This window comes from Ornithorhynchus anatinus, chromosome X5, assembly GCF_004115215.2.
Source record: "Ornithorhynchus anatinus isolate Pmale09 chromosome X5, mOrnAna1.pri.v4, whole genome shotgun sequence".
NCBI classification, from domain to species: domain Eukaryota; kingdom Metazoa; phylum Chordata; class Mammalia; order Monotremata; family Ornithorhynchidae; genus Ornithorhynchus; species Ornithorhynchus anatinus.
The window spans coordinates 11433360-11574765 of NC_041753.1; the positions used below are offsets into that span (position 1 = coordinate 11433360).

Here is a 141406-nt window from a genome sequence, read left to right on the forward strand (position 1 = left end):
CCGTAGGCTTTAAAGCATTCAATCAGCTCACCTTCTACTACTTTTCCTCACTGATCTACTACAACCCAACTTGCACACTTGGGCCCCATCACCAACTGACTCACTGTATCTCGATCTCAGCTACCTCATTGCTAACCCCTCATCCACATCCTCCCTCTGGCCTGAAACTCCCTCTCCCTTCATATCTGACAGAGCACCATTTTCCCCACCTTTAAAGCCTTATTAAAATTGCATCTCCTCCAAGAGACCTTCCCTAAGCCTTCATTTTCCCCACTCCCTTTCCCTTGCACTTGGATTTGCACCCTTTAAGCATTCACCCTATCCTCAGCTCCACAGCACTTATATACATATCTATAATTTATTTTAATGTCAGTATCTCCTTCTGGACTACTAAGCTTTTTATGGACAGGAAGCACGTCTACCAACTCTGTTATACTTTCCAAAGCACTTAGTACAGTGCTCTACACACATAAGTTCTTAATAAATATTATTGACTGATAGAGGGGAAGATAGACATACAAAAAATTACAGAAAGGGAAATGGTAGAGTGCAAGCTTATAGACATAAATGCAGTGGGGCTGAAGGTGGGGTGAATACCAAGTGCTTAAGGGGTAGATATCTGAGTGCATAGGTGACACAGAAGTGAGATCAAGCAGGGGAAATAAGAGCTTAGTTAGGGAAGCCCTCTTGGAGGAGATGTAACTTAAGGGGGGCTCTGAAGATGGGGACATCTCTCAGGGTCGCACCTGGAGAAATTCCAGTACTTTACCAGTCTTGACTATGGGAGGGAGAGTCAAACAGAGGCCTACCCATTCCATTCCTAGCTTGGGCAGTGGTTAGCAAATGGAAGGCAATCTGCTACAAGTCAAAACTCACCTGTGCTAGGCAGCAACAGCATGGGAAAGAGTAGTGGGCAGAGACTCAGGTTTACTGTGTGGAAGGAGGCAATGGTAAACCGCTTTCATATTTTTACCAAGAAAACTCTATGGATACACTACCAGAACGATTGCAGATGGAGGTGGAGCATTCTGAGAGAGATGTGTCCATGGTGTGGCTATGGGTCGGGCACAACTCAACAGCATAAGACAAGAAACAAGAAGGTGGGGAGAGTGGTGGTCTGTCACATAAGAAGGGGGAGGGAGTTCTAGGCCAGAGGGAAGACACGGGTAAAGCGTTGGTAGTGAAATAGATGAGACTGAGGTACAGTGAATAAATTGGCTTTAGAGAAGCCATGTGGTGTAAGTTGAGTTGTAGTAATCAATCAATCAATTGGATTTATGGAGCACTTACTGGGTGCAGAACACTGTGCTAAGTACTTGAGAGACTACAATATAACAGCCATATTCCCTGCCCAAAATGAGCTTACAGTCTAGAGGAGGAGAAAAAATTAATTTAAATAAATTACAGATATGTACATAAATGCTTTGGGACTTGGGGGGGCAGGGGATGAGTAAAGGGAGCAAGTCAAGGTGACATAGAAGAGTGCGGAAGAAAAGGAAAAGAGGGCTTAGTCAGGGAAGGCCTCTTGGAAGAAACGTGCCTTCAATAAGGCTTTAAAGGTGGGAAGAATAATTGTTTGTTGGATATGAAATGGGCAGGGGGTTCCAGGCCAGAGACAGGATGTGGGCAAGAGGTTGGCGGTGAGATATTGGAGATCGAGGTACAGTGAGTAGGTTGGCATTAGAGGAGTGAAGTGTGTGGGCTACGTTGTAGTAGGAAAGTAGTAAGAGGAGGTAGGAAGGGGCAAGGTGCTTGAGTGTTTTAAAGCCAATGGTAAGGACTTTCTGTTTGATGCGGAGGTGGATAGACAACCACTGGAGATTTTTGAGGAGTGGGGAAACATGGGCTGAATGTTTTTGTAGAAAAATGATCGGGGCGGCAGAGTGAAATATGAAGTGGGGTGGCGAGAACCAGGAGGCTGGGAGGTCAGCAAAAAGGCTAATATAGTAATCAAGGCAGGATATGATAAATGCTTGGATTAACGTGGTAGCAGTTTGGTTGGAGAGGAAAGGACAGATTTTAGCTATGTTGTGGATGTTAAACTGATAGGCTTTAGTGGTGGATTGAATATGTGGGTTGAACTGAGATAGAGGACCAAGGACAATGCCAAGGTTAGGGGCTTGTGAGACAGAAAGGATGATGGTGCTATCTACAGTGATGGGAAAGTCAGGGGAAGGACAGGGTTTGGGTGGGAAGATAAGGAGCTATGTTTTGAACATATTAAGTCTCAGGTGATAGCAGATCATCCAAGTACAGATCTCTTGAAGGCAGGAGGAAATATGAAAATGTAGAGAGGGAGAGAGATCAGGGAGAGAGATATGGATTTAGGTAACATCTGCATAGAGATAGTAGTTGAAGCCATGTGAGCGAATGAGTTCTCCAAGGGAGTGGGTGTAGGTGGAGAATAGAAGGGGACCCAGAACTGAACCTTGAGGGACCCCCCCAGTTAGAGGGTGGGAGGCAGAGGAGGAGCCCACACAGAAGACTGAGAATGAGTGTCCAGTATCAGTGAAGCCGAGGTTGAATAATATTTCCAGGAGATGGGGGTGATTGACAATGTTTAAGGCAGCTGGGAAATTGAGGATGATTAGGATGGAATAGAGGCCATTGACATCAGTAAGAGACCAATGAAATAAGATTGGAGGGGGAGAGCTGACTGAGTACCTTAAAGCTGATTTTAAGGAGTTGCTGTTTGATGTGGAGGTGGGTGGACAACCACTGGAGGTTTTTGAGGATTATGGAGATATGGACTTAATGTTGCTTTAGAAAAATGATCTGGGTAGCAGAGTGAAGTATGGACTGAAGATTGGAGGACCGAAGGCAGGGAGGTCAGTGAGGAGGCTGATGTCAAGGTACAACTGTACTACTGTGAGAAGGAGTGTGCCTAGTGGTTAAGGCATGGGCCTGGAAATCAGAAGGACCTGGGTCCTAATACTAGCTCTGCCCTTGTCTTCTGTCTGACCTTGGACAAGTCACTTAACTTCTCTGTGCCTCAGTTACCTCATCTGAAAATGGGGATTGAGACTGTGATCCCTATGTGGGACAGGGACTGTGTCCAACCTGATTACCTTGTATCTGCCCCCAAGGGCTTAAAACAGTGTTTGGCACAAAGTAAGCACTTATTGAATACCATTTGAAAAAAAAAAGGAAATAAGTGCTTGGATCAGTGTAATAAGCAGTTTAAATGGAGAGGAAAGAGCAGACACTAGAGTTGTTGTCAAGGTAGAACCAACAGGATTTAGTGATTTGGGTTAAATGAGAGAAATGAGTGGAGGATAATGCCAAGGTTACAGGTTTGTGAGATAGGGAGGATGATGGCACTTTCTATAGTGATAGGAAAATAATTATGGGGAGGACAGCGTTTGGGTGAGATGAGGAGTTCTGTTTTGGACATGTTAAATTTGAGGTGTGGGTACAACCAAGTAGAAATGTCCTGAAGGCAGGTGGAAATGGGAGACTTCAAAGAAGAGAGGTCAGGGCTTAGAGGGGTAGATTTGGGATTAATTTGCATAGAGATGGCAGTTGAAGCTGTGGGAGCCAAAGAGCTCTCCAAGGGAGTAAGTACTGAAGGAGAATTGGAGAAGACCCAAAAATGACCCTGGAGGGACTCACACAAAGACAGTGGGAGGCAGAGGAGGAGCCCTTGAAAGAGACTGAGAATGACCAGCCAGAGAGATAGGAGGAGAACCAAGAGAGGACAGCATCAGTGAAGCCAACTCACTCTCTCCACTATCCCTTCGTCAATCTCGTACCACTAACCCACAGCCCTCGATCGCTTACTTTGCTCCTGTGTACGAGCCGCAGAGCGCTGCTGGTGGAAATCCAGATATCAGAGCCACCTCATCCACACGAAGTTTATCCTTTCCTGCTTTAACTCTGCCCTCTCCTCTGCCTAGCAAAATGATTCCTCCATCCTTATTGACTCCCGTGCCCATTGCCCTTGCCAGTTGTTCCAGACGTTTAACTCCCTTCTCAAACCCCTATCCCCCTCTAGTCCCTAATGACCTGGCTATATACTTTATAGAGAAAACTGAAACCATCAGGCATGATCTCCCTGAAATCTCCCATGTTCCAATCTTTCCCTCCTCTTACCCCTTTTTCAACTCTTCCACCTTTCCCAGCAGTATCTCAAGAGATCTCCCACCTTCTCTCAAAATCTACCCCCTCCATCTGCACCTCCAACCACATCCCCTCACACCTTATCAAAGCACTGCTTCCTCTCTTCTTCCCTCCCTGACTGCCATCTTCAATTCTTCACCTCCAAATGCCTTTTCCCCTTCTGCTTTCAAACATGCTCATCATGACTCCGCTATCTTAAAAAAAAGTCCCTTGACCCCACTGCTCCCTCCAGTTATCACTCCATCTCCCTCCTACCATTCCTCTCCCAATTCTTTGAGCCGGTTGTCTACACCCACTGTCTCCAGTTCCTTTCCTCCAATTTTCTCCTTTATCCCTTCCAACCTGGCTTTCACCTGCTTCAGACCATAGAAACCACTGTGCCAAGGTCACCAATGATCTCCATATTTCCAAATCCAACTGCCTCTATTCCATCCTAATCCTCCTCTACCTCTCAGCTACCTTCAACACTGTCAACAACCCTCTTCTCCAGGAAACATTATCCAACTTTGGCTTCAGTGACACTCTCCTGTCCTTGCCCTCTCCTGGTTCTCTTACTATTTCTCTGGAGGCATATTCTCAGTCTCTTTGGCGGGCTCCACCTCTGCCTCCCACCCCCTATGGAAGTTCCTCAAGGCTCAGTGCTGGGTCCCCTTCTATTCTCCATCTTTATCCACTCCCTTGGAGAACTCATTCATTTCCATGGCTTCAGCTATCATCTCTATGCAAATAGCTTCCAAATCTACATCTCCAGTTCTAATCTCTCTCCTTCTCTGCAGTCTCAAGCTTCCTCCTGCCTTCAGGACAATTCTACTTGAATGCCAAGGCTAAATTTAACATGTTCAAACTGAATTCTTTATCTTCCCACCCAAACCTTGTCATCTCCAACTTTCCCATTACTGTAGACAGCACCATCATCCTCCATCTCACAAGCCTGCAACCTAGGTATAATTCTTGATTCACTCTTTCATTCAACCTACCTATTAAATTTGTCACCAAATCCTGTCACTTTAACCTTCACAACATCACTAATATCCATCCTTTCCTCTCCATCCAAACTGCTACCACATTAATCCAAGCACTTATTCTATCACCTTGATTACTGCATCAGCCTCCTCACTGACCTCCCTCCTTCATGACTCTCCTCACTTTAGTCCATACTTCACTTTACTGCCCAGATCACTTTTCTACAAAGTCATTCAGTCCATGTTTCCCCCTTCTTCAAGAATCTCCAGTGGTTACTCCTTAACATAGGCTTTTAAGCACTATCACCTATCTCCTCCTACCTTACCTCCCTGACTTCCTTCTACAACCTAGCCTAAACACTTTGCTCCTCTAATACCAACCTCCTCACTTTATCTAATGCTCATTTATCTCACCACTGACCTCTTGCCCACATCCTTACTCTGGCCTGAAAAATCCTCCCTCATCATATCCAATAGATGACCACTCTCTCTACCCTCAAAGCATTATTAAAGCCACATCTCTAAGAGGCCTTCCCTAAACCCTTATATCCTCTTTTTCCACTCCCTTATGTCACCCTTACAGTTAGATTTGCACCCTTTATTAGCCCCTCCCTTAGTACCACAGGATTTATGTATCAAAAATTTATATTAATGGATATTACATATCCATAACATTTATATTAATGTCTGCCTCCCCCTCTAGACTGTAAGCTTACTGTTGGCTGGGTACATGTTTACCAACTCTGTGCTTAGTACAGTGCTCTGCACACAGTAAGCACTCAATAAATATGGTTGATTGACTAATTGCTTGAAGCCAAGGTTAGAAAATGTTACTAGGCAAAAGGAGTGGTCCACAGTGTCAAAGGCAGCAGAAAGGTCAAGGAGGATTAAATTTGAGAAAAAAAAAAGTGTGGGGAGATGGATGGTATCCCTAATTAAGAAGTGTGATTTCATGGCAGTGAAGCTGTATTAGTAAAGGGTTCTAAATAAAGATAAAAAGTCACTCTGTCCTATGGATAAATATACTGGGGAGCAGTAACACAGTGGAAAGAGCACAGGTCTACAAGTTAGAGGACCTGGGATCTAACTCTGACTCTGCCACTTACCTATGTTACCTTGGGCAATTCGCTTAATATTTCTGTGGCTCCATTTCCTTGTCTGTAAAATGGAGATTAAGTACTTGTTCTCTTAGACTGTCCAACCTGTTTTTTAAAACTCTATCCTAGCACTTAGTAGAGTCCTTGGCATATGGTGCTTAACACATACCATTATAATTATGGGACAGAGCAGGGGCTAATGTTATAGTCATGGTGCCTTTTCAAGTGAGGCTATTTGCATAACAGTCTATAATTAGTGGAGACTAAGATGACCAGGCCTCTTGCTTTTCCCCTTTTCCTCCTCATTAGTGCCTCTGGGGCATTACTTCAGGGAGTAAGGAAAGGTAGGGAGGAGACTTGACTCACTTGAGGAAGAAGTCTGAAGGCAGGGCCCAGATGGTGTGCTTAGATCATACACATTATACCCATGCTACTTCTTCCCCTTTGCCATGGAAAATTGTTAGCTGAATGACTGGGTTGCCAAGGAGTATTTTCCGGGTAATTTCCCCAACATTATGGTCATGGTTTCCCTCCAGGAATTCTAAGCTATATTTCCCCAGTTACCACCTCAGCACTTCTACACTTACATATTCATAGCCACCTATACCATTCCTGTAAATATCTTACATATGTTATTAATCACTCATTCCCCTAAGAAATGATAGATATGTAGAAAAACAAGTACAATGTCTGTCTTCCCTGCTGTCTTGTAAATTTCTTGAAGGTGGGGACTATACCTACTCTCCTGTACTCTCCCAAGTGCTTAGTAGAAGGCCCTAGACACAGTAGGTACTTGATTCTATTTAGTCTTGATTCTATTTAGTTGCCATTGTTTTTACAAGATGTTCTTCCCCTTGACTCTATTTATTGCCATTGTTCTTGTCTGTCTCCCCCAGTTAGACTGTAAGCCCGTCAATGGCAGGGACTATCTGTTGCCGACTTGTTCACTCCAAGTGCTTAGTACAGTGCTCTGCACATAGTAAGTGCTCAATAAATACTATTGAATGAATACTATCAATTAATTCTAAATCTTTCATTCTTTCCTTATTAGACTGTAAGTTCCACCTGAAGGCAAGGATCATATTTTCTGCTTTGTAAATTACCCAACCACACACTATCATGCTCTGTACCCAGTACATTGTTATTTGGTCTACCAACATTTTTTAGGTCTGTAAACCCTTGACCAAGTTCTTATAGCATATTTAATCCATGGTATAGACTTCCCTCTGGCTATTTGCTACTGTGGGTTCCATAAAGAGCTATTTTCTTGAAGCAGAACTTATGACAGCTATCAAGGTTCTCTCCTTCCTTCCACATTCATCTTGCTCTCTGTAACAAGAGTATAGCAGCATACATTGGACTTTGAGCCTGGAAAAAAAAGGTACAAGTTAATAGGGTTGGACACACTCCCTATTCCACAGGGGATTCACAGTTTGAGGGGAAACAGGCATAGACTCCCAATTTCACAGATAACAGGCACAGAGAAGTTGAGAATTGCCCAGGTTCACACAACAAATGGCAGTCAGGATTAGAACCCAGATCCTCACTCTATTAGGCCATGCTCAAAAAGATTGTGGACAGGGTAAAAATAGCATAGTTGATTATTTACCAAACCTAGAACAGGATAAAAGGGGTGGGTAGTATCCCTATAGGCTTGAGAGAAGTGAGAAAAGAAAAGGCTTTCAACCAGTAGCTGATAGAGATATGGAATATTTCTACAAGATGTACAGATCAAATAACAGTGGGACAAAAAACTCAGGATGGGTTGGAGGGAATTCAAATATGATGTCCATTATTGGGATTTAGATGGGGCCATAAACTCCTTTAGAGCCCTGTACATTTCTAGCAAACACAAACTAGTATTAATTCTTAGGATACTTAAGTGCTTACTATGGGCCAAGCACTGGGGTAGATACAAGTTAATCAGATTAGACACAGTCCTTATCCCAGCCAGGACTCAAGTTCTTAATCCCCATTTTACAGAGGGGTTAACTGAAGTGCAGAAGTAACTTGGTAAAGGTCACAGCAGGCATATGGAACAGCTGGTAGAAGGTAGGAGCAGGCCCCGACTCCCAGGACCATGCTCTAACCACCAAGCCATGCTTAGTAACATTTGGATCATTGTGATTATTCTTTCAATCTACATATTCAGTCTGTCACCAAATCCTGTCAGTTCAACTTTTTCCCAACATGGAAGAAAGGGTGGATTTTTAGCAAGTGTTACCATGTTAATCCAAGCCTATCCCCCTTGATTACTGCACCGGCCTCCTGTCTCTTTCTCCACTTCACTCCATACTTCACTCTGCTGCCCAGATCATTTTTCTACAAAGCCAGTCCATGTCTTCCCCATTAAGAACCTGCAGTGATCACCTCAGGTAGTGATGGATACAGCCTAATACTTCAAATAAGTCTGCATGACTTTTTGGAATGCAGTGAAGCTTTATTTAGTGGTTTGTTTTTTTTTTTTTTTTAAACAGAATAATCCAGAAGGCAAATACGGTATAAGTCAAATTACAAACATGATCCAGTGCCAAATAATTTAACAGCATAGGATTATAGGACTTTAGTGTTTGGAAATTTACATTTCCTTTTATTTAATGCAGAACCTCTTTTGATTCCTCAGGAGAAGCCACCACCACAGGATTTTGTTCTGTAAAGGAACATTTTGAGGGCATATATGGTCCCACAAGCCAAGTGTGAGGAGTAGTGTCTTCCACATAAAATAAAAGCTCTTCCAGGTTCTTCCGTGCCTTAGTCAGCTTTTCCTGGCTCTGGATCAACACTGAGCTGGTTAGGTCCTGGAAGGAATTACTCATGGAGAATAGAGTGTGGAGCTCCTCCATGTTGTGACAGGCCTTCTGGAACTTTTCTTGGATAAAGTCTGGAAGTCCCTGGATACTGGGCATAAGGTTTGAAAAGGCAGACTGTAGTCTCAGGGCAATGTCACAGGACATCGCCAGAGTCCGAGTTTCAATCTGCTGTGGAGAAAGAGCCATATTCCTATTTTAGTACCACTCGAAGTATAAGCTTCTAGAAAAGCCACCTAGGGCTTAACACCCATGCTTTAAAATACCTGGAGTTTTAGAGCTCACCCTGGGGAATGACATGAGCTTGCATTATAGATGCAGAAAATCCAGTTTATTGAAGTGTAAGGTTATTCAACTTTACTCCCTTGTCTTATCCTTCTATTATTCTTCCTGACCAGTGCCCAGTCCTGGATTACCCAGTTTAGGCCTTTCACTTTATGTTAATGTCTGTTTCCCCCTTGACTGTCAGTTTATTGGCAGGGAACAGGCCTTCTGCTAATGGTTGTACTGTACTCTCCCAAATGCTTAGAATAGTGCCCTGTACATAGTAAATGCTCAACAAATACCACTGATTGCCAGTTTATTCTTATTCTACAATTCTGCTTTTGCACCTGCATACCACAATTATGCCTACATCATAGACTTCCTTACTCCCTCTAAACTGTAAGCTCTTTGTGGGCAGGGATCATGTCTATCAACTACTGTATTATACTCACAAGTTCTTAGTACAGTGTTCTGTCACATCAATGGCATTTGAGCACTTAATTGATTAGCTTTAAGGCACTCAACTCTTCCTCTCCTAGTTTATAACAAGTCTGCTTACTTTACTCATTTAATACCAGCCTCAATACCTCACTATCATCTAGTCTTGCCCATGCCAATAAGCCATATTTGAGCATTTACTGTCTGCTAAGCACTGTATTAAGTGCTTGGGAGAGAACGATATAAGACATTCCCTGCCCATAGTGAGCATCTTCTGGCCTGGAATGCCCTCCTCCTTAATATGTGACAGACTACCCCTTTCCCCACCTTCAAAAACAAAAAAGGACAAAAAATTGAACAAGGCCCACACCTCCTCCAGGAGGCCCTCCTATTTTAATGTCTTTCTTCCTTCCTGTAAGCTCCTTGTGGGCATGGATCATGTCTCCCAATTATTGCATCATTCTCTCAAGAACCTAATACTGTGTGAATATTACTGTTTGATTGTATTCTCCACAACTACTCCAGACCTTTTCTACCCACCCCCTCTTTAAGATAATAAGATAATAAGATTTACTATTACTTTAGCAAGACCCACCCTGACCATCTTTGCCTCAATGTCTCCCCTCTCTGGTCCCCATCCCCTTGATCTCCACAGTGGACTAAAGAGATGTGGTCTTCCTGCTCTCTACTAAACAGAACAAAAACCACCCCTACAAGGCACAGGAGAGTTAAAATAAAACACGAAAGAACTTCTCTACATATCACCTACATGCTCTAGACCTGAAATAAAGAGCAGTGACATGTTTTGTCAATATCCTTACTCATAGGTTGAATGCCATTTAAGAGGTCTGTATTGTAGTGTTCTTCCTATGGCTGAGCCCTACATAAACACCCCAATGATCAAAAAGGATCATTTCCACCAGAAAGCAATACCTGTAGTGGTGAGCCACTGTGCATGACTTCTCCTGACTGGCTCTTGCACCACATCAGCCACAGTTTGTGTAGCTGCTCCTGGCTTTTCTGAAGTTTTTCAGCACTTCCCTTGGTACAATCAATCTGTAACAGGAATAGAGGCATTGAGAGCTGGTAGTGAGAACTGAAGTGGCCTTATTGAGCTCCCCTTTTCCCTCTGCTCCCTCTACCACCCCCTTCACCTCTCCGCAGCTAAACCCTCTTCTCCCCCCTTTCCCTCAGCTCCTCCCCCCTCCCATCCCCTTAGCACTGTACTCATCTGCTCAACTATATATCTTCATTACCCTATTTATTTTGTTAATGAGATGTACATCACCTTGATTCTATTTATTTGCTATTGTTTTAATGAGATATTCTTCCCCTTGATTCTATTTATTGCCATTGTTCTTGTCTGTCCGTCTCCCCCAATTAGACTGTAAGCCCGTCAAAGGGCAGGGACTGTATCTGTTACCGATTTGTACATTCCAAGCGCTTAGTACAGTGCTCTGCACATAGTAAGCGCTCAATACTATTGAATGAATGAAGCTGCTAGAATCCTGGACAATGAGCTGGGCTTAGAGGCAAGGGAAGGTGGTGGAGTGGAGGGAGAAAGAAAAAAAAAAGTCAGGAGCAGATTTCCACAACTACAGGATGTTGGACCAAATAAGAGCATCAAGCATTACAGCTGTCAGGTCTTCTTTAGTAATGGAGGGAAGACTAAGTTGTTGGGACTCATAATCAAAGGTCCTCATGCCCCAGGTCTGTGAACAATTAGCAGTATTAACTGATTTTAGCTTTTGTTTTCCCACCAATCACTACACTAACCTGTAACTAAGAGCAAAGTGGCCAGTAGTCAATGGATTATGCCTGGACAATAGGGATTTTCTGACTACAATAAATGGCCCCCAAGTAGGGAAAACACTTACCAGGTCAATAGTTCGATAGAGCTGAAATAGTGTCTCCTGGGTGACAAGTTTAGCACATCTGATCTTCTCCAGGGAATGTTTGTAGGCCTGGGGTTGGAGTTGGCTTGATAGTGAACCTAGGCGTACAAAGTAGCCATGGGGTCTCCGCTCTTCTTTTGAGGGTACCTCAGATTCAAATTCTGCAAGCTTAGCTGTAATGAGATGTCACACAAAAACCAAGGTTTCATTGATCCTACCAAATTGAAAGATACACTCCAGTGTGGAGAAAAATCGGATTAAACCTAGCTTAACCTAGTCAATGTATTCTCCTGACGGAGTCAACCAAGGCAATTTGGATATTCTTTCTAATTTACCATTCTGCTTCTGTAACAGTGTTTACTTAATTGTAAGAGATCCTTCAACTTATTATTGGAAGGCAGACACCTTTCAGTGTAGGCATGTGGGCCATAAGTCTAAGAAGCAATATGTCAGATTAACTGTAGGGCCAGATGAAGATTCCTTTTATGTAAGCTCATTGTGGACAGGGAATGTGTTTGTTATATTGTGTTGTACTCTCCCAAGCACTTAGTACAGGGCTCTGCACAGAGTAAGCACTCAAGTACAGTTGATTTGATTCTGATCTTAGAGAGTGATTTGTCAACAGTGTATGAGAAACTAAAATGGTTAGGTGAGTGCTAGTTACTACATATTGTGGTAGACTCTTTTCCAATCTTGCATTCTAGACTGTAAGCTCCTTGTGAGCACAGAATGTGTTCTATTGTACTCTCTCCAGAACTCAGTACTCTGAACACAGTAAGCACTCAAATGACTGCCAAATGTGAAGCAGGGAAGAGGTCAGACTACCACTCTCCATCTTTAAAGCCATTCTGCAACTACATCTCTTCCAGGAGGCCTGCCCTCATTCTCATCTCCACACTATATCCACTCAACTGCCACTTTAGCACCTGTATGCTGCCTAAGCCATGCTTATGCCACCTTTCAATAACTAGTCCAGCAAGAAATGAATCCTAGGTAGCCAGTAATGAGTAGTGCTGCCTGCCTTCAAGGACCACATCCCTGGACATCTCTCCTTCCCTCCCGTACAGTGAAGGACAAGATAAGAAATCGAGAGAAGTCTGAGAATGGGAGAGCATTTGAAGGAATGAGCATTGTTGAGACCAAGACCAGGTAAAGTGAGTTGTAGACAGTGAGACCAGGTGGCAAGAGAGCCTGATCATTTAAAATAGAGTTCCAAAATGAGAACTATTCTTTTCATAAACATTCTGACCTAGCTCCTCCTCTGGGATTGGTAGGTAGTCACTTTCAGTCAGCACCAGCTTTTCTTCAGGCTTCGGCAACTGGCCTGCATTAGGTGGCATGCTTATGATGTCAGTTTCTCCTGAAGTGGTGGCTGCAATACTACTCGATACTTTTGTTGTATCTGTTTCAGACTCTCTGGCTATGTCTTCAGTAACTTGGTTGCTCATTGCATTATCACTGCACTCTTCTGCTGACATCAAGGGTTGAGTCTCAACAGGTGGCTCCTAGGAAGGGATAAAAAAAATTGCATTTCTTAAACGGTTTGGGGCAGGGGTGGAGAGTGTGCTTTACGTGGTCTCCATTTCAAAAGGAAATGATGTGGGGAACACTTCCCAGAGATTGTCAAAGCCCACCTTGGAGCTTAGGGTCTTATGGAGGTCAGAGGCATTTGTCTTACAGTTTGTTAAAGTTATTCCCTTCCTTGAGCTTCTGTTTCTCTCCTCATCCCCTAACCGATCTTAGGCATTTTATCAGAACCAAATTCTTGGCCACATACATCTTAACTTGCCTCATATTTGTTCCTTTTATGGCATTTGGTTGAACACCATAGAGTTCTTCCCCCTGCTGCACACCTGCCCCTCCATCCACCATGAATAAAAAAGCCATGCAACCTCTGCAGAAGAACTAAAAGCACTGAGTTGCAAAGGCCTCCTAGTTTGAGAGCTTGCCAATGGTCATGTTAAGAATCTGTATGGGCTGGCAGGGAAGGGGAGGAGTAGAACTTCTAATTTTGTGGGTGGCTCAAATGAACTCAGTAACAGTCTGAAAGTGGCTTAGGTTAGGATACTATTAGAAGAGGAGAGGAGTACTACCTTCATTGGGAGCTGTGGACTGGGCTGCTGCTTCTTGCTGATGGTGTTGTTTTCTGCACCTATAGATAGGAACCAGTACAATGGGAAGGCTTATCTGGACATGTTGCCATTTACCCTTTCAAAAGTGACATGCCCTGGTAAAGAGGGGAACTGAAATACTAGTTAGCCAGAACAAGAAAGCATTCTAACAAATTTAACCTACGACTGTTACCCCTCCAGAAGCTGCTGTGTGACTCTAGGACATCTCTGAACCCAATGCAGTCTCAGAGTATCCTAATGTATATTTGAGTGGAGCTTCATCTCAAAGGTGGCCCCTATTAATGAATACTTCCCCCAGTCATACTGAACTATGTAAAACAGTGTGACAAGCCATCAATCTGCAGTTCATAATCTTATAATAATGGCATTTGCTAAGTGTTTACTATGTGCAAAGCACTGTATTAAGTGCTGGAGAAGATACAAAACAATGAGGTCCCACATGGGGCTCACTGTTTAAGAGTGAAGGAGAATGGATATTCTCATTTTGAAGAGGAACAGAGGCACAGAGAAGTTAAGTGACTTGCCCAACACCACAGCAGGTATGTAGAGGCAGGATTAGAACCCTGGTCCTCTGACTCGCAGTAGTGTGCTCTACTAGGCCACACTGTTCATGAGGTGATTAGTATTTTAGAATGCTGGAAAAAAATCTGCTTTACTACACTTAAAGACATATTAGGAGTCAGAATCAAACCTTAACCTGTATTTCAAATGCTTCCTTAATCTTTCAATGTATACATTTTATATTAATGCCCCCTCCCCCCAGAATGTAAGGTCACTGTGGGCAGGGAATATGTCTGCCAACTCTGTTGTACTCAAGTGCTTAATACAGTGCTCAATAAATAAAATTGATTAACTAGAACAGTAGACTTACTTTTGAGAGCAAGTGGTTTCATATCACTGCTTGCAGCCCCAGAATCAGTCTTCATGCCTACTGGTAACATAGTAGGCACAGCTTCCCTGAGTGTGGATGTAGCAGAAACAGCATCTTGGGAGTCAGTCTTTTCTCCCTCTTGAGATGGGATGAGCACAGTTTCCATCACTGGGTGGCGCTACATAAAGGTACAAAAAGTTAGGACTAAAGACTGGGCAGGACACTTGGAGTAGAAACTAACACTTAGGGGATTAAGATGTCAGAGACCAGAGTGTCTCTGGAGTAAAATCCATTCACTTAGAGAGGAGTAGGTGTGAAGATTTAGGAGATTCACACGTACTTTTAATGACATTTAATAGAAATCCATGCTTTTACTAAAAAGCTTGCCACCATATTAGTCTTATCCTGCTCCCCACATAAGGTTTTCATTTGATCAATGGTACTTGAGGGCCTGTGTACAGCACCTAATCTTGGAAGACTAGTCTCTGGCCTCAGTTTACAGTCTAGTGAATTCTAGATTAAAGTTAAAACAGTACCTAGTTTGTGCAGGGATGAGTGTTAGAGACAGTAACTTCTCTCAGGGAGTTTACAATAAAATTTGCAGGATTTACTCATATACACACACCTATATGCTCAGAAGTATACACAGACAAGGGAAAAAGAGTAGTTTGTTTATACATTTAGTATTTTCAAAAAGGTGCCGCCGAGTAGCCGTGCCGCTAGTGTAGCCGAACAGTTTCATTCTAAACTGGGGTGCCAAACAAATCTCTTACTCTTCTTTGTGTGCATATCAGGTGTGGAGGAGGAAGATTGGGGGTGGGGGTGGGGAGTGAAAACGGGAGTGGGAGAGAGATAACATTTTAACCACTAAATTTGTCTTGTGAGCTCTACTTCAGTTCCCACTCAACCACTTGCAGTGATGCCATCTGGATATTAGTAACTGTTTTAGGTCATACAAGAGGTGCCAGAGTGGATTGCACTTACTTGTTCCAGAGTTTCTTTTTTGAGGGTCTGGATGCTTTCCCTATCTTCCTTGTGTGACATAATGAATATGGGCACAACTGGAATGAGAAGAGACTGTGCTGTTCAACATATTTCAGGCTAGGCAGCACTGTTTTCAATACAAACAGCCAACACTTTTCAAAAGGACATGTCCACTGCTAGAAGCAAGAATTTTAGACGAGGTGTCACTAGAGACAAAGAGTGGGGCTTTATCTAGACTATTTGCTCTTTGTAAAAAAGTGTGCATTCATTTTATTCATTTAGGTCAAGAGGAGATATGAGGACAAGGTGAAGGAATGGAAGTCAGTAAAGAGGAAGTGGACAGAGGTGTGGGTAGTGAGGAAGAAGTTAAGCAAGGATAAAGACCAGTGGCTGTAGTTCAGGACTGCTACCTACAGTTACAACCCTCTTTTGGATCATTCATTCAATCATATTTGGGCACTTACTGTGTGCAGAGCTCTGTATTAAGAGCTTGGGAAAGACCACAACAACAAAGTGACATTCCCTGCCCACAATGAGCTTACAGTCTAGAGGTGGCGGGGTGGGGGGAAAATACAAATATGTTCATGTCTGTAATTTTATATAAGTGCTTTGGGGCTGGTGGGGGGGGGGGGGAGGAGAAGAGAGCAAAAGGGAGCAAGGCAGGGGTATGCAGAAGGGAGTGGGACATGAGGAAAAGTGGGACAGTTTGGGAAGGTCTTTTGGAAATGTGCTTTATAAGGCTTTGGGGGAGTCAGGGGGAAGAAAGAGACATGAAGAAAGAAGAAACATGTCCTGAATGTTTAATAGAAAAGTGATCTGGGCAGCAGAAGTATGGATTGGAGTTGGGAGAGAGAGGAGGTTGGGAGATCAGCAAGGAGGTTGATGCAGTAATCCAGGCAGGATGGGATTAGTGACTGTATTGGCATGGTAGCAGTTTGGATGGAGGGGAAAGGACAGATTTTAGTGATGATGTGAAGGTGGGCCTGTCAAGATTTGGTAATGGACTAAATTTGTGGCGGGGGGCGGGGTGGGGAGAAGAGAGGAAAGAAGGGGGGAGGGTGGGGATCAAGGATAACACCAAGGTTATAGGTTTGAGAGACAGGAAGGATGGTGGTGCCATCTACAGTGATGGAGAAGTCAGGGAGAAGTTAAGGTTTGGGTGGGAAGATAAAGAGCTATGCTGTGGACATGCACAGGAGGACATCCAGGTAGAGGTGTCTTGAAGGCAGAAGATCTGAGACTGGAGAAAGGGAGAGGGAGATCACAACTGGAGATATAGATTTGGATGTCATCTGCAGAGAGGTGACAGTTGAAGCCATGGAACAAATGAGTTCACTAAAGGAGAGGGTGTAGATGGAGAATAAAAGGGGACCCAGAACTGAACCTTGAGGGACACCCTTCCCCCCACCCCCGCCAAGTTAGGGGGTGGGAGGCAGAGGAGGAACTCATGAAAGTGGAGAATGAGCAGCCAGAGAAAAAAGGAGAATGAGGAGTGAACAGTCAGTGAAGCCAAGGTTGGATAATGTTTCTAGGAAAAGGGTGTGGTTCACAGTGTCAAAGGCAACTGAGAGGTGGTGGAGGATAAGAATGGAGTGCAGGCTGTTGGATTTGGTAAGAAGAACACTGGTGGCCTTTGAGAGGGCTGTTTCTGTGGCGTGAAGGGGATGGAAGCCAGATTGGAGGGGGTCAAGGAGAGAATTGGAGGAGACAGATTTGAGACAGTAGGGTAGACAACTCGCTCAAAGAGTTTGGAGAGGAACAGTAGGAGGGAGATGGGGCACTAACTGGAGGGAGCTGTCAGGTCAAGGGAGGTTTTTTTTTTTTTAGTTTGAAATCAGTGGGGAAGAAGCCATTAGAGTGCAAATGGTTGAAGAGAGCCATTAAGGAGGGAAGAAGGGAGGGAGAGAGAGTTTTGATTAAGGTGTGAAGGAATGGTGTCTGATGCACATGTGGAGGAGGTGACTTTTGGAAAAAAAAAGGCAGGCAATCTCCTCTAGAGAGACTGCTGGGAAGGATGGGAGAGTTGAAAAGGGGGCTGGAAAGGGGAGGGACTGAGGAGGGGCAGGGGCAACCTTAGGGGGCTTACACCTGATGGTGTCAATTTTATTAATAAGAAGTAGGTGTTCAGGTCCTTAAGGGCAAGGGAGGGGGAGAGAAGGGGGACAGGTGGCCTGAGGAGGGAGTTAAATGTCTGGAACAACTGGCAAAGGCGATGGGCATGAGTGTACATAGGGTAGAGGAATAGTTTTGCCAAGAAGAGGAGAGGGCAAAGTTGAAGCATGCAAGGATAAACTTCAAGTGGACAGAGTTGGCCTGATATGTTTCCACCAGCAGCACTCTGCGGCTTGAGTGCAAGAGCGAAGGAGGTGATCCAGGGCTGTGGGTAGTCGTATGAGATCGACAAAGGGATAGGGGAAATGAGGGAGTTGAGTACAGTAGAGAGTAGGGTTGATAACATCTATTTGGTCATCAAGGGTGGGTAGTTTGGGTATGGAGGCCAAGTGTGGCATAGTGAATTGAGAAAATTGGAAGGGATCCAGGAATCAGAGGTCACTGTGGGGGGAATAGTACAGATTTATGGGGAGGAGGTGTGTAGGAGAAGAGTTGTGGTCAGACAGAAGGATTTCAGAATTGGTGAGGGTAGAGATGTTCGATGGTTAGAGATGATGAGATCAAGTGGGTGAGGTGGGGTGGAGCAGGAGGTCAGCAGAGTTGAGGAGTGATGAGGGCAGCAGAAGAGTCATCAGGAACTTCCATGTGGACACTGAAGTCCCCAAGGATCAATGTAGGCCTGGAGAAGGAGAGAAGAAATGCATGAGAGGGAGCAAAATGGTTAAAGAAGTTGGAGGTGGGACCTGGGGGGTAGCTATTAGAACCTGGATTGGGTGGGAGGGGCTTCAATGGAAGGGAAAGGAAGATATGGGGGGGGGGGGGTGGAATGGTGTCCAAGTGGCAGTGAGGAGCTAGAATGAAGCAAACACATCCTCCTTTCCCAGTGAGTCTAGGAGAGTGGGAGAAGACAAGACCCCTCTGGAGAGAGCAGCAGGGGAAACTGTTATCTTTGGCAGTAGCTGTGGAGGGGGTAATGGTGGAGGGGAGGGGACACCATGAGGAATGGAATCAGTTTGGATAATAATGATGGTATTTGTTAAGTGTTTACTATGTGCCAAGCACTGTTCTAGCGCTGGTAGATACAAGGTTATCAGGTTGTCCCACATGGGACTCACTGTCTTAATCCCCATTTTACAGATGAGGTAACTGAGGCACCAAGAAGTTAAGAGGCTTGCCCAAAGTCACAGCTGACAAGTGGCAGAGCTGGGATTGGAACCCACGGCCTCTGACTCCCAAGCCCCTGCTCTTTCCACTAAGCCTCGCTGAAAGCTCATCTCTTCCAGGAAGCCTTCCCAGACTGAGCCCCCCTTTTCCTCTGCTCCTCCTCCCCATCACCCTTACTCCCTCCCTCTGCTCTACCCCTCTCCCTAGAGCATTTGATTCTATTTTATTAATGTGTATAATTCTATTTATATTGATGCCAGTCTACTTGTTTTGTTGTCTGTTTCCCTTCTCTCGCCCTCTGAGCCCATTGTTGAGTAGGGATTGTCTATCTGTTGCCAAATTGTATATACCAAGCGCTCAGTACAGTGCTCTGCACATAGTAAGTGCTCAAATACTATTGAATGAATGAATGGATGGGAATGAGATGACGGAGGCTGGTGCAAGAGGAGGGGTTGGATGGGAGTGAGGGGTCTGCACAGGGGGAGAGGGATAAGTAGTGGGGGCCTGTGGAGAAGGAGGGGTGCTGCTGGGTCACAGGGATGGGGGTAGGGAGCAGGGGTGGGGGCAGCACAAGGCGAGGGGAGGAGGAGTTGGGTGATAGAGGGGGTGGGGGAGGAAAGGAGAGGAGAGAGAAAGAGATTAAAGGGTCATGATGAGGTTAATGACAGCAATAATAATTCAAGGCTTAGTTTCTCCAGACTCAGGTCACTGGCCATGCTGGCTTGACTTCTCATATTTACCTGCATACAGACCAACACTGAAGACAAGGCAGAATTCAAGTTCTTTACTCAATTCCCTAAACTCCCTTCCTTTGTTTCCAGCAATCTGGCACTTGAGTTGCCTGCTGGTGATTGCCCAGTGTTTTAAACAAGTCATCAGCTGTGGGTGCATGCTTTCATGCTGCAGGAAAAGAAATGCCATTAGAAAAGCAACATGGCATAGTGGATAGAGCCCAGGACTGGGAGTCAGGTCATGGGTTCTAATCTCAACTCCACCATGTGTCTGCTGTGTGACCTTGGACAAGTCACTTCACTTATCTGTGCCTCAGTTCATCTGTAAAATGGGAATTGAGACTGAACTCCATGTGGGACAGGGACTGTATCCAACTCTATATCCACTCTGGTGCTTAGTACAGTGCTCGTCACATAGTAAGTGCTTAGTATCACAATTACTTCTTTTAGAAGAATTACCAAGCAGACTTTTCATTCATTCAATTGTATTTATTGAGCACTTAATGTGCAGAGCACTGTACTAAGCACTTGGAATGTACAAATCGGCAACAGATAGAGACAGTCCCCGCCCTTTGACAGGCTTACAGTCTAATCGGGGGAGACAGGCAGACAAGAACAATGGCAATAAATAGAGTCAAGGGGAAGAGCATCTCATAAAAACAATGGCAAATAAATAGAATCAGGGTGATGTACATCTCATTAAACAAAACAAAATAAATAGGGTGATGAGCGGACAAGTACAGTGCTGAGGGGGTGGGATGGGAGAGGGGGAGGAGGAGAGGGAAAGGGGGGAGAAGAGGGTTTAGCTGTGGAGAGGGGAAGGGGGGGTAGAGGGAGCAGAGGGAAGAAGGGGGGAGCTCAGTCTGGGAAGGCCTCTTGGAGGAGGTGAGCTTTAAGTAGGGATTTGAAGAGGGGAAGAGAATTAGATTGACGGAGGTGAGGAGGGAGGGCATTCCAGGACCGCGGGAGGACGTGGCCCAGGGGTCGACGGCGGGATAGGCGAGACCAAGGGACGGTGAGGAGGTAAGTGGCAGAGGAGCAGAGCGTGCTGGGTGGGCAGTGGAAAGAGAGAAGGGAGGAGAGGTAGGAAGGGGCAAGGTGATGGAGAGACTTGTGTCCTAATAGTCAATTACTTTGTATCCACCCCAGTGCTTAGAACAGTGCTTGGCACATTGTAAGCGCTTAAATACCACAATTTTTATTGCGCATTTACAATGTGGCAGAGCACCATACTAAGCACTTCGGAGAGTACAACAATATGACACATTACCTGTCCACAAAGAGCTTTTACTCTCGAGGGGGAGGCAGAAATATAAATAACAGATATGTACTTAAGTGCTATGGGGTTAGAAGGTGGGGTGATGAATAAAGGGAGCAAGTCAGGTTGACAAAGAAGGGAGTGGGAGAAACAGAAACAAGTGCTTAGTCAGGGAAGGCCTCATGGAGGAGATATGCTTTCAATTAGGCTTGAGAAGCAGGGGGGAAAGAGCAGGGGAGGGAAGAGTAATTGTCAAGCATCTGAGGAGGGAGGGCATTCCAGGCCAGAGACAGGTTGTGGGTGAGAGATTGGCAGCCAGATAGATGAGACAGATATAGCTAGAAGATTAGCATTAAAGGAGTAAAGTGGGCAAGCTGGGCTATAGTAGGAGAGTAGTGAGGTGAAGTAGGAGGGGGCGAGATGATTGAGTGCCTTAAAGCCAGTGGTGAGGAGTTTGGTGTGGATTTGGATGGGCAACCACTGGAGGTTAAGCAGGTGGGGGGGGAGAAAGGAGAGAGAAGAGGGGAAGGAAACATGGCCTGAACTTTTGTAGAAGTGACTGGGGCAGCAGAGTGACATATGGACTGGAGAAGGAAGAGACAGGAGGCTGGCAAGTCAGCCAGGAGGCAGCTATGATAATCAAGACAGGATGGGATAAATAATTGGATCAGCGTGGCTCAGTGGAAAAAGCCTGGGCTTGGGAGTCAGAGGTCATGGGTTCTAATCCCAGCTCCGCTTGCCAGCTGTGTGACTTTGGGCAAGTCACTTAACTTCTCTGTGCTTGTTACCTCATCTGTAAAATGGGGATTAAAGCTATGAGCCCCACGAGGAACAACCTGATCACCTTGTATCCCCCAGCACATAGAGTAGTGCTTTGCCCATAGTACGTGCTTAATACCATGTATTTATTTTTATTAACATGGTAGCAGTTTAGATAGAGGGGAAAGGGTGGATTTTAGTGATGCTGTGAGGCCAAACTGAAATGATTTAGTGATAGAATATATGGGTTGAGAGAAAGTCAAAGAATGATAGTAATCATATTTAAGTGCTTACTAGGTGGCAGATACTGTACTAAGCATTGGGGTGAATACAAGCCCTATCCAGTATGAGGCTCACATTTTTAATCGCCATTTCACAAGTGAGGTAACAGGCACATAGAAGTGAAGTGACTTACTCAAGGCCACACAGCAAACAAGTGACATAACTGGGATTAGAACCCATGACCTTCTGACTCCCAGCTCTATGCTTTATCCACAACACTATGCTGCTTCCAAGTTACAGGCTTGAGAGACAAGAAGGATAGTAGTGCCATCTACAGAGATGGGAAAGTCAGGGGGAGGACAGGGTTTTGGTGGGAAGATAAGGAGTTCTGTTTTAATCATGTTAAATTTGAGGTGGCAGGAGGACATTTAATCGTATTTATGGAGTGCTAACTATATGCAGAGTACTGTACTAAGTGCTTGGACTGTATAATTCAGCTTGGAAGTAGAGATGTGTTGAAGGCAGGAGGAAATGTAAGACTGCAGAGGGAGAGAGATTAGAGTTGGTAGTTGAAGCCATGTGAAGAAAGGAGTTCTCCAAGGGACTGGGTGTAGATGGAGAATAGAAGGGGATCCAGAACTGAACCTTGAGGGATCTCCACAGTTAGGGAGAGGGAGGCAGAGGAGTCACCCACAAAACAAAGAAATTAAGAATGAGCAGCCAGAGATAGGGCAATGACCAGAAGAAGAAAGCATCAGTGAAGCCAAGGTTGGATAATGTTTGCAGAAGAAAGAGGTTGTCAGCTGTGTCAAAGGCAGCTGAGAGGTTGAAGAGGATTGGGATAAGTAGAGGCCATTGGATTTGGCAAGATGGAAGTCATTTGTGTCCTTTGGGAGGGTGGTTTCTGTGGAGTGAAGGGGAAGTCATATTGGAGGGGGATCATGGAGAGAATTGAAAGATAAAAATTGAGACAGTGGGTATATACAGCTTGCTTAAGGAGTTTGGAGGGGAATGGTGGGAGGGAGATGGGGTAATAACTCGAGGGAACTGTGAGGTCAAGTGAGGATTTTTTTTTTTTTTTTTTAGGATAGAGGAAGACATGGCATGTTTGAAAGCAATGAGGAAGAAGCCACTGGAGAGTGAACAGTTGAAGATGGCAGTTAGGGAGGGAAAAGCAGTAGTATTGTCTACTGGATAGAGCACAAACCTGGAGTCAGAAGGACCTGGGTTCTAATGCCAGCTGTCCTACTTGTCTGCTATGTGACCTTGGGTAAATCACGTAGCTGAGGTAGAGAGAAATTCTCATCTATAAAATGGGGATTAAGACTAAACCATATGTGGGACAGGGACCACATCCAACCCAATAACATTGTATCTATCCCAACACTTAATACAGTGCCTGGCACATAAAGCAATTAAATACCACCTTTCTTCTTATTATTAAGAAGGGAGAAGACAAGTGTTTTTAAATATGGTGCATAGGAATGGGGTGGATTTGTGAGGAGGCAGGATATGTCCTCTAGACTTACTGCTGGGAAAGATGGGACAGTTGAAGGGGCAGGGGTGATTATACCTAGTAGTGTCAATTTTCTCAATTATGTAGGTGACCAGGTCATAAGGGTCAAGGGATAGGGGTTTGAGGAGGAAGTTAAACATCTGGAACCACTAGCAAGAGCAATGGGCAGGGGTGGCAGTAGGGTTGGAGAAATAATTTTGCCCAGAGGAAGGCAGAGGTAAAGCACACAAGGGTAAACTTGAAGTGGGCAAAGTCAGTCTGATACCTAGATTTCTGCCAGCAGCTATCTGCAGCTTGTGCACAAGCATGAAGGAAGCAGACTGGGGAGGTGATCCAAGGCTGTGGGTTGGGGGTTCTATATTGATCAAAAGGATAGGAGAGCAAGTGTGAGTTCAGTAGGGAGAGGGGCAGGGCAGGAGAGGGGCAGGGCAGGAGAGGGGCAGGGCAGGAGAGGGGCAGGGCAGGAGAGGGGCAGGGCAGGAGAGGGGCAGGGCAGGAGAGGGGCAGGGCAGGAGAGGGGCAGGGCAGGAGAGGGGCAGGGCAGGAGAGGGGCAGGGCAGGAGAGGGGCAGGGCAGGAGAGGGGCAGGGCAGGAGAGGGGCAGGGCAGGAGAGGGGCAGGGCAGGAGAGGGGCAGGGCAGGAGAGGGGCAGGGCAGGAGGAGGCTAAAATGTGTTCCAATATGAGGTGACTCGGACAGGACCTGCTCTTAGCTTTGCAAGTGTTTTACCAAGCTTGGTTTGGCTTTTTTTTTGTTTTGTTTTTTAAAAATTCCCACCTCCCTCAGCAGGAGTTAAAAAGGTCTACCAACACTTGATAATTTCAGAGGTTAATGGGTTTAACTCCTCAAGGTTGTAGCTTTAGGCCTATTTGAAGAATTTCTTTGAATGCTTAAGTAATTGTCTCGGTAAGTCTGCCCTAAATTGTTGCCAGAGATAAACAGAAGAGGGGACAATTTGCTTATCTGTTCCAAATTGACAAGCACCTAACTGAATTAAGTTGAGATTCTGTACTGTGCTATTTGTAGAAATACACACAAATTTCATGAACGTTTTAAGGTCCTGGATTAGACATTTCATGATATGGGTTTCCCTACCCCCATTTATCTATCATTTATCAGAAATTCCATTAGTCTGGGGAAGGTGGAGGAGTGGGGGGGGGGGGAAGGTGGAGGAGTGGGGAGGGGGGGGGGGAAGGTGGAGGAGTGGGGAGGGGGGGGGAAGGTGGAGGAGTGGGGAGGGGGGGGGGAAGGTGGAGGAGTGGGGAGGGGGGGGGGAAGGTGGAGGAGTGGGGAGGGGGGGGGGAAGGTGGAGGAGTGGGGAGGGGGGGGGGAGGTGGAGGAGTGGGGGGGGGGGGGGAAGGTGGAGGAGTGGGGAGGGGGGGGGGAAGGTGGAGGAGTGGGGAGGAGGGGGGGGAAGGTGGAGGAGTGGGGAGGAGGGGGGGGAAGGTGGAGGAGTGGGGAGGAGGGGGGGGGAAGGTGGAGGAGTGGGGAGGAGGGGGGGGAAGGTGGAGGAGTGGGGAGGGGGGGGGGGAAGGTGGAGGAGTGGGGAGGAGGGGGGGGGAAGGTGGAGGAGTGGGGAGGAGGGGGGGGAAGGTGAGGAGTGGGGAGGGGGGGAAGGTGGAGGATGGGAGGGGGGGGGAAGGTGGAGGAGTGGGGAGGAGGGGGGGGAAGGTGGAGGAGTGGGGAGGGGGGGGGGAAGGTGGAGGAGTGGGGAGGGGGAGAAGAGGGGTGGTTTTTAGGCCTCTGCCTGTGAACCTGCCCACAGATCAGAGTCCACTACTTTCATTCCAGCTTCTTTTTAAGAAAGTGTTACAACGTACAATGTCAATCTATTGTTTGAGTACTTACTGTGTGCAAAGTATAATACAATAGTTTAAGAGGTATTTGTTAAGTACTAACTAGGTGCCAAGCACTATAATAGTTGTTAGGATAGATATAAGAAGTAGGTTAAACACAGTCCCTGCCCAACATGGGACTCATAGTAGGAGGATTTAATCCTCATTTTAAAAGTGAGGAAATGGAGGCACAAAGAGCTGGTTTGGTCATGCAGTAGTGTAAGAATTAGAATCCAGACCCTTTGCCTCTTTCCATTAAAAGACATTACACATTTAAGTTTAATGTTGATCAGCTTATTTTTAGAGTTAAGAACCAATTAACTCAAAGTGATTTGTAACTAGTAGCAATGACATTCATATTTTATCTAGAGCACTGCACTGAATAAGGTGTCTGGTAAGACAAAATAGAAACACAAGACACTCCCTGTGAAAGGCACAGAACTGTGTAGAGGATTAAGTTCAATATTCAGTAAAAGATATTGTATCAAGACAGGCAATCTAAATTCACTATAAACTCAAAGACCCCACTCTGGGCTAGCCCCTAGAACTTCCTTCTCATAGGCAGCAAAACCAGTTTGGTGAGGAACATACACTCATTCTCATGTAGTTTTAAAGTTAACCTACTTACCACAGTATTAAAACCACAATATTAACATATCTCACAGCTTAAGACTTTACTTCCTGACCACTTTTCACAGCTACATTAATACCTTTCCCCAAAAAATAGAGATCATCACTAAATTTAACAAGTCTAATTGCATTACTTTTCAGTTTTAGTTTCAACTAGTGATTTTGTTGACCAGCACCCCCTCTACAATTTTTTTTAAAATTTTGTCAAGTTTTACCTCTCTTACCTGCTTATTCTCCCCACTTCTTCAGATACTAGATTAAACAAACACCCTCCCACAGAGCCTATATATGCTTGGTGATGTCACAGGGTTGGGCACAGCCCTACTGACAGAGGAAGCAAGCAATCAGTCAGTAGGCTGAGCTCTCCAGGTCAGACCAATGAAGACTACAATGTGGGTGGAGCTAGTCAGGACAGGGTAACCCCGCCTCAAAATTTTCTGAGCTAGAGTGTGAGTAATTGACCCTACTGGCTGTGAACTTTACAGTTTTCCTGGTTTTGCAGTAGTATTTCTATAGGAAGAAATTTATCTGTCATTTCATTAACTACCCATCTTTCTAAAATGCAAACATAAATGTTCCAGTAAAAAGTAGTTTTAGAGGTCCAAGGTAATAATGTAACTTGTACGATTCAGGTAGCCTTCCCTATAGGTCTGCTTGCCAATCTGGATGAATTTTTCCTTTACTACCACTGCAGTAACTGAAATTTAAAATTCAGATTTATAAAGGATTTCTGCCTTCTAAGCACCAATGGGCAAAGAATGAAACTGGTTCAAGTGAGTTTGGAGCCAGGTGGGATGGGGAGGACAATTGGCCTGATGGCTCTTTATGCAAGGATAGTTCGGAGGAAGCTGTGGCCAATTTTGTCAGTGCTGGCAGCAAAAGGAGTTCTGCTAGCCAATCTCCTCAGTACCCCCACCCTTGTGATACATTGGCCTTGATTTTGTTTGTGTAGGACAGGAATGGCAGCTGGAAAAGGAAACTTTGCAGGGGGAGGGGGCAGGGAAGGATCATACTGTGAGCAGCTGCCATTCATATGGAAGCTCCCTTGACTCCTGAACATCCCAGTATCAATGGGACTTGGGTACTTACCCCTTGCCCTAGGGACAGATCAGGTCTGGGTGCCCCAGAAAAATCAAGACAATGGGGCCTGGCCTTCCTAGGAAAGGTGACCCAGGAATGCCCTAGCAAAACTACTCCCTCTTCACATAAAGTCTGAAGATGAGAGGTATCTACTTTTCTGAGTATAATGTCTTCTAAAAAGCTCAATTCTTATCAGAAAAAGAAAATCTAGGGTTTTGGGGGGCAGTTTATTAAATGATCTAGTGGCCTAAATGAGTTGGTGCCACCCTATCCATATCTGGAAGTGATTGAGGAGAATGTACTATTCTTGCCACCTATTCTTGTAAATAGGGATTTCCCCAAGAAGTAGCAAGAGCTCTCCTAGCCTGAAAGCAGGGGCCAATGTCTGTCCCTTATTACCTTGACTTACATTTATTTAACATTTAAAATTGTCACATAAGTCCTCACAAAATCTGATTAATTGCTTTTTCTCCCCTGACCTCAAACATGGAGGAAATGAGGCACAGGCAGGTTAAATCAGAATCAGCAGCTGCGGCAGTTATTCCCAAGGTTAAGAATCCTGCATGAGATGGTAATTTATTTAAATGTCTGTTTCCCCCCACTAGTTTGTAGACTCCTCATGGGCAGGGATGGTGTTTACCAACTGTATTGTATTCACCCAAGTGCTTAGCACAGTGCTCTACACAGAGTAAGTCCTCAATAAATACCTTTGAATGATTGAGACCCCCCACACACTATAGCAGGTTCTGGGTATTTTCTCTATCGCCATGGCAAATTACATGGCAACACCTAATTTCTTGATTACCTAGCTCCTCTACTGTTGAACCTTATGAGCCAAGTTGTGGCCCAGTGGAAAGAGAATGGCCTGGGAATCAGGGGACCAGGTTTCTAATCCCACCTCGGTCACATGTCTGCTGTGTGACCTTGGGCAAATCCCGTAACTTCTTTATGTCTCAGTGACCTCATCTGGAAAGGAGGGATTAAGACTGTGAGCTCCAAGTGGGACATGGCCTAGCCAATCTGATTATTTTATATCTATCCCAGTGCTTAATATGCCTGGTGCATAGTGAGTGGTTAAATAGCACTAAAAAAACCAGTTGCTTGCATTAGCTCTCATAAGCCATTCATTCATGATATTTCATAGCCAAAACTTTCAGTCAAAAAAAGCCATCTGAGGACCTATGTATTTTACTTCAAAAATGTTTTCCAGCCCATTAACAAAAGCTCTCTTTCTCGCATTTCCTCAGGAAAATGAGAATACTGCTGCACCCACTGGCAATTAAAGCAGAGATAAATATTTGGTCACTTTAAAGAAGGCCCATATTAATATAGACTGAGACTAAACTCCTCACTAGACTCTAAACTATTTGAGGCCAAAGGATCAGGTGATCAGATGAGAAGCAGCATGGCCAAGTGGATAGACCACAGGCCTGGAAGTCAGAAGGACCTGGGTTCTAATTCCAGATCGAGCATTTGTCTGCTGTGTGACCTTGGGCAAGTCACTTAACTTCTCTGTGCCTCAGGTACCTCATCTGTAAAATGGGTATTAAGACTATGAGCCCCATGTGGGACAGGGACTGTGTCCAACCTAATTAACTTGTATCTACCCCATTGTTTAGAACAGTGCTTGGCACGTAATAAGCCCTTAAAAGTACCATAATCATTATTATTATTAGCACTTAGTACTTGACACATAGTAAATGCTTAATAAATACCATCATTATTTAAAATGAATATTATAACTATATATTATTATTATTATTATTATCAGGTCTACTAATTCTATTATACTTTCTTAAAGTGCTTAGGTCTTGAGTTCTGCATCCAGTAAGTGCTCAGTAAATACAATATTGATTGATAAACACTAAATGGTTCCTTAGAGCCCTACTGTTGGTCCAGTGGAAAGAGCACTGCTCTGGAAATCAGGAGATCTGGGTTTCTGTCCTGATTTTGCCTGTAGATAACTAACGTGAGGGAAGACTGCACGTGTACTTTGCAATGTGTTGTACCTCTGCCTGCCTCCTCTCTCATTGCACTCTGTGGCCCAGTGGGAACACAACTGGCAAGGCTGAGAGGACTCCAAAGCACTAAAGTACATATCTGTAACACTTATTTGTATTGATTTCTGTCTCCCCTCCTCTAGACTGTAAGCTTGTTGTGGCCAGGGAATGTGTCTGTTTATTATTATATTGTACTCTCCCAAGTGCTTAGTACAGCACACAGTAAGTGCTCAATAAAAATGATTGAATAAGTGAATGAATGAATGAATGGAGTATGAGTGGTGCCCTGTAACCCACGAACATTAAAATCAATTCCTCAACACCAGTTCACTGTCCTGAAGTTTCAGAACCGAGGCTCACTCCATCATCATTAAAGTATTTTTTAGGGGACTATAAGAGTCAGTGACTTTAAAATTTAATGGCTCTTTTAGGGAGAGATTATGTTTGGAAGAGGTTTTGGTTCAATTATTTGTTTTAGACTTAATTTCCAAATTGGAAGCAGGCTTTAAAATGCATTTCAAATTTAGGGAATGAGTGTGTCGGGGATCTGTCCGTCCCTCTCCTTCCACCATGGGCTAAGGATGCTGAAGTGGGAGGGTTGTTCTGCACCAGTTGTATGTAATGGAGGCATAGTTGATGTGGGATTTTCCTGTAAATAGGGGATTACTTTGCTTAAAGATCTGTCATTTTAGCATAGCCTGATCCCTCTTTGTGGAAGGTCAAACTGCAAATGTCCATGCTGCAGTCTGTTGGATTAAACCCCTCAAGCTTCGGAGACTTTGGGCAACCAAATCTCTAAGTCTTTTCAATGATTCCAGTGGTGGGACTTCTAAGGTATTTGGTACCAATGAGAACTGAGCAGTGCCAGGAATTTGATAGCCAATTTTCCCATCTTCTGAGGAAACCACCCCACAAGAACTGTATCCTTTAAGAACAAGAAGAAAAATAAGTGGACCCACTGGTGGTGGAAATATGTGGCCAGATAAGACCGAGGAATCAATTCTATGCTTTTCTTTTCTGCCAGTGGTGGTTTCCTTCTCTTGTTTGTCCCTGTTGTACTAACCTAGTTAGGCCAAGCTTTGCCTCCCAAGCAGTGTGAGAAAAAGTGTGGCTTAGTGGAGAGAGCTTAGGCCTGGGAGTCAGTGGATCTGAGTTATAATCTCACTCTGCCACTTGCCTGCTGGATGACCTTGGGCAAGTCACTTATATTGCTCTGTGCCTCAGTTTCCTCAACTGTAAAGTAGGGATTAAATACTTCTTCTCCCTCCTACTTACACTGTGAGTCCCTGAATCTGACCTGATTATGAGTCTGACCTGATTATTTTGTATCTTCCCCAGTGCTTGACACATAATAAGTACTTAACAAGCATCACCATTATTTTTGAAACATTGGCTTTAATTTTTCTGATAAAAGTGGCCTATGTTTGCCAAAGGTCTATGGTGTACTGATTAATTCTTGAGAGATGGATTCACACTCTGCAGCCAATTCTCCTCATGTAACACAAAGTGGAAAATGTAATCAAGTATCTGGAATGTTCAGACAGGAAATCTGATTTCACCTGAATTATCTGGATATATACAGTAATCATCTGCTTTGCAGGAAAACAAAAAGCTGATTTGTGACCTAGCCTCTCTCTCAATCTTTTCATTAGCCTTAGTCCAGGTGAAGACTACTATGATCTAATGACCTTGTTGTCATTGTTCCTTGATTGACAGTATCATTAGATATTCTGATACATAAATAGTTCTGTTAAAAGCATGATTCCACATGGGAAAACCCTGATGTCCAGTACTTAATTAATGCTCACAGCAGTCATGTAGGGTGAATGTAGTAGGTGCCCCAGATGCAGCCCAGAAGCAGGTGCAGGCAGGAGCCTAGAGTAATTAAACCTCTGAATTGGCATTTTGACAACCAAGAAGTCCAGGAAGTGTAACATTTCAGGTTCTCTGTAGTTGGTGAAAGTGTTAATTCAGGCTCCAGAAGGATCCTAGAAGGAGCAGGGGTGAGTGTCTCTGAGTTTGTCAATACCTCCTCTTCTGTCTGGGGTAATCAATTGTATTTACTGAGTACTTACTGTGTACAGAGGACTGTACTAAGTGCTTGGGAAAGTACAATATAATAGAGTTGGTAGAAACATTCCCTGTCCATAAGGAATTTACAGTTTAGAGGGGGAGACAGATATTAATATAAATAAATAAATAATGTAATCAGTCAGTGATATTTATTAAGCACTTACTATATGAGCACTATACTAAGCACTTGGGAGAGCAAAATACAACAGAATTAGCAGACATGTCCCCTGCCCATAATGAGCTTACAGTCTAGAGGGGAAAGGCAGACATTAATATAAATAAATGATTTATAATATATAATTTAAAGACATGTACATAAGTGCTATGGGGCTCGGGGTTGGAGTGAATAAAGAGTGCAAATCCAAATGCATGGACAATACAGAAAGAAGTGGAAGGAGAGATGATTGGGGGATGGGTAAAGGGAGGAAGTGAGAGGGCATAATACTGGGTACCATGCATCAAATATAATAAAGTAAGGGTACAGCTGATAAAACCTATTGTGAGTACAATACCTAGTTAAATTTCTGTTAATCTAGACTGGTTGCCTAATCTATTCATTCAGTTTATTTATTGAGCACACTGTGTGCATAGCACTGTATTAATAATAATAATAATAATAATGTTGGTATTTGTTAAGCACTCACTATGTGCCAAGCACTGTTCTAAGCACTGGGGTAGATACGAGGTAAGCAGGTTGTTCCAAGTAGGGCTCACAGTCTTCACCCCCAATTTACAGATGAGGTAACTGAGGCACAGAGAAGTTAAGTGACTTGCCCATGGTCACACAGCTGACAAGCGGCAGAGCTGGGCTGAGAACCCATGACCTCTGACTCCCAAGCCCAGGCTCTTTCTACTAAGCCACTCTGCTTCTCTAAATTATGACATTAATTATGACATTATGACATTATTAAGTGCTTGGAAAGTACAATTCAGCAATAAAGAGAGACAATCCCTGTCTACACCGGGTTTACAGTCTAGAAGGGGGGAGACAGACATCAAAACAAGTAAACAAGCATCAATATAAATAAATAGAATTATAGTTATGCACACATCAAAACAAGTAAACAGACATCAACATAAGCAAATAGAATTATAGATATATACATATATGCATAAGTGCTGTGGGGCCTGGGGGGAGGGCAAAGGGAGTGAATTGAGGTGATGCCGAAGGGAGGGGGAGCTGAGGAAAAGGAGAACTTAGTCTGAGAAGACCTTTTGGAGGAGGTGAGCCTTCAGTACGGCTTTAAAGGAGGGGAAAAGTGATTGGTGGATTTGAGGAGGGAGGGCGTTCCAGGCCAGAGGTAGGATGTGGGTTAGGGGTCAAAGGCGAGATCGAGGCACAGTGAGAAGGTTAGCACCATAAGAGCGGAGTGTGCAGGCTGGGATGTAGAAGGAGAGAAAGGAGGTGAGGTAGGAGGGGGCAAGGTGAAGCCAATAGTGAGGAGTCTTTGTTTGATATGGAGGTTGATAGGCAACCACTGGAGATTTACCCTAGCTTAAACTACTAAACTAGAACATTAAACCAAAATATATAGCTAGAAGCTCAATAGATGTTCACTTTATTGCACCAGCTGAAGCATCCGTGAACCCCTGCCCCTGAACAGGTTGTCTATATGTGCACCTGGTGCAAGAAGCTCTTGGTTCTCAGAGTACAGGTATGCTCTTACAGGTAAAGGAGACTGAACTGGAGGAGCTGAGGGAAGCAGAAAACTCACGGAGGAAATGTTTGTGGACATTGTAGAAACAGTCTCATCTCCTCCATGGCAGCTCTTAAATTGCTAAGGAAGAAGAAAGGCCTGGGAAGGGAGAGGATGCAGATGGAAAAGAAGAAAATAAACCCTTAGATGGGACCCTGCCCCTGCCTTCCAGCTGATTTAATAATGTTCTCACACTAAGGGCACTACTCTGATGAGATGGTCCTTCAGGATAAGCTGAAGTAGGTGGTGGAAGTGGGCGATTTGATCATTAGTCACCCAGACAGCTGAGTCTGTGATATTCCAGAAAACCCTCTTCACTCCATAGAAACTACCCTCTAAAAGGTCACAAATGATCTCCTTCTTGCCAAATCCAACGGCCTTTACTCCATCCTATTTAATTCTCCTTGATCTCTCCACTGCCTTTGATATTGTGAGCAACCTCCTTCTCCTGGAAACATTATCCAACCTCAGCTTCACTGATACAGTCCTCTCCTGGTTCTCCTCCCATCTCTCTGGCTGCTCATTGTCAGTCTCTTTCATGGGCTGCTCTTCTGCCTTGGTCCCCCTAACTGTGGGGGTCCCTCAAGGTTCAGTTCTGGATCCCCTTTTATTCTCCATCTACAACCACTCTCCTGGAGAACTTGTTCATTCATTCAATTGTATTTATTGAGCTGTGTGCTGAACACTGAACTAAGCGCTTGGAAAGTACAATTCTGCACTGTACTAAGTGCTTGGAAAGTACAATTTGGCAACAGAGACAATCCCTAGGTGTCTTAGTGGACAGAGCATGGGCTTGGGAGTCAGAGGTCATGGGTTCTAATCCTGACCCGCCGCTTGTCACACAGCTGGGCAAATCACTTAACTTGTCTGTGCCTCAGTTACTTCATCTGTAAAATGGGAATGAAGACTGTGAGCCCTTCGTGGGACAATCTGATTACCTTGTATCTACCCCAGAGCTTAGAACAGTGCTTGGCACATAGTAAGTGCTTAACAAATACCAACATTATTATTAATCTCTACCCAACAGCAGGCTCACAGTCTAGAAGATTGTGCTAACTGGTGCTAACTTGTTCGCTCACATGGCTTCTACTACTGCCTCTATCCAGATGATATCCAAATATACATTTCCAGCCCTGATCTCTCTCCCTCTCTACAGTCTCACATTTCCTTCTGCCTTCAAGAGATCTCTACTTGGATGTCCTGCCATCACCTCAGACTTAACCTGTCCTAAACAGAGCTCCTTATCTTCCCACCCAAACCCTGTCCTTCCCCTGACTTTCCCATCACTGTAGACAGCACCATTAACCTTCCTGTCACACAAGCCCTAACCTTTGCATTATACTCGACTCCTCTATCTCATTCAACCCACATATTCAATCTGTCACTAAAGCCTGTAAGTACAACCTCCACAACATTGCTAAAATACATCCTTTCCTCTTCATCCAAACTGCTACCCCATTAATCCAAGCATTTATCCTATACTGCCTTGATTACTGTATTAGCCTCCTTGCTGACCTCCCAGCCTCCTGTCTCTCCCCACTCCACTCCATACTTCATTCTGCTGCCCGGATTATTTTTCTACAAAAACATTCAGCCTGTGTTTCCCCACTCCTCAAGAAACTCCTGTAGTTGCCCATCCACCTCTGTATCAGACAGAAAGTCCTTACCATGGCTTTAAAGCACTCAATCACCAAGGGAAGCAGCGTGGCTCAGTGGGAAGAGCCTGGGCTTCGGAGTCAGAGGTTATGGGTTCGACTCCCAGCTCTGCCACTTGTCAGCTGTGTGACTGTGGGCAAGTCACTTAACTTCTGTGTGCCTCAGTTACCTCATCTGTAAAATGGGGATTAACTGTGAGCCTCATGTGGGACAAGCTGATTACCCTGTATCTACCCCAGCACTTAGAACAGTGCTCTGCACATAGTAAGAGCTTAACAAATACCAGCATTATTATTACTTCACCTCACTACTCACCTCACTACTCTCTTACTACAACCCGGCCTGCACACTTCGGTCTTCTAATGCTAACCTTCTCTCGGTACCTCGATCTCGTTCATCTTACCTCTGACCTCTCACCCATGTCCTTCCTGGAACACCTTCCCTCCTCATATCTGACAGACAATTACTGTTCCCCTCTTCAAAGCCTTATCAAAGGCACATCTCCTCCAAGAGGCCTTCTCTGACTAAGCCCTCCTTTTCTCTTCTCCCATTCCCTTCTGCGTTGCTCTGACTTGCTCCCTTTATTCATCCCCTCCCCAGTCCCACAGTGCATATTTACATACCTGTAATGTATTTGTTTATATTACTGTCTGTCTCCCTCCCCAGACTGTAAATTCGTTGTGGGTAGGGAAGAAGCGTGGCTCAGTGGAAAGAGCATGGACATGAGTCAGAGGTCACGGGTTCTAACCCCAGTTCCGCCACCTGTCAGCTGTGTGACTTTGGACAAGTTACTTAAACTTCTCGGTGCCTCAGTTACGTCATCTAAAAAATGGGGATGAAGACTGTGAGCCTCATGTGGGACAACCTGATTACCCTGTATCTACCCCAGCGCTTGGAACAGTGCTCTGCACATAGTAAGTGCTTAACAAATACCAACATTATTATTATTAGGGAATGTGTCTGTTGTGTTGTTATATGGTACTCTCCCAAGCACTTAGTACAGTGCTGTGCACACAGTAAGCACTCAATACGATTGATTGTCTGACCCCCATAGTGACTTGTCTGCTGGCTGCAAAGTTGGTAGTAGTATTGTACCAGTGGTATTTATTGAGCACCTACTGATGTGCTTATGACAGCATAAGAGATGCAAAAGATACATTCCCTGTCCACAGGGTGCTTTTACTCTGATTGGGGGAGTCAGACATAAAAATATTTACAAGCAGTGGAATCCAAATAAATAAATTAAAGTTCATTTGAATATACAGCTATATACAAAAGCTGAGGATACCCATTCTATAATGCTAGAAGCAGCTGTTGTGTTCAGATGACTTGGGCAGTGGTTAATTAGTTAGTTAATTAATTAGTGGCTTGTTGGAGGAGTTGGGATTTTAGGAGAGTTGAAGGAAAGGAGGCTGGTGGATTTTGCTGGAAAAGGAGTTCTATGCTGGGGGATAGAGTAAACAAAGGGTTGGAGAAGGGTGACATGAGTGCTTGAGGGGAGTGAGGAGTGTCAGTGGAGAAGCAGAAAAAGTAATCAATCAATGCTAGTTATTGAGCAGTGTGCAGAGTCCTGAACTAAGTGCTTGGGAGAATACAACATAACAGAATTGGTAGACATGTACCCTGGCCACAAGGAGCTTACAGTCTAGAGGGATTTAACAGACCTCGGCGTAGTGGATAGAGCATGGGCCTGGAAGTCAGAAGGCCATGGGTTCTAATCCCGGCTCTGCCACTTGTTTGCTATGTGACAAGTCATTTCACTTCTCTGTGCCTCAGTTTCCTCATCTGTAAAATGGGGATTAAGACTGTGAGCCCAATGTGGGACAGGGACTGTGTCCAACCCGATTTATTAGTAATAATAATAATAATAATGTTGGTATTTGTTAAGCGCTTACTATGTGCAGAGCACTGTTCTAAGCGCTGGGGTAAACACAGGGGAATCAGGTTGTCCCACGTGGGGCTCACAGTCTTAATCCCCATTTTACAGATGAGGGAACTGAGGCACAGAGAAGTTAAGTGACTTGCCCACAGTCACACAGCTGACAAGTGGCAGAGCTGGGATTCGAACTCATGAGCTCTGACTCCAAAGCCCGTGCTCTTTCCACTGCGCCATGCTGCTCCTTAGTATCCACCCCAGCGCTTAGAACAGTATCTAGCTTAACAATTACCATAATTATTATGTGTAGCTAGGCTGTTAGTAGGGTGGAGGAGGAGACTTTGCTGGTTTAGGAAAGAGATTCTAGAAGATAAACCAAATCTCTAAACAGGAGATTAACTGGGGACTTTGGGGTGTTTTGGAGGGACAGATAAACTCAATCTGATTCAAAATAGCACCAAGCTGTTGACACTAAAATTAAAGAGGAAGAAAAGCAGTTGTAAAAATAAGGGCTGGGAGAATCCAATAATGCAGAAAAGCATGAAATCTGGCATACCACAACCTCTGAGAAGGATGTGGCTCAAGGCTATAGTAGCATTAGGGGAGTTGGGATGGAATCTCTCAGATGCATTTGAAGTAAATTAGGAGGGCAAATTAGATGGTCCATCAAATAGGGAAGCTAATAGATGTGGAAATTGGCCAGAAAAAAAAGCCAAAATATACAAATACTTCTGTATGAACAATAGAAATATTTTTAAAAATCAGAAAGCTTGGCAGCAGATGAAGACCTTGAAATAATTGCCATCTCTGAGACTTCAGGGAAAGAAAGCCAATGGGCTAGAGTGCATCTAGTATTGTAGTCTCTATCACAGAATGGTTTTTCATGCATAGCTGCAGCACCAGGTTTTATTCACTACTCAGACCATGTAAAAAGTAGGGACATGAAAATCTCACCAGGCAAAAAAAGTGCTATTGGATCACAGTGTAGAAATTTAATACTTAAATATCAAAAATAATGCTCACTTCAAATGGCAAGGAGCCAGAAAAGGTGTACTGCTGGACAAAATGTGCAAGTGTTCACTCTGTGACAGTCACAATCCTGGTTACACTTTTGCCATCAGCAGCATCACCTTTGAACCCAAAGACAATTCTGTAAAATAGAACCAAGTGCGAGAGAGAGACCATTGATCTGATCCAACAGCACGTATTTTAAGTCACTTAACTTCTCTGTGCCTCAGTTTCCTCATCCATAAAATGGGGACTAAATAACTGGTCTCCCTTCCGCCTAGACTGTGAGCCCCATGTGGGATATGGACTGTCTTACTTGATTATCTTTTCTCTACCCTGGTGATTAGTACAGTGTTTGGCATGCAGTAAATGCTTAAAAAATACCACAATTATTGTTGCTGTTGCTATGAATAGCAATAAAGTTTTAGTAGCTTTATGCTTCATTTAATTTGTAACATTTAGACACTTCATAGCACTCTGGTAGATATCATCTTAATGATGGTATTTGTTAAGTACTTATTTACCAAATAATCAGGTTGGACACAATTCCTGTGCCACATGGGTCTCACAGTCTAAGCTTTCATTATTTGTTTTCATTTCTCTTTAAGCAAACTTGTCTCAGTGTTAACTATCCCCTCATTCTGTAGTCCGGGAAAGGTTTCAAAAGTTTCGAAGGTTAAATGGTAGAACTAGGCCCTGAACTCAGACAGGACCTTCTCTTTCCTGAAAGTGGAAGGTTTTCAGATGCTAAACAGCTCCACCTACATAACACATATTATCTTTAGATTGAGTTGTGCTTCAGGCACAGAAGCAGGCAACTTATACAAAGGATGTTAACATTCACTCCATTTGGATGATATTGATCTGACATATGCTAAACAATAAATAGCATACAAACAGAACTCTTTCCTCAATGGCTAGGACAAGAATGCAAACTTAGAATTTGCTATATTTAGACAGATTACTGAAGATGCAGAAAGTAGTAACAGATGGTCATGGGAAAGAAAAACGAATGGTATAAAAGAAAGAGAAGGTAGTACTATATTACTATGTCTGTGCTGTCCCCAAGAAAACTGGTGAAATCTATATCCATCCTAACAGTTGACATTAGGTTCTTTTACCCACCCAGTTGTAATGTGGGAGGCATGGTTCTCCCAAGAAACTAGTCTGTTCAGTCATAGTTGGAACTGGTTTCAAGCAAAACTGGCTAATTGTGTTGCAATATGGATGTATTATCTGGAATTCGGGGGAATTCCTCGCCCTGGAGTCAAGAGATGTCTCCTTATTTTCCAGATAATTTCACCTGACTTTGCTGAACGACTCGGGTGTTGGCTCTGCAAAACTATGATAGGACATCTCAAATTTTCCCTTTTTTATTCCATGAAAAGATGTTGGAATAGGCATGGTAAGTAGATGGGGTTTTCCCCATAACCAAGATATTAAAGATATTCAACAAGAAAATGATTATGTCTGTCACCTGTAACTGGTAGAAGCAGTGAGACTAAGAACAAATGAGGGAGGTGACTATAAGAGTAGTCTCTCCTAGGACATATTATTGTTTTTGAGTGAGGCAAGGAAAGATATCCCAGTCAGGGTAGCAGGGGCCACAAATAAATTGGCAACCGATGACTAAGAGTGCAAGGGGGGCTGCTCAAAAAGACTAGCATTCTAATCAATTCCTTGAACAGGTTGTTAGGCCCAGATTCTTCATGACAGAACTGAGGCTTATCTGTCATTTACAGTGGAGATGATCATCATCATCACCATCATCACTATCATCAGCATCTTGGGGCTAATAAAAACATTCTTCTCATTTATTTCTTCAGGTACCCTAGTTGTGAAAGAACTCCTAACTTCAGAGTTAAAAGTTAAAAGCTCAGATCTATTTGATAGGATATCAATATATGCCATAAGCTGAACATCTCTGTGTCTGGCTCTTTCGTATTTTCCATTCCATCATTAGAGGCAATATATTCTTCTACTATTGTTCATTCATTTATTCATTCAATCAATCCAATTTATTGAGCACTTACTGTGTGCAAAGCACTGTACTAGGCGCTTGGAAAGTACAATACAGCAATAAAGAGAGACAATCCCTGCCCACAGTGAGCTCACAGTCTGGGGGAGGGGGAGAGTAGTCTCACCTAGGACATATTATTGTTTTTGAGTGAGGCAAGGGAAGACATCCCAGTCAGGGTGGCTCTTCTGAGGGCAGCAGGGGGCCACAAGTACATTGTCAATGGATGACTAAGAGTGCATCAATACACATACTACATACTACATCAATACAAGTAAACAGGCATCAGTATAAACAAAGAGAATTACAGATATATACATGTATACACAAGTGCTGTAGGGCAGAGAGGGGGAGTTGTGGTGATGCAGAAGGGAGGGGGAGCTGGGGAAAAGTGGGGCTTAGGCTGGGAAGGCCCCTTGGAGGGTGCACCTTCAGTAGGGCTTTGAAATGGGGACATGTGATTGGTGGATTTGAGGAGGGAAGGCATTCCAGGCCAGAGGTAGGACATGGGCCAGGGGTCGGCGGCAAGACAGGTGAGATAGAGGTACAATGAGAAGGTTGGCACCAGAGAAGTGGACTGTGTGGCCTGGGATGTAGAAGGAGAGAAGAGAAGTGAGGTAGGAGGGGCCAAGGTGATGGAGAGCTTTAAAGCCAATAGTGAGGAGTTTTTGTTTGATACGGAGTTAGATAGGCAACCACTGGAGATTTCGGAGGAGGGGGGTGACATGCCCTGAATGTTTCTGTAGAAAGATAATCCATGCAGCAGAGTGAAATGTGGACAGTAGTGAAGAGAGGCAGGAGTTTGGGAGGTCAGAAAGGAGGCTGATGCAGTAATCCAATTGGGATAGGATGAGTGACTGTACTAAAGTGGTAGCTGTTTGGATGGAGAGGAAAGGGAGGATCTTGGTGATGTTGTGAAGGTGAGACCGGTGACAGATTGGATATGTGGGTTGAATGAGAGAGCAGAGTCAAGGATGACACCAAGGTTATGGGCTTGTGAGACAGGACAGATAGTTGTGCCATCTAGTAGGGGAAAGTCCAGGAGAGGACAGGGTTTGGGAGGGAAGATAAGGTGCTCTGTCTTGGACATGTTGAGTTTGAGGTGGTTGGAGGACAACCAAGTAGAGATGTCCTGAAGGCAAGAGGAGATGTGAGTCTGGTGAGAGGTAGAGAGAGTAGGGGAGGAGTTTTAGATTTGGGTGTCATCTGCATAGAGATGGTAGTTGAAGCTGTGGGAGTGAATGAATTCTCCAAGTAAGGGAGTGTAGATGGAGAATAGAAAAGGACCAAGAACTGAACCTTGAGGGACCCCTACAGTTAGGGGGTGGGAGAGGGAGGAGGAGGCCACTAAGGAGACTGAGAATGAACAACCAGAGAGGTAAGAGGAGAACCAGGAGAGGACGGAGTCAGTGAAGCCAAGGTTGGATAAAGTATCGAGGAGAAGGGGATCATCCACGGTGTCAAAGGCAACTGAGAGGTAGAGGAGGATTAGGATGGACTAGGAGCCATCGTTCATGAAGCACATCAACCAATTTCCATATAGTTTTCACTTCCAGTTTAATCACAAAGCTAGGCAGTAATCCAGGTGGCAACACTGTCATCTTTTATTTTGTTTATTTCTCTCTTACTTGCTCTTTCCCTCTCCCCCTGGTTCTCCTCTTACTTCTCTGGTCACTGTTTCTCAGGCTCTTTCTCTGGCTCCTTCCACCTCTCACCCTCTAACTGTGGGTGTCCCTCAAAGTTCTGTTCTGGGAACCTTACTCTTCTCACTTTACACATACTCCTTCATCTAATCCTATGGCTTCAGCCACTATCTCTCTGTGGATGACTCCCAAATATACCTCAATAGATCCTCCTCTGCAGTCTTGCATTTCTTAATGTCTTCAGAACAACTCAATATGGATAGTCCATCAATATTTTTACAATTGAATACCTTGTCTTCCATGCCAAATCTTCTCCTCCACCTACCTTTCCCACCACAGTTGACTACACCACCAACCTCCCGACTGTCAAGCTTGTAATCTTGGTGTTATCCTTGATTTTTTGCTTTCTTTCAATTTTCAAATTCACTCTGTGCTAAATCCTTTCAGTTTTTCCTCCACAACATTTCCTATGTCCCTTCCACTCCATCCAAATGGCCACCACCTTGGTCCAGATGCTCATCATATCCTGACTAGACTACTGTCTCATACTCCTCATTGTTCTCCCTGACTCCAGCCTCAATTTTCTCCAGTCCATATCTCACTTTGTTGCCTGGATCATTTTTTTAAAAGCTTTTACTGCACTTGCCTGTCCACTCCTCCAAAGCCTTTAGTGGTTGCCCAACCCTCTGCCCATAAAGCCAAACATCTTGACCACTGGCTTTAAGGAACTCAATCAGCTCTCTCCTTCCTACTTAGCCACTTTCTTCTCCCATAATTTGAGCTTGCATGGTTCAGTCCTCCTCACCATGCCTTGTTCTACCACTGATCTTTTATTCACTCCCATCCTCCTGCTTGGAATTCTCTTCCCCTTCTTATGCCCCAGACCACTGCTCTCCTCATCTTCCCAACAGTATGAAATTATATCTCCTCCAATTCTAATTTCTAACTGCCCCAATTTATAACCCCCAACTGCCTTTTCAGCACTTCAGTACCACCTAAGTACTCAGAATCCTCATTAGTACTTTTGTACATATCTTTATACTCAATTGCTTCCTCCAATCTATAATTTATTACCTATCTCCCCCCAAGACTGTGAACTCTTTGAAGGCACTCTATTGTACTCACACATGCATTTAGTACAGTGTTTTACACATAGTAGGTGCTCAATGAATGTTATTGCTTGATCTTTCTCTCAAAAACAATTCCTTTTTCCATATAGTTAGTTTTATGTTTCCTTTTTCATAATTGCCTGCCAAATGACTTATACTAAGAAGTTCTCTCAAACAAAAATGTTACTTTCTTGGCAATAATAAAAAGGCAAATACATTCCATTGAGATGTATCACTATTTATTCACATTATTTACATCGAAAATGCTTTAACTCCTAATTTTCTTGAACAGTGCTCTAATTTGGGTATTCCTACTAATGTAACTGGCCCACACTGACTCACACATGAAAACATGCTGCTAGATTTTCTCAATGACTGAAGAGGTGAACATAGCCAAACAGGTTATCTAAAGGCCATCTTTCAATATGTGGTGATTGATAGTATAAACACTGCCATGGAATCAAGTGTGGGCCAAATTGGCAGAGGGCTGAAGAAGTCAGAGTCGAGTCACTGTCCTCCCCACAACTAATGAGGAGTAAGGTAAGAATGGCTTGGGTCATATTTTTCTTATGCATTTAAACTAGAGAGATAACTCAGTCATCTAGGATTACTTCTATTTAAATGGTTTTATACTCAAAACAGGGCCCTGAAAGGGAAATTGCACCCTTATCAATGGAGAAGAGAAAGGCCCTGCCCTTCACCTTGTGCTACAGAAAGCCTCAACCCAGTGGACATTGGAGGTAAGGGAGTGGTAAAGAAAGATGTCCTCAGTTCTTTGGGAGCACCCCCCCGACTCCAGCATGTCCTTACCTTCAGCTGTCTGGCAGAGCCTTTCCCATTCTGCCACATCATTAAGGAGTGCAGAGGGAGTCAAATCACTCCCAACTTCTCTTCCCTATCCCGAGTCACTATGGAGCACCAAAGAGATCAAGAATCATTTGTGATTTGGCCTGGAGTGGGTGGTGAGAGGGAGGGGAGACTTCACTGAATGTTATGACTCTGGTCTTACACAAGCTCACCATGGACATGGGTATGCAGGTGGTGGTGGTGGTGGCTGGTAGAGAGCTTCCACAAAACCTGGGTTCCCCATTGGCTGGTCCTGTGCAATCAAAAAAATATTTCTTAATTGAGCACCTACTTTGAGCAGAGCACTAAACTAAATGCTTGGATGGGTACCGTAAAGTTAGAAAATATGTTACTTGTCCTCAAGGAGCTTACAATCTAATAAAGGAGGTACCCAATATAAATTACAGAGAGGAGGAAGAAGTGAATGGAGAGATTGATAAGTGGGCGAGTAAGTGCTTAAATTGTAGAGTATATAAATTTTGAAGTGCTACAGGTGGGGGTAGTGATGAGTGCTTAAGTGCTGACGTGTGGCAAATGTGCAAAAGTGGTAGTTGGGAGACTCTGCCATAGGGAGAAGGAAAATTAAGAGGGCAAGGCCTCCTGGAAGAGGTGGAATTTCTGAAGGGTTCTGAAGCTAGGGAAAGCTATGGTCTGGCTGAATTGAAGGGCAGTGGAGTTCCAGGGAGGAGGAAGGGTGTGAGGAGAAAGGAGTCAGAGGCCGGTGCAATAAGATAAGGTCAACAGTTCAGACATTTCTTTTTTATTTTATTGGAGTGGTGAACAATCAAGTAATTAACCAATCTGTTCACCTATTATGTGCAGAACACTGGTAAGCTCTTGGGAGAGTACTATAGAGTTAGTAGGCATGATCCCTGTCCTCTAAGAGCTGGTAACCTAGAGGGAGAAAGATAAATTACAGATAGAGCTTAGAACAGTGCTTTGCACATAGTAAGCGCTTAACAAATGCCATCATTATTATTATTATTATTATTATAGAGTACAATGCATCTGAATTCTAACCCAGGAATGGGGGAAGTATGAATGGAATGATCTGAATATGATGCAAGAAACTGTCATCTTTTTCAAAACATCTTCCCTTTCTGTAAGACTTAAGCGGTGTCTTCATCAGTGCAATTACCAGCATGGTACTACCTTTGCAGACCATAATTTTGGGTCAGAAAGCAGTGGTGATTTCTCTGGGTTTATGAGACTTATGCCCACAAATTAAAATATTCTACAATACCTTACCCATACATTTTTCTCCTACCAGCAATTGTTTAATAGTGTAACCATTCCAGAGGTGTTTGTATTTGCCAACAGGCAGCACTAGGGTTTCTGTGCACAGGTTTTGTGGCTGAATTCAGCAAGATGTGCCTGTAAGGTCTCAGTCGTACATGTATGTGCCAACATCAGTACAGTATTAATTTTAATTGAGTGCCCACAGGTGAACTATACCGGTCACTTGGGAAGTACTGAAACGAAGTGGCACATTTCCCTGCTTGTGAGGTGGAACTCACACCTGAAGCAGGGAGACAGCATGAGTCATTGATGCACTTGAGTTTACGTGAGGTTCCATGCGGGGGGTTTGGTGGTTAGTTTCTACACTGATGCCGGTAACAATGTCACAGTGTGCTTTTGCGATTCAGAAAATAGGCATTGGGGAAAGAGCAAGGAAGTGGGGGTGGGGCTGTCCAACCGGGATCACTTTCTCCTGCCTGTTTTTGTGGGTGAAAGGCTTAGTCCCCCCAAAAAGTTCACCTCTACGATATGCTTCCTCTGCTCCTTGCTGTTGTTGGAAATCCAGGTACTCCAAGCTGACTTCTGCCACTTCCAATTGACCATTGGTTAAATTGTTCATGGTGGGTTCCTGTATTGTGAGATCCTTGACAAACGGTCATTTTGCCCAGTGGATAAAGTAGTCCTGACAGGCAATCAGTTTTGAGGGGACAGAATGCTTCATATGGCCATTACCAGGAAGAGAAGCAGTGTGATCCAGTGGTTAGAGGACAGGCCTGGGAGTCAGAGGAATTAATTCTGGCTCTGCCACCTCAATCAATCAATCAATCAATCATATTTATTGAGTGCTTACTGTGTGCAGACTATTGTACTAAGCACTTGGGAGAGTATAATAAAACAGCAAAACAGATTTAGTAGACACATTCCCTGCCCACAGTGACACGTTTGATGTGTGACCTTGGGGAAATCACTTAACTTCTCCAAGTATGAAATATGAGGTGCTTGGCAATATCAGTCAATTGCCATTTAAGGCAGGGATATTTCCTATAGACTGAGCCTGATACTTTTTCTAAGGTCCACATTCACTTACTCCTCCCTCAGCTTGACTTTTACTGGTCAAAGTGATTGGCTTTTTTTGAGCTGTTAGGCCAGAGAGTTCCCACCCTAAGCTACAGGCTTGGGGGTGCCAAGTCTGAAATGCTGACATAATACTGATAGTAGAATTAATCTTCTTAATGGGCATTCAGGTGAACAATGTTTGGGCTCTGAGTAGTCAAACTTGTAATTTCTGACTGCTAAATGAATTTTTGGAATTTTGATTTTCAGAAAACAGACTATGGTTTGGTTCTGAGTTTACAGTCAGTTCTTACCTTTGGGAGGAAAGATGAGGAGTTCTGTTGCCTACAAGGAACTTACATTTTAACAGTAAGACAAGCAGTGAAATCAAATCCTTTAATTGATATTCAATTAAAATCCACATATTTGATTAAAGTATTTGATATATGTGCATTTTAATCAAATATATATAAACACCTATGTAAATATATGCATACAGAAGCAGCATGGCCTAGTGGCAAGAGTATGGGTTTGGAAGTCAGAAGAAGTGGGTTCTAATTCTGGCTCTGCTACTTGTCTGCTGTGTGCCCTTGGGCAAGTCACTTCACTTCTCTATGCCTCAGTTCCCTTGTCTGTAAAATGGGGATTAAAATGGGACAAGTTGATTACCTTCTATCTACCCTAGCGCTTAGAACAGTGCTTGGCACATAGTAAGCACTTAAGAAACACTATAATTATTATTTTTATTATACATACATACATATATATATATATATTAATTCATTCAATCATATATATTAAGTGCTTACTGTGTGCACAGAACTGTACTAAGTGCTTGGGATAGTACAGTACAACAATAAACAGACACATTCCCTGCCCAAAATAATAATAATAATAATGTTGGTATTTGTTAAGCGCTTACTATGTGCAGAGCACTGTTCTAAGTGCTGGGGTAGATATAGGGTAATCAGGTTGTCCCACGTGAGGCTCACAGTCTTCATCCCCATTTTACAGATGAGGGAACTGAGGCACAGAGAAGTTAAGTGACTTGCCCACAGTCACACAGCTGATAAGTGGCAGAGCTGGAATTCCAACCCATGACCTCTGACTCCCAAGCTCGGGCTCTTTTCCACTGAGCCATGCTGCTTCCCTATGCTTTACAATGAGCATATAGTCTACAGGGGAGACACAGACAATAATATCAATGAATAAATTACAAGTATATACGTAAGTGCTGTGGGGCTGGGAAGGGGGAAGAACAGAGGAAGCAAGTCAAGGTGAAGCAGAAGGGAGTGGGAGAAGAGGAAAGGGGGGCTTAGTCAAAGAAGGCCTTTTGGAGGAGATGTGCCTTCAATAAGACTTTGAAGGAGAGGAGAGTAATTGTAATTGAGGAGGGAGGGTGTTCCAGGCCAGAGGCAGGATGTGGGCGACGGGTTGCTTAGTACAGTGCTTTGCACACAGTAAGTGCTCAACAAATACGATTGAATGAATGATTGAATGATCAAGGCACAGTGAGGTTAGCAATAGAGGAGGGAAGTGTGCTGGCTGGGTTGAAATAGGAGAGTAGCAAGGTGAGGGGGAAAGGTGACTGAGTGCTTTGAAGCCAAAAGAGTTTTTGTTTGATGTGGAGGAGGATGGGCAGCCACTGGTGCTTTTTGTGAAGTGAGTAAACAGCATGAGGAAAGGGTTGAAGGTGTACTAAAAAAGAACAGGGTACATTTCAGAGATGGATTTTGGAAAAATGAAGAGCTTGAGCTAGAGTTAACATGTGTGAAGAGCTCAAATGCAAACTGAATGTAAGCTGTAAATGTAAGCAGTGACCCGGTAGAAAGATTTGAGGCAATGGAAAAGAATCTGTTTGATGTAAAGATAAGTGGGCAGGCATTGGAGAGTTTTGAGGAAAGGGGAGCTATGCATTGAGTGACACATCAGGAAGATGATCCAGGAAGCGCAGTGGAGTTTGGACTGAAGTGGGGAGAGGCCAGAGACAAGGAGACCAGTGATATGAGTGTTTGTGCTAGGTAGTGACTTTTCAGACAGGTTCTGCATAATGTTTTCAAAGAGGATTTAGCAGGGTTTGGTAGTTGCTTGGATGTGTGAGTCTAAATGTCAGTGAGGAGCCAAGGATGACATCATAGTTGTGGACATCAGTTACAATTATCATCTGATGAACTAGAGGTACTGACCAGGCCATCTAGGGCAGTGTCCTGGAGGCAACATGAATTAAAAGCTTCTGTAGAAGAAGGATCATATCTACTAACTCTGTTGCATTCTCTCAAGTGCTTAGTACTGTGCTCTGCACACAGTTAGCATTAAATAAATTTCACTGATTGATTGAAATTTGGAATTAGGTAGCTGGGGAGAGGTCAGTGCTAGGGAGTTAGATTTGGGAATCCTCCACATAGAGTGGATAGCTGAACCTATTCGAGTAGATGAGTTTCTCAAGGGAGTGAGTGTAACGGAAGAAAAATAGAGGATCCAGAACAGAGACTTGTGGGACAACAACAGTTAGGGGAAGATGGGTGGAAGAGGAGCCAGCAAATGAATTAGAAGGAAATGTAGGAGGAGAACCAAGATCAGATAGCATTCTAAGAAGAAGGGGATGATCCATAGCATTGGAGGCAGCCATGAGGGCTGAAGAGGATTAGGACCAAGCAGAGCCCTTTTGTATGCCTCTGAGGGGGTTGATGGTATCCTTGAAGAGTGCAGTCTGGCTTCTTTTTCTTTTTAGTTGGAGTGAAAAGAGCAAAACCTTAACTGTAGTAGGTCCAGAAGAGCTGCAATTACATCCACCATGCAGGCTTTCTAATTTGTCCACTTTCAAACATTCTATGCCTCCTTTGTCTAATTGTTGTATTTTAAAATATCTTTTCAAAATATGGAAATTGCCCTGAAAACATATGCTGTGAGATGAACCTGTCGTTCAAGGCAGCAATCACCAGGGTGTCTTTTCTGTGTGTTCCCCCAGAGATGGCCAAGGAAGGATAATTAAATGGTAACTCCTCAACAGTAGTTCTTGTAGCTCTTCTAGAAAAGAGAATTTCTGTTGAACGAAATAGAAAGTTTCTGTCAAATCATTTATGTGTAAAGACCACAGGAATTTTCTACTGGGGAATGTCACCATTCTTCCCAATGAGCACAAATCCTTTACCCAACTTTTCCCTTCGCTCCTTCTCAGAGATAGATATGGGCCTGAATTACTTACTATCCCTCACTTCTTTTTAAACAGAGAAAATTTCTCTCTACCTGGCATGTGAGCAATAGAGAATTTACCATCAGTGCCGGATTTAAATTTTAAAATTTGCTTGATTGCACCCTTATAAGAATGTTGATGAGGGGACCTAGCTGTCTATTGTGGGGCTCATTCTATTGTGGGGTTCATTGATAATAATGATAATAATAATAGTATTTGTTAAGAACATACTGTGTTCCAAGCACTGTACAAAGTGCTGGGGGAAGATACAAAATATTCAGGTTGGACACAGTCCCTTCCCCACCTGGGACTCACAGTCTAAGTAAGGGAGTGGGATTTAATCCTCATTTTACAGATGAGGAAACTGAGGCACAGGGAAGTTAAGTGAATTGTCCAAGGTAACACAGCAGGCAAGTGGCAGAGCCTCCATGGAAAAGATGATTTTGTTGACCAGGTAAAATTTCCTCACTTCTGAGTCCTGGTAAAGTAATATAATTTATTGCTTTGTGTTACTATGTTTAGCTCCTTCACCTATTTCAATATTTACTTTTCTAAATTGAAGATTTAAGGGATTTATTTGCCCTTGTATGTTCAGTGGAAATGCCAAATAGTTTCTGCTGCCATCTGCATTAAAGCTTTACACTATGTATTACTAGACAATGGTCTTAAAGGCCACAGATTAACCCAAAAGGGTAATTTAAAGGAGAATTATACCACGTTGTACAGCATTGTTCAAGTTTTTACTTTTTATACTCAGGCTTTGACTATCTATTCTCCCTGGCTACTTCCCTGTGTACATTTCCCCTATGTATTTCCCAGCAACCCATCAGTTTTCTTCCACTCTTTTGTTCTCTTGTTCTTTTTTTAAAATATGGTATTTATTAAGAGCTTACTATGTGTCTAACACTGTTCTAAGTGCTGGGGAAGGTACAAGTTAATTAGGTTGCACAGAATCCTTGTCCCGCATGGGGTTCACAATATAAGTAGGAAGGAGAAGAGGTATTACAATTTTACGCTGAGGAAACTGAGACACAGAGAAGTTAAGTGACTTGCCCAAGGTCACATGGCAAGGAAATGGGCTGAGCTGGGATTAGAACCAAGGTCCTTCTGACTCCCAGGCCTGTGCTGTCTCCATTAGGCCATGTTGCTTCTCTCAGACCTTCTGAAGTTCTCTGGTTGTTCCTTCCTCCTCTCCATCATTATCATCATCAGTATTGAGTGCCTACAGTGTACAGATTAGCATTCTAGGCACTTAAACTATTAATATTACAGCTCATCATCATCATCATCAAAGGTTGTCGAGTCATTTCTGATCCATAGCCACTTTATGGACATATTTTCTCCAGAAAGTCCTATCTTTGCTCTTCGGTAGTCGTTCTAATATGTATAGCCATAGAGTTTTCTAGGGGAAAAAATTACGGAAGTGATTTACCATTGTCTTCTTCCACTCAGTAAAAACTTAAGTCTCTGCTGTTGTCTTTGATCAACATTTTGATCACTTGATCATCTGCCTTTGACTCTTTCCCATGCTGCAGAGCACAAGTGAATCAACTTTGATGCTTCAGCTTAGACCTTTCCATTATGGATAACCTGGCGAGAGCCTATTTCTCAGTGGCATAGCTCTAAGCTTCATTAGTGTTGTCCACAAGAACTGACCGACTGACAGCCAGGCCTATGGAGCAGAACAGAGAGGACAAGAGTGACTCCATTTTAGTGAATCCAGGACTTCCTTTCATTTTATGATTCCCTCCAGTTTGCTTTATGATCCCCTCCAGTTTGTTTTATGACTCCCTTATCAGTTTGTTTTATGATCCCCTCCAGTTTGAGAAATTGTGGACCCCCCTCCCCAGATAAGCAAGATAACCACAACATTCTTTTGACTCCCATGTCAAGAATCCATCATGTTGTTAACCCTGACTGCAGCTGCTAATTGTCAACTGCACATCTGTTTATCTCCAGAAAATAGGAACTGAACCCAGGAACTGATTGTGAACTCCCCATTCCTCCCTTTCTCGCTAATTGGCTGTATGCTTCAAGAAAGGCAGTGTTCTGAGGGAGGCTCAGTGCTTCACGCCACTCATATCCCCCCGGGATGAACAAACGTGTAGCCACTTTCGTCCTTTCTGTGCTATCCCAACTCCTGTCTCTGAGTCTTTCTATCTATATCACCACCTGGGGTAATCGAACCCTATGATCGGAATTGCAGATCTTCACTCTGTCACTTTCAGGTTATTTTTCGAGGACAATTAGCATACACAAACTCTCCTGCCACTATAAGGTGTTGATTCATAGGAGAGCACAGCTCAAGTGCTTAGTAAATACCACTGCTCCTAGCAATTAGTACTTGAGCACTTATGAGCACTTACTGAGAGCTTGGGAAATTAAAATGGAAGACCCAGTATCAGACCTCAAAGAGTTTATCATACTAATAGGTTTTGTGTACCGCATATCCTAACAGAAGGACACCCATTTAAGATTATTATATTTCATCCATTACTTTTCCTGGGATGGTTGGGGGCGAAGGAGAGGGAATTTGATTTAGGGAATTAGAGCCAACCTCACCTACAACCTTGAAACTTCCTTAACCTTACCATAACCACTCTATCTCTACCCTCCAGTCAGCCGATCCCAGTCCTCAAACACATATTAAGCACTTAATAAATGCCACACAAAAAAAATTTGAAAGCCATCCACAAAGATTGGTAGCTGAAGTCATATGAGAGGATGAACTCCCCAAGAGTATAAAGTGAGAAGAGTAGAGGATGCAGAACAAGGCCTTTGAGGACACCTGTTGCAGTTGTGGGTCAGATGGGGTGAGAAGTGGAAGAGGAGCCAGTAGATGAAACTTAGAAGGAGCAGTCAGAAGATAGGAGAACCAAGTGGTTTTGCTAGCAAAACCAAGATCAGATGGTGTTCCTAGGAGAAAGTTGGGGTTCTCAGTGTTGAATCAATCAAGTGCTTAGGAGAATACAACAGATTTCATAGACATGTTCCCTGCCCACAAAGAGCTTACAGTCTAAAGTAGGAGGCCAAGCGGTCAAGGAGGATGAGGGCAGAATAGAGTACATTGGACTTGGCTATGGAGAGGTCATTGATGACTTTGGAGAATGTGAACTCAGTGGATGGAGGGGGCTGATTATGCCACTTAGGTGCTAACGTAAATTTTCAGCTATACCAAACTGCTAAGAGAAAATACCTAAGGGCAATCAGTCAGTCAGTCAGTTGTATTTATCGAGCCCTTACTGTGTGCAGAGCACTGTACTAAGCTTTTGGGAGAGTACAATATAACAATAAACTGGCACATTCCCTGCTCACAGTGAGCTTACAGTCTAGAGGCAGTGTGACCTAGTGGAAAGAGCACAGGACCGGGCCTCAGGAGACCTGAGTTCTAATCCTGACTTCACCATTTACTTGCTGTGGGACCTTGGGCAAGTCATTGAACTTATCTGTGTCTCAGTTTCCTCATCTGTAACATGGTGATTAAATATACATTTTCTCTCCCTCTTAGACTGTGAGCCCCATATGGGACAAGGATTATGTTTGATCTAATTGTGTTGTATCTATCCCAGTGCTTGCCACAGTTAGCACTTAATAAATACCATTATTATAGTTAAACCCATAGAAGTATTCATAGATTCACTGAAAATGGGAAAAGAAAAACAGGTGCCAAATTACTTTGGTCTTTGGCAGCCCTAAACAAAGCTTACTCTAAATGAAATTCTTCACGTATGGTTAACTCAGTTATTCCAAATATGCTGAACATCATACCCTGCCAGATTGATCAACTTGAATAAACCTGATTTTATTTTACCAGGAAGTGGTCAAACATACCATTCCCCAACTGTTCCACCAAACATCTTAATTCAGTCATACCATTCCAAAAAGGAGAGATCTTTCCAGAAAGTCAAATAGAACCCTTTAAGAACAGTTTTCCACTTTTTATCTTCCATCCTTCATCTGGGAAGTCAAACACTCTGCTTCAGAGGAATAGTTGCCAGAGAATAAAGAATCATGGGCTCAAAGATGTTCCCCAAAGTGTGATATGAGAACCCTGAGGTTTTTTTTTTCCATTTCATTTTGATTTCTTCTTCCATTCTCCCTTTGAGCAAACAATAGGAACCATCAGAAAATCACTTAATGACAATCTTTATAAGTTCATAGTGTGGATGTGAATTGGTCTATTCAGCCATACTATACTCCAGGATAGAATCTCGCCATCATTAGTGTTATCTCATAATCACAGGGCAGTTACTTAGCAGCTAAAAGGCTGAAGAGATTTGACTTTTCATATGAGCAGAGACACAAACTAAAAAGCTTTGGGGCTCCTTCAAATTGCTTAGCAGGGATCTCTCACCTGGTGTAGCACCCAGCACAGACCTATGGACTCAGGAATTCAATAATTTCTCTGTTTACTCACAAAAGAGAATTGAGAGTGTTTCTACACCTGGGTAATTAATCAGTGGTATTTACTGAACACTTAGTATGTGCAGAGAACTGTACTAAGCACTTGGGAGAGTACAGCAGAACTACAACAGAATGAGCAGAAATGTTCCCTGACCATAATGAGCTTACAGTCTAGAGGGGGAGACAGAGATTTATAGGAATAAAAAATTTATAGTGTATAATTTAAAGATATGTACATAAGTGCTGTGGGGTTGGGGGCAGGGTGAATATCAAATGTCCAAAGGTCACAACTCCGAGTACATAGATGAGGCAGAAGGGAGAGCGAGCTGGGGAAAAGAGGGCTTAATTGGGAAGGCTTCTTTGAGGAGGTGTGACCTTAATAATGCTTTGATGGTGAAGAGAGTGGAGCTCTGGCATATATGGAATGGGAAGGAGTTCCAGGCTAGGGGGAGGATGTGGGACAGGTGTCGGCGGTGAGGTAGACGAGAACAGGGCACAGTGAGTAAGCTGCCATCAGAGGAGTGGAGTGTGTGAGCTGAGCTGTAGTAGATCAGTGAGGTGAGGTAATATGAGGAGAGCTGATTGAGTGCTTTAAAGTCAATGGTAAGGAGTTTCTGGTTCATGCAAAAGTGGATGGACAGCCATTGGAGGTCCTTGAGGAGGGAGAAGACATGGACCACACGTTGTTGTTGAAAAATGCAGCAGAGTGAAGTTTGGGCTAGATTCGGTAGAGACAAGAGGCTGGGAGGTGAGTGAAGAGACAGATGCAGCAGGCAAGGTGGGATGATAAATGCTTGGATCAGCATGGTAGCAGTTTGGATGCAAAAGAAAGGGTGGGATTTAGCAATGTTGTGAAAGTAGAACTGACAGTATTTGGTGACATTGAGTATGTGGGTGGAATGAGAGAGATCAGTCGAAGACAACACCAAGGTTACAGGTTATAGGGAGGATAGTGGTGTTGTCTACAGTGATGGGAAACCCACTAGGAGGAGAGGGTTTTGGATGGGAAGATAAGGAGTTCAGTTTTGGATATGTTCATTTTGAGGTAGTCAAGACCAATCAGAAGGCATGCTTAAGGAAGCAATCCCATGGACCAGGTACCTTGTCTCCACAGGCCTAGCTCTAATACACTAAGCAGTGGCGGAAAAATATGTTCACAAAGCCTCATTCCATTAGGTTGCAAAAGAAACTAGTAATATTAGTGCCATTAAGGTTTACCCTGGATGGACTTGTCTACCAACTCTATTAGATTGTACCTTCTCAAGAAGTTAGTACAGTGCTCTGCACACAGTAAATATGATTGCTTGCTTGATTAATAACATCGACAACAAGAGCAACAACAATGATAATAATGATGATAACTGTGGTATTGGTTATGTGCATACTATGTGCCAAGCATTGCACGAAGCATCGGATAGATGAAATACAATTAGATTGGACCCAAGCTCTGTTTCACATTAGTCACAAATTCTAAGGGGGAAAGTGAACACCTAGAACCCTCTTGTGACAAGTCCCAAGGCCTGGACTCCATTTTGTTTGGCCAAGACACCATTTGCTCAAAGCAAGCACAGCAAGTATGCCACTATCCCTGGGTTAGGAGATGTTGTTGACAGTCCTCGACTGCAACTGTTGACCCTGAGGGGATAAGGAAGTGGTATTTGCCCACCCCTCTGAGCTAAAGAGGAGAACCAGGCAGGGCCGAGTAACTACCCCAAGTGGAAAGAAAACAACCGCGCTCCGCCAGATACCCCTATATGAATTGGCAACCCAGAGGTTACACACTCTGTGCTGCTAGGAAGAAGGGGTGGCTGGCTGGTCATGGTTCATATGTATATAGGCCCTGGTTTGACCAGGGCATCCGTGCTGCCCTGTTGCCACTGGACAGGGTTTTACATAGCCCTAAGGAGTCTACGGTTTTAAGTAGAGATGAACTAGGTGAGCCCAACCTAATGGCCGTGTTGTCATGAATTCTCTTTCAGCAGGTAAACTGGGGATGTGATTCCAGTTTTATCTCAGTATCTTTAACGCATTATATATGGCTTGTAGTGGGGGGGCCTCCTGAAAGGCTTATGCTCCTCTTGTATTTTGTGTAAAGGCCAAGGGGTGGAATGCATGCATGTAAGTGTCAGCCTCGAGCAAGAATATTGTACTCGAGGAGGAAAATATTGGGTTAAGCAGAGGAATGTGGGGCATTGTGTCTGAGTGCTGACCACCCATCCAAACACTCAGTTTACCTAAGGCTTTGATTTGGGGCCTTACACAGAGGCACTAAGCAGCCCTGCAGACAGTTGAATGGACCCAGGACAGGAATAAATGTTTATCAACTAAGATAAGCAGGGAGGTAACAGGCTGATAAGCTTTGGAGGCCCAGCTGCACATGTAAGCAGGACAGCTAAATGGTACATAAAACCTCGGGAAGATCAAGGGAGTTGAGCCTCAGCCTTGGATCCAGAAATGCTGCAGCTGACACCAGGCAACCTGAAACAATGTGAAAGCAGATGGTCCACTTTAGAAACCAGGGCTCCCTCAAGCCAAAAGGAAGCTGTTATGGTATTATTCATCCTTTGTACCTATCTCTTTATGACCTATTCTCCTATGTGTATACATGTGAGAAGCAACTTGGCTTAGTGGCAAGAGCTCGGGCTTAGGAGTCAGAGGATGTGGGTTCTAATCCTGCCTCCACCACTTGTCTGTTGTGTGACCATGGGCAAGTCACTTAACTTCTCTGTGCCTCAGTTACCTCATCTGTAAAATGGGGATTAAGGCTGTGAGCCCCACGTGGGACAATCTGATTACCTCATATCTACCCCAGTGCTTAGAACAGTGCTTGGCCATACCATAATTATTATTATTATTGTTACAGATTGCAATTACCCTAACGAATCTCTCTTGCATCTCTGTAGAAGTAATATTTTAAAGTCAAAGGTTTTCTTAACAGCAATGTTTGTATTATGATTTTTGCATTTCCATCTCTCATGTACAGTACTTCGGAATCCAAGTAATCCAGGGTCTTGCGACCCCTATTTCAAGACACCTCTAGACAGTAAACTCCTTGTGGGCAGGGAATGTGTCTGTTTATTGTTACATTGTACTCTCCCAAGTGCTTAGTACAGTGCTCTGCACACAGTAAGCACTCAATAAATATGATTGACTGACTGAACAGCTGCTTTATCTCCATTTTCCAATTGAGGTAACTGAGGCGCAGGGAGGTTAAGTGACTTGCCCAGGGTCACGCACAGAAGGCAAGTGGCAAAGCCAGGGTGAGAATCTAGGTCCTCTGACTTCCAGGCCTGTGCTCCTTCTTCTAGGCCAAATATGTTTGCAGTGCTACACTAGACATCAGTAGAATTACTGATTCTGAACCTTTGTTGCAGAACTCCTTACTTCAGGCCTCTCACTGCTTTGGTTTGCCAGGCAAGGGGGAGAGAAGAGCTGATGGTGGGGTTAGAGAAAAGTAGTGGTGAGCTGAGCAATTTCTCAGACTCCACCCCAAGTGAGCCCCTGCGATAGCCAACCATCCTGAGATGGCCATGAGACCTCTTTTGGATCCTAGAGATGTGTTGTCTACTGGCCCCATGCCACTATTGACCTCTCTAGCACAAGCTTGGGTTTCTGCCAATGTTCACACCCTTCTTGGCCATAGAACAGCACTTGAACTGGACCAGAGTATTCTTCAAAGGCAAAGCTTACATCTGGAGTGCTATGCCCCACCTCAGGGTCCTACCCCAGGGTCAACTGGTTCTGATGGATAGCTCCCCTAGGCATTCAGACTTCCCTCTACTGCTACCAACTATAGATCTCAGAAGTCTTGGTACAACACAGATAGTAATCAAGGATGCAGCCCTCAGCCATGTGCTGGGCCAGGGGAAATGGTTTGCAGGGGCCACCATTGATTAGCCTAGGAATCAGGGCACTAACCTCCTCAAGGCCTTCTTTGTCCTCACTCTCCTAATCCTTCCATCCCATTTCTTTCCCTTGCTCTCTGAGATATTATAGAGAAATCAGTATTAGTAGTGGTAATGGTATTTCCTGAGTGTCCACTGAATTCACTGTACTCTTTTAGGCACTTGGAAAAATTGCACCAGAAGCACAAAACACATTCCTTGCCACAAGGAGTTTCCATTCTAACGAGGAAGACAGACATGTCAATACTGAGAGGTGTTCACAGATATGTGTAGACTACATGAAAATATTTACAAATAGTGGAATCAAAATACATATTTCAAAGTATTATTGAATATGTATATACACCGAGTTCTGGGGATGTTATAAACAGATAAATATATAAATTCTAGGGGTTGTTGCTGGGTTTATATGAGTGCTGGGAATTCATCAGAAAACGCTTGTGGAAGAAAATGGGATTTTTGAAGGGTTATAAAAGTAGGAGTGGTGAAACTTGGTAGATATGGGGTGGAGAGAAAATTCCAGGCCAGGGAAACAGTGTGAGCGATGGGTTAGAGGCAAGGGAAAAGAGAGTTGGTATAGTTAGGGGTGGGGGCACTGGGGTATGAGCTAGGGAGTAGCAGGTGAAGAGAGCCAGTATGTAAAATGGAGAGAGCTGGTGGAGGACCCCAAAGTGAGTACTACTACAAGAAGACATGAGAACTAATTTGACGTCAAGATCACAGAGCTACTTGTAGTAAAGCAAACAATGCCTCATCATCCCATTGTAGAATCTTATGATGTTTAACAGAAGGAATCATTGCTGAACACTATATCATGGAATCTAGAACAAAATAAGAAGTATGCTGCAACACCTTTCCAATAATGCAAAGATACATAAAGAGACATAAAACATTAATGAAGAAGGATCATTTGCCTATGGGGGACTAATCATACTAATAATGATACTTGTTAAGGGTTTACTATGTGCCAAGCACTCTACTAAGCATTGGGGTAGATACAAGAGAATCAGGTTAGATACAGTCCCTGTCCCACATGGGGGTCACGGTCTAAGTATGAGGGAGTATGATTTAATTCTCATTTTACAGATGAGGAAACTGAGGCACAGAGAAGTTAAATGACCTTCCCAAGGCCACACAGCAGACAAATAGTGGAGCCTGGATTAGAACCCAGTTCCTCTTACTCCCAGGCTTGTGGTCTTTTCACTAGGTCACACTGCCTTTCTAAATAGTGGAATATAAAAAAAGGCTTAAAAAAGAGTGATCCCACCAATATGGCAATGGGATTAAAAACAGAATAAAGGTCTACAGGCAATTGTTATGTCTAATATTTTTAATAGCTGGGCAACCTGAACCTACCACGAGCCCATGTCTGACTCTTAGAGCAGTTCCACCATGGAAACGTCTCAAGAACCTCCACTGGTTGTCCATTCAACTCTGCATCAAACAGAAACTCCTCACCATAGGCTTTAAAGCATTCATTCACCTTGCCCTCTCCTTCCTCAACTCGCTAATCTCCTACTACAACCCAGCCCACATACTTTGCTCCTCTCATGCGACTCTATTCACTGTACCTTGATGTCTATCTCTCCACCAACCTCTCACCTACATCCTGCCTCCAGCCTAGAACACCCTCTCTCTTCATATCTGACAGGCAATTATTCTCCCCACCTTCAAAGCTTTATTGAAGGCACATGTCCTCCAAGAGGCCTTCCCTGACTAAGTCCTCATATCCTCTTTTCCCACTCCCCTCTGTGTCACCCTGACTTGCTCCCTTTATTCACCGCACCTCAGCACCCCACAGCACATATGTACATATCCGTAATTTATTTATATTAGCCTCTGTCTCCCCCTCTAACCTATAAGCTCACTGTGGGCAGGGAATGTGTCTGTCATATTGTTGTGTTATATTCTCCCAAGTGCTTATTACAGTGACCTGTACATAGTAAGTGCTAAAGAAATGCGATTGACTGATTAATTGATTGCCACCTATGTGCAGTAGGTATCAAATGGAAAGCCAGGATCACAAACAATAAGGTCCTAGAATAGCTGGTTCACCTACATGGAAGCAATGCTCCTTACACTTCACCTTCATTAAGCAGGACATGTGAGAATGGCAATGGCAGGCTACTCAAACAACTGCTCTGTGATGATCTGAAATGAGGTGACTGTATAAAAGATTAACAGAAGAAATATTTTAAACACACAATGAACACGTACTTGAAACACACAGTGAATGGTTGAGAGACCATAGCCAAAGACAGATCAGCCTGGTTAATAGCAATTAGAAATGGGGTGGCCAAGAGTTAAGTGTTTGTCTGTGACCCAAGGCATATACAAGTAGGGGGCCCCTTGTGGGGAGAGGACAAGGGAAAAATAAGTCGGGAAACATGTGGGAAGGCAGAGGGGTGAAAAAAGATAATGGGAAGAGAGGGAAAGGTAGGAGCGGGAAGAAAGGGGAAGAGGGGAAAAGAAAGGAATGAGGAGAGGGAACAGATAAGGAGGAGGGAAGAGGGAAGCAAGGAAAAGGGGGACATGGGAGATGAAAAAGGAATGGAAAAGGAAATGTACACACCCTCTGCTGCTGCCTCATTGATGTCACCAATGCTACTCTCAGCCATACAGAAGCCTGGATGCCCACTTAGTGCCCAGGCCAATGGATAGAGTCTCTGGGTAGACCAGAGGCAAGAAGAGCCTCCAGGTTGATCTTGGATTTCAGTGTGGTTGAGAGGAACCTTTCTAGGTTTTGGGCTGGGTGCTGCAGGCTGCTGGTAGGAGGCTCCATTTCTAGCCCCCTTCTGGGTCCAAGAAGCAAGTCCACTTTGTGGAGGAGGGGTTTGGGAGGGGGTAGCTCAAAGCTTTATGTGCAGGTGGCCACCTGGCCCAAAAAGATGTGCAGGGCCTTCCCATCCATCGCCTCCATAGAGAGAGGGAATAATAATAATAACAATGCTTGTATTTGTTAAGCACTTACTATGTGCAGAGCACTGTTCTAAGCACTGGGGTAGATACAGGGTAATCAGGTTGTCCCACGGGGGGCTCACAGTCTTAATCCCCATTTTACAGTTGAGGTAACTGAGGCACAGAGAAGTTAAGTGACTTGCCCACCATCACCCAGCTGACAAGTGGCAGATCTAGGATTCGAACCCATGACCTCTAACTCCCAAGCCCATGCTCTTTCCACTGAGCCACTCTGCTTCAATCACTGCCATGGATGTTTGTACTTCGGATGGCCCTTTCACCTGGCTCTGGGGTGACTCTTTTGTAGATGAGGCTTTGGAAAGATTATGACACCAAGAGGGGGAAATAAAGCACTAGGCCTTGAGGTAAAAATACATAAGTGAAGGAAAGGGAAAATTTTACGTGCACGTGAAAGGGATGGTCAGACATGCATTAGTCTTCTCCAGGAATGCCTTTAGTGGATTGAAGGGCCCAAACACTTGGGTGGGGTGGAGGAGTGGAGTCTCTTCCCTCAGGGACTGCACGCAGTCCCAACCTTTCCCCACCACGCCAAACCAAAATAGATCTATAGAGCTCCATTTGTTGAGAAGGACAACAAATTGGCTCTGCCTTAGGGCTGGTTCAGGTCTTGTCAGTCAAACACACACACACATTGAGAAAAATCTAACTGATGGTGGCATCATCTTGAAAATTAGAAGATAGAACCATGCGTGGGCATGCACGCACACACATACAAATACATGCATAACATATACACACCACCATCCATTCATTCATTCAGTTGTATTTATTGAGCACTTACTGTGTGCAAAGCACGTACTAAGCACTTATCACCATGTATTTGAGTTTAAAGGCTGGTGAATTTGGTATCAAATGTATGCAAATCATATGCAAATCAATATTTGGAGCCAAGAGCCTTGGTATTTTCTTTTTTCTTTTTTTTTTTTATAGAGCTTGCTCCATTGACTTTAATAGGGATGATAAAAGTCCTGCCAACTTGACAGCAATTTACCAGTGCTTCTTCACACCCAGAAAAAAAACTGGTTCTGGGCTCCTGGGGTTTCCTGTCTGAGTGATGATGTGGCCTCTGTGGCCAACTTAGTTGTCCTCAGGATCTGGAACAGCTACAGTGCTGGTCAATTTGAGTGGAAAATCATGACTAGGCCTACCTTTCTTGGTATCAAAGAAAAGAAGCTCAATTTTATACTTGTTGACTAGCCTGGACCCTGGAGAAGGATGCGGAAATGACATTATTGACCCACCCAGCTAAAGGAATTTACTGGAATAAGTCAAGTCGATTGGCCTTTTTTTTTTTTGGTTTGTTAGTTTAATATGATGGAACGATAAGGCATATCTTACCCTTTTAGCAAAAGGTAGGGAATGTTATAACAAATCACCATTTATGGACAGTACTTGTGCTCTGGTGCCAGAGGCATCCCAAATGTCATGGATAATGGTCTGAATCCCACCACACCACACCATCCCATGATCTCACATCTCAAACTCCAGGAGGCATAGGAGATGAACTCTGTTTAAGAGATTCATGTATTTCGTCTGTGGGAGCACATCAGCTAGAAGTAATCTGGGGAAGATCCCTGAATTCCAACTCTGCTTTAGGCTTTCTGAGTGAGGAAAGTCTGGGGTTTTGTAAAAGGGTATACAGGAGAAACCATCTCATCCTGGCCTTTTGTGACACTCTTGGACCTACAATAAAAAGAAATAACAAACGGTCACATTGAACATGCTTTCATTTGCAAAGAACACTCATGTTTGTTTCTGGAAATCACACTAATCTCAGAAACCCATTGGGAATGTTGGTTTTTGGCTTCCCTGACCAAGTGGAAGTTGCAATATAAAAATTTACCTGGGGAATGATTCAAGTACCCATACTTGATGGAGCTCTGAAATTTTCTTTCAGCGTGGTCTGTCACCAAGATGTGGCAAAAACTTACAAGGACAGGGTTAGTATGGTAATGGTCCACAAACAGCATCCCGATCCATGAGATGTATCCTATGATCGAAAAGATAATTTTTCCACAGAAGCTGCAGAAAGGTCTGCCATATCAAAACTATCTACCAGAGACTGGGCCTGTCCTATCTCTCTTGGCCAGGACCAGGCCGGCTTCTGCCTGGCCTGATTGGTTAGGCCAGCATGCACCAATGCCCTGAGAATTCTCAGGAAAAGGTGCATGTGACATCCTGAGAGACTTGTGACACTCACCCATGTCAGCCCTTTCATAACCATTCTGCAGAATGGTCCTGTCTAGCCGGGCTATCAACCAAGTTCCCAAGATGCAACTGAAAAGCAGTCTGGAGAGACAAGCCCCTAGGCCCAGGAGGACGTTGTAGAAGAACAAGAAGTAGTTGAAGTTGTGGAATGCTTTCCTACAAATAGGAGAAAATTGAAAGTTGCGTAACTCTCTGGCCTCTCATAAGGATCATTTTATTGCCTTTGATTTGGGAGTTCATGCCATGAGAAGAGTCTCACATAGTAAGGGCTAGATTGTGGTTTAGGCAGAGACTGGGGACTGGGTCTTCTACCATGAGTATTAGTTTGCTTATTTTTAGTGTCAACATCATCACCATCCTCTTTATCAACTGAACTGTATTGAATGAGTGCTAATCGCTTCAAAATTATTCCTAGTCCCTATTTTCTAGGGTCCCTTTTACCCTTTGAATCCTATCCAGCAGTGTGGGCCATCCATGGATCTATGAGTTGTATGCACCATGCCGCTTGGGGTAGCCCCTATATTTTTTCTCCCAAGTGTGCTCACCCCTCTCCTTTCCCTTGTACTGATTCTGTGGCTATGTTGGGAGAAGGAGAAGGGCAGGTGTAAATTCTCCTGAGAAGCAGTGTGGCTTAGTGGAAAGAGCACAGGCTTCGGAGTCAGAGGACGTGGGTTCTAATCCCAGCTCCACCACTTGTCTGCCGTGTGACCTTGGGCAAGCCACTTAACTTCTCTGTGCCTCAGTTACCTCATCTGTAAAATGGGGATTAAGACTGTGAGCCCCAAGTGGGATAACCTGATAGGCCTTGTACCTACCCCAGCACTTAGAACAGTGCTTGGCACATAGTAAATGCTTAACAAATACCATTATTATTATTATTATTCTAAAAACAGTATTTGGGAGGGGGTTGGGCACTTCAGACCCTGGGAGCAGAGTGGAGCCTCCAAACCTGAGGACCAATGGGAGTAGCCCCTATACCCTTGCTTCATTCCCAGCTGTGAGATTGTCTACTAAGCTCCAAGAGTTAGACCATCCTGCTGAGGAGAACACAGTCCAATGCTCTGATTAAGGCCTCTGGGTAGGAAATCTTGATCTACTTGGGAATAGTTTCTTAGAGCAGTCATGAAAACAGGCATAAGCCCACAAGCCCAGCCAGCACTCAAAATAAATTAGTATCATCAGTGCAATTTAGTATCATCCACCTCTTTGTGCTCCTCTCTTTACTCGGCTTTCATGAGAATCTGTGTTTGGGGGGGAACCAAGTAGATCCCTTCACTGACCTGTTGTTGAGGGCTAATGGTTTCTGCTTATCGCTAGGCCCAATCTTTGGTTGAAGGAAAAATCTGCCAGCAATCCAAATTTGCAACACCATGAGCCCCACAATAATTGAAATGGTCAGACTGAAAGAGAAAAAACACAACATACTTTTAAGAGGTGCTTTGTGGAGACTCTCTGTAGTGACATGGGGAAGCACTGTCAAATCCTCTTACCATTTCCTGTGCTGACTAGCCAATCATGGAACAACTGTGGGGCAGAGTGCCTGAAGAGAACTACAGCAGCCTCTCTGGCCAGGAGGGTGGTCAAATCATTCTACCTACTAAACCGGCCAGGAAAATAATGGGAAAAACAGCTCCCCAAACACTGAGAAATAAGGGTTTGGTAGAGGTGAACAAGGGGAACTTCAAATTCTCCCCCCTTTTTTAAATCAGTGAGTTAAAGGTAGGTTAGATTGAGGTTCCGAGGAAGGGGAAGAAGATTTTTCAATAAGAAAAAACTGTGAAAGTGAGATTTGTTGGCTGAGATAATATGCCAATAAGAAGTATTGTCACTTACATCCCAATGCCCAAATCTTTCAGCATTGCCAGCCCTTGGTTGTGTCCTACTGGTAAAACTAAACTGTACGTGAACATCACACCAAAGAGACACAGGACCACATGGATGATGAGGTAGCCTGGAGAAAGAAAGACCTGCGTCTCAATAAGGCAGGAAGAAGAAAAACACCCCAATTTCTACTGAGCATACAAAAGTCTGGCACTTACCCCATAAAATGTATGCTATTTGCCAACCTGAGTATCTCGCTATGGCCGCCTGAGGTAAAAACACAGTATAGTCAAAAGTTTATTGTGCATTTTTGGAACATACACAACAAAATGCATTGTGTGGAGTATAGAAAAAGTGTTTAATTGGCAAGCTTGTGGGTTAGAGAAAATGACTCAAGATCCAAATGCAGTTACTGAAGTTCTTCTTAGTTGCAAGGGCACAGTAGAATGTGTTTCAAATACTGTATCTAAAATAGATCAGTACTGTCCTTAGCAATCATGTGAATGCCTAGAGCCATGTGGGCTGACAGAAGCATGGTTTCAATTTGGACCAGGATTCACATTTCTGAGACACTATCTACACATTGTTTAAAAAATAATAGGATTTGTTAAGTGCTTACTATATGCCAAGCACTGTTCTAAGCACTGCGGTATGTACATTTTAATCAGGTCAGACCCAATCCCTATCCCACATGGGGCTCAGGGGCTCAGGAGTAGTCCTTAGATGGTGGCCTCTTGCAGGAGGGGAGCTATGTCCAACCTGATTATCTTTTATCTATCCCAGTGCTTAGTACAGTGCATGGCACAGAGTAGGTGCTTGGCACAGAGTAGGTGCTTAACAATTATATTATTAGCATTATTACTATTATTATGCAGGAGTACTCCCTATTCTTTGAACTATTCCTAAAAGTTAAGTTAGAACTGTAGGGCTCTAAAATTTGATTCTTACTTAGAGAAAGTACACTAACCTGACTTAAAAGTTAAGGCCTCATACTTGGACTGTGAACCCCATGTGGAACAGGGACTTTGTCTAACCTGAGTAACTTTTATCTATCCCAGCACTTAGTAGAGTCCATGTAATAAGCACTAACAAGTACTGCCTGCCAACCCCAACCTCTCTGAAAAAAAGGCAAATAGGGTTTTGTCTGAATTATCACCAAATACAGTGATACTAAATACTTTACTAAAATACAACTTCTTTAGCCTTTGATGTCACTAAGGGGACTCACTTGCTTTCATCAAACGGGTAATAACCAAAATAAATGACAAAGAAAATCACGCTAGAGCAATAAGAAGCACATTGATAAAATTTCAATTGAAAAATGCTAAAATGAGGTCTTTTGGACCTGTTTCTTGTTTCACATGGAAAATCAAGTCAGATCTTGTGGAATTACTAAATTGTTTCTCAATTACACAAAGTCCGGCCTGAGTTTATCATGTGTGTGTTGTGTGGAGGAGTTATAAAGGGAGGGAAGGAGAAGATCAGAAATATACACCCAATCTTGCCATAATGCACTTTTTCACTACAAATTTGATGAAAATTAAATTAGGGAATGTTCTTTCATCAACTTAAGCCTGTTTAGGCTCTGCATGCTTCAGTATTGGAAGAAACTGCTTTGGAACTTGGCATTATAATAGCTAACACAGTGTGGGTTTTTCTTAACACAGTGTTTTGCAAGAAGACAATCCTTGTGTTATAGAACTGAGTGTACTTTGTCCTTCAAAGCAGTACAGTGTGTGATTTAGCCAAAGAACTGAGTCAGACATTTTAAAAGACAATATGATGACAATTCTTACCATGCTTTCAGAAGAGGAAGGACTGTGAAATTTCAGAGGAAGAAATTTTTTCTCTCCCAACCAGAGCCTCTTAATATGTTTTCTAGATGAAAATGGAAAATTAAGTAACATTACTAAATTTAATTTTCTAAAAATAATGTTTTTGACTAAAGATGAATTTGACTAAAATAGCAAGTGGTGTAATGTCAGGGAGGCTTAGTGGAAAGAACACAGGCTTGGGAGTCAGGGGTCGTGGGTTCTGATCCCAGCTCTGCCACTTGTCAGCTGTATGACTTTGGGCAAGTCACTTAACTTCTCTGTGCCCCAGTTACCTCATCTGTAAAATGGGGATTAAGACTGTGAGCCCCAGGTGGAACAACCTGATAACCTTGTACCTATGCCAGCACTTACAACAGTGCTTGGCACATAGTAAGTGCTTAACAAACACCATCATTATAATAATTATTATTATTATTCACATTTTGCATTGTTCTAGGTTCACAATCATACAGTATATGAAATTAAGGGCCTCAAGTTTGAACTCTCACAATACAACTCACTCTTTTATAGAAATTTTGTAATATGTACACTATACATATATATATATATATACATGTATATGTATGTACATATACATGTATATAATAATCATTAGGTAGCCATTAGAGCCATTGATGGGATTTATTATGTCCAATAGTCTTGTCTCTTCCCTCAGCCACTCCTTCTATGGTGCTTTTGGATGACTGAATTGTCATTCAGAGAAATTTCACAGAAAAAAGAACAGAGTCTCCAGGGGTGGCACATGCTGCCAGTGACTTTTTATCCTTAGGACTGACTTCCTTCAAAAACACAGTGCCAGAAAACTGAAAAATTCCCTTTATTTCCCCCACCTGGGCCCTGGGGTCAGTGGGAGCTGAAAAGAGATCAGTGAATTTTCACTATGTGCAAATAACTTTTGTTGGTCTCCCCCATTACACTGTAGACTCCTGAGGGCATGGGGTGTGTGTTTTCCTCCTAGTGTACTCTCCCAAGTTCTTGGGAGCATGCCTAACACTCAGTATGTGCTTGATAAATCATCATCATCATCATCATCATCAGTGGTATTTACTGAGCACTTACTGTGTGCAGAGGACTATATAAACACTTAGGAGAATACAATACAGCAATAAAGAGAGACAATCCCTGCCCACAATGGGCTTACAGTCTGTGTGTGTGTGTGTGTGTGTGTGTGTGACAGACATCAAAACAAGTAAACAGGCATTAATATAAATAAATAGAATTATAGATACATACATATATGTATACATATATACATATACACATATATACATAAGTGCTATGGGGCAGGGAGAAGGGGGAAGAGCAAAAGGAGCAAATCAAGGTGAGGGGGAAGGAGGGGGAACTGAGGAAAAGGGGACTTAGTCTGGGAAGGCCTATTGATTGATTGCTATTGGTTGATTGATTCCAGTTCATTTTTAGAGTTTAAAATATCAATTGTTCTACCCTAGCTCTATCAATTCCAAAATAGCAGAGTTCCAGCTCCTTCCTCTTCCCCTTCTTTATCCATTATCCCTTGACTTGCTGGCAGCTTGGGCTTCTTTCAGATTCTGTTAAAAACATATTAGATCCAGTGGCCTTTGGTGCTAGTTGTAGCAGAGTGGGCAACCTTTCCTATTGTAGTGTTCTAGCAATCACTACGATGCCTTACTCACTGAGTCCTGCTTGGTTTCTGCACTGTTGTAATATCCTCAATGGGGTTATCCACAATGGGTCCTTTGGAAACTGAATCAGGTCAAATGTCAAAGACAGTAATTCTTTAGAAAAAAGCAACATTCAAGGTAGTCTTTCTATCAGCCTCATGACTGACCAATAACGGACAAGGACATGGGAGAGCTCAGACTAGTTGTATTCATTTATTCAATTGTATTTATTGGTTATTATGTGCAGAGCACTATACTAAGCACTTGGGAAGTACAATTCAGCAACAAATAGAGACAATCCCTGCCCACAACGGGCTCACAGACAGACATCAAAACAAGTAAAGATGAATCAGTAGCATCATTATAAATAAATTATAGATATAGATATATTCACAGCATTAATAAAAATTAATAGAATTATAATTATAAATATGTACATATGCACAAGTGCTGGGGGGGGGTAGAGCAAAGGGAGCAAGTAGGGGTGATGGGGGGGAGCAGAGGAAAAGGAGGGCTTAGTCTGGGAAGACCTCTGGGAGGAGGTGAGCTTTCAGTAGGGTTTTGAATGGGGAAAGTGTGCTAGTTTGGCGGATTTGAGGAGGGAGGGCATTCCAGGCCAGAGCTGAATTTATTCTAGGTTGACTAATGCTAGTATTCCCTTCATAATAATAGTAATAACTATAGTATTTGTAGTATTTGTTAAGGATTAAGTTCTGGAGTAGATGCAATAAAATCAGGTCAGAAACACTTCCTGTCCTACATGGGACACACAGTCTAAGGAGGGAGGAGAATAAGTATTTTATTCTCCTCATTTTATAGATGAGGAAACTGAGGCACAGAGAAAATAAGTAGTTTACCCAAGTTCACCCAACTGGCAAGTGGCACAGCTGGAATTAAAACCCACATCTCCTGACTCTCAAGTCTGCTCTTTTTACTAGGTGGCAATGCTTGCCTCCACTAGACCTTGAATAAAATGAACAAGACCAGAAAGTGTCAGGGTGGTATAGTATCATTCTGTCTGGTGGTTTTTAAGGGACTCATCCCTTACACACTAGTGGTGTATAAATATCAAAGTTCATAGAGAAACAGGGTAAATCTGGGAAACTCATTACCTGGTGTAGGGTTGGTCATTTATAATTGAGCACCCCAGTTACAAGCGCTAACAGCTGAGTTTGTTAGCACACTATTAATAGACTGGTCACTTAAGTGAATGCTCTTACCTGTAGCAGGCTAGAATGTGAAACACATAGCTAATACATGTGAGGGAGGCAGGAAAGCTAGTCCAAGTCCAGACACCTGGAAAAAGTACATTGTCTCAGTATCATCTAAAAACACTTCAGGCACTAACTCGTCAGACACAATTAATCAATCAAGTGTGCTGACTTAAATATTAGCATAATCACCTTCCCATTCTGCCAATTGACAGGACCCACAAAAGTCTTACCTTTTGCCTTAGAAGGAGTAGTGATGATCTGCCCATTGCAAAGCAGAGTATGAGTGGTGGGAGGAGGCAGAGAGGAACAGCACCTTTCTGGCTCCAGCATCTCTTACCTCCTTCTACTGCTGTTGTTCTGCTCTTTATCTACCTGAGCATCTCAGAGTATCCATGCATGTGTGTGTCTACATCTGTAGCCCCAATTGTCTGTTTCTGCCCATGTCTTCCTCTGTTTACCTTTGTTTTTGTATCTCTCTGCCTTCCTTTCTGCCCTTTTCTCTGCTCCCCTCCCCATCACTACTGAAGTCTTGTGCTCTAGAAGCTCTCTCCACTGTCTGACTTGGCGCTTCCCAAAAATACATATCACTTTAGTAAATACATTTTGGCACCAACCTATTTGATTTGATTCATTTCCTTGGGTCAATATTGTGAGTTGAAATTCATCCAGAAGGAGTACTCAGACTGCAACTGGACTATTTCAGGGTTTACTGATCATGAAAATTTTTATATTGTTGTGCATGTTTAGTCTTGCGGTTTTTTTTACTCTCCTTCGTATGTTTACATAATGATGGAGTATTTTGCACCCTACACTTGATGAGTTGAAAATAAATTCCCTAATTTCCTCTTTTCAATCAACCTCTTCCTATGTGAAAAAGGAGGAAATTTACTATAGATTTGTTTAGTACAGTGCTCAAGCGTTTAGTACAGTGCTCTGCCCACAGTAAGCACTCAACAAATACCACTGACTGACTGGCTCATGGACTCTGTGATCCACCAGCAGCAGTCAAAGAGACCACAGGGAAGGTATATTTGTTTCTAACTTTCCTTTACTGAACTTCACAAGGAGTGAAACTCAATGGGTATAAAGTATGGATAACATTTTTTTTCTATTTTTATTTCAGTGAATTACATTGCTCGATTCAGCTATGCAGCCGAGTGATAACATACAAAAATTAAACACTATAGAGTCCTACAATTTGTATTTAGTTACGTGTACACTTCCTCATCTGGAGATGAGAAGTATGATGCTTTCCCCCTACAAAGTTGCACCCGGACCTCCCCATGGTGGAGGGCGAAACAGCCAGAAGTAAATGAGTGCCTGCGGGAGCTGGGCCATCAGTAGGTGAAGGTTTCTTACTCTGAAGAACCCCCTACGGGGTCTTGTGGGGTGGACAGGCTCAATAGGAATCCTGCAGTAATAACTGCCCGACGTGGTAGGAGAAGACCGAAGTGGCTACCAAGGTAGCCTTCCCTTCACAATGTGTTGCATCCCTGCCTGCCTGCTTGCACGTTGTGCCCTCTATGCCCCAGCAGAAACATGAGTGGCAGAGAGGAAAGAGTGTGAGTCCTTCTAGACTGTAAGCTCACTGGAGGCAGGGAATGTGTCTGTTATGTTGTGCCCTCCCAAGCACTTAGTACAATGTTCTGTCCACAGTAAGTGCTCGATAAATACAACTGTTTGACTGATTGGCACTGTGCAAGTTACTAGGTCTACAATCAATTCCTTCTCTCAGGTTCTTGCTCCAAAAGTCTGTGGGATTGGTCCAAGGCTCATCCATAATTTACTTCAACAGACTCAATTGCCATCTTTGTTTTGTGTCATATTCCATGACTCCCTCCCCCTTTCTATTCTCTGCTAAAAAATTTGATCAGCCTTGTTGTGGTTTGAATTTTCAGTTTGGCAGCATTAATTCCAAAACATATTTGACATTCAGAAGTTTATATATCAATTAATCAATCAATGGTATTTATTGCGTGCACTGTACTAAGCACTTGGGAGTCTACAGAATTAGAAGATACAGTCCCTGCCCACAGTGAGCTTATGGTCTAGAGGAGCAGAGAGATATTTATATAAATAAGTAATTTATAATATACAATTTAAAGAGATGTACATAAATGCTGCAGGGTTGGGGGTGGAGTGAATATTAAATATCCAAAGGTCACAGATCCAAGTACATAGATGACAGAAGGGAGAGCGAGCCAGGGAAAAGAAGGCTTAATATGTCTATTATCTCTAACACATCCTGGTTTTGTAAATTGATATCCTATGGCAAGGTTATCTGTGAATTCTAGAAATAGATTTTAATCAAAATACAATCTCAGTCTCCAAAGAGTTAATACCTAATAATGGATTTACCTTTGGTGACTTTAATCAGCTCTTTGATTTGAAGAACAGCAGGCATCAGCATACTTGTTTCATTATCTGAAATGATGTAGTTCTCGAGCTCCCTCTCAAACACTTCCAGCTCTTGAACAATGTATGTGTAAATGCAGAATTCTATAGTAATGAACTGAGGGGGCAAAAACAGGAAAGTGCATTAGAGATGTTGCTTCTCTTTAGCCATATAGTAGTTTGGAGTATGGAGGAATGGGATAAGTGCTGGGCAAAAATTCTCTTCTTGAGACTGCTGGCCTCCAGGAGTTGAGATTAAATCAATCAATTAATCAATGGCATTTACTGAGTGCTTATTGTGTGCAGAGAAATGGACTGAGCACTTAGGACAATACAGTAGAGTTTATAGACACAATCTCTGCCCTCTAGGAGTTTACAATCTAGTGGGGGAAAAAGATATTAAAATCTATTATAGAGAGGAGAAGCAGCAGAGTACAAGGTTTAGTGCCAAGGGGTGGGTATCAAAGTGTTTATATACATAGGCGATGCAGAAAAGAGAGGGGATAGGGTGGGAAGATGAGAGATTAGTCATAGGTGACACAGAAGAGAAAGAGAATAGTATGAAGAGATGAGAAATTAGTCAGGTAGGTTGAGGTACGGTCCTAGAGGTAGGTTGAAAACTCTTATTGTCATTGTGCTTCACTTTTGATCAAACCCCCAAAAAAATCCCTAAGGATAGGGTTTGAGTTTTTTTAGTGATTTGTATTGTATTTTTCCTGTTTCACCCCTGAGCTGCCTCAATACTTTGCTTCTGAGAGACTTGAAGAGTGTCTAGAATATAACTTTCAGAAAGGAGTGCACAAATCCAGGACTTTGAGGGGTTTTTTTTGGGTTTTTTGTGTGTGCGTGTGTGTGTGTGTGTATGATGAGTGCACCAATATGTATCTTGGTCTATGTGTAGAGGAGAGGAATTTGGGATCTTTGGGGCTTATCATTAAAGCCAAGAATATATGTACTTGTTCTTATATCTAGCTGAGGCCTTCTTAATAGATATTTCAGGGAGTAGAAGGATGGTCATGTTTTCTCCTATTGTAGGAGCTGGCAATTTTAGTCTGGGAAACCTGAAGGAATATTCAACTAAGGCCTAAAATGTCAACCTGTAAAGGCACATTATCCTAGATGACACACATCAACTCATCTTTACTGCAAATTAGGTGCAACATTAAATTTCTGCACTTGAACTGAAATTTCAACACCTGTAATAGTATTATATTGGCTCTTCATGGAATAGTAAAGGCATAGTTCAGAATTATGAAAAGCAGCATGGCCTAGTTGATAGAGCCTGAGTTTGGGAGACAGAAGAACATGGTGCTAATCCCAGCTAATCCCACCTCTGCCGCTTGTCCACTGTGTGACCTTGGGGAAGTCACTTACCTTCTCTGTGCCTAAGTTACCTCATCTGTAAAATGGGAATTAAAACTGTGAGCCCCATCTAGGATAGGGACCGTGTCCAATCTGTTTGGCTTGTATCTACCCCAGTGCATAGTTTAGTGTCTGTCTTAGCAAATACCATTTAAAAACAAAACTAAACTAAACAAAACGAAAAACTACTTACCAGGTACAGGCAGATTAAGGCTAGCACAGCAGTACTAATCATTCTGCCAGGGAACCGAAAAAACGGATCCCATTCATATATCCTATGTTGAAACCAAGACTTTTCTTCTTCTCTGTGAATGAATAAATGCAAATAAAAGTGAGATTGTTGATGAAAGAAAGGTCAACTCCTCTCCTAGCTGTTTTAAGACTGTGTCATATAAGAGGGAAAAATTTCCTAAATGTCTGAGCAGTGTAAAATAATTTTCAGATGATCAAGCATCACGTGACCTGCACAATCTCTACATGTGAATTCTAATTGTAGGACCTGATTAACATTTAGGCAACATTTGTATTTTTTGGCTTGTTTGGTTGTTGCTTAATTCTGATACAGGAGAGTCTTTGTGTAAAAAGTGTTTGTGAGTCAATTGGCAGAGATATTTCAATTTGCTCATTTTGTAGTGATGAGGATAGCAGTTTGCCACCCTGAACAGGGAGTTTAAAAATACAAACACACATACATACTCCAAGACACCTGCTTTTTTGGGGGGGTGTACAGTAGAATAAATATACATGATCTCTGCTCTCAAGGACCTTACATCTAGAGGAGGAGACAGGCACCAAAATAAATTGCCAATAAGAGGAAGTATTAGAACATATCACATAAATTCATAAATATTATGGGGGCTGTGGTAACATAAGTGCTTAGGTGGCAAGAAACGCAGAGCTGGCAGTTGGGGAATACAAAGTAAGATTAGAGATTACTAGGGAAAGGCCTCCTGGAAATGTGATCTTAGAAGGGCTTTGAAGATGGGGAGAGTTGTGGGCTGTCAGATGAGAATAAGGAGGGAGTTCCAGTCAGTGGGGAGGGTATGAACAAGAAATCAATGGCGGGAGAGACAATGATGAGATATAGTGAGTAGGGTTGCTTGAGAAGATCTAAGAGTGTGAAATGGGGTGAAGTGGGGGAAGAGAGTGGGTAAAAAGAAGGAAGAGAGTAAAGTGCCTTAAAGCCAATGTTCACGAGTTTGTGCTTGATGAAGAGAAGAAAGAGCAACCATTGGAAGTTTTGAGGAGTGGGGAGATGTGTAGAGAATAGCAGTTTAGAAAAATGTTCTGGAAAGCCAAGTGAAGTATGGACTGGAGACTGGAGGTGGGGAAGTGAGGCAGTGGGGTCAACAAGAAGGCTGATGCAATAGTCACAGGGATGTGATGAGTGCCTGGACCAGAGGGGTGATCATTTGGATGGTGGAGTCTGGAAATGTTGTGAAGGAAAATGTGATAGGATTTGGCAACAGACTGAATATGAAGGTTGAAAGAGTGGGAAGAATGCCAAGGTTATGGGCTTCAGAGACAGGGAGAATGGTGGTGTGGTTTACTGTGATTGGAAAAGTGGTTGGAGGAAAGGATTTGAGGGAAAGATGAGAAGTTTTGGACATATTGAGGTTGATATGTCAGTGAGAATATACATGTAGATGTGTCTTGGAGGCAAGAGGAAATGCAAGATTGCGGAGCAGAAAGCAGTCAGGGCTGGTGACGTAGATTTGGTAGTCATTCACATAGCGGTGGTATCTGGAGACGTGGAAACCAATGATCTCTTCCATAGCAGTGATTGTAAAATATGAGAAGGGGACCCAGAACAGAGCTTTGGTGGAGATAAGGAATTAGAAGGTTGGAGTCAGAAGTTAGGGAGCCAAGTAATGATAAGTAGAGAAAGAGCCAGTGAAAGAGACTGGGGAGTGGCCAGAGATGTAGGAGGAGAAACAGGAGAGAAATATTAGAAAACCAAGTTTCAGTGTTATTTCCAGAAGGGAGTAGTCTACAGTGTTGAAGACAACTAAGAGGCTGAAATGACAGCTTCAAGAGGGTTAGTTTCCAGAGGGTGTAGCTTTGAGAGGGCATGGATTCCATATGTGAGGGCTCCCTCTCACCCAACAGTGAGGATTTAAAAAGCTCTGGAGTCCAGCAGAGATGCTAAAAGAAGACTGATCAGAGTACAAAATGTTCCCAACTGGGTCTCACTCAGTATGGTCTAGTGGAAAAAGCATGGGGCTGGGATTAAGGAAATGATGCTGATGGCATTTATCAAGTGCTTACTATATGCTTAGCACTGGAGGTGATACAAGACAATCAGGATGGGCACAGTCCCTATCTCACGTGGGGCTGCTGACAGTCTAAAGGGGAGGTGAAGACAGGCTTAGTACAAGTACTCTGCAAACCATCAATCCTCAATAAGTGCTATTGATTGATTTAGTGGATCCCCATCCTCTCAAAACTCTACCACAGTTTCACCCCCAAGCTCAAAATGAAAAGTTACCACTCCCTCCAGCAGAGATGTCTAGAGACTATGAGGAGTTGGGGCCGAGCTTCCACTCAACACCTCCTCCCTCCCAATCTCCCCATGCTTTCAAGACGTCTTGGTTTTACCAGTACGTTTTCAGAGCCAAGTCAGTTCTGTCTACAAACCTTTGGCCTTGACTGCACAGCACAATTCCCACCAGCACTAGAATAGTGTTTAGTTTCTATGACCTTTGGATGTTTGATATTCACCCCACCCCCAACCCCATAGCACTTACGTATATATCTTTAATTTATTTATTAAAATTACTTATTTATTCATATTAATGTCTATCTCCCCCTCTAGACTGTAAGCTCATTATGGGCAGGGAATGGGTCTGCTAATTCTGTACTCTCCCAAGCGTTTAGAACAGTGTCTTGCATGGAGTAACACTCAATAAATACAATTGACTGATTTATTGATAATTTGGATTTGCTTCATGCCAAATTGATTTTCATTGAAAAATGATCTCCAGGAAAAAAATAACATTTGCCCCATGCAAACATAGCGATTCTCTCTCTTTCTCTCTCTTTTCTTAATGCCAACTCCCACCTGCTCAGCCCTCCTATGGCAGCAAAGATGGCTATATTACAACTGGCCCCATGGGGAAGCTACTGGGAAAGGAGGAAAGGGCAATAGGGTAGGAGAGAAGTGGGAGGTAGGAGTAGGGAAGCCATTAGAGCTCTGGGCAGGAGAGGGGGAAGTTGCCAGTGCATTTGAAGTCCAATTCCTTGCCAATGGTTTGTGGGAAGTCATTTGGCCAACTTCATATTTTGCCATGTGGTTTATGAGAAACCGTGTCATGTGGACAGAAAACTGGGCTGGAAGACAGGGGAAATAGGCTCTATTGCTGGATCCACTTTTGACAAGTCACTTCAACTACTTTATGTCTCTCTTTCCTCTTCTGTAACATAGGACCAATAATTTCTGCTGCCAGGTTTCTACCTAGAAGTGTGAGGATTAACTTAGTAGTATTCTCTAAAGAGATCAAGCCAGAACAGTACCTGGTAGTATTAATTTGTGAGCTACCAATGAAGTTGGCACAGGTTGTCTCTTTCACTGTTTGCCCACTAATAATAATAATAGTGGCAATAATAAATGCCATTTGTTAAGCACTTATTATATGTCAAACACTAAATTAAGCACTGGGAAAGATACAAGATAATCAGGTGGGATACAGTTCCTGTACTACATGGGGCTCACAATATAAGTAGGAGGGAGAACAGGGGAATTCCCATTTATTAGATAAAGAAACTGAGGCTCAGGATATCAAGTCCATGCAGGACCAGATCATCCACATCAAGCGATATCTGCAGGAATCAAAAGCTGGAGCTAAGGCCAAGCATTCACATTTTGTCAGGTTTTCTGTGTTTCTGAGGGACTCAGCTTTGGTGATGGAAGGCAGCTTCAGAAGATCATTATAATCATTTCCATGTTTTCGAGATTCCCTTTGTGAGAAGGATAGCAATAGCTTTTCTCAGTCAGGATGCTACAATAATGTGCATGGAGCAGTTGGACTATTCTTGGATATCTTCAGGTCTGGTAATCCACTTCCAAGTTTGCATTCTTCTTAACTGAATCTTCAGAGTCCAACACAGATTTTGTTGGCAGGCCTTCCTTTTGTTCTACTTATGTGGAAGTTCTGAGGTGTTATTGATGGAATATTTACAAGTAGTTTTCTTGGTGGTCAGAGTCATTTTTCTAAAAAAAGTTCAGTCCATGTCTCCCCACTCCTCAAGAATCTCTAGGGGTTGTCCATCCACATCTGCATCAAACAGAAACTCTTTACCTTCAGCTTTAAAGCACTCAATCAGTTCGCTCCCTCCGTACCTTGATGATTTGCTACTACAACTTAGCCTGCACAATTCACTCCTCTAATACCAACCTACTCACTCAGTCTTGTCTATCTCACCGCTGACCCCTTGCCCACATCCTCCCTCTGGCCTGGAACATCCTCACCCTTCATATATGACAGACCACCACTCTCCCCACCTTCAAAGCTTACTAAAGTCACATTTCCTCCAAGAGGCTACTTTCCTCTAACCCCGCTCCCTTCTGTATCACCTGTGCACTTGATATTCACCCAACCCTCAACCCAGCAGCACTTACCTACCTATCCATAGTTTATTTTTATATCTGTCTCCCACTCTGGACTGATGGCTCCTTGTGGGTAGGGAATGGGTCTACCAACTCTGTTGCACTGTACTCTCTCAAGCACTTAATTCAGTTTTCTGCATACGGTAAGCGCTCAATAAACACCCTTGATTGATTGATTGATTGACTGACTCCCAGTCCTGTGGATTTCCACTGGCCTATGCTGCAATTGTCTGTTGAGCTAGTCCAACACTAGTGATACTTGCACAGAACCCTGGCAGGAGATGGGTTCATAGTTTCCTTATGGAAATGAGAGAGGGAGAAGAGAGTGTGTCTGCTCCATTCTGTTTCCAATTTTTAATGAGCCTGATAAATTTAAACAATCATGGAGAGTCCTGCTGCTTCAGCACCAAGGAATAGGCACTTGGAGAGGCAGAAACTTTAGCTAGCAGAGAGGAATCACAAAGGAGAGGGTCCATCTAAGACTAATTAGTAGGGTGGTCACAGACAGACCCTCCAAATTCTGGAAAAGGAGATGTCACATGTGTTATGCTGGGCAGCGAGTGTAACATGATGCTGTCACAGAAACCATTTTATGGAAGTAATCCTGAGTTTAAATGATCTTACAGCATTTCTCTGGGGGGGATCTATGACTCTCCCACTTGCTCCAGAGCCATTGCCTTCCCCTCTGAGGTCCTGATGAACCCTAGTGTCATGAGACCTGGCAGGAAGAGCTGAGGCAGAGGGAACCTTGGTGTTTAAAATAGAAAAAAAGGATATAAAAGCAACCGGTTCCTAATTGGTACCAGACAGAGGTATTTGTAATGCCGGGTATAAACCTGGATGAGTAGCCACCCTGCCAATTAGAAACTGAGCAGGTCCAATAGCCACCCCTTCCCCCCCTCTTAGAAAGAATAGCAGGATGGCAACTGGGAACTTAGTGAGGATCACAGAAAAGTAGGTGAATATAGATAAACAGCTGAGTCTTACTGAACGAGGGGCTTCCTCATGAGTCGTTTGACATGCTTCGCTTGGTGAACCTCCAGGAAGGGTTTCTCTTCCTATAAGAAAAGTTTGAATACTTTTGCAGCTCCTCTTCATAGAAGAGTCAGTGATGAGGATATCTATGCTTTCACCTGGAAGGCATCTCTGTTAATGTGGCAGATTCTCAGGTCTTTGGGGATTAAACCTCTGGTTGCCATTTTGTCAGCCCATCTCATTCAACAGACCAGAAAGAAGTAGGCAAAGAGACACAGGAAAGCAAAGGGAAGGGAAAGAGAGTGACAGGGATTAGAAAGAGAGGGTTCCTTTAAAGAGCAAGCATTGGGCTCATCAAGAGTTGAGAGAAAATGATGAAATTTTCCCCCTTCATTCATTCATCCAGTTGTATTTATTGAGTGCTTACTGTGTGCAGAGCACCGTACTAAGTGCTTGGGAGAATACAATGCAACAATAAACAGACAGATTCCCTGCCCACAATGAGCTTACAGACTAGCGGTGGGGGAGACAGACATTAGACTGTAAGCCCGTCAAAGGGCAGGGACTGTCTCTATCTGTTGCCAATTTGTACATTCCAAGCACTTAGTCCAGTGCTCTGCACATAGTAAGCGCTCAATAAATACTATGGAATGAATAATATAAATAAATAAATTACAGATATGTACATAAGTGCTGTGGGGCTGGGAGAGGGGAAGAACAAAGGGAGCAAGTCAGGGTAACGCAGAAGGGAGTGGGAGGAGAGGAAAGGGGGGCTTAGTCAGGGAAGGCCTCTTGGACAGGTTGTCTAAAGCAGTGTTTCCTCACAGGAGTGGTACCGAGTGGATTTGGGACCCTCAGGGAAGTCAAAGGAAAAGTCCAAGGAAATCGTAAAACTGCAGAATTCTGAATGGGAATTTGGTGGGGCCACCCCCAACTGTAGATTGTATGAATATTTTCTGGAGCTCCAAGTGGGACACAGGGGAGGGCCTCCAGAGGCATGATGTCCAGATTGGGGGCCCACCCCCTCAAATAAACACATAGATATACCTTCGACACCTGTCCAGACACAGAGCTATAGACACACACTCACAAACAAATACACAGACACATACCCAGTTATGACAAAAAATATAGAGAATCAGTGTCAGACACACCCTTGCACCAACAGGAAGCTGAATAGAAACAAATGTAGACGGTTAGAAGCAGAAGCAGTCAAGCTGCCACCTTCCAGTAAAACAACCTTCTCTGGGACCTGTGAAGGTTGAGAAAAATAGGAGGAACACAGAGAGTTGACAATATGGCTCTTGCTCACCTGCTGCAGCTGCTCAGCTGCCCATAATTCTTGCTCTTGTCACTGCTGTCATGGTTTTAAGTGGGATATTTCCCTGTCTCACCAGCCTGGGGTGGTTAGTGTGACCAGGGAGTAAAATGTATTCCAGCCTTGCCCAATAAAGGATGAATAGTCCATCTCTGTATTCACAGGGTGTCAGGCCACTCCATCTCCTGTCTCATCGCTGCCACCTCTCATCCCTACTCCCTCTAAATTTGCTGTGATTTCAAGAGGAAAAGGAACGAAGCTATTTTTGTGGGATCTCGTGGGCGGGGGATTTGGGGAGTTCTTGGGCAGAGAGTTATAGGATGAAAAAACAGAGAAATTGTGAAGTTGGAAATACTTGATGGAAAAAAACAGAGCTACTCACACTTTGTATATCCCAGCCTAGCTGAATCCTCAAGCCTTTTATAAACATGTAAACAAAGTGACCTAAAAGGAAAGCTAGGCACAGTAAGGAAGGCCAGTAAAAAATAATTGTTTGATAGTTGCCCAGAAACTGCAAAGAAGGACAAAAAAAAAGTGATTTCAGAACTTACATATTCAGCAAGTGTTAAAATTAATGTGCAATATGCACCAAATCTCATTTTCCTTTCAGCTTTGGTCACAGGAAACCTATCAGACTCTACTATTGACTCTCCTCTTCCCACCAAACTGTAACTGAAATCTGGGAAAGTCTCCAGTAGCACTAATGAGAGCCATTCCTGACTGAATGGTTCCCCATTTTCCCCCTGGATTTGAGTGTTCTGCCTGCCGCGCTGACCTCGACTTCCAGCATATTCCACATAACACACACTTGAGAGAGAGAGCTATGGATTAGGAAAGCAGTAAATCTGCAGTTCTCATTCCTTTGCTTGCCTTTTTCCAGGCAGGGCAAATCCCATTCTAGCTTCTAGCTTTCTCAGTTAATCATTTGACCTTCATCTGCCAGCATAGGAGCTCCCCAAAATCTCAATGACATGCTAAGGATGTGACTGAGTACATTAAAGTTGTAAACATTATGGCTATTCCCTGGGCTGCAAATCTTACATGCCATGCAGTGTCAGAATTGGTAGCATGGTTTTACTGACTCAGAGTCATAAACTCAGTCCTTCAAATTTGGGTAAAGAGGTTCTTGTAACTTTCCTCCCTAAGGGACTATGCTAATCATAATCATAATAACAACAAAACAACAACAACAACAACAACAGTAATAACAGTACTTGTTAAGCAATTACTTAACACTGTAATAAGGTTGGGCTTCATATAAAATGATCAGGTCAGACATGATCCCTGTCCCATATGGGGCTCCCTTCCAGGGTATTTGTGTCTTTTCTCACTTCGAGGTTGTATTTGCAAGCCTAAATTCAGGGGACAAATGAATATGTCTAAATATTGTTTATATCTTATAGCTTACCTGTCCGTGTGGGCACTGAACAATGTGTAGGACTGTAATTGCAAACCTGTAAAACATAATTAATAATAATTAACAACACACCACTGGGTAGGTTCTGCTCTGGAATGGAGAACGCCTGCACTTCGACCCCTTTTTCTTTATCTGAAAAGAGGGGCCTTTAGGGCAAAAAACAAAACAAAACACAATTCTGACATTAGGGCAGGATCTTTGCTCCACCTCTTACTCAAAATGGATAGTTATCTACTGCTACTTTCTTTTAGAGCCCAGCTCAGGCTCAGCCACTGTGAAGTGGTTTTTGCATTCCCTTACCCCCACAGACTTCTTTGTTCTTCCCCTCTATCCATACCAACTCCTTTATATTAGGGAGGTTAGGATGTAGGTGGAGGCATTTCAATAATATTTATAAATAATAAAGGGTTTTTATTGCCATGAATGAGATTGGAAATTTTGGAATTTTCCAGCCCATGAAACCCCCCCCCCCCAAACACACACTCCCTTTGGGGACTATATAAACATTATTATCCATTACTGAATAGGGATGTCAGATCAATGATATTTTATTGGGTGACCAGCAGGGGAATGGAGTATTTTCTGGACAACTTGCCTGGAAAACTGCATCAATTTGACACTAAAGACCAAGGGTGGAATATGAAGAAGGTACACTGAGGCATGGAGGTCCATGAAGGGTGACAATTTTTGGTGGGAATTTTTTTTTTGTAATATTTGTCTCAGAGGGCAATAATATGTGTCTCAGAGGACAATAAAGTGATTAATATTAATGAGTCTCATCATTGCTGGCTAAATAATATTTATTGAGTGCTTACTGTGTGTCAAGCATTTTACTAAGCACTTGGGAGAGTATAATATAACAGAGTTGGTAGACATGTTGCCTGTTTACAATGAGCTTACAGTCTAGAGGAAGATACAGATATGAACATGGACAAATAATAATAATAATGATAATGTTGGTATTTGTTAAGCACTTACCATGTGCAGAGCACTGTTCTAAGCTCTGGGGGAGATACAGGGTAATCAGGTGGTCCCACGTGAGGCTCACAGTCTTCATCCCCATTTTACAGATGAGGTAACTGAGGCACAGAGAAGTTAAGTGACTTGCCCACAGTCACACAGCTGACAAGTGGCAGAGCCGGGATTTTAACCCATGACCTCTGGCTCCCAAGCCCGTGCTCTTTCCCCTGAGCCACACTGCTTCTCTAAATAAATTACAGATATGTACATAAGTGCTGAGGGCCTGAGTGAGGGGTGAGTAAAGGGTGCAAATCCAAGTTCAAAGGTGATCCGGAAGAGAATGGGAGTTGAGGAAATAAGAGCTTAGTGGGGGAAGGCCTCTTGGAGGAGATGAGACAATTACACCCCCCCCCCCAAGCCTTATTGCAGGCAAATCTTCTCCAAGAGGCCTACCCAGATTAAGCCCTCCTTTCCTCTTCTCCCACTCCCTTCTGCAACTCCCTAACTTGCTCCCTTTATTCATCCTCCACCTCCCAGCCCACCACACTTATGTACACATCTGTAATTTATTTATTTATATTAATGTCTGCCTCCCCCTCTAAACTGAAAGCTCATTGTGGGCAGGGAATATGGCTGTTCATGGTTGTATTGTATTTTCTCAAGCACTTAATATATTGCTCTGCACACAGTAAGTGCTCATTAAATATGATTTAGTTTTTTAGTTTAACTTAATCATATTTAGCTAAATATGATTTAATATGACTGACTGACATTTTAAACATCTGGATGCCTATTGAGTCTGCTTCTCCAGGAAGAAGGAGTTCCTGGGGACACAACCATGTACTCCCTGGAAATGCATTTAACTCCTTCCTGATCCTCTTGGAGAAGAAGACTTATGCCTGACTTGGCAGTATCACTGGGCTGTTGGAATGCTCTCTGTCCCTCTCAAGCACCTCATGCAAGTGCATACCGGGGGATGGGTGGCCAAAAGTGAGTAGTAGTCTGGCTTGAGTCCCTGAATCCTTGGCATACCTAGGGAACTCCAGGTTCTACAGGTTTGCTAGGAATTTGGGTTAGCCTTGGGCAGTCTCTGTTTCAGAGCTTTGTGGTGTTTGTCCAGATGGGAAGCCTCCCCAGAAAAACTGTCCCAGCCCCTACCCTGTGGGGTCCCCAAAACAAAAGCTGCCTCGGGATACAACATATGCTCTTAAATTCACTGCCAGGCCATCCAAGGCCTCCCTAAGTTCCAATGAGGCCTAAGGTACCAAACAAAGTATACTGGGCCAAAGATGACCAAATGACCTAGTTTCTGTGGGACAGTCACTTTAGATTTTCGGGGTTACATTTATGTATCTAATAACCAAATCTTTTTTTTTAAAAAAAGTCAGATTGAGATGTTTGAGTACCTCACCCACAGGAGGGGTGATGAAAGTTGGGAGACATGAGGTCATGTAGGCATGCACTTCTCTCTCTATGTGGAAGTGAATAGATGGAGAGGAGAGAGATGGGGAAGAGGGAAGAGGATCAGGAGGGGCAAATGGGAAGGGAACAGATAAGGCTGACATCAGCCCAGGAAAGTGTGCCCTGAAGCCTGGGTCCAACAGGGTCCCTGTCACTCCAACCAGGCACTGAAGAAATAATGATAATAATAACAACAATATGCTAAGTGTTTACTGTATGCCAAGCTCTATACTACACACAGGGATACATCATCAGGTCAGACAGAGGCCCTGTGGGGCTCACAGTCTAAAAAGGAGGGAGAAAGGGTATTTCAACCACATTTTACAGACTAGACAGTAACATCCTTGTGGGCAGGGAACAAGCACACCAACTCTATTGTATTGTACTCTCCCTAGCACTTTGCACGCTGCTGTCCACACAGTAAGCACTTAATAAATATTGATTGATTGAGTGAAGGAACTGAGGCCCAGAGAAGTTAGGTGACTTGCCCAAGGTCATACAGCAGGCAAGTGGCAGCCCTGAGATTAAAACGCAGCCCCCTGACTCCCAGAGCCATGCTTTTCCCACTAGTTATGGTTGCACAAGGCATGCCTGGGTGGACACTGTGCTAACCTCAGGACAGTGCTCTGCACATAGTAAGTGCTCAATAAATACGATTGAATGAACCACTGCTGCTTTGCTTTTGCCTTGCCTCTGTCTCACCCTTAAATGCCACTGCATAGTATGGCTGATGCTACTGAGCTACCACCCTGCCATGATCTGTGCCATTTTCCTGGCTTCTCCATGATTCTCTGCCATTTAAGCCAAGGTAGGGGAGGATAGAGGAGAGCAGTGAGGGTCTGGGTCAGTGGTGTGAATCCTTGAAACACCAGCAGAGTGGCAGGAGAACCAAGTGGAAGATGCTCTTCAGGAGAAAAATGGAATATTTGTGCCATTTATACAGGGCCTAAAATTCTGAATTGTTCCTCTGGGAAAAGTTGATCAATAATGAGGGTTTATCTGATAACTGTGATTAGATGAAAAATGCTGGTCGAGTATAGATTTTCCCATCTCAGTCCCCAGAATGAGCCCCCAAATTTGGCAAATCAGCTTCTCTTCCTTGAAGAGATGGGAAACATCTCTTTTCAAATAGGCTCCATGACACCACCATGATCCATTAGCTCAGCTCTGCTTCCAGTGCAGTTTTTCGCGCTTTGTTTTCTAAAGAAGAATTGTTCCATTCCCACTGCAAGCTTACCATGATTGGAAGAGCAACAGCTACTAAATCTCTAAATTAAGTCCTTACTATAAGGCCACAGCTGGTGCTACTGCTGTGAGTATGCATTTTTTCATCTCTGTTCAGCACCAAAAAACATATGAGTCTGGGAATGGCATTCAGGATTATGTAATGATAATAATTATTATTATGATGTTTATTAAGCACTTACGATGTGCCAGGCACTATTCGAAACACTGGAGTTAACATAAGCAAATCAGGTTGGACACAGTCCTGTCCCACAGTCTCAATCCCCATTTTACAGGTGAGGGAACTGAGGCCCAATGAAGTGAAGTGACTTGCCCAAGTTCACACAGCTCACAAGTGGTGGAGCTGCGATTAAAACTCATAATCTTCTGATTCCCAGGCCCGTGCTCTATCCACTACGCCATGTAGAGTCAGCTGTCCATTAGGGTATTTTAATACTGAGCCTCAAAATCTGGAGATCGCATACACTAACTACTCAGAATCTGTGGGTTGGGATAGGGGTATTATGTAGACAGGTTTTAGGAGATTAAAGTCCAAACACACAAAGGATGTGATAGGCTGAACTTTCCAAGGATTCAAAGAGGAAGTACTAATTAGGGTACACTGGAAAATGAAATGTAATACTGAAATGAGGGATGGTTTCAGTTCACTACACCTGCCTCTCCAACTGTACTATCTCCCAACAAAAATGGGTTTTCCCAAAAGCATGAGATCAAAGAATACACCCTAACTGCAAGAGTTTGCCCAAGGAACTACTTGAGGATGATGTGCTTCTTACCAAATTAAAGCGTAAACAAATCCCAGGAATGATCCTATCAGTCTGGATTCTGATGAAAGGCATGCGAAGAATGGAAAATGTGAGAAACCCACTTCAGTCCCTCCTATTAGAAGAACAATGGCTGAAATGAGAGCAAAAGATGGAAGTCTTTAGGAATTTTAGTTATTTCATTTTGTCACAAACCAACCACATGATTTCTATGTAGAGGGATTTTTCAATTCTTAGTCGTTCCTGGTAGGAGGCTCCATTAGTAGGGATGAGGTATTTTGCTTTGACCTTAATGACCAAACCGTAATATTGGCTGTTCTTTTGAAAGGGATAGGGCTAAAGTTTTTCAGCTACTTTTCTTTTCACCTAGTGTTTGTTCTTCCTGTTTGATTCATTGTCTTTCATTTGCTCTCTCATTATTGGTCCTATCCTTTCAATCAAGCAATCAATCAGTGGTATTTACTGAGCCTTTACTGAGTGCAGAGCACTGTACTAAGCACTTGGGAAAGTACATTACGGAGATTGGTAGATGCAATCCTTGCCCACAGGGAGTTTACAGATCATTCTTTCATTCATTCAATCATATTTATTGAGCACTTACTTTGTGCAGAGCACTGTTCTAAGTGCTTGGGAGAGTACAATATAACAATAAACAGACACATTGCCTGCCCACAACAGGGAATATAGCTTATAGGGGGAGACAGACATTAATATAAATACATCAATTACAGATATGTACAAAACTGTTGTGGAGCTGGAAGGGGGGATGAATAAAGGGAGCAAGTCAGCGTGACGCAGAAGGAAGTGGGAGAAGAGGAAAGGAGGGTTTAGTCAGGGAAGGCCTCTTGGAGGAGATGTACCTACAATAAGGTTTTGAATGGGGGAAGAGTAATTGTCTGTTGGATATGAGGGAGTAAAGCATTCCAGGCCAGAGGCAGGATGTGGGTGAGGGTCAGTGACAAGATAGATGAGATAAAGATACAATGAGAAGGTTAGCATTAGAGGAACAAAGTGTGCGGGCTGGGTTGTAGTAGGGGAGTAGCGAGGTGAAATAGGAGGGGGCAAGATGATTGAATGCTTTAAAGCCAATGTTGAGTTTTCGTTCAATGGGGAGTTGGATGGGCAACCACTGGAGTTTTTTGAGGAGCGGGAAAACATGGACCAGGTGTTTTTGTAGAAAAGTGATCTGGGCAGCAGAGTAAAGTATGTACTGGAGTGGGAAGAGACAGGAGGCTAGAAGGTCAGGAAGGAGGCTGATCCAGTAATCAAGGCAGGATAGGATAAGTGACTGGATTAACGTGGTAGCAGTTTGGATGAAGAGGAAAGGGTGGATTTTAGTGATGTTGTGAAGGTGGAACTGACAGGATTTAGTGATGGGTTGAATATGTGGGTTGAATGAGAGAAAAGAGTCAAGGATAACACTACTAGATAATTAAATTTAATTATCTGAAGAAAACACTAGTGATAGGGAACCCTTGATTAATTTGGTACCGGGGCAGCAGTTTGGACGTCTCTGGGCCTCAGTTACCTCACCTGGAAAATGAGGATTGGGACTGTGAGCCCCATGTGGGGCAAGGAGGGAGTCCAATCCAATATGCTCGCATCCATCCCAGTGCTTAATACAGTGCCTGTTATATAGTAAGCGCTTAACAAATCCTCTCATTTTCAGTGCTTAGAACAGTGCTTGGCACATAGTAAGTGCTTAACAAATACCATAATTATTATTATTATAACCATTAAGGACCATGGTCTGTAAGATTAGAGGGGAACTTGTAGCTAACTGAAGGGGCAGGAGTAAAGATGGTGATGAACCCCTAATCTGGCCGGGTTAGGGAGTAGGATGGACATCCCCAAATCACAGTTATGTTCAGTAAATTTGGGATTTTCCTCAGGGTTGTGAAGGTAGTTAGAGAGATCATATTTAATTAGTGGACAACCCCACCGACTTTCTCTCACAGCACCAACTCTCCCCTAGCAATAAAACTAAAATATTTAGCCTGGAATAGGCAGAAAAGAAGCAGTACTTCCTCTCCCTGCCCTTCTCAACATGCCCGCCGCCCCCCCCCCCCAACTGAAACACACATACACACAAAAACACACTCACACTCTTATCCTCTCTAGTGTGTTCTTGCGCCATTTTATTACAATCGGGAGAGCACTTTTCTGATGTTTTTGAGCACTGAGCTGGTCTTGAGCTAATTCGACTGTTTGGGACCTACTCAGCCTGGGGTGGTTTTTATGGTTCTTATTAAGCACTCATTATGTGCCAAGCACTTTTCTAAATGCTGGGGTCAGTACAAGTTACCCAAGCAGGTTGGACAAAATCCCTGTCCCAAATGGAACTCACAGTCTCAAAATCTTGATTGGTTGTAAAAAGATATTAGGAATACTGTAGTAAGCATGGAAATAGCCAAGTAACCAACTAAGCAAATGCCTCAGTTGAATTATTTAGCATAGCATGGACATACGAATATATTTTTAAACAGTATATTATAAATTGCTTATTTATTTATATTAATGTCTGTCTCCCCTTTTAGATTGTAAACTCGTAATCGGCAGGGAATGTGTCTGCTAATTCTGTTGCACTGTACTCTCCCAAGTGCTTAGAACAATGCTCTGCACATGAATTCATTCATTCAATAGTATTTATTGAGTGCTTACTATGTGCAGAGCACTGTACTAAGAGCTTGGAATGTACAGTTCGGCAACAGATAGAGACAATCCCTGCCCAATGATGGGCTCACAGTCTAATCGGGGAAGACAGACGGACAAAAACAAGACAACATAATCACGATAAATAGAATCAAGGGGATGTACACCTCATTAACAAAATAAATAGAGTAATAAAAAATATATACAAATGAGCACAGTGCTGAGGGGAGGAGCAGAGGGCAGAGGGGGAGCAGAGGGAGCAGAGGGAAAAGGGATAGCTCAGTCTGGGAAGGCCTCTTGGAGGAGGTGAGCTCTCAGTAGGATTTGAAGAGAGGAAGAGAGTTAGTTTGGCGGAGGTGAGGAGGGAGGGCATTCCAGGACAGCAGTAGGACGTGGGCCAGAGGTCGACAGTGGGACAGGCGTGAACGGGGGACAGTGAGGAGGTGAGTGGCAGAGGAATGGAGTGTGCGGGGTGGGCAGTAGAAAGAGAGAAAGGAGATGAAGTAGGAGGGGGTAAGGTGATGGAGAGCCTTGAAGGCAAGAGTGAGGAGTTTTTGTTTCATGCAGAGGTTGATAGGCAACCACTGGAGGTTTTTAAGGAGGGGAGTAACATGCCCAGAGCACTTCTGCAGGAAGATGATCTGGGCAGCGGAATGAAGACTAGACTGGAGTGGGGAGAGACAGGAGGAAGGGAGATCAGAGAGAAGGCTGACGCAATAATCCAGCCAGGATATTATGAGAGCTTGTACCAGCACGATTGCCATTTGGATGGAGAGGAAAGGGTGGATCTTGGCGATATTGTAAAAGTGAGACTGGCAGGCGTTGGTGACGGATTGGATGTGCGGTGTGAATGAGAGAGAGCACGTAGTATTCAATAAATACCACTGATTGATTGATTGATTGATAATGCAAATCAATTAAATGGTGGGGAACAACAAAGATTATGCTCTAGATAGCAAAAACCAAGGAAGCAAAAAGCACTCACCATTACTGTTTTAGAACGAACCCATTCCTTCTCCCAGTCAGATGGGAATCTATTCCATGCTTAAAGGATATCAGGAAAGGAACAGTGCTTAGCACATAGAAAGTGCTTAACAAATACCATTAGTAGTAGTATTAATAATGGAGATTAGAATTACAATTAATATAAACAAGTGCTTTTAAGATTCCAAGTACCTTGTGCCCATTTTGGTGCCTGTAGTGGCTGGTAACCTTCAGCAAATAAGAACATGATTCTGTTGGCTGCAGCTCCAAATGCAATTCCATATGACCATCGGTTCCTGAAGGTCCCAACAAAATCCAGGGGCCTGTGAGTAAAATAAGGTGCCAGGTGAATTCAGAATAACAATAATAATAATGATATTTAAGTGCTCACTATGTGTCAAGCAAGCACTGTTCTAAGCTGTGGAGTAGATGCAAGATAATCAGGTTGAACATAGTCCCTGTCCCATAAAGGTCTCACAATCTAGGTAACTTTAAAGTTGAATTAATTTAATCTTTCCTTAGATTGGAATTGCATGGGAGTGTTACCTGAGGATAGACCATGCCACTGGACACTTTTAGACTGTTTGGTTTTCTTTCCTGATTGTTTCTCCTTCAATGCATAATAAAGCATTTGATTGAGTGTGGCCACTTCTGAATGCTCTTGATTGACTTAGATTGACTTAGACTGTGAGCTCCTTTACTGTATTTTTTTCTCGATGTTTAGTAAAATCCTTCACACACAATAGGTCCTCAATTAATGCCCCTGAGTGAATGAATGACTCGGCTATGGTCCCAAGTTGCAATTGACATGGTAGAAAAAGTATGTGAAAATATAGCTGCTGCCAACAGACTGTAGTTGAGTGTCTGAGTGCATATATTTGGCTATCTTCTTCTGTCTCTCTGTGTCTTCCATCTTCCCCCCCGCCCACTCACATGTCGTCAAAGCTGTCTCTTCCTCTTCACTTCTCACACTAGCAAAGCTAGTTAGCCAAAACTAGAGAGGCTGAGTTTGGGCAAAGAGAGTTAGTATTTCATTTGTAAATAAAAGTAAGCATAAACCCCTGGTTGACAGGTTGTTGGTAGGACCTATGACCTTTTGGATTCAAAAGGACTTTAATTAGGTGGAAACTTTAAAGCAAATATCAATCCCATTGGTATTTGTGGCATAAGAGCGATTCATCTATAAAATGAGGATTTTGAAGTGACTTTCAATCAACCAAAGTGATGGACAGCTGGCACTCTTGGAAGCTGGGAGGAGGAGATAGATGGGCCATTGCCAAGAGGATTGGATAGGATATTGCAAGGCAGGTCAACTGTGTACTGTGTTGGGTGAAAGATAACCTGACCAGCTTTAGTTTGAAATGGGTAGTACTGTTCTGTGAAGGTGGAGAAGGAAGGGTGGCTGCCCAAGGGGAACAAATAGGTTGTGTGTATATGAGTGCATGTGTGTGTGTGTGTGATTGTACGTGTTCATGCCAATCCAACTCAATTCCCAATCCAATTTAGTCCTATTTCTCTTTTCAGTTTAGGCTTACTGAGCAACATAATGGTGCAATAGCCCACACTAGTTGCTGAAGTAGCTGAGTACTATGACTGGTGTAAGGGCAATTCTAGGTCAGGCTGTCTGTCTTGGGGGCTGAGAGATTTGGGACTCTCTCACAACACCCACACCTCCACTGAGTGCTTCAATTTGAGTCTCCTGTTAAAAGCTCTCCTTCAGAGCCGCAGTCCTTAGAAGGATACATTGGAAATCTGGCAATGACCCATTCCCCAATTTACATCACAATTCCAAAGCGTCCTTCAAGGAGGTTTGACTTGTCATCTCTCTGCTCCCGGTATATTCTTCTTTGAAGGAAGGACAACACCAAAATGATAAAAAACTAAAACAAAAGAAGACAAGTGAGCTTTTAAGAATGCTTTCTCATCCCTTTCTAACAGCTAATAGAGCCTTTATTACCCTTCCTCTGACTGATTGTTTTTTCTATTACTTTGTAGTGGGAAGCTATATTTTCTTCATATTTCTAGCTTTGTACTTTCTAGTTTGACAGGGGAAAAGAAAAGAATGGAAGCCACTGGATTGTTCCAGCCAGTGAAATCAATCAATCAGTCAATCATACTTATTGAGCATTTATTTTGGGCAGAACACTGTACTAAGTGTTTGAGAGAGTACAATAAAACAGAATTGGTAGACATGTTCTCTTCCCATAAGGAACTTAGAGTGTAGAGGGGGGAGTTTACAGTCTAGAGGGAAATGGAATAAAAGTGCCAGAAAGATGTTTTTATCAATCAATCAATGATATTTAATGAGCATTTACTGTACCAAGTACAGAGCACTGTACTAGGTTCTTGGGAGAGTATAATACAATGTTTAGTAGACAAGCACTCAAGGAGTTTACAATCTGGTGATTTTACATTGGGTGGTGCATTCCACAGTCTTTAACCTGGTTCCTCTTTTAGGGGAGCATGCGGAGCAGGGCTAGGAAATGTATTCCCACTGGCAAAAAGAGGAGGCCTTGGGGACCTTCACCATTAAACAGTTTACGAGAAGCAGTGTGAGTTAGTGGAAAGAGCATGGGCTGGGGAGTCAGAGGTCATGGGTTCTAATCCCACCTCTGCCACTTGTCAGCTGTGTGACTTTGGGCAAGTCAGTTAACTTCTCTGGGTCTCAGTTATCTCATCTGTAAAATGGGGATTAAGCCCTATGTGGTACAACCTGATTACATTGTATCTACCCCCAATGCTTAGAACAGTGCTTGGCACATAGTAAGCACTTAACAAATACCATCATTATTATTTACACAGGGTTGTCCTGCATAAAAGTAGGATAAATAGCAGTGTGACTTAATGGAAAGAGCATAGACCTGGGAGTCAGGGGCCCTGGGTTCTAATTCCAGCTCCATCACTTGCCTGCTGAGTGATCTTGGGAAAGCCACTTAACTTTTCTGTACCTCAGTTTCCTCAAATGTGAAATGGCAATTAAATACCTGCTCTTCCTCCCCCTTAGACTCCCTTTTCTAAACTTTAAGATCCTTGAAGGGAGGGATCATGTCTACTAACTCTACTGTATTGTACTCTTCTAAATGCACATGGTAAGCACTTAATAAATACCATTGATTGATTGATTGATAAGAATGTGAACCCCATGTAGGATAGGCACTATCTCCAACCTGATTATCTTGCATCTACTCTAGGGCTTAGGACAGTGCTTGGCATATAGTAAGAGCTTAACAAATACCAAATAATAATAATACCAAATTCCAAAAAATATTATTATTATTAGTAATACTAGCAGTAATAGTAGTCCAATCTAGAACTGTATTCAGGATACAATACAGTTTGCAAGAATCCTGTGGTTCAATCTGTTTGTTTGGGTAAATATTCAGGTCAAAGATGGTTCTGCCATCACTGAGACTGTATCCATTAGTGTGATTTTCTTGAGAGAGAATCTCTTGCACACTTAACACATTTAAATAAAGTAGTGAACCTCTTCTGTCAAGAGAGTGTGAATGACTCGCCGTCAACCCCTGACCCACATCCTACCTCTGGCCTGGAATGCCCTCCTTCCTCAAATCCATGAAACTAGCACATTTCCCCCCTTCAAAGCCTTACTGAAAGCTCACCTCCTCTAGGAGGCCTTCCCAAACTAAGCCCCACTCTTCCTCCCTCCCCTCCCCATCACCCTGAGTCGCTCCCTTTACTCTATCCCCTCCCCATCCCACAGCACTTGTGTATATATGTACATATTTATAATTATGATTCTATTTATTTTTATTAATGACGTGTATATATCTAAATTCTATTTATTTATAATGATGCTACTGATGACTGTTTACTTGTTTTGATGTTTGCCTCCCCACTTCTAGCCTGTGAGCCCATTGTGGGCAGGGATTGTCTCTCTTGCTGAATTGTACTTTCCAAGCGCTTAGGATAGTGTTTTGCACACCATAAGTGCTCCCAGGAAAGCAGATGGTAACTCCTTTCTGTTGGCTTTAAAGCACTCTCTCTGCTTGCCTCCCCCTTACCTTACCTATCTCATCTCCTACTACAGCCCAGCCTGCACACTTCATTCCTCTAACACCAGCTTACTCACTGTGACCCAATATGGTCTATCTCCCCTGCTGAATTTGTTATATTTGTTAAATTTGCTATATTTGTTGCTGAATTGTACTTCCTGAGTGCTTAGTACAGTGCTCTGTACACAGTAAGCGCTCAATACATATGCCTGAATGAATGAATGAATGACTCAGGACAAACCATCACCATCGCAGAAACAACACCTCAAGCTCATGTTCTGCTCGCGGCAAGATATTCCTTTCCTCTATTAACTCTACCCAGTCATATTTAATTTGGAATTTGGAACTGTGCTTTGTATTTGCAGAAGGAAGCTTAACAGCCCGGCTTCCCTGATTTACTTACTGATGGAATAAGTGAGTAGTGGAGAAATAGTCCCAGGTCTACTGAACTGTTACATGTGACATTTGGCTGAAGCGCCCTGAATAAAAGAAACACATTTATTAGTTCCTCCATTTGTTCTGGAATTTTGATTTGCATTTAATTTATTGCATTTATATATGAAGCACTGTAAGCAAAATATGCAATCTTAACAATTGCATTTAGAAGAGGAATACATCACATACACACACACAAAACAACAGTTAACGTGCTTCTTCAAAATCCCAAATAAAAATTTTGTTCTCTAAATAATCCACAATTTAATCAGTCAACGAGCAATGTGTATTTAGTGTTTACTGTGTGCTTGTGAGAGCACAGTACAATAGTGTTGGTAGACACAATCCCTACCCACAAAGAGCTTACAGTCTAGAGGGGGAGGCAGGCATATTCAATAGTATTTATTTTTTTTAGTATTTATTGAGCACTTACTATGTGCAGAGCACTGTACTAAGCACTTGGGATGAACAAGTCGGCAACAGATAGAGACAGTCCCTGCCGTTTGACGGGCTTACAGTCTAATCGGGGGAGATGGACAGACAAGAACAATGGCAATAAATAGAGTTAAGGGGAAGAACATCTCGTAAAAACCGATGGCAACTAAATAGAATCAAGGCGATGTACAATTCATTAACAAAATAAATAGGGTAACGAAAATATATACAGTTGAGCGGACGAGTACAGTGCTGTGGGGATGGGAAGGGAGAGGTGGAGGAGCAGAGGGAAAAGGGGAAAAAGAGGGTTTAGCTGCGGAGAGGTAAAGGGGGGATGGCAGAGGGAGTAGAGGGAGAAGAGGAGCTCAGTCTGGGAACGCCTCTTGGAGGAGGTGAGTTTTAAGTAGGGTTTTGAAGAGGGAAAGAGAATCAGTTTGGCGGAGGTGAGGAGGGAGGGCGTTCCAGGACCGCAGGAGGACGTGACCCAGGGGTCGACGGCGGGATAGGCGAGACCGAGGGACGGTGAGGAGGTGGGCGGCAGAGGAGCGGAGCATGCGGGGTGGGTGGTAGAAAGAGAGAAGGGAGGAGAGGTAGGAAGGGGCAAGGTGATGGAGAGCCTTGAAGCCTAGAGTGAGGAGTTTTTGCTGGAGCAGAGGTTGATAGGCAACCACTGGAGTTGTTTAAGAAAGGGAGTGACATGCCCAGATCGTTTCTGCAGGAAGATGAGCCGGGCAGCAGAGTGAAGAATAGACCGGAGCGGGGCGAGAGAGGAGGAAGGGAGGTCAGAGAGAAGGCTGACACAGTAGTCTAGCCGGGATATAACGAGAGCCCGTAACAGTAAGGTAGCCGTCTGGGTGGAGAGGAAAGGGCGGATCTTGGCGATATTGTAGAGGTGAAACCGGCAGGTCTTGGTAACGGATAGGATGTGTGGGGTGAACGAGAGAGACGAGTCAAGGATGACACCGAGATTGCGGGCCTGAGAGACGGGAAGGATGGTCGTGCCATCGACGGTGATAGAGAAGTCTGGGAGAGGATCGGGTTTGGGAGGGAAGATGAGGAGCTCAGTCTTGCTCATGTTGAGTTTTAGGTGGTGGGTCGACATCCAGGTGGAGACGTCCTGGAGGCAGGAGGAGATGCGAGCTTGAAGGGAGGGGGAGAGGACAGGGGCAGAGATGTAGATCTGCGTGTCATCTGCGTAGAGATGGTAGTCAAAGCCGTGAGAGCGAATGAGTTCACCGAGGGAGTGAGTGTAAATGGAGAACAGAAGAGGGCCAAGAACTGACCCTGAGGAACTCCAACAGTTAAAGGATGGGAGGGGGAGGAGGCTCCAGCGAAGGAGACCGAGAATGACCGGCCAGAGAGGTAAGAAGAGAACCAGGAGAGGACAGAGTCCGTGAAGCCAAGGTGAGATAAGGTATGGAGGAGGAGGGGATGGTCGACAGTGTCAAAGGCAGCAGAGAGGTCAAGGAGGATTAGAATGGAGTAGGAGCCATTGGGTTTGGCAAGAAGGAGGTCATGGGTGACCTTAGAGAGAGCAGTCTCGGTAGAGTGGAGGGGACGGAAGCCAGATTGGAGGGGGTCTAGGAAAGAATGGGAGTTAAGGAATTCTAAGCATCGATTGTAGACGACTCGTTCTAGGATTTTGGAAAGGAAGGGTAGTAGGGAGATAGGGCGATAACTGGAGGGGGAAGTGGGGTCAAGAGTGGGTTTTTTTAGGATGGGGGAGACGTGTGCATGTTTGAAGGCAGAGGGGAAGGAGCCCTTGGAGATTGAGTGGTTAAAAATAGAAGTTAAGGAAGGTAGGAGGGCAGGGGTGATGGTTTTAAGAAGGTGAGAGGGAATGGGGTCCGAGGCGCAGGTGGAGGGGGTGGCACTTGCGAGGAGGGAGGAGATCTCCTCTGAGGATACTGCAGGGAAGGATGGGAAAGTAGGGGAGGGGGTTGGTGGGGGGGAGGGGAGAGGTGGAGGGGTGACTTTGGGGAGCTCATACCTGATCGTGTTGATTTTCGTGAGGAAATAGGTGGCCAAATCATTAGGGGTGAGAGATGGGGGAGGGGCAGGAACAGGGGGCCTAAGGAGAGAGTTAAAGGTCCGGAACAATCGGCGGGGGTGACCGGCATGGGTGTCGATGAGGGAGGAGAAGAAGCTTTGCCTGGCGGAGGAGAGGGCAGAGTTAAGGCAGGAAAGGATAAATTAGAAGTGTGTGAGGTCGGCTTGTTGCTTGGACTTTCGCCAGCAGGCATATGTATCTGAGTACTGTGGGACTGGGAGTGGAGTGACTATCAAGAGCTTAAGGAGTACAGATCTTAGTTCATAAGTGATGCAGAAGGGAGGGGGAATTGGGGAAGTGAGGGCTTAGTCAGGGAAAGTTTATTGGAGGAGATGTGAATTTATGTGGGCTTTTTGAAGATGGGGAGAGTGGTGGTTGTCAGATATGAAGTGGGAGACAGTTCCAGGCCAGAGGGAGGATGTGGGTGAGGGATTGGTGGCAAGATAGATGAGATTGGGATATTTAGAGGAGCCAAGTACGTGGGTTGGGTTGTAGTAGATGAGCAAAGTAAATTAGGATAGAGAGAGCTGATTGAGTACCTTAAAGTCAATGGTGAGGAGTTTCTGTTTAATGTGGAGGTGGATGGGCAACCATGGATTTTTGAAGACATGGACTGAAACTTTCTTTTGAAAAAATGGTCCGGGAAACTGGTCGATGAATTAATAAATGGTATTTATTGAACTCTTACTATGTGCAGAGCACTGTACTAAGTATTTGGGAGAGTACAATACAACGGAATTAGCAGACGTTCCCTGCCCATAATGAGTTTACAGTCTAGAATGGGAGACAGACATTAATATGAATAAGTAATTCATAATATATAATTTAAAGATATGTACACAACTGCTATGGGGTTGGGAGTGGGGAAAATAGCAAATGTCCAAAGGCCACAGATCCAAGTACATAGATGAGTGAATTGTTTGTGCCTTGACAAATTAGAAAAGCAGGATGACCTTGTAGACAGAGCACAGTTTGGGGGTCAGAAGAACCTGGTTCTAATCCTGGTTCTGCCTCTTGTCTGGTGTGTGACCTTGGGCAAGTCACTTTACTTCTCTGTGCCTCAGTTCTCTCATCTGTGAAATGGGGATTAAGACTGTAAACCCTATGTGAAACAGGGACTATGTCCAATCCAATTATCTTGTATCTACCCCAGCACTTAGAACAGTGCCTGGCATGTAGTAAGTGTTTAACAAATACCAATATTATTATTATTATTATTAATAAAAAAATCATGGTTGTGATAGGGACTTAAAAGGATCTTCAAGCCTATCTCCTTGCTTTCAATCATTTAAAAATCTCCATAGAAGGAAAGTACCCAACTCCCCCTTCTAGACTGAGAGCCCATTTTTGGGTAGGGATTGTCTCTATCTGTTGCCGAATTATGATAATAATAATAATGTTGGTATTTGTTAAGTGCTTACTATGTGCCGAGCACTGTTCTAAGCGCTGGGGTAGATACAGGGTAATCAGGTTATCCCACGTGAGGCTCACAGTCTTAATCCCCATTTTACAAATGAGGTAACTGAGGCAGCAATAAATTAAGTGACTTGCCCAAAGTCACACAGCTGACACCTGGTGGAGCCGAGATTAGAACCAATGACCTCTGTCTCCTAAGCCTGTGCTCTTTCCACTAAGCCACACTGATTCTCTAATTGTACTTCCCAAGTGCTTAATACAGTGCTCTGCACACAGTAAGCACTCAATAAATACGATTGAATGAATGAATGAATGAATGAATGAATGAATGAATGAATGAACTCCCCCTTGGAAATATGTCCCAGATTCTCAAAATCCCTGGCTTGAGAATCTCTTCTACTGCAGTTTTGAGACCATTCTCTTTCATCTTGTCTTAAATGGACCATAGAGCAACTTCTCACCTTGGCACAGAGAATGACTATAATTTAGTTATCTCCTGCCTATTTCCAGCATAGAAAACCCAGTTATTTTAGAACCTTTCTTTTAGCATCTATTTCCCAGTTCTGCTTCTTTCCATTAACTATATCACACTGCATGTCCCAAGCCAAACATAGACCAATAGTCTAAGAAATGACTACTGTTAATGTTAAATATAAAAAAACTTGCAAAATGGCAGTTTCTGCATACAACTACACTTCTATTTAAACACCATGGTGTTACTAATGCTTGCTTTTCAAACTATAGTTTCATCAAGCTGACTCAATTATAGCTCGTGAGTACACAAGAACAGGGCCCATGCTATTAGTGGGCCAGCTAAATGTCCAATAGCCCAGTGCTCTGTCTCTGACAATGACAACAGAGTGCTTAAAGAGAATTCTAACACAGAGAGGGGTAGGGGACTAAGGGGGCAGAGTTGGAGCTAGGGGCACAGATGAGCTTCCCTGAAGATCATCCGCCCATGTTGGTTAGGAAGGGATTGGCATGGGTTTAGGGTGAGGTCATGGTGGTAGGTATGCCAGCCAAGAAAGGTGTTGAGGACCTGAGGTTCTTCCAAAAGAAGGAGACTTCTCTCATGTTAGTGGTGTGGGATAAAGAACACCACTGTGTGTCTTCCTTTGACTTTTGTCTTAGGATTTATGATTCAAAAGTAATACACAACTTTAGTTGCTCTCTTCAACATCCTATCTAACTGTTAGGGATGTATAATTTTCCCACTACATTCCCAACTTTCTCTTTCTAATATTTATTATGGACTGCTCATCCATGAGTTTATCTAAATGTTCTTAAATTTTCTATTTTCTGCTTGCACAACTTCCTGTGATAAATTATATATGCCTTGCACCTTTTTGAGAAAAAGTGTTTCCTTTTGTTTGTTTGAACCTAACACCTTCAAGCTTTAGTGGATGCTCTATCATTCATTCATTCATTCAATCGTATTTACTGAGTGCTTACTGTGTGCAGAGCACTATACTAAGTGTTTGAAATATACAACTTGGCAACAGATAGAGACAATCCCTGCCCAACAACAGGCTCACAGTCTAAAATGGGGAGACAGACAGCAAAACAAAACAAGTAGTTAGGCATCAATACCATCAAAATAGATAAATAGAATCACAGATATGTACACATCATTAATAAAATAGAGTAATAAATAATGTATACAAATATACACAAGTGCTGTAGGGAGGGGAAGGGGGTAGAGCAAAGAGAGGGAATAGGGGGAATGGGGAGGGGAGAAGGGGCAGAGGGAAAGAGAAAAGGCCTCCTAGAGGAGGTGAGCTCTAAGTAGGGCTTTGAAGAGGGAAGAGATGTGAGGAGGAAGGGCATTCCAGGTTAGTGGTAGGAAGTGGGCCAGGGGTTGACGGCTGGGCAGGAGAGTTAATTTAAAATAATAATAATAATAATGTTGGTATTTGTTAAGCACTTACTATGTGCCGAACACTGTTCTAAATTCTGGAGGAGATACAGGGTAATCAGCTTGTCCCACGTGAGGCTCACAGTCTCAATCCCCATTTTACAGACGAGGTAACTGAGGCACTGAGAAGTGAAGTGACTTGCCCAAAGTCACACAGCTGACAGGTGGTGGAGCCGGGATTTATCAATAGTATTTATGGAGTTCTTTGTGCAGAGCACTGTACTAAACACTTGGGAGAGTACAATAGAGTTAGTAAGCCTAGTGGATAGAGCCCAGACCTGGGAGTCAGAAGGACCTAGGTTCTAATCCCAGCTCTATCACCTGTCTGCTGTGTGATCTTGGGCAAGTCACTTAACTTCTCTGTGCCTCAGTTACCTCCTCTGTAAAACGGGGATTAAGATGGTGAGATACAACTTGACTAGCTTTATCTACCCCATTGCTTAGTACAGTGCCTGGCACATAGTAAGTGCTTAACAAATACCACAATTGTTATTAGTAAACATGATTACTGTCCTCAAGGAGGTTACAATTTAGTGGGGGAGAAGGAACTAAAGGAAGGCACAGGAAGGGGGAAGAGGTAAAGTATAAAGATACTGAGATTCTGAACTGAGAAGAGGCATGGTGTAGTGGATAGAGAATGGGCCTGGGAGTCATAGGGACCTGGGTTCTAATGCCAGCTCTGCCACTTGTCTACTGTGTGACCCTTGACTTCTCTGTGCCTCAGTAACTTCATCTATGAAATGGGGATTAAGACTGTGACTCTGTCCAACCCGATTTATTTGTACCCACCCTAGCGCTTAGTACAGTGTCTGGAACATAGCAAATACTATTATTATTATTATTATTATTAGTTCTGTTCTCATCCTGCCCACATCCCTCATGATTTTTATAGATTTCATTCATGTCACCTTCCCAGCCCTCGTCTTTCCAGGCTAACATAACCTAACCTTTTCAGAGCACTGTCATCCAGAAGAAATTAGGGCCTCTAGATCTTTTTCTAGTGTGTTTTCTGCCATTCATAAAGCCAATTCTGCCTCATCAATTATTTTTGAACTAAGTAAATAACATTACGCTTGTCCTTACTGACTTCATTCCGATAACGATGATCACTACTGCTATCAATAATATTATTTAAATTATTATGTTTAGTGCTTAGTGTCACTTCTCTGTGCCTCAGTTACCTCATCTGTAAAATGGGTATGAAGACTGTGAGCCCTATGTGGGACGACCTGATTACCTTGTATCTACCCCAGGGCTTAGAATAGAGCTTGGCACATAGTAAGTGCTTAACAAATACCAACATTAGTATTATTATTATTATTGTGCTAATACTAATAATAATGATTGTGGCATTTGCTAAGTGTTTACTATGTGCCAAACACTGTGCTAAGCCCAGGGGTAGATACAAGATTAAACATACTGTATTCTCCCAAGTGCTTTGCACACAGTAAGCACTCGATAAGTACGATTGAATGAATGCATGAATTAATATAAAGGACCAGAAGTCAAAAACTATCAGCTGGATTCTCAGACCCAAAGCTTCATCTGGGTGTAGGGTATTGGCCCAGGGATCTGAATCCCTAAAATGGGGGTGGCAGGCTGCAGAATAGGTGTGGACCATTTTTGCTTTCATACCATCTCTGATCTAGTCCCTCACTTTACCTGTTCAGTGCAGGGAAAGATCTGAAGGCCAATTTATGGAAAGCAGAAGAAAGCTGGTAATATCCCCTCCACACACCTCTACTGCAAATTGGAAGATTGCCTGTCCCTGCAAACAGAGGTTCATTCGTTCATTCAATCATATTCATTAAGTCCTTACAGAGTGCAGAGCACTGTATTAAGCAATTGGGAAAGTACAATGCAACAATAATCAGTGACATTCCCGGCCTACAACAAGCTTACAGTCTAGAGGCGGGGAGAAAGTCATCAATACAAGTAAATAAGAGTGAAGTATGGATTGGAGTGGGAAGAGACAGGAGGCTGGGAGGTCAGCAAGGAGGCTGATACAGTAATCCGGGGGAATAGGATGAATGATTGTATTAACGTGGTAGCAGTTTGGTTGGAGAGGAAGGGGAGGAAGGTGAAACCAACAGGATGTGGTGACAGATTATGTGGGTTGAATGACAGAGAAGAGTCAAGGATAATGCCAAGGTTACAGGTTTGTGAGACAGGAAGGATGTGCCATCTACAGTGATGGGAAAGTCCGGGGAAGAGCAGTTTGGGTGGGAATATAAGAAGATAAGGTTAACAATAATAATAATAATAATAATGATAGTGGTATTTGTTAAGCACTTACTGTGTGCCAAGCACAGTTCTAAGCACTGGGGTAGATATAAATTAATCAGGTTGGATAAAGTCCCTGTCCCACATGGGGCTCACACTCTTAATCCTCATTTTATAGATTTGGGAACTGAGGCCCAGAGAAGTTAAGTGACTTGCCCAAGGTCACACAGCAGAGCTGTGCTGGGATTAGAGCCCAGGTCCTTCTGACTCCCAGGCCTGTGCCCTATCCACTAAGTCACGCTGGGAAGGGGGAGGAAGTTTGGCCACATGACCTCCAGCAATGTATTGGCTTTTTTTTCCCCTCCAGAACAGCCCCATCTCCTGTTCATGAATCATATGCACCCCTTCCAAGCACAGATTTCACGGACTTCCAAGAACTCTCCAAAATAGGGTAGAATTCAGAGCCGAAGAAAGGAATTCTAGAATTCTAGAATGGTAGAGAAAACACAGGGTGGTGGCAGAGAGAGGAGGGAGAAAGGGAAGAGTGGAGGTGAATGAGAACTCCTTTTGAATACTTTGTAATCACTCCAATGACTTCAATATCAAGTCAAAAATCATTGATTTTTGTATTTGATTTTTCCGCCTTCACCATCAGGGAGGATTCATTGAATATCTCCAGTTTGTAAAGAATGGATGGGCAAGTTCAATACTGCAATCAAGCTTTCTTTAAAAGCATCCTTCAGACTTCCTAATTCACTGACACTGGACCTAAGTGATATTTTAATCAATCAATCATATTTATTGGGTGCTTACTATGTGCAGAACACTGTATTATATCCTTGGGAGAGTACAACAGAATTAGCAGACACATTCCCTGCCCATAATGAGCCTACAGTCTAGAGGGAGTCAAAATAGAAGACAATGTTTCCAAATAAATTCCTTCCTGTAAAATCCTAAGGTCTGCACATTCCCAGTGGAATAATAATGTTGGTATTTGTTAAGCGCTTACTATGTGCAGAGCACTGTTCTAAGCGCTGGGGTATACAAGATAATCAGGTTGTCCCACATGAGGTTCACAATCTTCATCCCCATTTTACAGATGAGGTAACTGAGGCACAGAGAAGTGAAGTGACTTGCCCACAGCCACACAGCTGACAAGTGGCAGAGCTGGGATTCGAACCCATGACCTCTGGCTCCCAAGCCCATGCTCTTTCCACTGAGCCACGCTGCTTCTTGGGAATAAGTTTCCAAGGCTAGTTAAACAAGAGCCAAGTGTGGAAAGTGTCCCCTCTAACTTTAAGCTTGTTGTGGGCAGGGAATGTGTCTGTCATATTGTAATTTATTTATTTGTATGTTGTCTGTCTCCCCCACCCTAGACTGTAAGCTGTAGACAGGGAATATGTCTGTTTATTATGGTATTGTATTCTCCTAAGTGTTTAGTAGAGTGCTGTGCACACAGTAAGCACTCAATAAATATGATTGAGTGAGTGAGTGAGTGAGTGAATGAGTGAGTGAGTGAGTGAGTGAGTGAGTGAGTGAATGAATGAATGAATGAATGAATGAAAGAAGAAGCACAGAGGTCAGGTGAAGAAAATGGTTCTGAAGGCCTGGTGGATGGATAGATCTTCTCAGAGCCCAAATCCTCTTTGCATGATGCTTTCTGCTTGCCAAATAATTTCATAACCAATAGATTTTCAGACCTGAGGATCTTATGGAAAATGTAGGTGGGAGAAAATGTCACATGCTAGAAAACTTGTCACATGGTCCGGAGTTGGTTTAGCTTGTAAGATCATTGAGAGCAGGGAATATGTGTCTCCTGCTTCTTTAATACTTAATAATTGTGGTATTTGTTAAATGCTTACTATGTGCCAAGAACTGTGCTAAGCCCTGGAGTGGATACAGGATAATTAGGTCTCACATGGGGCTTACTGTCTAAGTAGAAGAGAAAACAGGTACTGAGTCCCCATTTTGCAGATGAGGGAACTGAGGCACAGAGGGGTTAAGTGATTTGCCCAAGGTCACATAGCAGGTATGTGGTGGAGCCGGTATGAGAACCCAAGTCCTCTGACTCCCAGGTCCATGGTCTTTCCACCAGGCCATCCTGCTTCTCTAAACACTTTCCCAACTTTTCCAAACACTTAGTAAAGTGTTATTCCACCCAGTGGGTCTATCTCTCCCTATAGACTAAGCTCCTTGGGGGCAGGGGTCGTGTCTACCAGCTTCATTCATTTTTTCATTCATTTGTATTTATTGAGCGCTTACTGTGTGCAAAACACTGTATTAAGCACTTGGAAGAGTACAATATAACAACAAATGGACACTTTCCTGCCCACATGAAGTTCACAACCTAGAGGGAGAGACAGTCATTAATATAAATAATCAGATCAATAAACAAATTACAGATATATACATATGAGCTGTGGGGATGGGAGGGAGGATGAATGAAGGAGCAAGTAAGAGCTGCACAGAAGGGAGTGGGAGAAGAGCAGAGGAGGCCTTAGTCAGGGAAGGCTTCTTGGAGGAGATGTGCCTTCAATACAATTTTGAAGTGGGGAAGAGCAATTAACTGTCTGATATGAGGAGGGAGGCCATTCCAGGCCAGAGATAGGATGTGGGCAAGAGGTTAGCAGTGAGATAGATGATATCAGGGTACAGTGAGAAGGTTAGCATTAGAGGAACAAAGTATGTGGGCTGGTTGGTAGTAGGAGAGTGGCGAGGTGAGATAGGAGGGGGCAAAGTGATTAAGCATTTTAAAGTCAGTGGTGAGTTTTTGTTTGATGCGGAGGTGGGTGGGCAACCACTGGAGTTTCTTGAGGACTGAGTTTCTTGGTCTGAACGTTTTTGAAAGAAAATGGTTCAGGCAGCAGAATGGAGTATGGACTAGAGTGGGGAGAGACAGGAGGCAGGGAGGTCAGCAAGAAAACTGCTACAATAATCAAGGTGAAATAGGATAAATGCTTGCATTAATGCGGTAGCAGTTTGGATGGAGAGGAAGGATTGGATTTTGGTGACGCTGTGAAGGTAGAACTGACAGGATTTAGTGAGGACTTGAATAAGTGGGTTGAACGATAGAGGAGTCAAGGATAATGCCAAGGTTACAGGCTTGTGAGACAGGAAGAATGGGAAATTCAGAAAAAGGACAGGGTTTGGAGAGAAGATAAGGAGTTCTGTTTTGGATATGTTAAGCTTGAGGTGATGGGAAGACATCCAGGTAGAGGTGTCTTGAAGGCTGGAGGAAATGTGAGACTCCAGAGAGGGAGAGAGATCAGGGCTGGAGATGTGTAAATTTGGGTGTCATCAACATAGAGGTGATAGTTGAAGCTGTGTGAGCGAATTAATTTTCCAAGGGAGTGGGTGTAGATGGAGAAAAGAAGGGGGCCCAGAACAGAACGTTGAGGAACACCCACGGATAGGGGATTGGAGGCAGAGAAGGAGTCCGCAAAAGAGACTGAGAATGAGCGGCCAGAGAGATAGGAGGAGAACCAAGAGAGGACAGTGGCAGTGAAGTCAAGGTTGGATAATGTTTCCAGGAGAAGGGAGTGGCTGACAGTGTTAAAGGTAGCTGAGAGGTCGAGGAGGATTAGGATGGAGTAAAGGCTGTTGGATTTGGCAAGAAGAAGATCATCGCTGACCTTTGAGAGGGTGGTTTCTGTGGAGTGAAGTGAATGGAAGCCAGATTGGTGGGGGTCAAGGAAAGAATTGGAGGAGAGGAACTTGAGGCAGTTGGTGTAGACCACTGACTCATGGGTATTGGAGAGGAATGGTAGGAGGAAAATGGGGCAATAACTGGAGGGAGCCGTGGACTCAAGGGAGGGTTTTCTTAGAGAAGCAGCGTGGCTCAGTGGAAAGAGCCCGGGCTTTGGAGTTGGAGGTCATGGGTTCGAATCCTGGCTCGGCCACTTGTCAGCTGTGTGACTTTGGGCAAGTAACTTAACTTCTCGGTGCCTCAGTTACCTCATCTGTAAAATGGGGATTAAGACTGTGAGCCCCACGTGGGACAACCTGATTCCCCTGTGTCTACCCCAGCGCTTAGAACAGTGCTCGGCACATAGTAAGCGCTTAACAAATACCAAAATTATTATTATTATTATTATTAAGATGGGGAGATAATGTAACGTGATGCATTAAAGTCTCCGTCTTTCTCAAATTAGATGGCTGCATACCTGACTCACAACTAATTCTCTTCCCCTCTTCAAAGCCCTACTTAGAGCTCACCTGATCCAAGAGGCCTTCCCAGACTGAGCTTCCCCTTTTCCCTCTGCTCCCTCTGCTGCCCCTCTACCACCCCCTTCACCTCCCCTCAGCTAAGCCCCCTTTCCCCCTCTTTCCCTCTGCTCCTCCCCCCTCCCTTCCCCTCCCCTCAACACTGTGCTCGTCTGCTCAATTCTATATATTTTTTACTACCCTATTTATTTTGTTAATGAGATGTACATCACCTTGATTCTATTTATTGCTATTGTTTTAATGAGATGTTCATCCCATCCCTTGATTCTATTTATTGCTATTGTTTTTGTCTGTCTGTCTTCCCTGATTAGACTATAAGCCCATCAATGGGCAGGGACTGTATCTGTTGCCGATTTGTACATTCCAAGCGCTTAGTACAGTGCTCTGCACATAGTAAGCGCTCAATAAATACTATTGAATAAATGAATGAATGAATGGGCATGTTTAAAAGCAGTGGGGAAGAAACCATTGAAGAGTGAACAGCTGAAGATGACAGTTAGGGATGGAAGACTAGAAGGGGCAAGTGTTTTGATGAGGTGCGTAGGAATGGGGTCGGATGCACAGGTGGAGGGGGTGGATTTTGAGAGAAGGCAGGAGATTTTCTCTAGAGATACTGCTGGGAAAGATAGGAGAGTTGAAGAAAAGGCAGGAGAGGGGAGGGACTTTAGAGGGGCAGGGGAAACTTTTGGACGATCCCGCCTGATAGTGTCAATTTTGTTGACACTAAGTGGCCAGTGACAGTAAGTGGCCAGGTCATTGGGGGCAAGGGATTGGGGAGGTAGGGGGACAGAGGACCTGAGGAGGGAGTTAAATGTCTGAAACAACTGGTATGGGCAATGGGCATGCGTGTCAATAAGGGTGGAGAAATAGTTATCCCAGGCAGAGGAGGGAGCAGAGTTAAAGCATGCAAGGATAAGCTTGAAGTGGATGAAATCTGGCTAATATCTAGATTTCCTCCAGAAATGCTCTGCGGCTCATGTACAGGAGTGAAGGAGGTTGATTGTAGAGGTGATCCAGGGCTATGGGTTAGTGGTACGAGAGTGACGAAGGGATAGGGAAGCAAGTAAGTTGAGTTCAGTAGAGAGGGTGGTGTTGAGAGTCAATTTGGTCATCAAGGAAAGGTAGTTTGGGTATGGAGGCTAAATGGAGCATGGTGACTTGAGAAAACCAGATGGGTCAAAAGATTAGAGGTCTTTGTGGGGGAACAGTGCAGATTTATGGGGAGGAGGTATACGGGAGAGAAGGCAGGTGAGGAGGTTGTGGTCTGATAGAGGGATTTCAGAGTTGGTGAGGGTAGAGATTGCACAGTGGCTAGAGATGATGAGATCCAGCATGTGTCTAAGTGTCCAACTCTGTTATATTGTGCTCTCCAAAGCATTTAGCAGACCTCTCTGTCCAGAGTAAGTGCTCAATAAATTCCACTGATTGATTGACTGATAGAGATGACTGGTGATTCTCAACCTATGGTTTTCATGAGCAGTACAGATCATGCAGACATTTTCAGTTTTAAGTTTTCTCACGCTGTCATGTGAATGACAAAGCTATGGTCCTTCACCTTGACTTTCTAATTGGGATGTCAGTGGGTACAAATGAGCAATCTATCCCGATCAGTGCTAGCCCTCAAAAATCTATCCTTTCCTACATTTCCAGTGACCTAGTGATACTGTGTCTGATTGCAGCAATTGTAACCCAAAAAAGTACAGTACTTTTCCAGTAAATTGGATTTTCATTTTTTTGTAATTGAAAGCAGCATGGCCTAATGGGAAGATCATAGGTCTGGGAGTCAGAGGATCTGGGTTCTGAATTCTGACACTGCCACTTGTCTGCTGTGTGACCTTGGGCAGGTCCCTTAACTTCTCTGTGCCTCACTTTCCTGAACTGTAAAATGGGGATTAAATAACTGTTCTCCTTCCCACTTAGACTATGAGCCCCATGTGGGTCGGGGACTGGGTCTACCTTATTAACTTGTATCTACACCAGCACTTACAAAAGTGATTAATACATAATAAGTCCTTAAAAATACAATACTACTACTAATAATAATGTATTTCTTTTAGGTCCTGGGGCCATGAAAATGGATGTAATAATAATAGTGGTATTTATTCAGCACTTACTATATGCCAAGCAATAATAATAATAATAATATTGGTATTTGTTAAGTGCTTACTATGTGCCGAGCACTGTTCTAAGTACTGGGGTAGATACAGGATAATCAGGTTGTCCCACGTGAGGCTTACAGTTAATCCCCATTTTACAGATGAGGTAACTGAGGCACAGAGAAGTTTAGTGACTTGCCCACAGTCACATAGCTGACAAGTGGCAGAGCCGGGATTCAAACTCATGACCTCTGACTCCCAAGCCCGTGGTCTTTCCATTGAGCCACGCTGCTCTCTAAGTGCTAAGTGCTGGATTAGATATAAATTTACCAGATTGGACACTGTCCCTATCTCACATGGAGCTCACAGTCTTAGAGGGATCAAGAACAGGTGTTTTATGACCATTTTACAGATGAGGAAACTGAGGTACAGAGAGATTAAGTGACCTGCCCAAGGACACACAACAGACAAATGGCAGAACTGGAATTAGAATTTAGGTCTCCAGACTCCCAGTCCTGTACTCTTCCTACTAGGCCACTGTGCTTCTCATATATGATTCCATTCCCTATAAATGCAATGCTTATAATCAATATCCCTCTGGACTAGGGAATGAAGGTGGCGAAGAAGCTCTGAAGACCCAGGGAAACTAATAGATGTACTTTCCTGGAATTACTTCTTCTGGGCTGTAAATCCTGAGGCTATGCCCAGAGTTCCTGGGATTAAACCAAAGTAAAATCTGGCTATATTTCAAACCAGATTAAGAAGGCTCTTTAGTCATTCAATCACTCAATCATGTTTATTGAGTGCTTACTGTGTACAGAGCAAAGTATTAAGTACTAGGGAGCATACAATGCAACAGGGTTGGTAGACACTGTTCTTTGCCCACCAGGTCAGAAAGGAAAGGTCTCCCCATTCCACTCTCTCAGATGCGGTGTTGACACGCAAGGGGGCATTTGAGCAGGAAAGAAAAGAGGGAGGCCCTGTCCCATTCCTTCCTGAAGGGTGCAATGCTAACATGCTTCCATATATGAAGAAGGGAATTGGGCAGATCAAGAGACAACTAAAGGAGGGATTAACATGAATTAGTATTTCCTGGTTAGTGCAGAATGAGAGGAACAGACTGACCCTGGGAATTTTTATTTATTTATTTATTTATTTATTTATTTATTTTTATTCATTTATTCATTTATTTATTTTAGGTGGTAGAAGAAATAATTAGCTTTTCTCTGCTATATGCTTTTAATGACAGATTTTTACTTGCTTTTAAAAACTGAGGGCCAATAGCTCAATGCTATCCTAGTCTAGATATAGCTGTAGCTCTTTCCACATAGCTATTCCTGTTCTCTGAACTAGACGAAAGGACTAAAAAAATTTAATAAACAAAGTTTCAGAATTCACTTCATTCCCTGGATATTATTTTGGTAGGCCAGTGATCAATCAGAAACTTGTTGTAAAGAGTGACTCATGAATCTGTCTTTCTAGGCCTGTAATTAGCTGACTGAGCCCTACTTTCAATGACAAATAGTTTAGTGAACTGCCATTTAGATGCAAGATAATATCTCTGATTGAGTAGTTATTCCAAGTATATGGGCCTTCTAACATTTCACAGGAATCTGCAACGTTCTCTTGGGGTCCCAAGCCATTTATTATTATTATTATTATCAAGTGCCATCAAGTGTTTCTGATTCATAGCGACTCTATGGATATATTATCTCCAGAACGGCCTGTCTTCTGCCATAATCTGTAACCTTGCTAACAGTTCTTCCATTATCAATGTTATGGTTTCTATCCATCCAGCTTTAGCAGAGCTTCCTCCACGTTTTCACCGGACTCTTCCTAGCATTAGTGTCTTCTTCAGAGAATTAGTCGTCCTGATGATGTGTCCAAAATACGCTAATTCAAGTCGAGTCATTTGGCCTTCCAAAAACCACTTTGGCTTAATCTGCTCCAAAATACATTTGTTTTTCCGGCAGTCCATGGTATCAGCAAAAGCCTTTTCCACCACCACATCAGTACGCCTATAATAGGTACTAATGAGCTAATACTGCCCCCTACTGACCTTAGCTGAATTTAGCTGTGAGAAATACTGTCTCAACTCGGGTAGAAGTATCGGGATAATAGATTTACATTTTGTTTTCATCCACAGCTGCAAGTTCCCCTGGGAGTCCTCCAAAGCAAAATAGTGGCCATCATCATTATGGCAGCAGCAGCCAAGACCACTAGCCTCTTGGCATTCTGCCAGGAACATAGAAAGCAGTGACTCTGCTGACTCAGAAGCACAAATTCTAGGGAGTTGGTGGCAGTAAGTAGGGACCATAATTCTCTTCCCTCATCTCTGGCTCTGATGAATATTTCTCTGTGCCTTTGAGGCAGGGTGGGTGTGAGGGGGGGGCTGAGTGAAGGCAGGAACTTCAGGGCAAAACCTTGAGACTGTATAAAGATGGCCTCTAAAAATGTTGGAAATCTCTATTTTGGCAAAGTATGACAGGTTAAATTGTAAATAGTTAAATTATAAAACTATATAAATTATTTGTTGTTAATAATGATGGCATTCATTTAGCTCTTAGTATTTACCAAAGCAGTATGCTAAGTCCTGGAATTAGACAGAGATCATGTCTACTTTACTGTATTTTACTAAGTGCTGAAGACAGTGTATGCACACAGAGAGCAGTCAATAAACAGTTGTTGTTGTTGTTATTATTATTATTATTATTGTATTTTCAAGTACTTGCTATGTGTCAAGCACTGCTCTAAGTGCTGGGGTAGATACAAGCTAATTAGGTTGGGCACAATCCCGGTCCTAAATGTGGCTCACAGTCTAAGGAGGAGGGAGAACAGTTGCTTCATCCCCATTTTACAGTTGATGATGAGGATGAAACAAGATAATCAGACTAAAGACATTCCCTGTCCCATACAGGACTAAAAATGGCCAGGTATCTGTGGTGAGCAAGAGTGAATCCATGTTGTAATGCAGAAGCCATTTCATAAGAGACTGTTCTTTGACCCTGAGAACTACAGTACAAAAGGAGGAGTTTGAAGAACTGAATTGCTGAGGAATTTGAGGAGGAGCTGAATTGCTGAAGAGTTTTAGGAATTAGGAACTGAATTGCTGAAGAATTTGAGGAGAAATGGGAATATCATGCAGAAGAGTTTCAGGAGAAACTGAATTGCCTTGCTGTTGGGCAAAAGAAAGCCTGCTGGATGCTTCTTTCAAAGATAGCGCATGGGTTGGGTGCGAGGGGAAGGGTAGACGGTTACCCCTTGACTTTTTGGGTAACAGGCTTGAGACAGCAGGCAATCGGAGCAGCGAATCACAACCCCCGCTGCAGCCCCCGAAACAACTGCCATGAGTAGATAAAAGTGGGGGAAAGAACCGCCCCCGAGAGCCACAGCAAAGAAAAACATCTAAGAAATGCACTGAATTGCCTACAGCGGCTGCGGGGAACACTTAAGACCTGAGCCAGGATGATGTGCTGCAGGCAGCCGGACTCCTCAAATTCCTCCGACATGGGACTATCTACACGAACTTGGGACAACCAGACAGCTAGCTATGTTTATTGTAGTAGTGTGTGTGTGTTTATGTGTACACATTTACCTCTTTTAATTAGACTAAGCATAAAAGAAAGCTTTCCCCTATATACAGTAGTGGTTTAGTTTCACTTTGAACTTGTCAGCAACTGCCCAACCCAGTAGGAGCTTCTGGTTAATTAGTGCTGCTCAGTGAGTGGGATGCATCCTTGGATCTCATCTCAGGGGAGCAGGAGCCTGGGTGAGGGGACTCCTTAGCAGCCTGGGGGAGTCCAGGCAAACCAAGGATCTCAGTCGGGGCTCAGGACGGTATCTTCTACCCATTTTACAGATGAGGAAACTGAAGCACAGGGAGTGAGTTGGCCTTGGCAGAGGCAGAGTTTGGACTAGAACACAGGTTTCCTCACTCTCAGTGATGCTATTTTCACTTGGCCACAGTTTTTCCATAAAATATGCAAAACCTGAATTTTTTTTCAGTGTATGCCAGCAGTTGGGGGTGAAATAACTAGGCAAATCTTCATAATCTGATTTGCAGGTTTAAAGGTGACAGTGAGAAGCAGCATGGCCTAGAGCGGGGCTTGGTGGGCAGGAGACCTGGATTCTTAATCTGGGCTCTGCCATTTGCTTGCTATGTGACCTTGGGCAAGTCACTTATCTTCTCCGTGCCTCAGTTCCTCATCTGTAAATTGGGGATGAAATGCCTGTTCCTCATCCTTGTGAACCCCACGTGGAACAGTGACAGGGACCATGTCTGATCAACAGATGCAGTATCTACCGTAGCGTTTAGTACAGTGTGAGGCATATGGTGAGCATTTAACAAATATCACAAAAACAAGGATGGGACATTATGGGCCAGAAATGATAAAACTCAACAGAAATAGAAAAGGCTGCAGAAGTACATACCAATAGCAAAACTGAAAATAATATAGTAATAACAATTAACTGATCTGTCCAGACACGTACTTACTAGAACAAACCTGTCCTGGATCACACAGGAAGCTACTCCTTCCCTCTGGTCTACCCCCCTCCCCTCCTCTCCCCTCAGCAATTGTATATATTTGTACATATTACTGCCTATTTTATTAATGATGTGCATTTATCTATGGTTCTATTTATTTTGATGGTAGTGATGCCTGTCTACTTGTTTTGTTTTGTTGTCTGTCTCCCCCTTCTAGACTGTGAGCCTGTTGTTGGGTAGGGATTGTCTCTATCAGTTGCCGAATTGTACTTTCTAAGCACTTAGTACAGTGCTCTGCACACAGTAAGCGCTCAATAAATATGATTGAATAAATGAATGAATGAATGGAGTAGGAATTAGGTGACAAAGCCATTTGTGTCCTAAACACCAGCCTTTCACATTAATGTTAGCTAGGCACAATTTGCCAAATATGATTTGGACCCTGCAGACACCAAACATATGTCATCACCTGGGTTTCACCAAGCATGCAGCAGCACATACTGACGTCATACACACCATTTGGTGAAAGTATGCTCAAGGCCACCCAAACCTGGCATATTCAGAGGGGTTCCTGAGCCTCTACTGACTCCAAAGACTTCATGTCCTGACCCCCCTCTTCCATCTTCCCCCAGGTCCCTCTAAACATGGGCGATTATTCTTGGCTGCAGAATCTTGTGGCAGGAGCTCAGGCGGAGGGAGGCTGGGTGCTTCAAATAAAACACCAGATATAAATGCATCTGGTGTCATAACCATACTAAACAGGGAACAGACCAGGACAACACTGGACTGTCCAGTTTAAAACCAGATGACTGGCCACCCAAGTCATGAAGCTTTGCAGACATTTTAAAATAACCTTAGGAACTCACTCTGACAGAGGAAATGGATCACCTTGAAGCTTCTGTGAAACTTAGGGAAATACCTTAAGCCTCCTTATTAGTATTATTCTTCACATTTCTAATTTTTACTATCTTTAAAGCACTGTACTGTGCTGGGGAAAGGGACAAGTATATTAATTCAGACCTGGTGCCTGGTCCACAGTAAGCTCACAGTCTAAAAATGTGTGGGTGGGGGCAATTGCCCCCAGAGCTTTTTTCATTAATTAATTGATTCAATCATATTTATTGAGTGCTTATTGTGTGCAGAGCACTGTACTAAGCACTTAGAAAGTACAATTGAGCAATAAAGGGAGACAATCCCTGCTGCCTCATTTATTCCAGGTTTCTGAGGAGATCTAACAGTGTCCAGTCAGGACTGAAAATACTGAAAATCATGGCTTTCTGTTAACTGTTAGCTCTCGAAAAATCCCTGCCCTCCTTTTCACCCCATAACTCTGTGTGTAAGGGAAATTGGCAATAGAAAAGGAAATCAGTAACATAATAATAGAAATTAATAACAAGAATCTCAATAAGAGCAGTAGTATATAACCGTTAGGGAGCAGTTTTCAGACTCTTCACTGTTCTGGTAGGACAGATTACTAACTAGTTCAACAGTTCAACCTACCCAACATTCCTTCTAAAACACTTGGTACAGATGGAGTGCCTCTCCAGTTTCTCTCCTCAACTGCCGCTCTTCCTAAGTCTTGTCTTGTCTTATGTTGTCGAGTCATGGACACATCTCTCCCAGAACACCCCACCTCCATCAGCAATCGCTCTGGTACTGTATCCATTAATTTTCTTGGTAAAAATATGGAAGTGGTTTACTATTGCCTCCTTCCATGCAGTAAATTTAAGTCTCCATCCTCGACTCTCTCCCATGCCGCTGCTGCCCAGCACAGGTGAGTTTTGACTTGAAGCAGATTGCCTTCCACTCGCTAGCCACTGCCCAAGCTAGGAATGGAATGGAATGGACAGGCCTCTGCTTGACTCTCCCACCCATAGTCGAGACTGGTAGAGCACTGGAAACTCTCCAGGTGCAACCCTGAGAGGGGTCTTCCTAAGTAAGGAAGGCCAAATATAGAACATTGGGAATTATGACTCTAGTCTGTTGAAACACTCTGGATTTTTGTGAATTATGCCCACATATTTCACTTTCTTTCAGACAAAACTTAGCTATAGTATGCTATTCATTCATTCATTCATTCAATAGTATTTATTGAGTGCTTACTATGTGCAGAGCACTGTACTAAGCGCTTGGAATGAACAAGTCGGCAACAGATAGAGACAGTCCCTGCCGTTTGACGGGCTTACAGTCTAATCGGGGGAGACGGACAGACGAGAACAATGGCGATACATAGAGTCAAGGGGAAGAACATCTCGTAAAAACAATGGCAACTAAATAGAATCAAGGCGATGTACATTTCATTAACAAAATAAATAGGGTAATAAATATATACAGTTGAGCAGACGAGTACAGTGCTGAGGGGATGGGAAGGGAGAGGAGGAGGAGCAGAGGGAAATGGGGGGAAAAGAGGGTTAAGCTGCGGAGAGGTGAAGGGGGGGTGGTAGAGGGAGTAGAGGGAGAAGAGGAGCTCAGTCTGGGAAGGCCTCTTGGAGGAGGTGAGTTTTAAGTAGGGTTTTGAAGAGGGGAAGAGAATCAGTTTGGCGGAGGTGAGGAGGGAGGGCGTTCCAGGACCGCGGGAGGACGTGGCCCAGGGGTCGACGGCGGGATAGGCGAGACCGAGGGACGGTGAGGAGGTGGACGGCAGAGGAGCGGAGCGTGCGAGGTGGGCGGTAGAAAGAGAGAAGGGAGGAGAGGTAGGAAGGGGCAAGGTGATGGAGAGCCTCGAAGCCTAGAGTGAGGAGTTTTTGTTTGGAGCGGGGGTTGATAGGCAACCACTGGAGTTGTTTAAGAAGGGGAGTGACATGCCCAGATCGTTTCTGCAGGAAGATGAGCCGGGCAGCAGAGTGAAGAATAGACCGGAGCGGGGCGAGAGAGGAGGAAGGGAGATCAGAGAGAAGGCTGACACAGTAGTCTAGCCGGGATATAACGAGAGCCCGTAGCAGTAAGGTAGCCGTTTGGGTGGAGAGGAAAGGGCGGATCTTGGCGATATTGTATAGGTGAAACCGGCAGGTCTTGGTAACGGATAGGATGTGTGGGGTGAACGAGAGAGACGAGTCAAGGATGACACCGAGATTGCGGGCCCGAGAGACGGGAAGGATGGTCGTGCCATCCACGGTGATAGGGAAGTCTGGGAGAGGATCGGGTTTGGGAGGGAAGATGAGGAGCTCAGTCTTGCTCATGTTGAGTTTTAGGTGGCGGGCCGACATCCAGGTGGAGACATCCTGGAGGCAGGAGGAGATGCGAGCCTGAAGGGAGGGGGAGAGGACAGGGGTGGAGATGTAGATCTGCATGTCATCTGGGTAGAGATGGTAGTAAAGGCCGTGAGAGCGAATGAGTTCACCGAGGGAGTTAGTGTAAATGAGAGACTGCAGATTACATTTTAATTGGCTGTGGAAAAGCAAGGTTTTACTTGCCAAATAAGTCATCAGAGCACATTTCTAGACTGCCACCCCAGAATACACTAGAATGTAGCTTGGCCCATTAAAGCTGCATTTTTACCAGATGGGTAAAGCTCATGTTTTGGATGAAGTTAGGGTTGACATTTTAACAGCAAAATGAGAAATAAGGGATGAATAGTGGTCATGCATAATACAATCCCTGAGTGTAGAAGGGGGGTAGGGGTGGGGGGATGAGAGGAGTAGAAGGAGGGAGGGAGAAAACAGGAGCAGGGGAGCAAGTCAAGCAGTAGAGGAATGGTGCAGATAGGGTAGTGGATCCAGATCTCCAGTCTCTTTTCCACCTTCCCACAATCATCCCAGCCTCTCACTGGGCTGCTTTCCCTGCAAGGAGGGAGGCACTGCTACACAAACATGGCAAATGTGGAAATTTGATTCAAAATGGAAAATTACTTTACTTTATTCTCCAGATCTGGGGATGTTGTGACTGAGGTCATCCAAAGAATGGGAGGGAAGACAATTCAGTGTGTAAATTTATAAAAATTTGGCCTATCACTTGAAAACGCCATTGACCCCTGGCCCACGTCCTACCTCTGGCCTGGAATGCCCTCCCTCCTCACTTCTGCCAAACTAGCTCTCTTCCCCCCTTCAAAGTCCTACTGAGAGCTCACCTCCTCCAGGAGGCCTTCTGAGACTGAGCCTCTGCTCCTCCTCCCCTCCCCATTGCCCCTACTCCCTCCCTCTGCTATACCTCCTTCCCTGTCCCACAGCACTCGTGTATATTTGTACGTATTTATTATTCTATTTATTTTATTAATGATGTGCATTTATCTATGGTTCTATTTATCTATTTTGATGGTAGTGATGCCCGTCTACTTGTTTTGTTTTGTTGTCTGTCTCCCCCTTCTAGACTGTGAGCCCGTTGTTGGGCAGGGATGGTCTCTGTTGCCAAATTGTACTTTCCGAGCACATAGTATAGTGCTCTGCACACAGTAAGTGCTCAATAAATACGATTGAATAAATGAATGAACTTGTTGCTCTGCGTCAGTGTATATTAGCTGTACAAAAGAAGATCAGATACATCAGATACTTGTACATTGTTTAAAGAGTTGATCTGGGAAGTGAATACAAGACTAGGTCCCTAGAGCTTGGGGAATTAGAAAGCCCCTGAAACAGCCACTTGGTAATTGCAAGCAGAGGACTGCATTGAGCTCTCCTAGTTTAAATACACACATTGAACCAGAGAGAGTTGGCAGTTTTGCCCAGTGTCCCTAAGGTGGAAATTAGGGATATATGGATTATAATAATATACCAATCCAAGATGCCGCATAAATCAGTAGGTTTCCTGTGCTGAGATTTCATTTTTTCCTTAAAATCAATATATCAGCATTAGTTCATTCCCAAATGTAACTCTTCAACAAAATTATTTTTGAACTTTATACTGTCAGATTAGCATTGTAAGTGAGAAACAGAATCTCTTCCCTCATTCCTACTTTTTAATTAGAGAAAAGGAATCACAGATGATGGGTTTTAACCAAGAGCACAGTAACCCAAAAGTTATACAAAATCCCAGGTGTCCACTTCCCCGGTCATTGATCTTTCCAACAGATACATGACCCCGAATGAAAAAAAAAAATCCCTTGAAAATTAGTGCTTCAATTAAAGACATTTTGTCTGGAGGGATTCGTCACCAAAAAGACACTGTATTTTCATCATTTTTAGGGTACAATAGTTAACATCCCTTCTCTCTCCCCCCTCCCCCACCAAAAACCCACCAAAAAGCCTTACCATGTATAGGTTAAGAGCATCTTCGCCACAGAAAAGAGACAGAACTCCTATTGTCCGTATTAAGAACATAAATAACTTATATGAAATGGAAAAAGCTGATCAGACTCTTCGGGAATATTCTTCCTCACTGCCAAGGTGATTTTTGGTCTGTGCCACAAAGGTCCCTCCAAGAGGCTGCACTGTCACATGTTCTCTTCACTGTACCCACATCACATTGCAAGAGAATAAGCAAACAGTCAGTCAAACATTTACCAGTGAAATGAAATCATGTGACTTCCTCATTTTTTTCAGGATTTGCTAATCCTTTTGGTTGGGTCATTTTCATAATCGGAGGGAACTTTTGAGTCTACTGTACCACACTCAATCACAAATATAAAGCAAATCTATTTTTGTAGCCCAAAATGTACCCACTTCCTGTTTCAATAGCAGCCAAAACTTTGATCCTGTCAATTCAGTCGGCTGCCTAGGTTTAGAAAATCAGCCAAATCCAATATCTTGAGTTGCTTGTAAAGGGTAATAAAATCAAAAATTAACTTGGAAGGTGAAAAATCAAAAATGGAGTCAGATTTCCTATTGGATAGGAGAGACTAAGGAGAAGGAAGATAATGGCAGTTTAAATGGTTAGTTTGGTTGGGTTTTTTTTAAGGTGGTTTTGAATCCTTTCATTCATTCAATTGTATTTAATGAGTACTTACTGTGTGCAGAGCACTGTACTAAGCACTTGAGAAAGTACAACAATAAACAGACACATTCCCTGCCCACAATGAGTGCTTAGAACAGTGCTTGACACATATTAAATGCTTAAAAATACCATAATTATTATTGAAATCATATGGAACTGCCTGGATAAACTTCAGTCCAGTTAAAGAGGAAGAACAGTTCAAGAGTACTTAGTAAAGTGCTCTGCACAAGTAGGTGTTCAATAAATACCACTGATTGGTTAATAATTGATTGACTAGTGAAAGGGATTTTACAATAGTTCAATCTTGCTTTGACCAGAGTTTGTACCAAAGTGGTAGCTGTTTGGGAAGAGAGGAAGGAGCAGATCTGGAGCCTGTGACAGACAAACTTTATTGGCACTCCAGGGACCTCACTTTAAGCAGGGGGCGAGTAGGGGAAGAAGGACAGAAAAATGGGATTTCAGAGACACCACGAAGAATTTCTTAGCCCTGAAGACAAGAAAGAAACTAATATAAAAGCTGTTTTAAGGTAAGAAACAGGCTAGTTTTAATTCAAACTATATTCTGCATGTTTTAAGAATGAAATGCAAACATGGAAAAAGGTAAATTAATACAATGTCAATAACCCCAATGCCAGAAATGCAAGCATTTTGTTGCAAATTAGGAAAAAACACTCGGATACAGGGGCCCTACAAAACTTTAATAGCCCCAAAGCCACAGGAGAGTTAATCTAACCTTATCCCCAACCCTTAGTAAATCACTTTGTGCCTCATGCTCGATAATGATTTACCAAATGGGTGAGTCAGTCATCTGCTAGCCTAGCTTAATGGATAGAGCATTGGCCTGGGTGTCAGAAGGACCTGTTTTCTAATCCCGGCTCCACCACATGTCTGCTCTGTGACTTTGGGCAAGTCACTTAACTTCTCTGGGCCTCAGTTACATCAGCTGTAAAATGGGGATTTAGAGTGTGAGTCCCATGTGGGACAGGGACTTCATCCAAACTGATTGACTTGTATCTATGTGCCAACAGTGCTTGGCACATAGTAAGCGCTTAACCAGAACCATAATTATAACCTTCTCACTGTGCCTCGATCTCATCTATCTCATCGCTGACCTCTGGCCCACGTCCTGCCCACGTCCTGCCTCTAACCTGGAATGCCCTCCCTCCTCAAATCTGACAATTACTCTTCCTCGCTTCAAAGCCTTATTGAAGGCACATCTCCAAAAGGTCTCCCTTGACTAAGCCCCCCTTTCCTCTCCTCCCACTCGCTTCTTCATAACCCTGACTTGCTCCCTTTGTTCTTCCCCTCTCCCAATCTCACAGCACTCATGTACATATCGGTAATTTATTTATTTATATTAATATCTGTCTCCCCAGTAAGCTTGTGGGCAGGGAATGTGTCTGTTTATTGTTGTATTTTACTCTCCCAAACACTGAGTGCAGCTCTGCATACAGTAAGTGCTCAATAAATATGATTGAATGAATTGAATGAATGAATCTACCAACCTGCCTCATCTGGCCCAGGACATCTAACATCACCCAGGACAGTGAGCCACCCGAGAACCCTGAAATCTCCCTCTGCCAAGCTGCCTCATCTGGCCTAGGGCATCAAACCTGGCCTAGGACTGAGAGTTGTCTGAGGACACAGAGCTCTCCCTCTGCCTACATCCACCAGGACACATAGATCTCACTCCTGAACTCCTGCGATCAAGAAACTACCATTCCTTCATCTTCCCTCTCCCTGCAGCCTAGCCTGAATACACAGTGGAGAACACTGAACAGGTGGGGTTGTCTAACATCCTGTTGACAAAGCTTGTCTTTTTACATATCAATCCAGCTCTCTGTTTACTTTGAAACATCCCCTCTTCACTATCAAGGACCCAAGGACCCACTTGATCAATCAATCATATGTATTATTGGAGAAGCAGTGAGGCTCAGTGGAAAGAGCATGGGCTTGGGAATCAGAGGTCATGGGTTTGAATCCCAGCTCTGCCACTTGGAAGCTATGTGACCGTGGACAAGTCATTTAACTTCTCTGTGTCTCAGTTCCCTCATCTGTAAAATGGGGATTAAGACTGTGAGCCTCATGTGGGACAACCTGATTGCCCTGTATCTACCCCAGGGCTTAGAACAATGCTCTGCACATAGAAAGTGCTTAACAAATACCAACTTTTTTTTATTAAGTGCTTACTGTGTGAAGAGCACTGTACTAAGCACTTGGGAGAGTACAGTGTAACAGAATTGGTAGAAACGTTTCCTGTTCCCAACAAGCTTACAGTCTAGAGGGGCAGACAGACATTAATAGAAGTACATATCATATGGATATGTACATAAAGGCTGGGGGGCTGAGGGAGGAGTGAATATAGGGTGCAAATCTAGTGCAAGGATGATGCAGAAGGGATTGGGAGAAGAAGAAATGATGACCTAGTCGGTGTAAGCTCCCTCTTTCTGTCTCCCCACCTCTAGACTATAAGCTTGTTGTGGGTAGGGATCATCACTGGTATCACTGTTCATTATTGTACTGTTATCCAGTTATCGCCCTCTCTCCCTCCTACCCTTCCTTTCCAAACTCCTAGAACAAGTCTACACTCGCTGCCTTGAATTCCTTAACTCCAACTCTCTCCTGGACCCCCTCCAATCTAGCTTCCATCCCCTCCACTCTACCGAGACAGCTCTCTCGAAGGTCACCCATGACCTCCTTCTTGCCAAATCCAATGGCTCCTACTCTATCCTAATCCTCCTCGACCTCTTAGCTACCTTTGACAGTATAGACCATCCTCTTCTCCTCCACACCTTATCTCATCTTGGCTTCACAGACTCTGTCCTCTCCTGGTTCTCCTCATCTTTCTGGCAGTTCAATCTCAGTCTCCTTCGCAGGCTCCTCCTCCCCCACCCATCCTCTAACTGTAGGGGTTCCTCAAGGGTCAGTTCTTGGCCCTCTTCTGTTCTCCATCTACACTCACTCCCTTGGTGAACTCATTCGCTCCCAAGGCTTCAACTATCATCTTTATGCAGATGACACCCAAATCTACATCTCCTCCTCTGTTCTCTCCCCCTCCCTTCAGGCTCCTATCTCCTCCTGCCTCCAGGACGTCTCTACCTGGATGTCTGCCCACCACCTAAAACTCAACATGTCCAAAACTCCCAAGCCCTGTCCTCTTCCTGACTTCCCTGTCACTGTGGATGGTACAACCATCCTTCTCATCTCTCAAGCCCGCAACCTTGGTGTCATCCTTGACTCAGCTCTCTCATTCACCCCATTCATTCATTCAATAGTACTTATTGAGCGCTTACCATGTGCAGAGCACTGTACTAAGCACTTGGAATGTACAAATCGTTAACAGATTGAGACAGTCCCTGCCCTTTGACGGGCTTACAGTCTAATTGGGGGAGATGGACAGACAAGAACAATAGCAATAAATAGAATCAAGGGGATGAACATCTCCAATCTGTCACCAGTGCCTGCTGGTCTCACCTATACAATATCGCCAAGATCCACCCTTTCCTCTCCATACAAATGGCTATCTTACTGGTACAAGCTCTCATAATATCCTAACTGGATTATTGTGTCAGCCTTCTCTCTGATCTCCCTTCCTCCTGTCTGTCCCCTCTCCAGTCTATTCTTCATTCTGCTGCCCAAATCATCTTCCTGCAGAAACGCTCTGGGCATGTCCCTCCCCTCCTTAAAATCCTCCAGTGGTTGGCCATCAACCTCCGCACGAAACAAAAACTTCTCACTCTGGGCTTCAAGGCTCTCCATCACCTTGCCCCCGCCAACCTCTCCTCTCTTCTTTTTCCTGCCCACCCCGCATGCTCTGCTCCTCTGCTGCTCACCTCCTCACCGTCCCCCATTCACGCCTGTCCCGCCGTCGAACCCTGGCCCATGTCCTCCCGCTGTCCTGGAATGCCCTCCCTCCTCACCTCCGCCAAACTAACTCTCTTTCCCTCTTCAAAGCCCTACTGAGATCTCACCTCCTCCAAGAGGCCTTCCCAGACTGAGCTTCCCCTTTTCCCTCTCCTCCCTCTGCTCCCTCTCTGCCCCCGTTCACCTCCCCTCAGCTAAGCCCCTTTTCCCCTCTTTCCCTCTGCTCTTCCCCCTCGCCCTTCCCCTCCCCTTAGCACTGTACCCATTTGTATATATTTTTATTACTCTATTTATTTTGTTAATGAGGTGTACATGCCCTTGATTCTATTTATTGTAATTAAGTTGTTTTGTTTTTGTCCGTCTGCCTCCCCCGATTAGACTGTAAGCCCATTGTCTCTATCTGTTGCCGAATTGTACATTCCAAGCACTTAGTACAGTGCTCTGCACATAGTAAGTGCTCAATAAATACTATTGAATGAATGAATGAATACTGTACTGTCCCAAGCGCCTAGTACAGTGTTCTGTGTACAGTAAGTGCTTAATAAATATGACTGAATGAATTGAATGAATGTGGGCAGGGAACAAGTCCTACCAACTCTGTTACATTGTTATACTGTACTCTCTAGGTGCTTAGCACAGGGCTCTTATATTGTATTCTCCCAAGCACTTAATACAGGGTTCTGCACACAGTGAGCTCGCAAAAAATACAATTGATTGACTGATCAATTCTAAGGCCTCTTGAAGATGTGCCTTCAATAAGGCTTTGAAGGTGGACAGAATGGTTGTTTGTAGGATGTGAAAAAGGAGGGTGTTCCAGGCAAGAGGAAGGATGTGGGTGAGAGGTCAGTGGTGAGATGGACAAGATTGAGGTACAATGAGTAGGCTAACATTAGAGGAGCAAGATGTGGGTCTAGGTTGTAGCAGGAGATCAGGGAGGTAATCACAACATCGCCAAGATCCGCCCTTTCTTCTCCATCCAAACCTTGTTGGTACAATCCCTGATCATAACCCGACTGGATTACTGCATCAGCCTTCTTTCTGATCTCCCAACCTCCTGTCTCTCCCCACTTCAGTCTATACTTCTCTCTTGTCCAGATTATCTTTCTACAGAAACACTCTGGGCATGTCACTCCCCTCCTCAAAAATCTCCAGTGGTTGCTTATCAACCTTTGCATGAAGCAAAAATTCCTCACTATTGGCTTCAAAGCTCTCCATCACCTTGCCCCTTCCTACTCTCCTCCCTTCTCTCTTTCTACTGCCCACCCCATGCACTCCACTCCTCTGCCGCTCTCCACTCCTCTGCTGCTCACCTCCTCACGGTTCCCCGTTCATGCCTGTCCCGCTGTCAACCCCTGGCCCATGTCCTACCTCTGGCCTGGAATGTCCTCCCTCCTCACTTCCCCCAAACTAGCTCTCTTCCCCCCTTCAAAGCCCTACTGAGAGCTCGCCTCACCTTCTTACCAAATCCAACAGCCTCTACTCCATCCTAATCCTCCTTGACCTCTCAGCTGTCTTTGACACTGTTGACCACCCTTCTTATGGAAACCTTACCCATCCTCGGCTTCACTGACACTGTCCTCTCCTGGTTTTCCTCCTTCTTCTCTGGTAGCTCATTCTCAGTCTCTTTCACTGGCTCCTCCTCTGCTTCCCTCCCCCTAACTATGGGAGTCCTCAAGGCTCAGTTCTGGGTTCCCCTCTATTTTCCATCTACACCTACTCCCTTGGAGAACTAGTTCACTCCCATGGCTTCAACTATCAACTCTATACAGATGATGCCCAAATCTACATCTTCAGCCCTGATCTCTCTCCCTCTCTTGCATTTTCTCCTGCCTTCAGGATATCACTACTTAGATGTCCCACTGACATCAGTACAGTCAGAACTTGTACTCAGCTTTTGGAAGAGTACAATACAACAATATAATACACACATTTCCTGCCCATAGCAAGCTTATAGTCTAGAGGACAAGACACACACTGAACATGTCCAAATCAGAACTCCTTATCTTCCCACTCAAATCCTGTCCCCCCCCCAACTTTCCTGTCTCTATAGACAGCACCACCATCCTTCCTGTCTCACAAGCTTATAACTTTGGCCTTATCCTCTACTCATCTCTCTCATTCAGCATGGCCTAGTGGCAACAACACGGACTTGGGAGTCAGAGGGCATGGGTTCTAATCCTGGCTCCGCCACTTGTGTGCTCTGTGATCTTGGGCTAGTCACTTCACTTCTCTGTACCTCAGTTACCTCATCTGTAAAATGGGGATTAAGACTGTGAGCCCCACGTGGGACAAACTGATTAACTTGCATCTACCCCAGCACTTAGAACAGTGCTTGGCACATAGTAAGCACTTGACAGATACCATTATTATTATTAATATTCAACCCACATATCCAATCTATCGCTAAATCCTTTTGCTTCAACCTTCACACCATTGCTAAAATCCATCCTTTCATCTCCATCCAAATTTTACCATGGTAATCCAAGCACTTATCCTGTCCCACCTTGATTACTGTATTAGCCTCCTCACTGACCTCCTAGCCTCCTGTCTCTCCCCACTCCAGTCCATTCTTCACTCTGCTGCCCAAGATAATTTTTCTGTAAAAACATTCAGTCCATGTTTCCCCACTCCTCAAGAACCTCCAGTGATTACCCATCTGCCCCCGGAATCAAACAGAATCCCCTTATCATTGGCTATATAGCACTCAATCACCTTGCCCCCGTTCATTTATTCATTCATTCATTCAATAGTATTTATTGAGCACTTACTGTGTGCAGAACACTGTACTAAGCACTTGGAAAGTACAATTTAGCAATAGATAGAGACAATCCCTACCCAACAACGGGTTCACAGTCTAGAAGAGGGGAGACTGACAACAAAACAAAACAAGTAGACAGGCATCAATGGCATCAAAATAGATATATAGAATTATAGATATATATACATCATTAATAAAATAGAATAATAAAAATGTACAAATATATACAAGTGCTGTGGGGCGGGAAAGGGGGGAGAGCAGAGGGAGGGAGTAGGGGTGATGGGGAGGGGAGGAGGAGCAGAGGAAAAGGGGGACTCAGTCTGGGAAGGCCTCCTGGAGGAGACAAGCTCTCAGTAGGTAGTTAAACATCTAGAACAACTAACAAGGGCAATGGGCATGGGAGTCGATAAGGATGGAGAAATAATTTTGCCGGGCAGAGGAGGGTCAGAGTTAAAGTACAAAAAGATGAACTTGAGGTGGACAAGATCAGCCTGGTATCTGGATTTCCTCCTGCAGCTCTCTGTGGCTCTGCATGGGAGGGAAGGAAGCAAACTGTACAGGTGATCCAAGGCTTGGTGCTAGTAGTACATGATCAATGAAGGGATAGAGGAGTGAGTGAGTTGAGTTCAGGTGGTGTTGAGGGTGTCAATTTGGTCATCAAGGGAAGATAGTTTGGGTATGGAGACTAAATGGGGAATAATGACTTCAGAAAATTGGATGGGGTCAAAAAATCGAAGGTCTCTTGAAGGAACAGATCAGATTTTGTGGGGAGGGGGTGTGTGGGAGAGAAGGCAAGTGAGGAGATTGTAGTCAGATAGAGGGATTGCAGAGTTGGTGAGGGTAGAGACTGTATAGTAGTAAGTTGTCTACACTTGCTGTCTCAAATTCCTCTCTTCCAATTCTCTCCTTGACCCCCTCCAATCTGGCTTCCACCCCCTTCACTTCTCAGCAACTGCCTTCTCAGAGGACACTAATAATCTCCTCCTCACTAAATCCAATGTCCTTTACTCCATCCTAATCTTCCTCAACCTCTCAACTGCCTTCCATACTATGGACGACCCCCTTCTCCTGGAAACGTTATCCATCCTTGGCTTCACTGACTCTGTCCTCTCCTGGTTCTCCTCTTATCTTTCTGGCCATTTATTCTCAGTCTCCTTCACAGGCTCCTCTTCTGACTCCCACCCCCTAACTGTGGAGGTCCCTCAAGGTTCAGTTCTGGGTCCCCTTCTATTCTCCATCTACACCCACTCCCTTGGAGAACTCATTCGCTCCCATGGCTTCAACTACCACCTTTATTTGGATGATACCCAAATCTACATCTCCAGCCCTGATCTTTCTCCCTCTCTGCAGTCTCACATTTCCTCTTGCCTTCAAGACATCTCTATTTGGATGTCCTCCCATCACCTTAAGCTTAATATGTCCAGAACAGAACTCCTTATCTTCCCACCCAAACCCTGTCCTCCCCTTGACTTTCCCATCACTCTAGATGACACCACCATCCTTCCTGCCTTACAAGCCTGTAACCTTGATGCTATTCTTGACTCCTCTCTCTCATTCAACCCACATATTCAATCCATCACATAAATCTTGTCGATCCCACCTTCACAACATTGCTAAAATCTGCTGTTTCCTCTCCATCCAAACTGCTACCAAGTTAATACAATCACTCATCCTATGCCTCCTGGATTACTGCATCAGCCTCCTTGCTGATCTACCAGCTTCTATCTCTCCCCACTCCAGCCCATACTTCACTCTGCTGCTTGGATCATTTTTCTACAGAAAACACTCCTCAAAAAACTCCAGTGGTTGCCCATCCTCCTCCGTATCAAACAAAAACTCACCACTGGCTTTAAAGCACTCAATCACCTTGCCCCCATCTACCTTACCTCCCTGATTTCATTCATTCAATAGTATTTATTGACCACTTTCATATTATAACCCAGGCCACATACTTTTCTCCTCTAATGCTAACCTTCTCACTGGACCTCGATCTCACCTATCTTGCTGACGACCCCTAGCCCACATCCTACCTCTGGCCTGGGACGCCCTCCCTCCTCAAGCCCGAAAGATAGTTACTCTCCTGCTTCAAGGTCTTATTGAAGGAACATTTCCTCCAAGAGGCCTTCCCAAACTAAGCTCCTCCTTTCCTCTTCTCCCACTCCCTTATGCATCACCCTGATTTTCTCCCTTTGCTCTTCTCCCCCCTCCCGCCCCCCCCAGCCACCATCCTCACAGCACTTAGGTACATATCTATAATTTATTTATTTGTATTGATATCTGTCTCCCGTCTAGACTGTAAACTCATTGTGGGCATGGAATGTGTCTGTTTATTGTTGCATTGTACTCTCCCAAGCACTTAGTGCAGTGCTCTGCACCAGTAAGTGCTCAATAAATACTACTGAATGAGTGAATGAATGAACGAATGACTAGAGATGATGAGATGGAGTGTGTGTCCAAGTTGGTGAGTGGGTGAGATGGGGTGAAGTAGGTCAGTGCCGTTGAGTGATAGGAAGTGGGCAGCCGAAGGGTTGTCAGGAACATATCCATGTGGATATTGAAGTCCCCAAGGATTAATGTAGGGATGGAGAAAGACAGAAGGAATGTGAAAAAGGGATCAAAATGGTTAAAAAAGTTGGAGATGAAGCCTAGGGAGTGGTAGATGACTGTGACTAGTATCTAGAATGAGTGGTAGAGGTGCATGATATGGGCTTCGAAGGAAGGGAAAGAGCAGACTCCCTAGATTCTTTCATTCATTCATTCAAATGTATTTCTTGAGTGCTTACTGTGTGCAAAACACTGTAGTAAGTACTTGGGAGAGTACAATATAACAACAAACAGACACATTCCCTGCCCACAATGAGCTCACAGTCTAGAGAGGGAGACAGACATTAATATAAATAAATAAATAAATAAATTAAAGATATAAACAAATATATACATAGATGCACAAAGTGACACTCACAACACCACCCTCTACTGAACTCAACTCACTTGCTCCCCTATTCCTTTGCTGATTTCATACCACTATCCCACAGCCCTGGATCACCTCCACAGTCCATATCTCCCCATTCCTCGAGAACCTCCACTGCTTGTTTAACCACCTCTGCACCAAAGATAAACTCCTTATCATTGGCTTTAAAGCACTCTATCAGCTCTCCCCAACCTACTTTACCTTGCTGATTTCCTACTATTACTAATAATAATTATGGTATTTGTTAAGCGCTTACTATGTGCCAAGCACCATTCTAAATGCTCTGGTAGCAGGTTGTCCCACGTGGGGCTCACACACTTAATCCCCATTTTACAGATGAGATAATTGAGGCACAGAGAAGTCAAGTGACTTGCCTAAAGTCACACAGCAGACAAGTGGCAGAGCTGGGATTAGAACCCACAACCTCTAACTCCCAAGCCCGGGCTCTTTCCACTAAGCCATGCTGCTTCTTTAATAATAATGTTGGTATTTGTTAAGCGCTTACTATGTGCAGAGCACTGTTCTAAGCGCTGGGGTAGACACAGGGTAATCAGCTTGTCCAACGTGAGGCTCACAGTTAATCCCCATTTTACAGATGAGGTAACTGAGGCACAGAGAAGTAAAATAACTTGCCCACAGTCACACAGCTAACAAGTGGCAGAGCCGGGAGTCGAACCCATGACCTCTGACTCTGAAGCCCAAGCTCTTTCCACTGAGCCACGCTTTACAATCAAACACGTTCACTTTGTTCTCAAATGCCAACCTACTCACTGAACTTCAATCTCATCTATCTTGTCACCAATCCCTTGCCCACATCCTGCCTCTGGAATGGAACTCCCTCCCCCCTTTTTTAATGGTATTTGTTGAGCGCTTACCATGTGCCAGGCACTGTAGTAAATGCCAGGATAGATACAAGCTAATTAGGCTGACATAGTCCCTGTCCCACATGAGGCCCACAGTCCTAATCCCCATTTTACAGGTATCTGAGGCACAGAGAGGTTAAGTGACTTCCCCAAGCTCACACAGTAGACAAGTGGCGGAGCTGGGATTAGAACCCAGGTCCTTCTGACTCCTAGGCCTCTGCTCTATCCACTAGGCCACACTGCTTCCCCTTCACATCCTACAGATCATCACTCTACCCATCTTTAAAGCCTTATTAAAATCACATCTCCTCCTAGATGCCTTCCCCAACTGAGCCCTCATTTCCCCTTCCTCTTCTTTCTGCATTCCTCTTGCACTTGGATTTGTACCCTTTACAAATCTCTTTACCTCCCTAGCCTCACAGCACTTTAGTACATATCTATAATTAATTTTAATATTTTTCTCCCCCTCTAGACCATAAGCTCTTGTTAGCAGAGAGCATGTCTACCAACTCTGTTATATTGTACTCTCCAAAGTGCTTTAATGCAGTGCTTTGCATGCCATAAGTACATATGTTTGGTTGAATAAAATGGCAGATTCAGGGTTATTGCTTTGGTAAACTTTTTTTTCTCTGTGTCTCTAGCTTGATTTAAGGTTATTCAATTTTCAGATTGATTTTCATGGAGAGATTTTCTAAAATGTATAATGAAATGTTTCATACAGCAAATGGATAGGCCATATGAAACTGAAACAAAAGATTTTCAAAAGATGATCTGTCACAGCTTTCCCACCTATGCCACTGACAGAGTGAAAACTTTTAATTATGTAATGTTAGGCAAAAGACTGAGAAGAAAAGCAGAGAGATATTTTAATTAGGCAATATCAAATGTATTTAAGTCTACTTAGTAGGGAATTATTTGATGTGGGGCAGGGGTTGAGCCAGATAGAAACTCTAATGTGCCCTGGGAATTGAAAGCCAGCAATTGGAAGGAATCTCCAGGCTATCCTTTGCTCCTTACACACTCTCTCAGATTGCAAGGGAACCCCATTCCAAGCAGATGCTCCCTGCTCTCACCCAAGTGCTACTAGGGCTAGTTTCAGTTTAGGCCAGTGGCAAAGAGGAGGTAAGAGCTAGTTGGAAGGATTAAGAGCTTTGTCAAGATAGCCATCATGAGGTCCATAATGAAATCATTGGACCCAAAGCACCATCTAATTGTTCTCAATAATTAAGGCAGCACAAATGGAGAAACAGGTTAAACAAGGTTTCACCATTCACAGTAATAAATGCTGATGAGGGCCTGTTTAATGTTTGCTTTACAAAACCCAGGACAAAAAAGTACAGAAACTCCAGAAGTAGGGCCAAGATGTATAAAGGAAGACGAAGAATATGCTAGAATTGGGTATTTGACAGCCTGGCAAATTTCACTTCCTGGTAAAACCAACTTCACCTGGCATCCTATCCTGAAGTCCACCTCCTTCCCTGTCAATGAGATCAGCTCTGTCCTTCCCTCACCCAGCTCTGTGCTCCCAAGTGCCCTTCCTGCCCGATCCCATGACCCCTCCTTGACCTCTATACCCTTCCTTCCAGACTAGCCACAAGCCCATAATTAGCCCCACCTGGTACAGATTGTTTTGTAAAATTTATCTTGTCCCATCAGTGCCAAAGCCTTCCCTTTCCCTGCTGTACAGCCTGCACCTTCTGGGACATCTGAAAGGGTGGGAATGAGTTCTCATTGGTTGGCAATTATCACTAAAATAGATAGTAAGACTCCCAATCAGTGGTATCAAGTGGAATTACAGGTAAACAAGCAAGTTTTTTCCCCTTTTTTATGATGGTAGAAGGTACTTTAACAGCCACAGCAGGAGAGTGAACATTTAAGTTAGAACAAAACAAATGGAGGACGATTTTTTTTTAGAAGCCATTCCAACTATTGCCACCACCCAAAAGCATTTAGGTCCAGGCCAGAAACAATAGATATAGGATACTGATGTGCAAATCTGTTGGAAAGCACTTATTATTATCCATAACATTATAGAATAGCCAGTATTTAAAGCAAAATTTGGACAAGTTTAAGCAGCATGGCATAGTGAATAGAGCATGGGCTTTGGAGTCAGAAGGTCATGGGTTCTAATCCCATCTCTGCCACTTGTCTGCTGTGTGATCATGGGCAAGTCACTTCACTTCTCTGTACCTCAGGTCCCTCATCTGTGAAATGGGGAATGAGACTGTGAGCCCTATGAGGGAACAGGGATTGTGTCCAACCCGATTTGTTTGTAACCACTCCAGCACTTAGTACAGTGCCTTACTTGTTAAGCACTTACCAAATACAACAATTATTATTGTTAAGTTTAAAATATCAAAAAGTTTAAGACTTTTTGTAAAGCAGAGATCTTTAAAGAACCATTCAAATCACATGCTTTCAATTCAAATAGCCTGACCTCTGAACTATTCATTCTAAGCACATCTGCATCCTCATTGGTCAACAAAGATTTAGTACTTGCTTTTGATTTGTTTCTTGAGCTGTCAGTCAAGTTGGCCCGGTCTCAGTGGACCACCCTAGTTGTATTTAAAGATTGCTTGCAGAGATTACTGTAATGTGTGGAGCTTTCAGAAGAGTATTGGTAAGCTTTAAAAGGAATCTGATGGGTATGAGGTAGTGTAGGTGTAATTTTTGTAATAAAATAAGTAGTCTTTCTAATTTTTCTAGATATTTTTTTAAGGTACAGCTAAAGGGGAGGGCATAATGTTTTCTTACAGAGAGTTATTTTATTTGGGAAGAGTGGGGTTGATGTCTTAGTACTAGCCATGTTTTTTGTTTTTTTTTAAAAAAAATTTAAATTTTTTTTAATATTTAAGTGGGTTTCGTTGCTCTATTAAGAAGACTAGTGAAACTATAATGGGAATTGATAGATGGGTAATAAGACTAAAACAAAAATACTATGTGGGTTCATGTAATAGCTCTTCCTGGGGAGGGTTACTTAAGAAAAAACAAGTTTGAAAGGGAGAAGGAAAAATAGTTCCCTATATTACAGGAATCCTGAACCCCTCTCTCATTCAAACTGGTCTTGATATTATCCCTGGCCATTTGGTAAGCATATTATACTGCTGTGCAACTTCTTCAGTCTTCAAGCTCTACTTTGATGTGTTCAAGAAGTCTCCTGAAATCTCTTACTTCATGTTGTACATAGGGAAGTCTAGTGGATTATCTTGCACTTGAGTTTATATAGTGTCTTTCTAAAGGCGCACTAAAGGTGACTTCAATTAAACTTAATGAGCCTACAGCTCCCTAGAAAGAGTTAAATTTCTCATTCTAGGAATACCAAGACTGATGTGAAGCATCAATTAAGTGACCTGACAACATCTTGGTATTTAAGTGCTTTACTACATACCCAACACTACAGTAGATACAGCATAATCAAACTAGTTACTACTTCTGTTGCATATGGGGTGTGCAGTCCCATATGGACTGTGTGAGGAAGTTTAAATCACTTGCCCAAACTCATAACAGGAAATAGCAGAGTTGGGATTAGAGAACCCATGTCTCCTGATGCTCTTTACACTAGGCCGTGCTGCTCTTCAATGTGCTCTATCTTCACTGCCCATCTATCAATCATTTGGCCTTATGCATATGGGATACAGACTGGCTAGTCTGTATATATTGTATGTGCCTCAGCATTTAGTTCAGTGTTGGGCACATTGCTATTTGTTGAGTACTTGGCTAAGTATTAAACCTATGCAGACAACCCTTCCTGAATAAAACTATTTCTCTAGCTCTGATAAGGGAAGTTATCAAATGATGATGATAATGGCAGGCCTGAACCTATAGGAAAAAACTGTGTGCATGTCAGTCATGTTGCCACTGCAGAAGGGATGCAGCACATGATCAAATGCACACAAAGGATTCACTATAGGACCCACTTTTCACTCATTCAGTTGCCTCTATTGAACACTTACTGTTTGCAGAGCATTGTTCTAAGCACTTGGGAAAGTACAATATAACACATTCCCTACTGACAGTGAGCTTATAGTCTAGAGGGGAGACAGGCATAGTAAAAATAAATGAATTTCCAATTATGAACACATCTGCTGTGGGGGTGGAAGGGAAGAGGATGAATAAAGGGAACAAGATATCATGCAGGAAGGAGTGGGAGAAGAGGAAAGGGGGTCTCATGGAGATGCGCCTTCAATAAAGCTTTGAAGTGGGGGAAAGTAATTGTTGGATAGGAGGAAGCGAGGGTATTCCAGGCCAGAGGCAGGATGAGGGAGAGTTGGTGAGATAGATGAGACTGAGGTACAGGGAGAAGGTTAGTGTTAGAGGAGCAAAGAGTGCAGGCTGGGTTTAAGTAGGAGAGTAGTGAGGTAGGCAGAGGCAAAGTGAGTGTTTCAAAGTCAAAGGTGAGGAGTTGTTTGTGGAGGTGGATGGGTAACCACTGTAGTTTTTTGAGTGGGTAAATGTGTCCTGAATGATCCGAGCAGCGGAGTGAAGTATGGACTGGAGTAGGGAGAGACAGGAGGCTGGTAGTCAGCAAGGAGGCTGAAGCAGGAATCCAGGAAGAATAGGGTGAGTGATTGTATTAATGTGATAGCAGTTTGGATGGAGAGGAAAGGATGGATTTTAGCATTGCTGTAAAGGTTAAAATGACAGGATTTAGTGACAGATTGAATATGATTGAATATGAATATCCTGAAGACACTGTCTCTTCTGCTGCTCTCTCCAGCGGAGGCCTCTCCTTCTCCTACTCCCCCAAACTCACTGGAAAAGGAGGCGTCGGCTTCCTTCTCTCACCCCAATGCCGCTTCTGCACTATCCCTCCTCCCCCTTCCCTCTCCTTCCCCTCCTTTGAAGCCCATATCATTTGCCTCTACCACCCCCTCCAGATTCTTGTAGCCGTCATCTACCGCCCTCCTGGTCCCACCTCCAACTTCTTCAACCACCTTGACCCCTTTCTCACCTTCCTTCTCTCCTTCTCTCTGCCCACTCTGATCCTCAGAGACTTCAACATCCACATGGCTGTACCCGGTGACTCCTCTGCCGCCCACCTGCTATCACTCCTTGACTCTGCCAACCTCCTGCTCCACCGTACTGCGCCCACTCACCAACTTGGTCACACCCTCGATCTCGTCATCTCTACCGCTGCACTATCTCCTCCCTCACCAACTCTGAAATCCCTCTCTCTCTTACCATAACCTTCTCGCTTGCCTCCTCTCTCACACTCTCTCCCCCTGCAAATCTGTATTACTCCCCCAAAGAGACCTCTGCTCTCTTGATCCCATCTGTCTTTCCAAAAGCATCTCTCCCCACCTTGCCTCCCTATCGTCTCTTCCCATCCTTGAGGATCAGGTTACCGCTCTCAACTCCACCCTCTCTACTCATCTCAACTCGCTCGCTGCCCCCCCCCCCTTCCCTCTGCCACTCTCGCTCCTCTAACCCGCAGTCCTGGATCTCTGCCTCTGTCCTCCTCCTTCGCTCTTATGCTCAAGCTGCTGAGCGCTGCTGGTGAAGGTCCAAGCACCAAGCCAAACTTGTCCATTGAAAATTTACCCTTTCCTGCCTTAACTCTGCCCTCTCATCCGCCAGGCATAACTACTTCTCTTCCCTCATTGAGGCCCATGCCCGTCACCCCCGCCAATTGTTCCGGACTTTTAATTCTCTCCTCAGGCCCCCTGTTCCTCCCCCTCCCCCATCCCTCACTCCCAACGATCTGGCCACCTACTTCATCACGAAAGTTAACACAGTCAGGTCTGAGCTCCCCAAGTCACCCTTCCCCCTTCTGCCTCCCGCCCAACCCCCTCCCTTACTCTTTCCCATCTTTCCCTGCAGTATCCTCAGAGGAGATCTTCTCCCTCCTCGCAAGTGCCACCCCCTCCACCTGTCCTTCGGACCCCATTCCTGCTCACATTATAAAATCCATCGCCCCTTCCCTCCTCCCTTCCTTAACTTCTATCTTTAACTGCTCACTCTCCAATGGCTTCTTCCCCTCTGTCTTCAAACATGCCCATGTCTCCCCCATCGACCTCTCTTGACCCCACTTCCCCTTCCAGTTATCGCCCTATCTTCCCTCCTACCCTTCCTTTCCAAACTCCTAGAACGAGTCGTCTATACTCCCTGCCTTGAATTCCTCAACTCCAACTCTCTCCTGGACCCCCTCCAATCTGGCTTCTGTCCCCTCCACTCCACCGAGACTGCTCTCTCGGTCACCCATGACCTCCTTCTTGCCAAATCCAATGGCTCCTACTCTATCCTAATCCTCCTCGACCTCTCAGCTGCCTTTGACACTGTAGACCATCCCCTTCTCCTCCACACCTTATCTCACCTTGGCTTCACAGACTCCGTCCTCTCCTGGTTCTCACATCTTTCTGGCCGTTGATTCTCTGTCTCCTTCGCAGGCTCCTCCTCCCCCTCCCATCCTCTAACTGTTGGGGTTCCTCAAGGGTCAGTTCTTGGCCCTCTTTTGTTCTCCATCTATACTCTCTCTTGGTGAACTCATTCGCTCCCACGGCTTCAACTATCATCTTTATGCAGATGACACCCAAATCTACATCTCCTCCCCTGTTCTCTCCCCCTCCCTTCAGGCTCATATCTCCTCCTGCCTCCAGGACGTCTCTACCTGGATGTCTGCCCACCACCTAAAACTCAACATGTCCAAAACTGAGCTCCTTATCTTCCCTCCCAAGCCCTGTCCCCTTCCTGACTTCCCTGTCACTGTGGATGGTACGACCATCCTTCCTGTCTCTCAAGCTCACAACCTTGGTGTCATCCTTGACTCAGCTCTCTCATTCACCCCACACATCCAATCTGTCACCAATGCCTGGCGGTCTCACCTTTACAATATCGCCAAGATCCACCCTTTCTTCTCCATCCAAATGGCTATCTTACTGGTACAAGCTTTCATAATATCCCGACTGGATTATTGTCAGCCTTCTCTCTGATCTCCCTTCCTCCTGTCTCTCCCCACTCCATTCTATTCTTCATTCCGCTGCCCGGATCATCTTCCTGCAGAAGCGCTCTGGGCATGTCACTCCCCTCCTTTAAAAACCTCCAGTGGTTGCCTTTCAACCTCCGCACGAAACAAAAACTTCTCACTCTGGGCTTCAAGGCTCTCCATCACCTTGCCCCCTCCTACTTCTCCTCTCTTCTCTCTTTCTACTGCCCACCCCGGACGCTCCACTCCTCTGCCGCACACCTTCTCACTGTCCCCTGTTCACACCTATCCCGCTGTTGACCTCTGGCCCACATCCTACCGCTATCTTGTAATGCCCTCCCTCCTCACCTCCACCAAACTAACTCTTTCCCTCTTCAAAGCCCTATTGAGAGCTTACCTCCTCCAAGAGGCCTTTCCAGACTGAGCTTCCCCTTTCCCCTCTGCTCCCTCTCTGCTCCCCCTTTGCCCTCTGCTCCTCCTTCCCCCCTTCACCTCCCCTCAGCTAAGCCCCCCTTTTCCCCCTTTCCCTCTGCTCCTCCCCCTCTCCCTTCCCCTCCCCTCAGCACTGTGCTCATTTATATATATTTTTATTACCCAATTTTGTTAATGAGGTGTACATCCCCTTGATTCTATTTATCGTGATTAAGTTGTCTTGTTTTTGTCTGTCTGTCTCCCCCAATTAGACTGAAAGCCCGTCAATGGGCAGGGATTGTCTCTATCTGTTGCCCAATTGTACATTCCAAGCGCTTAGTACAGTGCTCTGCACATAGTAAGCACTCAATTAATACTATTGAATGAATGAATGAATATGAGGGGTGAATGAGAGACAGGAGTCTAGGATAATGCCAAGGTTACGGGCTTGTGAGAGACAGGAAGGATGGTGGTGCCACCTACAGTGATGGGAAAGTCAGGGAGAGGACAGGGTTTGGGAGAGAAGATGAGGAGTTCTGTTTTGGATATTTTAAGCTTGAGGTGACTGGAGGACATCCAGGTAGAGGTGTCTTGAAGGCCAGAGGAAATGAGACTGCAGAGAGGGAGAGATCAGGGCTGGAAAAATGTAGATTTGGGTTTCATCCACATAGAGGTGGTAGTTGAAGCCATGGGAGCGAATGAGTTCTCTAAGGGAATGGGTGTATATGGAGAATAGAAGGGGACCCAGAGGTGAGCCTTGATAGACCCCTAAAGTTAGGGGGTGGGAGGCAGAGGAACAACCCCCAAAGGAGATGGAGAATGAGCAGCCTGAGAGTTAAGAGGAGAACCAGGAGAAGACAGTGTCAGTGAAGCCAAGGTTGAATAAGGTTTCCAGGAGAAGGGGGTGGTCGACTGTGTCCCAGTCAGCTGAGAGGTCGAAGAGGATTAGGATGGAATAGAGTCTGTTGGATTTGGCAAGAAGGAGATCATTGGTGACCTTTGATAAGGTGGTTACTATGGAGTGAAGGGGAGGGAAGCCAGATTGGAGGGGGTCAAGGAGAGAATTGGACGAGAGGAATTTGAGATAGGTATAGACAACTTGCTCAAGGAATTTGGAGAGCAATTGTAGGGAAATGAGGTGATAACTGGAAGGACCTGTTGGGCCTGGGGTTGGGGAGGGGGGTGTTAGGATAGGGGCCATATGGACATGTTTGGAAGCAGTGCGGGGGGAAAAAGCCATTGTTAGGCAAACAGTTGAACATGGCTGTTAGGGAGGGGCAAAGGTTTTTTGATAAGGTGTGAAGGAATGGGGTCAGATGTGCAAATTGTGGGGGCGTGGCTTTTGAGATAAAGCAGGATATCTCTAGAGATACCGCTGGGAAGGATGGGAGAGTTGGAGTGGGCAGGGGGGGAGGGACTGAGGAAGGGCAAGGGAGATTTTAGGGAGATGATGCCTGATGGTGTCAATTTTCTTAAAAAAAAAAAAAAAAAAAAAATAGGTGGCCAGGCCATTGAGGGCAAGGGATGGGGAAGATGGAGGGATGGGGGACTGTGGAGGGAGTTAAATGTCTGGAACAAGCAGCGTGGCTCACTGGAAAGAGCACGGGCTTTGGAGTCAGAGGTCATGGGTTCGAACCCCGGCTCTACCACTTGTCAGCTGTGTGACTTTGGGCAAGTCACTTAACTTCTCGGTGCCTCAGTTACCTCATCTGTAAAATGGGGATTAAGACTGTGAGCCCCACGTGGGACAACCTGATTCCCCTGTGTCTACCCCAGCGCTTAGAACAGTGCTTGGCACATAGTAAGCGCTTAACAAATACCAACATTATTATTAACAAGTGGCAAGGGTGATGGGAATGGGTGTCAATGGTGGAGAGAGAATTTTGCCAGGCAGAGTTATAGCAGGCAAGGATAAATTTGAAGTGCATAAAATCAGCCTGATATTTAGATTCCCGCTAGCAGCTCTCCATAGCTCATGCACAAGAGTGAAGGAAGCAGACTGTGCAGGTGATCCCAGGCTGTGGATTAGTGATACAAATGGATGAAGAGATAGGGGAGCAAGTGAATTGAGTTCAGTAGAGAGGGTGGTGTTGGGAGATTCAATTTGGTCAAGGGTGGGTAATTTGGGTATGAAGGCTAAAATGAGGGAAGATGAATTGAGAAAATTGGGTGGGGTCTAAAAATCAGAGGTCTCTATTGGGGAACAGTACAGATTTATGGGGAGGAGGTGTGTGGGACAGAAGGCAAGTGAGGATGTTGTGGTCAGATAACTGGATTTCAGAGTTGGTGAGGGTAGAGATTGTGCTGTGGTTAGAGATGGTATCAACTGTGCAACCAACTTGGTGAATGGGTGAGGTGGGGCAGAGCAGGAGGTCAGTGGAGTTGAGGAGTGATAGAAGGTGGGTAGCAGAAGGGTCATCAGGAATATCAGTATGGGTATTGAAGGCCCCAAGGATCATTGTAGGCATGGAGAAAGAGAAGGGATGTGAGGGATCAAAATGGTTTTAAAAAAAAAAATTGGAGTTAGGACCTGGGGGGTGGTAAATGACTGTTACTAGAATCTGGAATGGGTAGTAGAGGTGGATATGGGCTTTGAAGGAAGGGAGAGAAAGGGATGGGGGAGGTGGAATGATGTGAAAGCAGGATGGGGCGTGAGGAGGACAACACCTTTTCCTTTCCCAGTGAGATTGGGGGAGTGGGAAAAGACAAGGCCAAAGTTACATGGTCAGCTGTAATAGATCTGTGCCACAATACCCCATCTTTGGGTCTGGGTTGCTACTCTTCAGATAGCAGGTTAAACCATTGATCAACTGAAGTCTAACCCTATCTCCTGGTCTTGTCTTATGCTATCAAGTTGTTTCTGACCCATAGTGACTCCATGGACACATCTCTCCCAGAATGCCCCACTTTCCATCTGTAGAGTTGTCTTGGTAACAATAGCGAGGTGGTTTACAATGCAGTAAACTTTAGTCACCGCCCTTGACTCTTCCCATGCCACTGCTGTCCAGCACAGGTGAATTCTGACTTGTAGCAGATTGCCTTCCACTCCCTAGCCATGAGTGGAATGGAATGGATCTGCCCCTGCTTGACTCTCCCACTTATAGCCGAGACTGGTAGAGTACTAGAAACTCTCCAGATGTGATCTTGGGGGTGGGGGTATCTCTTGGTACTAGTGTAATAAGTTTGTCTTCTAGGCAACCTGATTCTCAACATTTATCTACTAACTTCGGGCACTACAGAGCAAAGTGACCAGAGGCATGGACTCGGCTAAGGAAGCCACAAGTGACCAAATGATCAAATGTGATGTGGACACAGTGCTGGCGGACAAGGAAGTGAAAGCCCTACCAATTACCAATGAGAAATTAGGTTAGAACTGTACTAACACATGAATACAACTCTATCTAACCTTCCCTCAAGCTATATGGCTTCTCACAAGTAAGATATTGCAGTAATATTGGTATACAGCAATCTCTTTATGCAGAGAACCCACAAACTAAGATATATTTGTGAACCTCTAAATTAATAATCGATCCATCAGAAAACCTTTCTTGTTAAAACATGACTATTGGGGTCTGATCAGGGTCAAGATTTTTCCACCTGTTATCCCCTAGCTACTGTAAAGAACTTGAGAATAATGAAACACCAAATCCAAGCTTGGAGGTACATGAAGTTGAAATCTTTCCTGCTTTTCTTTCTCTCTCTAACTTGCTCTATTCTCTTTTTCCCCTTCCCCTTCTCTCTCCTTTTACTGCCCCCCTTCCCCCTCTGGCCCCCCTCTCTCTCTCTCCCCCCTCTACCCCCCCCACTTTCCTCTCTCCCTCTTCCTCCCCCCTTCCCTCTCTCTTCCCCTCAGCTGAACTGGCAGTGTCTGGAATCTCTGGTGTTCCACTTAAGGAGCAGCAGCAAAAGGAGCAGCGGTACTATGTGTACTTGGGTACCCTGACGGAAGATCTCCGCTCCACTGTCTACCAACATTCTCTGAATCTGATGAAAGACAAAGAACAGAGTACCCAGAAAATTTTATCCCAGCTCTGTGACATAATTGAACTGGTAAGGTGCCTGGAATGATAATTTTACTTGGTGCACTCAATCACACTGTAGGGAATTCAAAGCTCTAGTATCAACTCTGAGAAGCAGCATGGCTTAGTAGAAAGAGCACAGGCCTGGGTTCTAATCTCAGCTCTGACAATTGCTTGCTGTCTGACCTTGGACAACTTTTCTGTACCTCAGCTCCCTCCACTATATAATGGGGTCAAATACCTGTTCTTCCTCATACTTAAGACTGAGCCCCATGAGGTACTGTCAGAACTAATTAACTTTTTAATGGTATTTAAGCACTTATGTGCTGGGCACTGGGGTAGGTACAAACTAATTGAGGTGATCAGTCTGTGCCCCACATGGTACCCAGTTTTTATCCACCTTTTTACAAATGAGATATTAGGCACAGAGAAGTTCATTCACTTATTCATTCATTTATTCAATCATATTTGAGCACTTACTGTGTGCAAAGCATTGTACTAAGTACGTGGGAGAGTACAGTACAAAACTAAACAGTCACATTCCCTGCCCACCATGAGCTTAGTCTAAAAGGACTTTATTTCATTCAGTCAAACTTATTGAGCACTTACTATGTGCAGAGGACTGTACTAAGCGCTTGGAATGTACAATTCGGCAACAGATAGACAATCCCTGCCCAACAAAGTGACTTAAGTGACTCGCCCAAGGTGACACAGCAGACAAGTAGGAGAGGTAGGATTAGAACCCAGATCCTTCTGCCATCCAGGCCCCTGCTCTATCCACTAGCCCACACTGCTCAGCATGTACCATGTAAACTTGTACCTACCCCAGCATTTAGAACAGTGTTTGACACATAGTAAGCACTTAATAAATAGCATAAAATACTCCGAATGTGAAGTAGGGGAAAGTGGAGGTGATAGTAAGACTCCTCAATACTGGAAATCAGGAGAATGAAGCTTTAGAAACTTGATGATAATAGCTAAAGCAGGGAAGCTGTCTCCACAGTGGTGATGGCTTTCTCACAGACATACCCCCCCGGTCTCTGCTGCCTACATTGGAATATGGTTCTAGTGGGCTCCTACAGAAGGAACCATTCTGAAATCAAACTTAATCCTACTAGACTACTTCTAAATGGAGAGCTGAATACTATCTCTTAGGCCATGCATATCAAGAAAACTGGAGGTGAACAGAGTGCCCAAGAGAAACTGCAACAGATGTGGCTTGAATGGAATAAGGAATCTCCAGAGGAGCTTATGTCTCAAGGCTCAGCCCAGCCAGAGGTATGTCAAAGGAATTACCATTAGCAGTTTTTGGGGATGGTGATGAATATAACCTGTTGGGGGCTGGCTATCAGGATATATACCACAATAGACTATTAATATCTCAAAGCACCTTGAATCAACTAGAAGTGCTAAAACTTGACCACATCTAACCTTTTCAAAGCATCAAACTAAGTTGCATTATAGCAATTCAAGTGATAATAATTGTGGTATTTTAAGTGCTAGATGTCAGCCATTGTCCTAAGCACTGGGGTGTATACAAGCAAATCGGGTTGAACACAGTCCCCGTCCCACGTGGAGTTCAATCTAAATCCCCATTTTACAGAAGAGGTAACTGAGGCAAAATGAAGTGAATTGCCCAAGGTCACAAAGCTGACAAGTGGCAGAACTGGACTTAGAACCCATGAGCTTCTGACTCCCAGGCCTGTGCTCTTCTCAAGTAATGCAAGTGTGCCACAACCCTAAATGCAGATAGCACTGCTCCTTTTCCAATCTTACTTAAAAGGACTGTACTTGTCCTTGTGCATTCTTCAACCTTCTCTAGATACCCCATCCAGAATGACAAAGATGGCTTCTCCAACTTCTCTACTAAAAACACTCCTTCCTTGAACTTTCCCACAGTTCTGACTAACTTCAACAGAATTCACTAGCCACCCCAACTCCCTAGACTTTTCTAGACCATTTCTACACTGTGAGCCTGTTGATGGGTAGGGATTGTCTCTATCTGTTGCCA

The 141406-nt window shown here is 43.9% G+C and overlaps 3 protein-coding genes and 1 non-coding gene across 10 annotated transcripts in view; 1 reads left to right on the forward strand and 3 right to left on the reverse strand.

The window, feature by feature from the left end:
- Positions 1–8585: 8585 nt before the first annotated feature.
- LOC100086100 (perilipin-3-like) lies at positions 8586–26122 on the reverse strand. 5 transcript variants are annotated; one of them, XM_029055830.2, is made up of 8 exons: positions 26020–26122; positions 15570–15646; positions 14586–14763; positions 13676–13734; positions 12832–13087; positions 11565–11755; positions 10621–10743; positions 8586–9156 (listed from the first exon to the last, which is right to left on the reverse strand). In XM_029055830.2, the coding sequence occupies exons 2-8, from the start codon at positions 15627–15629 to the stop codon at positions 8773–8775; spliced, it is 1251 nt and encodes a 416-aa protein (XP_028911663.1). In that variant the 5' UTR covers positions 15630–15646; positions 26020–26122; the 3' UTR covers positions 8586–8772. The 5 variants fall into 5 exon arrangements, with proteins under 5 accessions (XP_028911663.1, XP_028911664.1, XP_028911662.1 ...); XM_029055831.2 differs by having other exon boundaries at positions 26011–26120; XM_029055829.1 differs by lacking the exon at positions 26020–26122 and adding an exon at positions 19586–19741 and having other exon boundaries at positions 8586–9153.
- A 34721-nt stretch (positions 26123–60843) lies between these two features.
- LOC100091595 (stimulated by retinoic acid gene 6 protein-like) lies at positions 60844–117095 on the reverse strand. Of its 3 annotated transcripts, XM_029055741.2 has the most exons (18): positions 116906–117095; positions 92846–92921; positions 90209–90309; positions 88622–88752; positions 84806–84926; positions 80355–80400; positions 79329–79457; positions 77641–77711; positions 72241–72352; positions 70650–70803; positions 68298–68373; positions 65399–65480; positions 63821–63869; positions 63615–63732; positions 63062–63181; positions 61774–61937; positions 61417–61563; positions 60844–61256 (listed from the first exon to the last, which is right to left on the reverse strand). In XM_029055741.2, exons 1-18 carry the CDS (start codon positions 116923–116925, stop codon positions 61120–61122), a joined length of 1854 nt encoding a protein of 617 aa, XP_028911574.1. In that variant the 5' UTR covers positions 116926–117095; the 3' UTR covers positions 60844–61119. The 3 variants fall into 3 exon arrangements, with proteins under 3 accessions (XP_028911574.1, XP_028911576.1, XP_028911577.1); XM_029055743.2 differs by lacking the exon at positions 79329–79457; XM_029055744.2 differs by lacking the exons at positions 90209–90309; positions 116906–117095 and having other exon boundaries at positions 92846–92925.
- On the reverse strand, positions 113507–113649 carry LOC114808546. Its single transcript, XR_003756393.1, has one exon. It is a non-coding gene; the product is annotated as a small nucleolar RNA SNORA7 (small nucleolar RNA).
- Positions 117096–130641: 13546 nt separating the features above from the next.
- LOC114808130 (perilipin-3-like) overlaps positions 130642–141406 on the forward strand; it is a 12648-nt gene continuing 1883 nt past the window's right edge. Inside the window, exons 1-4 of the mRNA XM_029055746.1 lie at positions 130642–130663; positions 138616–138742; positions 139230–139426; positions 140551–140673. Of these exons, the coding sequence (XP_028911579.1) occupies positions 138634–138742; positions 139230–139426; positions 140551–140673 (429 nt within the window). The 5' untranslated portion in view covers positions 130642–130663; positions 138616–138633. The remainder of the gene's footprint in view (positions 130664–138615; positions 138743–139229; positions 139427–140550; positions 140674–141406) is intronic.

Excerpts from the sequence above, each read along its gene's own strand:
- LOC100086100 (XM_029055828.1), bottom strand. The coding sequence starts at position 19,736 with ATGCACCCACAGCTGATGACTTGTTTAAAACACTGGGCAATCACCAGC. Across the intron at positions 13,088-13,675 it reads GTCCACAGCTCCCAATGAAG|GAGCCACCTGTTGAGACTCA; the intron begins GTAGTACTCCTC and ends ATCCCTTCCTAG. Across the intron at positions 11,756-12,831 it reads AATCCCAGAGGAGGAGCTAG|CTAAGCTTGCAGAATTTGAA; the intron begins GTCAGAATGTTT and ends ATCTCATTACAG.
- LOC100091595 (XM_029055741.2), bottom strand. The coding sequence starts at position 116,925 with ATGCTCTTAACCTATACATG. Across the intron at positions 63,870-65,398 it reads CTTCCTCTTCTGAAAGCATG|GCGGCCATAGCGAGATACTC; the intron begins GTAAGAATTGTC and ends TTTTTACCTCAG. Across the intron at positions 61,564-61,773 it reads TTATGAAAGGGCTGACATGG|GATACATCTCATGGATCGGG; the intron begins GTGAGTGTCACA and ends TTTCGATCATAG.